The sequence below is a fragment of the Brassica rapa genome, chromosome A05 (assembly GCF_000309985.2).
Source record: "Brassica rapa cultivar Chiifu-401-42 chromosome A05, CAAS_Brap_v3.01, whole genome shotgun sequence".
Classification (NCBI taxonomy): Eukaryota; Viridiplantae; Streptophyta; class Magnoliopsida; order Brassicales; family Brassicaceae; genus Brassica; species Brassica rapa.
In genome coordinates this window covers 13,709,440-13,831,335 of record NC_024799.2, presented here as the reverse complement: position 1 = coordinate 13,831,335, position 121,896 = coordinate 13,709,440, and the positions used below count along the sequence as shown (strand labels likewise).

At 37.9% G+C, this 121,896-nt stretch overlaps 5 protein-coding genes and 2 pseudogenes across 6 annotated transcripts; 2 read left to right on the top strand and 5 right to left on the bottom strand.

The window, feature by feature from the left end:
• Positions 1-615: 615 nt before the first annotated feature.
• Positions 616-1,023, bottom strand: LOC103868779 (pre-mRNA polyadenylation factor FIP1). The gene has a single exon (XM_009146847.1). The coding sequence runs from the start codon at positions 1,021-1,023 to the stop codon at positions 616-618; it is 408 nt and encodes a 135-aa protein (XP_009145095.1).
• Positions 1,024-10,037: 9,014 nt separating this feature from the next.
• On the bottom strand, positions 10,038-13,547 carry LOC103868725 (annotated as a pseudogene).
• LOC103868723 (ubiquitin-conjugating enzyme 15) lies at positions 13,384-15,272 on the top strand. Its single transcript, XM_009146798.3, has 6 exons — positions 13,384-13,575; positions 13,682-13,785; positions 13,867-13,969; positions 14,211-14,274; positions 14,816-14,904; positions 14,985-15,272. Exons 1-6 carry the CDS (start codon positions 13,546-13,548, stop codon positions 15,078-15,080), a joined length of 486 nt encoding a protein of 161 aa, XP_009145046.1. The 5' UTR covers positions 13,384-13,545; the 3' UTR covers positions 15,081-15,272.
• Positions 15,273-35,656: 20,384 nt separating this feature from the next.
• On the bottom strand, positions 35,657-40,205 carry LOC103868722 (WUSCHEL-related homeobox 4). Its single transcript, XM_009146797.3, has 3 exons — positions 36,717-40,205; positions 36,171-36,485; positions 35,657-36,083 (listed from the first exon to the last, which is right to left on the bottom strand). Exons 1-3 carry the CDS (start codon positions 36,960-36,962, stop codon positions 35,889-35,891), a joined length of 756 nt encoding a protein of 251 aa, XP_009145045.1. The 5' UTR covers positions 36,963-40,205; the 3' UTR covers positions 35,657-35,888.
• A 23,768-nt stretch (positions 40,206-63,973) lies between these two features.
• Positions 63,974-71,958, bottom strand: LOC103868721 (F-box protein At1g47056). Of its 2 annotated transcripts, XM_033292066.1 has the most exons (2): positions 64,821-71,958; positions 63,974-64,748 (listed from the first exon to the last, which is right to left on the bottom strand). In XM_033292066.1, the coding sequence occupies exons 1-2, from the start codon at positions 65,887-65,889 to the stop codon at positions 64,345-64,347; spliced, it is 1,473 nt and encodes a 490-aa protein (XP_033147957.1). In that variant the 5' UTR covers positions 65,890-71,958; the 3' UTR covers positions 63,974-64,344. The 2 variants fall into 2 exon arrangements, with proteins under 2 accessions (XP_033147957.1, XP_033147956.1); XM_033292065.1 differs by having other exon boundaries at positions 63,974-71,953.
• A 1,114-nt stretch (positions 71,959-73,072) lies between these two features.
• Positions 73,073-76,002, top strand: LOC103868720 (probable protein phosphatase 2C 12). Its single transcript, XM_009146794.3, has 10 exons — positions 73,073-73,321; positions 73,534-73,805; positions 73,878-74,049; positions 74,126-74,279; positions 74,366-74,429; positions 74,555-74,662; positions 74,771-74,896; positions 74,971-75,206; positions 75,307-75,500; positions 75,590-76,002. The coding sequence occupies exons 2-10, from the start codon at positions 73,608-73,610 to the stop codon at positions 75,613-75,615; spliced, it is 1,278 nt and encodes a 425-aa protein (XP_009145042.1). The 5' UTR covers positions 73,073-73,321; positions 73,534-73,607; the 3' UTR covers positions 75,616-76,002.
• Positions 76,003-93,146: 17,144 nt separating this feature from the next.
• LOC103849829 lies at positions 93,147-102,087 on the bottom strand (annotated as a pseudogene).
• Between the last annotated feature and the right edge of the window lie 19,809 nt (positions 102,088-121,896).

Here is a 121,896-nt window from a genome sequence, read left to right as displayed (position 1 = left end):
ATTAAGCTGAAATCAACTAGTGATGATGAGCTGATGAAAATCTTGTGTTAGACTTGGAGATTTTCGTAGGCATGGTGAACATTCAGATGTAAATATGGAAGATCTATGTTCTGAGCTTAAAATTCTAAGAATGGTACTACCAGCAGAAGTTAAAAGCGCTTATGAAGTATTGAAATCTTTGAAAACAATGTAGAATTTTTACCTGGATTCTTCATGGATTGCTTAACGAATATTGTTTACAAACCGGGGTTATGTTGCCACTGCGGAAATATTTTTTCCATATTGAAATTGAAAGAAAATTATCTACGATCTACCATGTCACAAGAGAGGTTTAATGGGTTATCAATGATATCTATTGAAAGTTTGGTAAACTTGGCTACGAAAAGATTATAAACATATTTTCTGGAAGAAAAGCTACAAGATCTGTTTTTCAGAAATAAAATTGTATTGATATATTATAGTTTTTTTCATTTCTAATTTTAAATAATATGTTAAATTTTATTTTATTATAAGAAGGCCACATTTTCTAATGCTTTAAGCCATTAAAATATCGGGGACGGCACAGCTTTGATCAACCACTACTCCATTTCGTCTGACATAACTACTGATTAGTGACTAGTATGGCGGTAGAGGAGGCAGTCCAGGTAGGCTAGGGAGGCCCGGGAGGGGAGGGAGGGGAGGGAGGTCTGGTAGGCGAGGGAGTCCCGGGAGGGGAGGGAGGCCTGGGATGTTAGGGAATTTTGGAATGTTAGGAAGTCCCGGAAGGTTTGGTAGTTTCGGGATGATGGGAAGCCATGGAAACAGTCCGGTGGGAGATGGAGATGAGTTAGGGGCCTGTGATAGAAGTGCAAGCCCAACCAACCTTGTAGTCTCCGATGAAGGGCCTTTGAGAAGGTGGCGGGCATCCGCTTGTTCTGATTGCTTATGCCACCATATCTTTGGTAATCCAACGGTTGAGATTGGAAGAGAGACAAGCAAAAGCAGGGATACAAGGAGTGTTGTGGTCAAAACGAAGCCCTTCATGACTACGGCAACAACGAAAGACTAGGGAGTGTAAATGAATTAACTTGTCCACGGATACAATTTTGTGAGACTGGACCAATTTATATAGGTGTTTTCACCTATTATATTTCTTCTGTTATTTTACACTAATCTTTTGATAATGTTAGGGATAAGGATTCTATAGATTTTTTTTCGAGCAACTGTTATATCTTTTGATAGTTATTTATTATTTTTTACCTCCTCACGTTGCTTACATTTTACTAAAAATCTGGTCACAGAAACAATGTGATATTTGAAAATACCAAGTTTCAAAAAATGACCTCGATATTGAGTTGTTCATGTAAGCTATTAGAATCTTCTAGATGTGCCTTTGTGTTTAGCTACAACGTACATATATGCGTTACTGCCTTTACAAGAACACACTACAAAGAGGGAAATTTGTGAAATATGACTCAAAACTTGATTTGAAATGCAAACTTATACCCAAACTTGAATCAAATGCAAAACTAACATAAAAAAACCTTGTGAAAGTACATCCATTCCCTTGTGATCAAACAAAAAAAAACAGAACTCATTTTTACGAATATAGCTCCGATAAAGCGTTTGAGTCTTCTGAGATACTGGAAATTGTCTGGTGTATCTAAAAAATAATTTATAAATTGTTTAAAAAATATTTTGACAAGTGAAAAATTAAAATCATGTAATTATAAACAGTTTTAAGTGATGTAAATTAAGATATAATAAAATTGAATAGTTTTTAACATAGATGAGTGAAAGTAGTTAATCATGATATTCTTTGGTTTAGGGTTTGGCAACATATATTGTAGTATTGTATGTATTCTTAGGGTTAGATTTTAGAAAGCTTAAATGTTTTTTTGAAAAATTAATTTTTGTACCTATATGTGTTTATTTATGTGTATAGTAAACACTTTTTAAGTTTAATTTATTTTATGAAGTATTTAGTTAGTTAATTTATTTTTGAGGTTATGTTTAGGGTTTAAACGACTAATATGTAAGTCGTCTAGGAATTCTTCTATTTTAGTTTCCCGCTAAAAATATTTCAGGTCTACTGCAGTTGATTCAAGGGTTTTTTTTTATTCTAAGATAAGCGCACATCAAAAAAAATCAAAGGGTAACAAAGGGAATCAAAATGCAGAGGGCTAGGAATTCATTCACATATTTTTGGCAGTATCTGAAGTCATGAAAAGGCTGAGTGATTGGTTACTCTAAGTGAAATCAGTGTCTACAGGATTGAGAAGTTACCTTTTAGGCATCCGGAGCCAAGGTTAGGTGAACTTGATTCCAGGTGGAGTATCTGATGAAAAGATTCAAGTGAAGCAGGTTAATACTTAAAAATGTTATTAAATCCAAAGGAACGAGTTAAGAGTATTCGTTTCAGATTCTGTAAGGTTACATAACGACACGAGAAGACTGAGAGAAGATCGATTTTTTTTTCAAAAGAATTTGACATCAGAGGAAATCAAAAATTAAAGTGTTTTGGTTTTGGGAAAGTTTGACGTCTAATGGGAAGCTAAGATTGGCCTGGGAAAATTCTTGGATTTCATGCCCGGCCTAAAAATATGAATATCAAAAACTATGATTTCATGTGTTTTATTTTCAATATTTTAGTTTATGTTTAGTTGAAATATCTTTTTATTATCAAAATTTATTATTATGTTTATGACATTTTCAAGTACTATGAAATTTTAAATGTCAAATATAGAGTTTAAAATATTTATTTAATTTATTAATTGTTGTTTTTGGTTATTTTGTAAAACTTTAGATGAATATTAGTCATTTTGGCTAAATTTTGATAGAATTTAGGTATTTCGGATCTTTTGTTTTGTACCGTAAATACCTGAAATTAACTCGGATTCACTTTGGATTAAAAATTCACTTATTATTATTTTAGGAGCATTATTATAAACTAACCTTCCCTTCATGTGTTATTAACAAATTGCTTTTTTTTTCGTAGCAACACCATATTTATTCTCACACCCTATAATTAAAAGCCCTCTTCGTACTAGAATAATTACATATACTACCATTGTTCATTAAATTGTAGCTTAACATAATATACTATATGCTTTTTAATTAGATAACGAAACCAGTTTGATTATTAGAGAATGAAACATGTTATCTAATATTAAAAGTTTATATACCAACCTTTCTATTTCAATATTGCCATACTAATATGCGCCATAACTTTGTATATCAACCTCACATATATAAACTATTCCCTATCAACATCAAAAGTCTAATTATTAGAGAACGAAACCGGCTATCTAAGTATATAATTGTGTTGAAAAATCTCGAATGAGTATGGCGATTTTCAAAACATTATCTTTTAATTATGTGATACTAATATTTAGAATACTCTTAATTGTATAGCTATGGTGTATATGAATTAGCGGTCAGCCATATTCCACCCACAATTTTCCTAGGCATGCTATCAAATTGTTTTGGAATAACCGTCTTAGTATGTTTTGTTATAATTTTGTTTAATTGTTTTTTAGTTATTTTTGGGTTCACCAACCCCTAGGGTGAACATGTAGGTTCACCAACAACCAATATTATTTTTATTTATTTCATATTCAGTATCTTTTAAAAAAAAGAACAAAATATTGCAATTTATATTATATTTTTAAAATAAAAAAATAAAAATAAATAAAAAATTGTACTAGTTGCAAAAACATAGAATTTGTTTAATATTTTTAACGTCGTCAGGAAAACACAAAATCCCAAATCTTAAACCCTAAACCCTTGGGTAAACCATAACCCCTTGGATAAATTCTATACCCTAAATCAAAAACACTAAACCCTTAATCCTAACCCTTAAACCCTTGGATAAATCCTAAACCCTAGGGTTTATGTTTTATCCAAGGATTTAGTGTTTAGTGTTTAGTATTCAGGGATTTTTAGTGTTTTGCCGATAACGTTAAAAAATATTTTAAAAAACTATCTTTTTATAGGAACTACGTATTTTTTATTTATTTTTATCAAAGGGTTTAGGGGTTAGGATTAAGGGTTTAGGGTTTTTAAGATTTAGAGTTTAGTATTTTTAATTTAGGGTTTAAGATTTATCCAAGGATTTAGGGTTTAAGATTTTGGGTTTATGATTTAGTGTTTTGCTGACGGTTTAAAACTTTGTTTTGTTATAATTACTATTTTTATTTATTTTAAAAATATAATATAACTATACAATATTTTATTTTATTTTTAAAAGATATTTAATAAGAATAACAAATTCCTATTTATTGGTGAACCAAAGTATAACTCTTGGTTTTTAGAGTCAATATTTTTACAATATGATTTCGTTATAATTTTTATTATTGAATTATTGGTTGATTGATTTTTGGAATCAATTCACAATCTTGGTTTCCTTATATTCCAGAACATGAATAGAACGTTTAACACAAGGCATATCTAAAATTTTGGAAAGAATTTTTGAATCAATTCATAATCTTTATTTATGGATTTTTTAAAACCATCAAGTTATTTTTGTCAATCAGGGTCGTATAAAAACAAATTTAGTTTATGTATCCGAATTTGATATGCGTTGATTTATTAGCATTTGAGTGTTAAGGAAAGTTTTAGCTATGCATTGGAGCGCAAGCTATGGAATATTAATTAGTGAATATCCTACTATATAAAAGGGACTAAATTCAAAGCTTTTAGGACTATCCACCTCAGCCAAAATATTCTCATCCAAAAAGAATTAAAAATAAATGTCATTTAGAAGATAATTAACTAACATACAACTTTTGATATTTCTAGAAATTTCAAATTTGTAACTACTAATTTATTAATAGAATCATATATCTATATTGAATTATGTTCTATTTTTAATCGTTAGACTTCAAGGGTAAATTAATAATCAAATTTGTAACTACTAATTTATTAATAGAATCATATATCTATATTGAATTATGTTCTATTTTTAATCGTTAGACTTCAAGGGTAAATAAATTATTAATTTATAATATATATAGTTTATAACTTTATATTGTAGTTATAAATAAAGAGAAAATAACCGGGGAAGGTGAAGAAGCTCATGTAAAATTATGTAATTAAAATGGTAAAATGGTGAGTATGATGACGTGAATCTAAGAAAATTTGTTATACAAATTAAGGTGATTTCTTCGTCCACTATAATGATTTAAAATAAAATATATATTCACATAAATAAGTCAATATTTGTTGTTTTTTTGTAAGATGTTAAGATTATCATTTTTTGAAAGGTTACACTGTTGTTTTTAAACAACTTATTACAGCAAGGAAACAAAAACAACCAACAACAACTCAAGGTAAAAAAAACCTTAAGGAAGTTTTATACAAGAAAGATAAAAAGAAGTAGAGAAGAGGAGAAAGAAGAACTTGCCGGGTAAGAGAGGAGACGGCCACGCATCATACGGTCGAGAGAGGCAAGGATGACTAATGAAGGTGAGGAGACAGCTGTGAACACACGAGCATTACGCTCTTTCCACAGTAGGTAGATGGCTGACCGAAAGTAGAGCTTGATGACTGGAGTAGCATGCGTATCTGCGTTGACGCGAGGTTGATTGATCCAGGCTATATAAAAGGGACTAAATTCAAGGCTTTTGGGACTATCCACCTCAGCCAAAATATTCTCATCCAAAAAGAATTAGAAATAAATGTCATTTAGAAGATAATTAACTAACATACAACTTTTGATATTTCTAAAAATTTCAAATTTGTAACTACTAATTTATTAATAGAATCATATATCTATATTGAATTATGTTCTATTTTTAATCGTTAGACTTCAAGGGTAAATAAATTATTAATTTATAATATATATAGTTTATAACTTTATACTGTAGTTATAATTAAAGAGAAAATAACCGGGGAGGGTGAAGAAGCTCATGTAAAATTATGTAATTAAAATGGTAAAATGGTGAGTATGATGACGTGAATCTAAGAAAATTTGTTATACAAATTAAGGTGATTTCTTCGTCCACTATAATGATTTAAAATAAAATATATATTCACATAAATAAGTCAATATTTGTTGTTTTTTTGTAAGATGTTAAGATTATCATTTTTTGAAAGGTTACACTGTTGTTTTTAAACAACTTATTACAGCAAAGAAACAAAAACAACCAACAACAACTCAAGGTAAAAAAAGTCTTAAGGAAGTTTTATACAAGAAAGATAAAAAGAAGTAGAGAAGAGGAGAAAGAAGAACTTGCCGGGTAAGAGAGGAGACGGTCACCCATCATACGGTCGAGAGAAGCAAGGATGACTGATGAAGGTGAGGAGACAGCTGTGAACACACGAACATTACGCTCTTTCCACAGCAGGTAGATGGCTGACTGAAAGTAGAGCTTGATGACTGGAGTAGCATGCGTATCTGCGTTGACGCGAGGTTGATTGATCCAGGCTGCAACAGAGTGTAGATCAGTCGGAGGAGAAATCCAAACTTCAGCAGCAAAAGGCTCCCATATCAAGCGAGTGAAAGAGCACTCAAAGAAGAGATGATGGTGAGTCTCTCTTTCCAGATTACAAAGGACGCATGTTCCTGAGACATTTAACCCCCAACGCCTCAAGCGATCCTTGGTTGGCAGTCTTCTCCGCAAAGCCAGCCATGATATAAACGTATTACGTAGAATATGTTCCTTGAACCAAATAGTCTTGTGCCAATATTTGTTGTTGATAGTGTTTATATTCTTTTCTGACATTAGTATCTATATTTTTTAGTAAACTGATCCAAAGAGATTAATTTGTGGAGCTAACCAAACAAGGATTATAGTGTTTACTTTGGAAAAAGTAATAGGTTGAATGATAGATGGCGTGCGTGTTTTTTCACATGGAAATCTGCACATATATTAAAATCGTAAGATTTGAATCATAGAGAAAATATAGTGTATATGACTGAAGTTGGTTCATTCTGAAACTAAAGATGGCTAAAATTCTTCTTTGTCAAAATGCATAGATGTGAATTTTATATGAATAGAGTTCTCCATTGCTTATAACAGTGTAATAAACTCCATGTGTAAAGGAGAAAAAATGTTATATAAGTGAAAACAAATTTTTTTTTTTCTTGTGCCTATAGGCTCTTCGCAATTTGAAGAAGAAAGAACATATTGTGTGAAAATCTTTGGCTCGGTCAAATTTTATCCAGTTGTTTATAAAACTGTTGTTATCTGATTCATGTAATTTTTCAGTGTTGATTTAAAAGCCCAAAAAACCCATATATACTGACTTTTTGATATATTTTTTTCAGTGATTTGAATTTAAAAAGAGATAAAACTTTCGATAAATTATGTAAACTCAGAACAAGTATTTAGCTTTAAAAAGTATTTACATGTTTCAAACTTAAAATATATACATATATAATGTTTAAAATTATGCATATAAAACCTGTGTAAAATGTGCCTGAATATGTTTCTCTTCTTTAATGTGTTAATCGTACTATATATAACATTATTTTAAAATTTCAAAAAATTTATGTCACATACAAAAAACCATCAATAAAAAATATAAATCTCCATCTACAACAAGAAAAATGAAAAATTATAAACATATAAATTTAAATTAAGAAAAACTAACATTGGAAAAACAAGAAGTTAATGTAAAAAAAAAACGACAAATAATATTATAAATAAAATAAATTTATAAGACACAATCCGCGCGAAGCGCGGAAAAAATCTCTAGTTGTATATAATTATGGCTATTTGCTTTCATCAAATTAATCCTAGACCCGTATTATTACGTATATGTTTTGTTTATCTTTACTTCTTAATTAATTTTATATAAGTTTTTGCTTACTCTTATTGATTCATTTCGACAAACTATACTTCAATTAAACAAAACAAATAGCACAAGTTTTTTATAAAAAAAAAAATTAAAGCTTACTTTATATAGACACACACAATTTCGTTGAATTCCTTATTATACAACATGTAAAATTTGTCTATGACTTTTACCTTTCTAATACCTATAGATAATGTTTTCTACAAATATTTGTAATATTTGTAGGAAAAAATATTTCCTATAATATTCAACACAATTTCGTTGAATACCAATAAATATTTGTAATATTTTTTCAAAGTTATAATCTTTTTAAGTCTCCTCACCCCGCGTAGACCGCAAATTATCACCTAGTTATAGATAATTTATATGTATTTTAATTATAGATCTGAACTGATCCGATCTGAGAGGAACCGACCCAAATTCGTATCAAAAACTTCCAAATACTTAACTGGATTCAAATGTCTAGATCCGAAGAATCCATATCCTAAAAAAACCGTATCGAACCCAGGCCTAAGATAATCTCTTAAGTTTTTTGAAAGTCTTTTGAAAAAGAATATATGCTTTTTTTTCTAGGGAAATACCTTAAGATAGCACTAAAAAGTTTATGTCACAAATATAGCCTCTAAGAATCAAAATGACCAAAATGTTTCATTAAAAAGGTAAATTTACACTTATACCCTAGGGTTAACTAATCTAAACCTTAAGGTTTAGAGTTAAGGGTTGGAGATTTGAGATTCAGATTTAAAATTTATAAAATAATAAATAAATATTAAAAATTTGAAAATAAAAATTTTAAAAATATTTTCAAAAAGTATTTTCTAATTACAAAAAGGAAATTTGAAAAAAAAAATAAAAAAAATCGGAAAAGATTTTTTAAAAATAATTTTTATAAAAAAGTTAGAATCTGAAAACATATAACCTAAAACTATTTTTTTTTAATTTTTTTATTTTTTAATATATCTAGGATATTAAGATCTTTTTACCTATTAAGTAAAATATTTTGATCATTTTACTTCTTGTGGTCAATTTTTGCGATCAAAATGTCTATGAGAATTGCCCTTTCTTCTGTCATCTCTTTCTTATTTTCTCTTTCTTTATTTTTACCAGAGATTCTCACAGCGCATAGCGCGGTTTATTTATTTTAAAATTTTATCATTTTATGTATATATGAGTTATTACATTTTATATTATATTATATTTTGTCGTACAAAAAAAAGAAATTATATTATATTTTAATTTTTTTTTATAATTAATTTGAAAATTTGGTGTTATTTTTGCCGGTAGTTTATATCATCTTAACTGAAAAGATCTAAACTATCTCATAGATAAATAAATTAGAAGAAAACAATTCTCAGACTCAAATGATGCACTTACACTTGTGTTATAGATTAAGGGTGTAACTGGATTACTATTTTTTGGAATAAAACTGTTTGGAATAGCTTATTCCAAGAGATTCCAAAAAAAATACACCATTTAAGTGGAATTAAAAACAGTTGTCATTCCATTAATTCCTGTGGAATAGGTGGAACAAAATGGAATCTAGTTATAATCCTTTCATGATAAAAAAAGAACGTGAATGACTGGAATGGAATCAAATTAAATCAAAAATAAAAGTTTAATTAAGTTTAAATATTTTTCTTGTTATTTATCATAGTCTATAGTAGATTTGTTAAGATTTTTAAGGTTTGTTACTAACTAAATAATAGCAACATCTTCTTCTTATTTAAACATTAATACGTAATTAAACCCACCGATCAAAATTTGCTTTCTCCTGATAAGTCTTATTTCCTTTCATAATTGCTATACTGTTTTTTTCTGAGAAAAAAGCTTAAATTTTACCGTTTGATCGTTACGTTGTATATAGTCTAGTACGTTTTGTTTGCTACATATCGAAGTTGTGTAGAATCTGTGCTTTAGTGATCAATATTCTTGTTAAGGTTTTATAAAAAAAGGATTACTATTGCTATTATGTTAGTTATTCAAAGCTTTAGTTATTGCAGATGACACTTCCTCCAAAGTTACTTTTCTATTATTTCTTCATGCGATCATGAATATTTGTTTTGGCAATAAAGATGTTTAGTTTTAGGCAAGGTTTAAATAAATATTTGTGTTTCTTTTTAACATTATTTAATTTAAATTAAAAGTTATTTTCATTTCATTCCATTCAATTCCTTTAAAAAGTTACCATTTGTGTTACAAAAATATTTCTCTGCAATTATCCATTCCATTTATTTCATTCCATAACTTCCATCATTCCATTAATTGACATTCTATTTTTTTTAATTCCTTGCATTCATAGCATTCCTCAGCTTGATTACCAGTTACACCCTAAGTTTTTAATGTGAAATCAATTTTTTGAATTCTATTTTTTTTATGTCGGTATAAATAGTTTAATTTGTTTGTTTTAAATTATCTAATTTCATTATGTTATATTTGTTTATCATCCGATTATTTTATATTATGTTTTTGTTAGACTATGCAGGTGTATATATTTTAAGTTTATCATTTTTTTATATTGAAATATTTGATTTTAGTTATTTTTTGTCAAATATTTTTTAATCGATAATCTATTTTAACTATTATATTTTTGGCTTTGTGTTTATGTGATTAATGAAAACATAACCGTATTAATTTTTATGCGGTCTGCCATTTTGTCGATCATTTTATAAATTAAAAAATAGAAGCGAAAGTAATATGTTTCATTAGTGTTTTATATTTGATTTATTTGGAAATCTCTGTATTTCCTCCTCATGTGGTTCTATATATATAAATTGTAAATGTTTTAACTATACTAATTTTTATAAATTTTATTTAATATGTTCTATATATGTTGACTTTATGATCGTGCAAGTCGGTTGGTTTAGATATTCGAATGAATACAATATTCTTAGATTTTACTTGATATCATGAATAAAAAAAATTTCTTTTATAGTGATGATATTAGATTTGTGTGATCGTGCAGATGAATCATTTTTTTTTTTTGCGGTAAGATCTTTCTTACATTTCTTTAAGTGTTCACCCTTTTTTTTTGGAGTTTTCATTTGTTGATGTTCTTTCGATAATCGTTGCACTATAACATTGGTCTTAGGTAACTGAAAATCAGATAGATTTATCAATATATAAGAGTCAGAAACTTATGGACATAGATGATATTATATAAGTGGTGTCCATTACGTACTTTATTATAATACCAAAATAGCAGTGTAACATAAGTTAAATGCTAAGCATTAGACATACTAATTTATTTTGCTATTACTTTGTTAGGACCCGTCCATTATCATTTAACATAATAATTCCCTATTATCATGAACATTAGTACATTACTTTGTTCATGTCCATATTTGGATTCATTCAACGTATTCCTCATTAATTAATTTGACAATGAATGTTTTTCCATTCAGAATATCCAACTCTCCGTCTCCTAGATTACCAAAAAAAAAGAACTCTCCGTCTCCCATATTAGACAATGAAAACCGTAAATTTACCTCAAATTCTATAAATTAGAGATGGTTGAGAGTAGGATTAATCTAAACAGATTCTCTCAGTTTATCTTCTATCTCAAACCAAACACCCGTCCATTATCATTTAACATAATAATTTTCCATTATTAACAAAAATCTGATAAATTTCAGGAAAATAAACTAACATATTTGTTTCTCTATTCTTTCAGCAATAAGTGGCTGCTAAGAGTGTGAAAAGAAAACATGAATTTCAGTCATATTTTTTTTACTGATTTGTGTTCAAAATTTTTTTCCAATGACTTTCATTATTACTTTTAGCGACAATGAGTAAATGAGAATTTAACCTCTTCTGCAAGTAACCTACCATACCAGAAAATAATTTTTATGCAATCAAGAAAATCTGCAGACTGATGTTCAAAAAAACAAAAACAAAATCTGCAGAAATATCTTATGTCTCAGTGGCACATTCTTTTCTATCATTTAAGTATGGAAAATTATCAATCAAAGTTGAGACTTCTCGGTTTTAAAAAAGTGGAGACTCTTCACAATGTGGTCAACCCAAGTTTTAAACAAAGAGCGTGTGGTTATTCTCTCTCTTTTGCCCACTGGATCACCTGCAAAACAAGGTAAATAGGCATGTTATAAAAATAGAATAGAACATTTTCTTAACAATCTCAAGCTTCATTTCGTTTGGCTCTAAATCTTCTCTTACAACTGTTGTTGTTTCTCTGTTGCTGGACATCTCCATAACCCATCTAAACAATGCTTTTCAAATCATTTACTAGGATCCGTGTGTTTAAAAATGAAAACAGAAAGCACAAAAAAGATTTGAGCACGTATGTATGATATTAACTACTAATTACCTTGGGTTAAAAAAATCCATCACTCTAGGGAAATTGTGTGTCTGAGACTCTAGGCTTGGCAAAAGAATATTATCATGACAGAAGTCTCTACTCTGAGCAAGCTATTGCGTAAAGAGACTGCATAACACGAATGAGAAGCTAAAGGGCTTGCCATTGATGTTTCTAACCCGAGAAACCAATGTTAAGTCGCCATCTATGGCAAGTGAAACCCTAAGATGGAACTTAAAACTGCATAGGGAAACACACACACACACATACATTAGTATCTGTAAAGAGAAAGAAGATAAAAGGCAAATGATGATGCTTTCTAACCTGTGAGGCCATTGCTTTAAGTCCTCTTCTGATGATTTGAGAAGAAGATCAACAAATGATTTTCCAAAGGACTCGTTTGAGGCAAGGGGAGGTGGGTTCTCATCGATGAGCCAGATTTTGTTCCTTGCAAACCCATGTTGATCCAGTGATCCACAATCTCCAAACTTCAAACACACACACACACACAAACAACTCAATTACAATGTTCAAATCAAACAATGAGAAATCTGAGGATAAAGTTACTTGAAGATAACAAATCTGTATCCCTCTACGCATTGATTTTGGGTTTTTGAAGATAACCTACACAATTTCACATTTTGTTAAAAATCAGATCTTTATTATTCTTCCTTCTTTGATGGGGTTATGGTCTATACAATTAACATACCTTGTTGCTAGTGAAAAGAAGCTCCTAGCCCTGGTAATTCCTCCACGAAATCACTTGTCCTCCATGTAAGCTAATCTGCAAAATAAAAACCCACAACACATTAACGAAAGGCTCTAATCTGAGAAAGAGAGGTAAGAAGAAGAAGAAAGTTGAAACCTTTGCAGAAGCGCTGTGAGGGTTTCAGAGAAGGACTTGGTCAATGCCATTCCAATCTTTGGTAATCTCACTAGTTGCTTTATCATCTCCACTTTGGTGAGAACATTGTTGCTACAGATGTTTGGTTTTGTTTTACCACTATAAAAGGATTGAAGAACAGAACTTAATGATCTAGACTGGTTGTGATAAATACAGAGAAGAAACGGAGATTGCAGGGAATGGAAACGCCAGACTCTACGTCGAAGAAGATTAGGTTTGGAGAGGTAGGCTTCACACGGGTCATGATTAACTACTTTTAAAATCAAACGAAAGCCCATTTTCTTTTCGGTCTACAAAAACGGTAGTGACAAGGCAGTCAAAAGCATTTTTATTGGTTGAATTTTTTAATCTGACGTGGATGTCTGTAGAGGGCTTGATATCTTACTTTTAGTATTGTAAGATATTTGTAATTTTTTCCTTATTTTTTTGTAGTTACTCTTGCATCCAAAATAATTAATTTAATGAAAAGGAAAGTGTCCCTCTGAAAAAGAAAACCGTGAAGAGTAAAGGAGGCGACGCATCGCACACCTTCATTCTCTCTTTCTCCGCCATGACCAGCTCTTCCGCTCCCTCACGCAAGGTCTCTATCTCGCATGTCTTCGATATCTTCACGGATTTGTTATTCTCTCTTGTATAGAACTTTTGATGACATCTGAAATCGGAGTGGTTGTTGCAATTATGCGTAGGCCTTAAGCAAGATCGCGTGCAATAGGTTGCAGAAAGAGCTTACCGAGTGGCAATTAAATCCTCCCACTGGATTTAGGCACAAAGTTACCGACAATCTTCAAAAGTAAGAATAAAATGAACCCTTGATCTCTCTCTCTGTTTGAACACTTGATCGATTTGTTTTCTGTTGGTGTGATCTTGAAAGATGGATAATCGATGTGACCGGAGCTCCGGGGACGCTCTACGCGAACGAGACTTACCAGCTTCAGGTTGAATTTCCCGTTAATTACCCTATGGAAGCGCCCCAGGCATGTCATCTCGATCCTCTAGGTTTTCTTGTTTTATTTCTGTTTGACATTTGTAATAGCGAATCTGATCGGAACTACTTCCTTTTCTTACATGTTTATGTGTCTTTCTCTTCGATTCTCTTTGGTTGGCTACACTTTGTTACTCAACCTAATTGAATTTATAGTATTTATTTTATTTTGGGTTTAGGTGTCTGTTTGATGGAGTTAGTGTGATTAATTTCATCTGCTGTTGGTTGAGCAGGTTATTTTTGTTCCTCCGGCACCGTCACACCCACATATTTACAGCAACGGACATATTTGTTTGGGTATTTGCTCCATCTCTTTAGCTTATTGTTTTATTTTGTTTTAATTCGCATCTCAAGGGTTAGTTTATCTTGCTTGTGTTACACCAACTTGCATACCTTCTTATTGCTGTTAATGTGCAGTGATGCTATGAATACCTTGTCGAGTTAGTTTTATGATGATATGTAATGAAGAGTTTACCAAGTTTGAAGATAGCTTTGGTGATCACTGATCACCCGAGGTTGGACCAATTGTATGGTTCTGTGATTTAGAAATGTTTCTATTGGATAACGACTCTGTCTGTTGCTCAAAGTTAGGGATATAATTCCTGTTTATGCTTTTGCAAAATCATAATCTTTTTCAAATATCATAGCTTATGCCTCTGAGCTGGTAACACGCAGAGCTCTTGTTAGACTCATGATTTTGTACTTGCTATGGAGTTTGAGTTCATGTATCTCTCCGCTTTGCATCTTAGTTCAGATTTGCTTATCCCTGAGCATGTAAACTGATGATAGTGATTCCTTTGGAGAATTAGTATAAATATCTGTGGGTTGTTTTTGGCAGATATTCTATATGACTCGTGGTCACCTGCAATGACTGTGAGTTCCGTCTGCATCAGCATTCTCTCCATGCTATCAAGTTCACCTGCAAAGGTTCCTGCTTCCTTTTTTATTTCCTAATGTACATAAACTGTGAAGTATGAGCTCAGTCGCAAACGTATATGTTATTGCAGGAACGCCCCGCAGATAATGATCGTTACGTGAAGAATTGTAAGAACGGGAGGTCTCCTAAGGAGACGAGGTGGTGGTTCCATGACGACAAGGCTTGATGCAACGACCAAGAGAAGCCCTTTATTGTAATATGAAGATGACAATGCTCACACATTTGAATGTTTTTTACTTATTGTCTCCATCTTTTTCACTTTTACCTATGGAATGTCATGCTCACACTTCCCAATAACTCAAAGAGGAGAAAAACATTGCCGGAATCTGAAATCCCATATACACTTTTTGATTTTATATTTGTTTGGTATGGAAAGACCTACATAATAGCTGACCTGATCCATAACCATTTAGAAAAGACTCAGCTCGTTAGCTTGTGGACTACCGATCGGCTCGACTCAAAACTGTTTTTAGTCGACGGAACGAGCGACTGCAAGCAGTCGACTTGACGGCTTGACACAATGGCCCGATAGCTCGGCCCAACGAGCAGAAAACCCATTGAGCGGAGGCAAATTAGATTATTGACTGGTCGTCTATATAAGGAGAGCAAGAGGCAGCGAAAAGGGGATCCACAAATCGACCACGCACACTTACTTTCGGCTACAACTAGGGTTTCATTTCTCTCTCTCGTCGACTTGTACTTCCTGGCGGACTACCTTTCGCCGGTTTGCTTTCTACCGCTTATTTTCTTATTTGTAAACAGACTGAACGTATTCTTATCTAATAAACATATTTGTGTCGACCCACCTACGAGTTCTCGTTTTCTTTTAAAAGTGGGTAAAATCCATGGTCTATCAATATTCCTATCGAATATTCGGTCGACGATTCAACAAGTGTATCGATCGATATTCTTATAGAAACATCGATCGACACTGGTCAATAGATAAACCTAGAAAGGAGAGTAATGGTTTGTTATGAAGTGTTGAGATTTACAATATCATGCATACAATTTATTAGGCATCTGTAGGATTATAATCCTTATTACCTGAATAAAAACCCTAAATCTAACTACTATCATCTAAGTACCAAAACTCCTAATCAATCAATTGAGCAACCACCTTGCTCACAAACCTATAATTTACATTTAATCATGATCAACCTAGCTTAATCAACTTAATTAGATTTATTAGGTTCTCTAGCTCTCTGAGAATTCGATCCCTAAGTACTACAATTGAACCTTTTATTTGAGAGAGTAATTCACTCTTTAGGTTAATATGAGTGAGATCATGAAGCTCCTTTCACTCGCTGTCTCAAATGTGGTTTGGTAATGTAGCCTAACACCTCCGTAAAAGGCGTTAATAAGTTGTGGTTCTGAATAACTATGGTGGGGGCATTCAAGTTGATAACTCTTGAATCTTCCCCAGGCATTTTTAAATGATTCCCGTGGATCTTGGTGAAATGTGGAGATCTTCTTCCTCACATCCCAATAACGTGTCTAATCGAAAAAGTGATTAATGAAAACACTCCTAATTTCCTTCCAGCAGGTTAAAGATCCTGCTGGTAATTGATCTAGCCATTTTCTGGCATCTCCTTCTAAGGAAAATGAGAAGAGTTTACAGCGGTTGTATTCGTCCATCATGATTTCTTCTAGATTTTTGATGTGATCGTGTGGATGTTCTGAGATGGTTCCACGGAAAGAGTTCTGACGTACCAAGATTAGGTATTTGAGGTTAAGCCCGGATTTCTTGGTATCGTCTTTTGGTAGCATAATGGCTGACCTATTAGAACAGGTCCTGCTAGGATTTAAGTAGTCTTGCAAAGGCAATTTTGTTTCTTCATCTTTATTTAAGATTAAATTAATTTTAACAGGGATTGCAGTTCTCTGTTCATTTATGATTTGGTTAATTGCGTTGCTTAGTTGACCTTTAGATTCTGCTAGGACTACTTCCTCATTAGTATGAATTGTAAGATCATTAGTATGAATTGTAAGAGAAAACTTACCTGCTTCTGGTGGGGTACCGTCGATTTGTAGTGAAGCATAGGTCAATTTTTCCGTCGACCCGTCGCTCAATGTTATTGTTAATTCGTCGATCGATGTTCATCCAAAATCCATGTCCTCCATCTTAAGTACCTGTGATGTGGTCATCAGATCAGCAACTGAACCAGAGGTCAACCCAAAGCCCTACTCAACCAGCCAAGGCGCAAACCAGGACATACGTGCACTAAAAATGCCATATCTTACAAACCAGGGGGGTTTAAATCACGAGGCTAATTTTTATGGCTTCTAAACTCAAGAAAGAGTCCAGGCCAATTAGAATTGGGTCAAAATATTCACGGAGCAAGAAGTTATGAATTTTACAACTCAGAGGTTTCTCAGCCCGTCCATCTGCGAATATCCGACTTTAGAAGGAGATTTAAGCTCAAGTAAGGAGAGGCCTGAAGCAAAGCCCATCATAGGAGTCAAGAGGAGTTTATCCGATTTCCAGAAAGCCCAAGATCAGGAGAAATGGCCACGGAATTATGAAGTTATGATCCAATCTCCAAAACCGGTTAAACCAGTTCTACACTTGCCTCAATTGGAAGCTAACCGGTTCAATCAGCTTCAAACCAGACATTGGCGACCAGGATATCATTTCAACCAATCAGGAGATATTCTAGGAGTCCAGGAGGAGTTCTGAAAGTTCATACCATGCACCAGCAACAATTGGATCAGGAGGATCCTCATTTACTTCAACTTGCCTTATTTGGAGTCTCAAGCATTAAAACTCCAACAGCTCTTTTTCCTTCAGATTAGGCACGACCTCAGCACATTCAAAACCATCAAGAAGGTTCCCAGGAAGCTTAGCTATCCCCTCAAACCGTCCAGATACAAGGAGAACACCATCTACATTCATTTGGCCAAGATTCTCACCATAAAGCCTCCAACGGCTAGTTTTCATGGAGCCATCAATTCCTTTGCTTCCAAGTTTATTATTTCGATTTTATTTCTTTCTTTATGTCATTTTATGACTGTTAGAGAGTCCCAGTAGTCGAGCCTATAAAGCTCAATTAGTTTGTCTTTGTAAATCACCCTTGAACTTTTATGAATGAAAATACAGTTTTTCTAGTTTTGTCAAAACTATTGTTCTAAGTCTTTTGAGTGTGTGAGAAACAGCTCCAGAGCAACCAGGCTTATCAAAGATCTCTTCCATAGATCTTTTTGGTGTCTATCAATCCATTTCGTCCATCCCAACCACTGGCCAAGCTTGAGAGAGTTACACAACCAGCAAGCAAAGCTCCATCTCATTCCACTTCAACCATCCTTTGATCAAGCTGAGAGTGTTACACAACCAGCAGCTTGATTCCATCCTATCCTTTGTTTATTTATCTTGTTTCATTACCATTATCATCATCATCTCATTTGTTTTCATATTTGTTTCTGTTTGCATCATAAAAACTCTAAACTCATAAAAATCGGTTCTCTTTATTTTCAGGTTTAAACCTTGGTTCCACCATTCAACCAATTCGTGGGTTACCCCCTCTGTGCCTACAACAACCTGGGTCAGTAGGGAAAGAGGGAAAACTTTAGCAAATACAGTAACAAAATCTAGACTATATTCTCAACTTAATCTAAAGGTAATAAGAAAGAGTCTCCGACAACGGCGCCAAATTTGATATCACTCAAATTACCCTAAGGAGTGAATTGCTTTCTCAAATAAGAGGTTCAGATGTAGTACTTAGGGATCGAATCCACAGAGACTCTAGGATTACACAAGAGATTTATGGTCTTCAAAATAAAGCTAGATTAATAGGTTTTAATCAGTAAATGAAGTGGCGAACAAGGTAGTTGTTCAATTGGTGTTATTTGAGGTTGTTAATAGTTGGAAAAATAGATAGATTCATGTATTATCTCTGGTATGATAAGTAATCAACTTAGTTGGGTTATTAGGAGTTTATAGATATTTATTGTTCTCGAACTCAAACTTAAGTAAAATCAATTGGATTATCTATATCTAGATCTCAGATTTCAACTTTCGTATATAAATCACGAGAAAATGTCGATCGATGATTGTCACCTCATCCATCTGCTCCTTCCCAAGGATGGCTGCAGATTTCCTTCTATATAAATCAGTGTTCTTGGTACAATTGTTGGATGCCAAGTTCTCAATAAGTCTCACAGCCTCTTATGGATTTGTAGGTTGAAATTCCCTTCGCGGGAAGCATCAACAGCCATCTGATACTGCACTGCGATGCCTCTGAAGAAAGTACTGAGCATATGTACTTCATTGACTAGGTAAGACTTGAATTTGATCTAAGAGCTTCTGAATGACTATGTAGGCTCTTGAGTGAATGTAGCAATCTTGCTCCTCAAGTCTTCAGCACGTGCCTCATCAAAGATGTCGCCCCATGATGTAAGAGATCCTGGTGGTAACTGCTTAAGCCAATACGAAGCCTCTCCAGTAAGTGAGTATTTGAAGAACTTGCAGAATAGGTATTCCTCAGGGACTCCATTGACTTTGATAGCAGATATAAGTTCCTAGAACCTCTCCAGATGGTCCACAGGATGCTCGTGAAATAACCCACAGTAGGGTGTCTGTCCCACGAGTGTGTAGTACTGCGGCTTCAACTCAAAATCGCCTATCTGGATAGCTGGAGGGCGAATAGCTGATCTGTTGGCATAGAACTGATCCAGACGGTTGTAATCAGCCAACCTTCTGGGTCGAGCAGCCTCATCTACAGGTTGATCAGTTCCTGTAGAATCAGTATCGGGCTCAAGGATTACAGTCCCCTAAGCATTTATCTTCTGACCTGCTGCATTATGCAGATGACCCTCTTGGTCATGCAGGTCTCCATTCTCATCTAGCACAAGAACCAAATAAGCAACCATGTATCGAAAATCAGTATCGATCGATGTTCGGGATGAAGTATCGATTGATGTCAAATGGAAGATATCAGTTGACGAAAGAGTAGTTTCGGTCGACGGTGGTGAGTGAGTGTCGGTCGGTAGAATCGGTGTCTGGATCAACGGTGGTTGGCGAGTGTTGATCGACGAACTAGCGTTTATTTTAATTGATGAGGAGCGTCTTTCTTTATGGATTGAACGTTCCAAGCTTGCAGGATCTGATGAGAATAGCAGTTGAGTTTCCGTATTTGCTTCTTGTACTGCTAGGCATGCACCTGAAAAGACAAGAAAAAAAATTATGGCAGAAAGTGGTGTAAAGAACTAATCAGACTAAATCTATAGGCGATCAAAGCTCCCCGGCAGCGGTGCCAAATTGGATCTCACTCAAATTACCCTAAGGAGTGAATTAATCTATCAAATAAGAGGTTTTATCGTAGTACTTAGAAATCAATCCACAAGGAGCTAGGGAATCTAATAAATCTAATCAGAGTGATTATGCTAGGTTGATTATATTTAAATGTAAATAAGCATGTTGTGAGCAAGGTAGTTGCTACGTTGATTTGATTGGGTTTTTTAGATGAAATAGCTAGACTCAGGGTTTATATTCAAGTAATCAGGATTATAATCCTATAGATACTTAATAGTTGTATGCATGATATTATAGAGTTCAAGCTCTTAATAACAAACTGATCGGCGTTCGCTTTCTAGGTTTGTCTATTGACCAGATGAAGTGTCGATCGATGATTTTAGAGGAATATCGATTGACACACCTTTCGCACCGTCGATCAATTATTCTATAGGAATATCGATCAACGAGCGTTAGTCAAGCTTTACGCACGGGTTGAATAATCCTCACTAGGCTTCCTAGATCAGCTTTCACCTTACTCTAGCAATGATAGCTCAATTAGGACGGATTCAGGGTGAGATGCAAGTGATAACTTGAGTCTACAACTCCTAGGTCAAGTTCTAGCAAGCTAAACTAGAAACAAGCATTAATGACAATCCTAATGATGAATATCACAACTAGCAATCTATAGTTCGGGCTAATCCATCATAACCTATTTATACCCTAAATCTAACAATAGAACTACTCAGACATAGCTAAGAAATTCATAACAAAAATGATAAGGTAAGAAAACTGCATAGATAAATAGATAGATAATAATTGAGTTTCAACCACAAATCTCTTTGGATCTTCTCTCCAACTCTACTAAAATCCTAGAAAACCTTTGCTGTGAAAAAAAGAAAACAAGAAAGCACCCTTTGCCTCTAACATGTTGGCAAGCTATAAATATTAGGTTAAAACACGTCAGGGGTAATCTTGTAAATTGGTGAAGTCTTAGGCTCTAAGTCGGTTTGGACAAAAACGGTTCTTTGCCTCTAACATGTTGGCAAGCTTCTGCGCACTTCGCTGTTGATCGATGTCACAGGGTGTGCGTCGATCGATTATTTCTTCTAAATGTCGACCGCAAGTCTTGCTCGACGGTCAGCTCGGATGCTTTCTACAATTATCTCCAAAATGCTCCAAAATGATCAATTTCTTCCAAAACACTCTTGGACCTATAAATAAACTAAATAGACTCTAGAATATATTAACTAGTTATTAAAACACTTATAAACCATGGCTAAAAGTGGGTAAAATCAATGGCCTATCGTTATCTAATGTCTAGATCTAAGATCTCAGCTGTCGCTTGTTGATCTCTAGAAAGTACCGATTGACGATTCTATATGAATGTCGATCGATACACCTTTTTGCCCGTCGATCTCTATATCTAAAATCAACCTTCTAGCACGCTTTGCAAACAGGTTAGATAAGTTCTCTAATCTCCTAGACCAACTTCAGTGTGTATCTAGCTAATTAGATCATACTAGCTTAGTTTCAGGCAATTAACCAACATTCCGCTTGCGCCAATTAAACCTCAGATCTAAGTTTAGGATTAATCCTAGACTTAGCATTAAGAGCAACTAGATGATGAACTATTTAAAACATCCTAACAACAGTTCATATTAACAATACATTGATCACCCTTTGAAGAATTATAATCTAACAATAAGACTACTCAGACATATTGATAAGAAACATGGTCATGATGGTCTGAATAATACTTAAATGAAATGAGTATGAAAAGTAAACAAGACAGAGTAAAGAAACAAGGGAGTTCAAGATCTTCTCTGTAATGAAGTTCAGATCTCTCTCTCCTATTCTAAGCTCTCTAAGCTATCAAGTGTGCCTCCTCTTCAAGTGTGTGACAATGGTGGAAGAATTTTCAAGAAGGTCTGTCTCTCAAATGATACAAAACCCTAATAAATAGTCTAAAATACGGCAAGAGACTTAGGATGTAATAACTTGGAGTTTTGGGTAAAACTTGTGATTTCCTTAAATGTTGATTCTCGCGGATGGTTCGCCTTCGATCGACATCGATAGTGATCCGTCGATGCTGGAAGCGATTTGTTGATCGATGTTTATCTTCAATAATTGATCCGCTTTAGTTATTTCAGCATAACTCTCAAAAAGGTTCCAAAATACCCCAGAATCATCATTTTTCTCAAATGAGTACCTAAACCTGTAAAAGCTCTGAAAAGACTCCAAATGCATATAAAAGACTCAAAAACACACACACACACACATATATATATATCATGTTCTAAAGTAGGTAAAATCTATGATATATCATATACTTCAAGTGACGTATACTAGCTCTATTTTTTAAGTTGACGTCATTTGAAGTCTATTCTATTAGATATTTTTTTAATCTCAAAATATATACATTAAAACATGAAAATAAACTTAAATATAAAAGCTTTAAAATATAATTTATGATACAAAATATTAATAAATTAAAAACATAGTGTTTGAATATGTAACTTTATTTAAATATTAATAAAACTAGATTCTTTAACCGCGCTACGCGCGGTTTATATTTTGTATTGTTTTTTGCATTTATTTTTAAAAATTCGTTTACTTTATGTAATTTTATTTATTGAACTCAATTATTTTGTCCTACAATTTTACGTGTTACTTGTAATTTTAAAATTTATAACTTTGCATATTTATCTATTCCTTTAAAATAGTGGTCTGTTATTTGGATCATTGTGATCTGAAAATTTTTCTATTATTTGAACATATTATTCTATATACTACGTGGGCATTTACACGCGAATGATATGGTATAATTTGGTAAAAATTGTCATTTTGTATGTATATTTTTGCATTCTAGATTGTATTTAGTGTAAATTTAGAATATATTCTTGTCTGACACATTTAAACCAAATGTTTTTTACTATGCTTTGCATATATTTTGTAGTACAGAGTTTTCTATTTTTATTTTTTATTTTTGAAAAAGGCTTAAGTTTTTATTTTTAGTTTCTCAAATGTATCATGGATTTATGTGTTGTAAAATAGGTTTCCATCATACGAGACCAAAAAAGAATAACATGATTAACACAATAAAGATGAGAATGTAGTGTATGGTTATTTTATTTCCTTTTGTAAACTAAATATTACATCTAAAATTTAGCAGGATTCCAAATTATAAGAAGTGATACCTTTGGCTAAGATTCAGCGAAAGAGTTATAAAGAGAGAAACAATGGAAGTTGAAACGTCATCGTCTCTCATCTTGCAAGGATCAACGAAGGGAACTAAGTTTTAAAAATGGAGTTTCTTAAATGTAGGATAAAGGCAATTTCAGAGACTTCAATAAGAACAATGAAGATGAAATGTTTTATTGGATTCAATAAATAGTGATATGGCGAAAAATCATATTTCATTGGCTAATTTAATTTGCTGAGGTGGATAGGTTCAATGAAGCTTATATTCCCCTTTTAATAGTGTAAATTTAGAATATATTCTTGTCTGATACATTTAAACCAAATGTTTTTACTATGTTCTGCATATATTTTGTAGTACAGAGTTTTCTATTTTTATTTTTTTATTTTGAAAAAAGCTTAAGCTTTTATTTTTAGTTTCTCAAATATATCATGGATTATGTGTTGTAAAATAGGTTTCCATCATATGAAACCGAAAAAGAATAACATGATTAACACAATAAAGATGAGAATGTAGTGTATGGTTATTTTATTTCGTTTTGTAAACTAAATATTACTTCTAAAATTTAGCAGGATTCCAAATTATAGTGATACCTTTGGCTAAAATTCGGCAAAATAGCTATAAAGAGAAAACAACGGAAGTTGAAACGTCATCGTCTCTCATCTTGCAAGGATCAACGAAGGGAATTAAGTTTAAAAAAAAAAAGGTTCTTAAATGCAGGATAACGGCAATTTCAGAGAGTTCAATAAGAACAATGAAAATGAAGTGTTTTATTGGATTCAATAAATAGTGACATGGCAAAAAATCATATTTCATTAGATGATTTAATTGGCTGAGGTGGATAGGCTCAGATATTTCCCTTTTAATAGAGTAAGATACACACATTTAATATATATAGATGTAAATATTATATTTTTGGGAGGAGCAGATAAAAATCATGGAATAAAATACATGAAAATTAAGATAAAATTATTTAAAAAAATATAGAACAAAAAGATTTAAAGTTATATTTTTGTAAACTTCCAATGAAGTCTGCTTAAAATTACATGTCTACTCTATCAGCTAATTATTAGATCTGAAAGATCTGTACATTTAGAAATGTGAAAATTATTTTTAAATCTGAAAAAATTCAAAAATAAAATTTATAAGATAAAATAGTACCAAAGTAAATACATAGAGTTTGAATGTATAACTTTATTTGAATATAAGCAAAAAAATACATATTTAAAATCTATAGATCTATAACTTACATTTTTAGAGGGGAAGATGAAAACCATGAATGATATTACCTACAAAAATAAGAAAATATTGTGAGAAAGACATGAGAAAATATTAACAATGAAAGACTTTTAGAGATAAGTGATAGAGTTTTAGAAACTTTTGCAACCATTTTAAAGAGAGATTGTGTAAATTTTATTTATCTAAGGAGAAAACAAATTGTAACTAGGTTAAAATTTACGACACTTTAAACTTCTTTTGAAACTCTGTATATACTTTTTTGGAAGTCTAGTATGATAAAGTAATTATTGTTGTGTATTCTTTATTATTTTAATAATTTAATATATTATCTTAAACTGTTGAATATTATAATTTAAATTTATTCATACAAAAAATAAATTAATCAAAATTATTTTGATTTTTTAACCTCAAATTGTTTCTGTTTTTGTTGAGTTACAAATTAGTCTACAATAAAATTGTTTTTGTTCTTTATTGTAATAGAAAAATTAATATATAAATTTATTTTTTTCATTTTTTACTCTTCTAACAGTTTTAATATATGATATCACATTAGGTTAAAGTTATTGAGTTTAAGTTGGTTTAGTTAAAATTAACTTAGTTAAATCCGGTTGGATTAAATTGCTACCGATGAGTATACTTCTTTATAAGTCTACAACGGTTTTTTCTATTTTATTTATTGTTTTAATTTTAATATATTATTTACAAAATTAATTTATTTTTAATAGTTATAATATATAATTTCATATTATTATTCATAAAGTAATAATTATTTCGGAAACACCATTAAAGTATATTAAAAAAAGTATACAATGAAGTACACTTTATTGTACGTCTACTATACCCTAAACCACAAATCTTAAATCCTAAATATTTGCTTGATGATAAAAAAAAGTCTCAATTATTTTATCAAATATCATAATATACAAAATATAAACTACTAAACATTAATATGTAAATTTAACTCAATAAAACAAAATCTCAATCTAAAATCTAAACCTAAGAAATCTAACCATAAAAGACTTAACATGTTATAACCTTTTTGCTAAACCATGAACATTGTCTAACACATGACTACCAAATTAATATATATATTTTTTAAAATTGTTCAATTGTATAATTTTTTAATTTATTTACTTCATATTAACCATTATATTGATTAATTAAAAATTTCACAACAATTATTTTTATACAATTTTAAATTTCATTTATTAGAAAAATTTACGATGTAGACTACACAATAAATCTACATATTAGATTTCTTAGGAGCTCTATATAGGTATAGGCTTTTTCTATTACGTGTAACCTTCCGAATGACAGAAGTGTAAAAGAAAATTATTGTCTGTATAAGTGGGAAATATATAATAGCTATATAAATATGTATATGTATACAGCTAGCTAGCATTGGCATTCAATCTAGCGAGAAAGCAAATGCATGGACTTCAGCGAGTGTGTCTCATATAATGCTATTTTAACTTTTAACCTAAAAAGCAAACTCTCTCTTTCTCACTCTTTTTGCTTCCACCAGATTACAAAATACCAATCGCGAGAGTCAATAAAGCACTAGACAAACAACTAATCAAATACGAACCACAGCATGTACGTTGATGCCTATTTAACACATTCAAAAATTAAGATCGGAAAATACAAACTTTGTAAACAAAATTACTGCTACATTATTATCATTTTATAAATGTACAAAATTATCAAAACAAAAAGTCTTACAACTTAACATATAAGTTTGCATATATCATATATGTTATATGGAACTGACGACCTGTTGTTGTTATAAGAATTTAATTTTTTATAATTAGAATATACTATTGTTCTTTAGTCGTCAGAACAGTGTTTTTAAAATATTTTAAAGGAAATTATATTGTATATTAATCACAAATGAACCTTTTTTTCGACAAAATGTAAATTTATTTCATAGAAATGGCATTGAGATACAAGAAAGACTTGAATCTAAATCTGCTAAGACTTAGCAATGAGCTATCTAAGAATCCTCCAAAGAAAATATAAAAAAATTCTTAAACACAAGGTTAGGCTTAAACTTATTCATGGTGAACAATTTAAGGCTAATAAAAGACACAGATATCAGCTATCGGCCACCCGGTTGGCAAAGTTTAGACGCTGTCGAAACCGCAAAAAGCCAAGATGCCATTTGAGAGGTCAGTATAGACACAATCCAGAAGGAGGCATCACAACACAGATAGGCGGAGGCGGTTAGGGCTCCCGGACCTGGCCATCGCAAGGTGAAGTTGACTCCAAAACTGACCAAACTCCAGAAGCTTAAGAAGGAGGTACATGTAGATCCAAAAGGACAAGAGCAAAAACATTCATTGAAACACAAATAGACTCTTGCAATGCAGGCGGAGGTTTACACTTTCTACTCCTGCTCCATCACGTAGAAGATATGTTAAAGCAAGATTCCAAGAGGCAGAGTACATCGACCCCAGCTTCTTTCCGGAGGCTTGAAGAACAGGAATCACGATACTCCACAGAACAAGGCAGCGACAAATTGGTGACTGAAGACATCGAAACATACACACCAGAACGGGCTAGTCCTCAAGACCCTAGGCGAATCAAATTACAAAATGAAGACACGAGACACACCTTGAAGCTCGCTGAGGTAAGCTGACAACTAGACCAGGAACAGAGGTCCTCGGCGACAACCTCCAAACACCTGTTTACTTCAGCTGAAGATGAGAAGCTCTGACAACAACTCAAAGGAGAGCAAACACAGGAAAGCGGGAGCAAGGCTCAAACTAGAGTGAGATAGGAGGCAGCGATGCTCCTCGTCACCGTAGTCAAAGCTCAGCAATCGTAGATCTGACCTAGATCTAGATCTGAATGATACAGAGAAAGCTTGTGACACGTATGAGAAGATGAGAGGAGGAAGAGTAGCCGTTGAGAGTTGTTACAACGGACTCGTGAGGGACACGTGGCGTCCTTGGAGTGGAGCAGCTATAATTCGGTTAGAAACAGAGTATAAATTGAGCTAGTGTAGCTTCTTTTGGATTCATTCAGAAATTGAGTTGTAAAACCTCTTATCCATTTGGAATTCTAATAAACAGTTCTTACTTGGTTCATAGAGGATTTAGATCTTTCTTCTTCACAGATCTATTACTCTTGAGCTGCGGTTTGGTGTTTATTGAACACTAGATCGATCATAGAGGAGCTTTATCCTCTATCTGTGGTATCATAGACTTCTTTCCTCGGAAACAGAAGCTGCGGTGATCGGAAACGATGGCGGAGACGAGATGTCAAGCTTTATTGAAAGGAGCGGGTTCGAAGGAGCTGGATGGGGTGATTGCGAACAGATTCGACGCGATCGAGAGAGAGATGAGAGATATGAACGAGAAAAGGAAAGAAGAATCGCGTCAGATCATGCTTACTCTTGAGAAGTTAATGAATCAGACGCAGCATCCATCAACGAGTCAGACGTTTGAGATGGGAGAAAATCATCGCCGATCGAAGAATCATACGGAACCAAATAGATCGAATCATCAATATCATCAGTCGAATCACTCTGGTATGACAAAGATGACGAAGATTGATTTTCCGAAATTTGATGGAAGTAAATTCAAAGAATGGTTGGAAAAAGCAGAACAATTCTTTGTGATTGATATGACACCGGAGGAGAAAAAAGTTGGGATTGCATCAATACATTTTGTCGATGAAGCGGCTACTTGGCATCTGGCGTTGGTACAAGAAGATATAGATGCAGTAGTGTTGAGTAGCTGGCGTGAGTATAAGATCAGACTCAAGAACGTTTTGAGGAGATTTTGGATGATCTGATGGCGGAATTAAAAGATCTGAAGGAAACAACGAGCATTATTGAGTACAATGCGAAGTTTGAGCTAATCAGAACACGTTTGAAGTTACCCGAAGAGTATTTGTTGAGTGCTTACCTTGCAGGCCTTCGTCTGGACACTCAGATGCATGTAAGGATGTTTACTCCACAATCAACATGTCAGTGTTTTGTGCTAGGAAGACTATACGAGAAAGCACACCCACTAAGCGAAGTGAGAAGCAATGGGGGATTTGTGAAGCAACATTCAAACTATAATCATCTGAAGAAGCCAATGCCGGAGAAAAAGGAAGAAGTGCAAAAGTTAAAGGAGAATAATGGAAGATTGGTGTTGTTTCTCTCACAGACAGAGATGAATGAGAGAAGGGCTAAAGGATTGTGCTATTATTGTGATGAGAAATATTCGTTTGCACATGCACAATAGCATAAGAAACCACAGTTCTACTCTTTGGATGGCACAAATTAAGAGTTGAATGAGGAGATGGTAGAAGTAATGGAAGAGGAGGAGAGTGAATTAGCTCAGATATCAGTCAATGCGATTGCAGGAATCACAGACTATACAACTATGAAGGTGAAGGGAACTCATGGGAAGAAGACCATATATGTACTGATTGATCCCGGATCTACACACAATTTCATTGATGTGAAGATTGCGAATTTGTTGGGATGCAAGTTGCAAGAAGCAGGAAGAGCTAGAGTATCAGTGGCAGATGGTACTAAGATCAACGTTTGCGGCAAAGTAGAGAAGTTTCAATGGAACTTCCAAGGTCATAACTTCACAACAGACTTTATGGTGATTCCTTTGGGAGGTCATGACATTGTCTTAGGAGTTCAATGGTTGGCAATGCTGGGGCCAATCACATGGGACTTTCAGAAGCTGACAATGCAGTTTAAGTGGGATCAAAAGAAGGTGATACTAAATGGTATAACTGCAGGGTCAGTAAGAGAGATTAAAGCGAGAAATATGGAGAGTTCAAGAGAATCTGATATGCAACTGCGTATGATCTACGCTTATGAAGAGAGCACTGTTGAACCATTCCAACTCAGACTGATGCATTCGGAGGGGAGTTCAGCTTTGGTATCAGACAAGATACAGCAACTGGTTCTCAAATATGGGGATATATTCGAGGAACCAAATACACTACCACCATTTAGAGACAATCATAATCACAAGATTGTCCTAAAGGATGGATCTGACCCGGTGAATCAACGGCCTTATAGGTATTCAGTTCATCAGAAGAATGAGATTGACAAGATGGTACGAAAGTTGTTGAAGGCGGGGACAATTCAACCTAGTGCTAGCCCGTATGCATCTCCTGTGGTTTTGGTGAAAAAGAAAGACAACACTTGGAGGTTATGTGTGGATTACAGAAAGTTGAATAACATGACTATCAAGGATCGGTTTCCGATTCCACTCATTGAAGACTTGATGGATGAATTGGGAGGATCAATGATATACTCAAATATTGACTTGAGGGCAGGCTATCATCAGGTGAGAATGGAGCCAGATGACATGCAGAAAACGGCTTTTAGAACTCACACAGGCCATTATGAGTATTTGGTAATGCCTTTTGGCTTAACCAATGCACCGGCTACATTCCAAGGGTTGATGAATCATGTTTTCAGAGAGTATCTCAGAAAGTTTGTTTTGATATTCTTTGATGACATACTGATATACAGTTCATCAGAAGAAGAGCATGTGAAGCATTTGGAAGAAGTATTTAAGACGATGAGATTGAATAAAATGTTTGCCAAGAGAAGCAAATGTGAGTTTGGCACAGACAGAGTGGAATATTTGGGACACTTCATCCAAGCTAGTGGGGTTTCAACAGATCCAAGGAAGGTCAAAGCTGTGAGTGAGTGGCCAGTACCAAAAAATCTAAAAATGTTGAGAGGGTTCCTGGGATTAGCTGGTTATTACCGACGTTATGTGGAGCGTTTTGGGATAAAAGCTCGACCCTTGACAGCTCTCACTAAGAAGGAGGGTTTTTGTTGGAATGAGGAAGTACAGTTGGATTTGGATGAATTGAAGACAAGTCTCTGCAACGCTCCTGTTCTAGCATTACCACAATTTGATAAACCATTCGTTGTGGAGACAGATGCTTGTGGTAATGGTATAGGCGCGGTACTGATGCAAGGAGGACACCCTTTAGCTTATATCAGTCGCCAATTGAAAGGGAAACAATTACATATGTCCATCTATGAAAAGGAGCTATTGGCAGTTGTATATGTAGTACATAAGTGGCGTCATTATCTTTTGACAAATCATTTTGTCATTAGAACTGATCAGCGGAGTCTTAAATAACTCTTGGAACAGAGGCTTAACACACCAATTCAGCAACAATGGTTACCTAAGTTGCTTGAATTTAACTATGAGATACAATACAAACAAGGAAAAGATAATGTAGCAGCAGATGCACTATCAAGGGTTGAAGGATCAGAGATACTACATATGGCAATGACAGTCTTGGAGTGTGATTTGATGAAGCAAATTAAAGACTGTTATGAAGAAGATGCAGCAGTTAAGCAGTTTATTGAGAACTTGAAACAAAATCCTCCGGTTAAGAAGCATTTTTCATTGTCTCAGGAAATTCTCAGAAGAAAGAATAAGATTGCGATTCCTCAAAGTGTGACATTACGAAACTCAATATTGGACTGGCTTCATTGCTCAGGACAAGGTGGTCACTCGGGAAGAGATGTCATAGTGCAACGAGTGCGAAGTTTATTCTACTGGAAAGGTTTAATAAAGGACATACAATCTTATTTGCGGAGTTGTTTGGTTTGTTAGCAATGCAAGTATGATAATGCTGCTTCACCAGGATTATTGCAACCTCTACCTATACCGGAGGCGGTTTGGATTGACATTTCAATGGATTTCATTGATGGGTTGCCTACATCATTTGGGAAAAGAGTCATCTTTGTTGTCGTAAACCGCCTACGTAAAGCAGCTCACTTTATGGCGTTGAAACATCCTTACACAGCTATGTCAGTAGCTCAGATGTTCTTGGATCACGTCTACAAACTGCATGGGTTTCCGAGATCGATTGTGAGTGACAGGGATGCAGTGTTTCTCAGTGATTTCTGGCAAGAATTATTTGCGTTACAGGGATGTTCTCTGAACATGTCAACGGCGTATCATCCTCAGAGTGATGGTCAAACCGAGGTTCAACAGATGTTTGGAAACATACTTGAGGTGTATGACAAGCGATAAGCCTCACATGTGGAGCAAGTGGCTACCGTTAGCAGAGTATTGGTATAATACCAATTTCCATTCAGCAACGCAGTCTACTCCGTATGAGACTGTGTATGGTCAGCCACCAGCGGTTCATTTACCTTACTTACCCGGAGAAACTAAAGTACAGGTTGTGGCTAAGTGCTTGGAGGATAGACAGAAGATGATTTTTACTTCTTAAGTTTCATCTGTTGCGAGCTTAACATCGAATGAAACAAGAAGTTGATAAGCATAGAAGTGAGCGAAGCTTTGAAGTGGGAGATTGGGTATTCGTGAAGTTGCAGCCTTATAGGCAACAGTCAGTGGTGATTAGAGGTTCGCAGAAAATTTCACCAAAGTTCTTTTGTAATAACCCTCACAAGGATATATAATTTTGGTCGAGAAAAATCCCTCTCGACCAGTTTGGAGTTGGTTCGATCAGAATTAAAAATAAAAATCGACCCGGTGAATTATTCTTGATGGGACTGTCTCGAGACCAAAGTACCTACTCTTAATAGTTCAGACCAAGTGTTAATTATTATGGTCGAGTTTTATCTAAGCTGGACGAGAACCGATGGACGGGAAACATTTTATCGAAAACTGGTCTTAAATACTTTCAGCTGCTTGCGAGTCATGTGCATGTCATGTGCTGCCTGGCTGCTTGCTTCCTTCCTGACCTGAACATGTGACTTGCACCTTCCAGCTTGCTTGCTACATTAAAGTCATGCGAGTTTCACACCTTCTTGAAGTTTCTTCATGGAAAGGAAATGACATTACTTCATGGGAAGGAAAGTGTGATTTAGCTCACCACATGTCTCATACTGATCTGAAACTTTTGTCCTTTCTTGCTGACTCTTCTCCTGCTGTTTCCCCTGTCATTTATTACCTTGTCCTCTTCCTGGTCGAGCTCATTCATCTCAGAAACAAGAAAGAAAAATTCAGAGAGAAAGAGAGAAAGAAAGAGAGAAAAATCTGTGAGGAAAATACATGAAAAATTCAGAAAACAATAAGAGAAGAGAAGTGAGCTTGGACGACCCTTTCTCACCCTCTTCTGACTTTAATCAGTGAGTATTGGTGTGGTTAAGAGCTGAATATTTGGTGTCCTGAAGTTCAGAATCACCCATGTTCTTCAGCCTTTGGTTTTGATCGGTAAGATGTATTTTGATCAGTTTTCAGTGAGAAGTTCTGTTGGTTTGGAAAAACGCTTGAGGCTTTGTCTGAATGAATCCGACCTTGGCATGATATGGCACTGATCAGGTTAGGAGTGGCTTCAACGATAACTTGTGTACCATCTGAATTCAGAAGATTGTTGATTTGAATCGGTAAGAGCTTATGGGTTTAATGAGATCAGTGTTTGTTTAAGCTTCAGTCTCCTGTTTCAGTTATGTTTGATGATAACCAAGTGCTGTGTCTTGATAAACCTATCAGGAACAGTTGTCTAAATTCATATATGGTTCACTCTTGGTTGGTGTATGATTGAAATTGTATCATAGAACCAGTAGCTGAACTTATGTGAATTGTCAGAATTAAACCGAACTGATTTGATCTTGTCCTCAACTGATCTGAGCGGAGCTGTCTATGGTCTGAACTTGTCATGTAGTGATATAGTCTGAGTTTAACTGAATTTTTAGGACCAGAGCTGAACTTGTCTTGTACCAAACTGATGTTAGCGGAACTAAACTGAAACGTTATGAGCTGAGATGAGTTTCTTCTTGAACCGGAATGATGAACCTTAAGTTCCAACAACTTTCTTTTGTTCAGTTACCCGAGGAGATTGGAATGGTCAGCCCGATCATGCCTTGTCTTTATTCTGAATCTGGAAGTGAAGAAGAAGTGGAGTGTGATTAGCTTGAGCTCGAGTCTAGTCTTCCTTAGCCAATCTCTTAGACTCAAAGGTGAGTCTAGATAGATGATTAAAGAGTTATAAATTAGTGTTTCATGATTAAAATTTTTGATGATTGATAGGCTTTGTCTCTTGATTAATATTAAACTGGCGAGGTGTTTACTTAGTGTAAACACTAATAAATATTTATGAATAATTATAGAGGTTTATTCTAAACCTTAGTACTTGTTCTCAAGTACTAATACATATGTATAGTATTAAATATATAAGTATAGATCATATGTATAGTATTAAATATTTACTCACTCTCCCAAAAGTTCCCGCATTACCGTGAATTGTTCCTGCGATACGGAACAAGGTTACGAAGACACGATGATGGGGTTGCACCCTGGAGGCCGTGTAACTGCATGCAGCGTTAGATGTTCAATCTTGGAATATCTAATGGATATGGTGCTTATATTTATTTCCCTGCTAGGCTCGGTTAGCCTTGGTAGTTTTCCGGGTTTAGTCTATATTATAAGTATGAGTGAATGGCGGGTGTCGTGGAGGTGATGTTTAAGATAAGATTCACATCGATGGAATGATAAGGCTTATATATGTATTTTTATTAGTTGTGGAATATATTTCCACTGCATACAAATGGAGTTGATTGCTTGAGATATTATTAATATTTGTTGGGGTGCGGGACTAGGCTCACTGAGTAAACTAGTTACTCATGACTCATTTGTGATGCATGTAACCAATAGGCGGGAGACCTTACTCTAGGACGGGAAGGAACATCATTAGCCAGCGGTAGTTTTATTATCCTTGCAAAGGCGTTTTGATATTTCTTATTTATAAGATTTATTGACCGAAAATCTCGAGGTTAATTTATAACAAATTTTGTAAGATGCTTTTGAATGATATATAAAGAATGCTTGTTTTAAAGTACGGGTTCCATATTATATTAGTCCTTGTCCAGATGAACTAACTATCGGGTATTGCTTTTTCGGGTTGAAAAGCCTAGACTGATATCTGATAGGAGCGTTGGTGTTCTTTGGTTGTTGGTCTAAGGCGATCAGAAGTATTCTGAGAACCTCGGATCGACCATCGAGGAGCATCAACCGTGTCATTTCCGGTCAACTACGATCGGGGGTGTCACATCTTTGGACCTTATAAAGTGCTAGACAAACATGGGAAAGTCGCTTATAAGCTAGCGTTACCGGAGTACTCAAGGATCCATCATGTATTCCATGTATCTCAACTCAAGAAGTTGGTAGGAGAAGCAACGACCTCTACTCAGCTCCCTACTATTCTTCAAGAGACAGAGGTAAAGGTTCCTGAAGCTTGCTTGGATCGTAAGATGGTGAAACGCCAAGGCAGAGCTGCGACTATGATTTTAGTGGAATGGGTTGATGACACTGCAGAAAATGCAACATGGGAGTTTCTTTATGATTTTCAGAAGCGTTTTCAACAGTTTCAACTTAACCTTGTGGACAAGGTTGTTTCGGAGGGAAGGATTTGATTACAGGGAAAGCTTGTGACACGTGTGAGAAGATGACAGGAGGAAGAGTAGCCGTTGAGAGATGTTACAAAAGACTCATGAGGGACACGTGTCGTCCTTGGAGTGGAGCAGTTATGATTCGGTTAGAAACAGAGTATAAATTGGGCTAGTGTAGCTTCTTTTGGATTCATTCAGAAATTGAGTTGTAAAACCTCTTATCCATTTGGAATTCTAATAAACAGTTCGTACTTGGTTCATAGAGGATTTAGATCTTACTTCTTCACAGATCTATTACTCTTGAGCTGAGATTTGGTGTTTCTTGAACACTAGATCGATCATAGAGGAGCTTTATCCTCTATCACTGAACCGCACCACTGTAGAAAGAAACCTTAGGGGACCCTTCAGCTAACAAACGAAACTAGCTCCTCATTGCTGCTCCAGAGGTGACGAAGACACCAACGTTACCTGTTTAGAACCGCCGGTGAACCCGAAGAGAGCCGGTGGAGATCAAGAGAAACAAGTATATCAGAGTGGGTAGGAGGGTTAGGTGAGGGGAGGAGGTGGTGAGCGAAATCGAAAGGGGGGGGGGGTGACCAGCGGCGGTAGAGAGCCCACCGGCCACCAAAACAAAGTAGATCTGAGTTTTGTTTTTTGTTTTGAGAGGATTTAGAGAGAGAGAAATTTAGAGAGAAATAAAATTCTTCGTAACTTACTGAGAACAAAAACGAAACTAAAGAGATGAGCTTAACTAAGAATTCATAACTAAGAATACATTGCAAAAGAAACTACACAGGATACATCAGGCTCGCAAATTATAAGGGAACTCTTAAGTAGATTCTATAATCTTAGAAACTTATTTATCATCCAGAATTATTTTTTGAATATCAAGATACCAACTACTTCGACTGAACCCAAACCAGATCTACATAAGAATTCCACATTTTCTGCCTCATCTTCTTCACCTTCCTTCAGGGTGCAAAGGAAAAAGCTCAAGAGTTACATTGTCAATATTAAAAGTAGTTGCTATTGTAGCATTTATACTACTATTTATGTTTCTTCTGCTCTCTATCTTCAAGTTCTCAAATCCCCAGCTCCTACATGTCCTCTTGTACTCATTCTCTTCAAGTAACTCCTTCATCACCATTGGTTCTCTCTACACAAACAATAAACAAAAACAATTACTTGTATTTAATTAAACTCCATTACAAAACTATATAAACTAGTCCTTGTTAAAACATACCTTGAAGTCAGGTGAAGACGATGTTCTTGTCTTCATTGTTACACTTGCATTAGAGACACTAGTAGTACTGAGGCTGCCTTGGCAACTTAAGCTGAGGTTGTTCCTCTTCTGCTTCTGTCTCTCCCGCGCTTTGTGGTTCTGAAACCAGTAGAACACATTCTTCCCTTCGATTTTTCCGTATTTACCGAGTTGAGAAGTTATGTGCTCGATCTGTTGCGCGTTAGGAGTCCGCATTCCACCTTTGTACAAGATCTCAAGTATTTTTATCTGTTCTTGAGTTGGGTTCCACCTTGTCCCTCCCGGGTGCATCTCCACCTAATATGCCATATTTGTTTGTTGAAGGAAAAAATAGGATATAGTAAAATATAATATAATATAATATAATATAAGACGGCATGATGCAGTTCAGTCATTACAGATTGTTAATGTTTTCGGTATATATGCCCCTTTTTGTGAAAAGGAAAATGTCTATTTTGCATAACTCATACTAAAACAAAATATTTCAAGTGAAAATATCAAATTTGAATGTAAAATAAGGGGACTGACTTGAGAAAAGTCTCGTTTGTGTTCAAGAGAGTAGTGAGATTTTGTTGGAGCGGCTTGATCGGGTTTAATGAAGCTCTTGAGATCGAAAGTAGCGGAAGTGACGCCCGAGGAAGAAGAAGGAGGGGAGGAAGGGCTGCCGGAGAGCTTAGGGGCCAGAGGACGGAAGCGTTTGCAGCTAAAGGATGATGGCGACTCTTGTTGCTGCTCCCAAGACGAAAACCCATTGGAAAACTCATGAACCTTCATTTCTTTATATTTATTTAACAAATGTGGTGTCGTCGCTCTCGTTGGATGACTTGACTGATGTATATATAGAAGGATTCTCGAAATGCTAATGTGTTATGAATGATGGTAATTGGTGATATCCAGTTGGGAAAAAGAATGAAAAATGAACAGATGATATTTTTTTAAAAAAAAGTTGGGCGTCGGGAAACAAAAGACCAAATGATGAGATATAGTTGACTTTTATCATCTCAAATATCTGTTCTTTATTCCAAATATAAATATTTCGAAGTAATAGCAATTAGGCGCATATAAAATTTTAAACTAATGAAAGATATTGAAATCTCTGTTTTTATTGGCTGAGAAAGCGAAATTTCATTATTGTAAATATTAATTTTTTATTATTTTGTGAATATGGAAATGCATACGTGTGATGTGTCTATATATACTCATAATACATGCGTACGTCTTATGTTTATGTCGGCATGAAGCATTACATTAAAAATACGCATTGTACTGTACAAACCATAATATGTAACTAACTGCATGTGTATTCATACGTGAATTGGGAAAGGATAAAGAGCTATACAATAAAACCAAATACCACATTTATATCATTTTTTAGAAATTCTACTAGCTTCATTATTTATATTAATATAATATAAGTTTGAACGGTAATAACACATTAGACAGTTGGAACAAACAGATTGAAAGTATTTACTAGGATAATAAAAAAAATTGACAATCACACGGTCATTTTATCATTCAAATTAAAGATGGTATGGCAACTACGCCAGAATAAAGCAACCAACAAAACAAAGTTTCCTATAAAAAGATTTTGCAGTTTTAGCTAGAAAACCCGAAATTGCATTTTGTTGTCGATAAATGTAAGATATCTTGAATACTTGGAATTTTCTTTGGTCTTGATCACTTCTATCTATAAGAAATTTTACCATGCATGAGGTTCTTTAATCATAAGTGATCAGGTCCATGTAGTTTGTTCCAAACTTCTGGCAAGTTGAATGTCTATCGCTCAGAACAGTGATTCTAATTCTGAATGCCAAGCTGATTCTGTCGTCTTCGTGTCCTCATTTAATGAAAATATTCAGATATGTCCTTCTAAACCCATCCGCATCAACTGAATTGAAAAGTGGAAGTCATCCACCAAATATATGTTTTCCAAGCATATGGCTAGTTAATCAGTGTTGCTTAATGGTTGTGATGTTGTAGGAACAACCACATTCGTTGAGAACCAACTTTGGCATTCGCAAATCAAAGGGGCCACTGTTTATGCTCATGAAAAGTTAATTGTTTCAAGATTTCCAAAGATACCAAATTATCCAATGTATATGAGTTCTTGTAACACCCCGATCCGGCCGCTTAGGCCGCGGTTGAAGCCTTACATCGCTTGGTCCACTTCCTGGCCGAACCTCTTAATTTTTGCCCTTTATTTATAATATCGCCCATAGGCGAGGGCGAACTTAAACCTTAGCTAAAGACTTCCCTAGTCATTAATAGCTTAGATCCTTTCAACAAATACGCAACATATTATTCTCTAGTTTTCTATTGGTCTTAAACCAATCTAACACTTGTCTGGTCGATTCACCTTAGCCTTGGTCAGTTTACTCAACTACCAATTAGCTTAAAGGTCAATCCTAAACCCAAACCAAGTCATAATTCTGAGGTTCCATTCTCCTAAACCATTCTATCTAGATCTACATAAGTAAATGCTAGATCATACCTACGCCACATCTATGGAGCTTATTAGCTCATCGGTCCTCCATTGACTCAAATTGCTCTTGCTTGACAGCTGGACCACGATGACTCAATGATCTTACTTAAGGTCCTTATCTTGACTCTTGCATCAAACAGCTCCCCTAGGTACTTAGTCATTCAACCAACCATCCCCACAGACATAAGTAAGCTTTGAGAAGTCTCTGAAAGAAAAAGGACATACATCTGACCTTTCTCGGCTCATGCACAATCCGAAATCCTTTTGCCTTATAGGCAATAGTACCAAGTCCATTTTCTGGACTGACAAAGCTCATTAGATCCTAAGTCAATCAACCAACCATCCTCATATGACTTGGAACTGATGAGTCATCATCTGGCCTGATCGGCCTTGAGACTTAACCCAGAAAACAGATATGACTTGTTCATACCAACCGATTCATTAATCAGGTTAGTAGTGACACCTTAGACCATCATCCAGAGGTCAGGTCGTCCATACTCAACCATGATCAGATCTTACACGGCTTTCCTTGGACAATCACACCTAAGCTCAATACTTAAGGTCTACGACACGTAGTACTAGCGATACACTTCGTCATGACTCTTAGCCAATCTCGAAGTTATCAACACCAAGATTGATATCTAGAAGCATCACATCAATACTCTTACTCCAGCAACGTGACTATCCATACTAGTTCTCAGCCATCGAAACATCGTCATGAAACATGATCCGACAACTAGACTTCATAAGCCATCGCCTACTTGGAAGGTATTGACATAACCGCCTTCCATTGCCATCATGTGGGTTTACTCCCTACATAAGGCATATGGCGCCTATCCTACTCACCAACCCAAAGTTGATTGTAAGATATCCTACTTAGCCTTTGTGACTAGAACCATCCATCCACTAACTATGGATTATGGTTCATACATCAATCATGTTGTACGGATTGCACTAGCTCTTAAGGCCTTCGCTATTTCCTTACACTCATGTATTGACCAAACTGACAACCCATTGCCATCATATGGGTCCACGCCCAACATAATGCATGTGGTGTCCTTTTAACCATCGAATCACTTGTACCCTTTCGGTCCCATTCCGTTTGTACCCTTTCAGTTCTGACCCGTTCGTACCCTTTCGGTCATGACCCGTTCACATCCCATGGATCATGATACGTTCGTACCTCTTGGATCACAACACGCTCGTACCTCTTCGATAACGACACATTCGTACCTCTTGGATCACGACATGATCACAGATCTTGGATCACGATACATTGCATCCTTGGGATCACGATGCACCCTTTGGTCATTGGTACCCTTTGGTCCTCGTACCCTTTGATACTTGCAACCCTTGGTATCTCATACCTTTTGGTTACTTGCATCATTTGGTATCTCACAACCTTTGGTACCTCATGACCCTTGGCAACACGCAACCTTTGGCGACTAGCACCCTTTTGATCCAAACTATCGGCTATGGTTAGCGATCAACGTAACCAACCATGACACCAGGGTCTATGACGTGGTAATATGGTTAACTAGCACGTTCTATATATATATATATATATATATATATATATATATATATATATATATATATATATTTCTATATATGTATATATATCATATAGACATAATAATATAAAGAGACAGAGATAGAACCACTCGCAGCCGCTATAGCCCTTACCGATCGGTCCGTCCGTCTTCCGGCTAACCACCCTTGGACCCTTGGTCCTTTGCGCCTACTTCCCTCCAGGAATAGGTCTTCCTCTTCGCCTCGGTGACTTCTGTAAGCCACGGCCTCATATGGCTTAATCCATACTCACCATGAACCGGATCGTGCCCTTATGGCTGTGATCCTTGATCCTGCCCTTCCGGCTTGGATCCTCGGTTCTCATTAGGGGATCCCTTTGTTTAGGACGTGTATCCTTTGTCTCAGACAGAATGAGACTGAATAAGACTGAATGAATAATTCCTGGACGTCCTCCCCTTTATATAGAGAACCAAAGGCCACGTCCAAAGGACACATCTCTTCCAAGCATCCTTTCGAAACAGATCTTGGCCATTGATTACAATCAACGGTTCAGATTGCACCTGTTGAATCTTGGAAGTTTCCAGACACATCTAGGCACGTCCAACAACATCTAGGCACGTCAAACCCAATCCCAAACTGATATCCCAAGCCCATGGCCCGACCACAAGAGCTCACCGGCCCGTAGCCACCTTGGGTCGACCATATGGCCCGGCCATAGTCCGGACCCGGCCCAACTGCCCGAGACCCAAACACTCAGTCCAGGTGAGTTGAGCTGACTCCCAGATGACCCAGCTGAGTGAGCTAGTAGTCCAGCTGGTTGAACTGACTTAACTTGGAACGAGCTAGGCTGAGCTTGACCGAGCTACATCTAGCTGATCGAGCTTCCCGTAATTATCGCCCAGCTTCTGTACAACTTATCCTAGCTGACTTCTTTCTGTTATAAGGTTAAGTCTCAGCATACTGACGTCCTTAACCTTCTATCTTGGCCATGGAATGCTTGCCTTAAGGTCCTAAGACCGGCTGGTTCGTTTCCTCGAACCATGGCTGTCCCGACGGTCCTTATCTAGGATCGCGGATGTTACAGTTCTTATCCAGCTTTAGATCCTCAACACTTCTCTTTCTCCAAAAAATAGTCCATATTGGCAAAAATACTGGATATCGGGAAGATATCAGGGCGCAAGGGTGTTGCTTATAAAAACCTTGCCTGCAAGGCCAGTGGACACTCAAAAATGGCATGAGTGATCGATTTGTCAAGATCCCAAAGTTTAGGAAAATAATTACAACATCACATATGGTGATGTGTCAGATTCCTAGTTACTGCTCCATGGCTGGTTATAAGCTGCCAAATAAGGCGGCACATTCTGGGAACTTTTATTCTCCAAGAAAAGAAAAGGCTTGAAGTTTGGTGATACTTGGCTCAGAGTATAAATTATGTTCTTCATTTTTAGGATATTTCATGATATCCAATATCGAGACTTAACAGTGTATGAACTCTTTGTGAAGCTCCAGCAAATTGTATCTTGATGGTGTTCGTCTTGTGGCCAAACTATAAATCAACGATATATCCTCTAGGACTACATGATTTTCAAGCATCTCCACATCTCATTCCTTTGAATCATCTTTGATAAAGTCATTGACAGTCATTCGCGGATGTATCATCGGGCATTAGGACGTGCTGTCCTAGCTGGTGTTGTAGGAATCCAAGGATCCTCCAATACTTTAACCTCATATCGCAATTGAATATGCTGTCTAATCCCCAGCATAGTAATGATCTTGCTGCAGAAATACTATTCCATCCGTCAAGTTTATTCACAACAGAGACTTAAATCTATAGTATCTTTCACGCAAAATTTGAAGTACTAGTGAATCTGGAAATTGAACCAATCCCCATAATTATTTTCCAAAGAGTACCAGATTAAGCTCATGTTTTATACGAAATCCAATTTCAACCTCCTTTCTTGGTAAACAAAGGTTCTTTCATTTTACCTTGTTAATTAATTTTTAAGATGGATTTGAATTCTATAAGAATGTGCAATGGCATTCAAAAGTCTCTCGCATATCTTCAAAAAAATGCAAAAAGCTAAACAAATAAAATTATTTATGTAGGTCAAGCGAGTCAAGCTAATTATTATGTGACAAGCATATAATAGAACTGAATGGCAATATAAAATGATGGTAATTGTAACAAGTACAATACTGATTATTATACCAAAGTCTAAAAATATATAAGAAAAAATATATTCGAAATTTATAAATTAACAAATAATCATACTGGCTAATCAATACTATTAAAATGGAAGGAGTCTAAAAAAATCTACCTATAAAAGTTGTTTGGACCCTTTCATTTAACTCATTATTTTTTGGTCTTACCTTAAATTTATACTAACAATATGTTACCATATATTTTTCTAACAATAATTTAGTCAATTCTTTTATTTATTTAAATTTCACTCCTAAATTCTAATCATTACTATTATTATATTTATCATTTTGATTTTTAATCGTAAAGGCATTGAAACTAATGTTTTATATTATCACTTTTATCATATAATATATGATTTAAAGCAAGATAAATTACAAGACATATATGTGTACATTCTAACTTCCTCTTTCGTTTATAATAAAGTAATCATATCATATATAAACTTTTCCACTAAAATCTCATATCATATACTTAACTTTCAACCGTCTATAATTTGATAATATTTTCATATTTAAAAATGATTTTTCTGAATATTCATGTTACCTTCACAAAAATGAAGAAATTCATTGGTTCTATTAAAGCTAACCCGACTTCAAGATATCAGTATTGATTATTCAAGATTTTGAAAATTATTTGTTTAGATATTATACTTTTATATACTTTTCACTTAAAACGAATCAATACTATTAAAAAGGAAAGTGTTTTAAAAAATCTAATATAAAAAAAGTTGTTGGAGTTATGTATAACTATTTATTATTTTTCTGATAATACATTAATCATTCTAAACATACAATATTTTAAATATTTTAACAGATCTTAATATTATTTCTTATGATACTTTTACTCAGAAAAATATTTCATCAACCATGTTTTTGTACAATAACGTTAAAAATCTATATCAAAGGGTTGTTGGACCTGATATGGACGTAATGGGTCCACATTTGTTCGGGTATTTAAGATCCTAAAAGAATTCAAAATATATAAAAAATCTGAAAAATATCTGTAACACGAAAAGTATTCGAAACTCCAAACAAATACAAAAAAATTTCAAATACCTAAAAATTTAAAATCTTATTCAAAATGTGACACGATGAACTAAAAAGTACCCAAAATTTTATCCAAATACCCAATTTTCTTTTTAATTTGAAAAATTTACCTGAAATCAAAACTCTAGTCGTAAACCAAAAACTTAAAAACAATATCCATAATACCGGATGTTGGGGTCAAAAACGGTTACGACAAATTTAAACATTCAAAACGTTCGAAGAAGAAAATAAGAGTTTCTCCGAAGAGTACTTTTCAAAATAGATTCTTCCTTACGAAAAAGCTTGGCGGAAGAAAGAATCGAGACGTCCGACGAAAGCTCGAAACAGGTCGTTACGCAGCGACTGAACGTCCGTCCCGCTCGGTCGCTACGTAGCGACCGAGCGCTCGTCCCGCTCGGTCGCTACGTAGCGACCGAGCTCGAGCCAAAGCTCGGTCGCTACGTAGCGACCGAGCGATCGTCCCGCTCGGTCGCTACGTAGCGACCGAGCTCGAGCCAAAGCTCGGTCGCTACGTAGCGACCGAGCGATCGTCCCGCTCGGTCGCTACGTAGCGACCGAGCTCAGCCAAGCTCGGTCGCTACATAGCGACCGAGCGATCGTCCCGCTCGGTCGCTACGTAGCGACCGAGCTCGAGCCAAAGCTCGGTCGCTACGTAGCGACCGAGCGATCGTCCCGCTCGGTCGCTACGTAGCGACCGAGCTCAGCCAAGCTCGGTCGCTACGTAGCGACCGAGCGATCGTCCCGCTCGGTCGCTACGTAGCGACCGAGCTCGAGCCAAAGCTCGGTCGCTACGTAGCGACCGAGCTCAGCCAAGCTCGGTCGCTACGTAGCGACCGAGCGATCGTCCCGCTCGGTCGCTACGTAGCGACCGAGCTTGAGCCAAAGCTCGGTCGCTACGTAGCGACCGAGCGATCGTCCCGCTCGGTCGCTACGTAGCGACCGAGCTCAGCCAAGCTCGGTCGCTACGTAGCGACCGAGCGATCGTCCCGCTCGGTCGCTACGTAGCGACCGAGCTCAGCCAAGCTCGGTCGCTACGTAGCGACCGAGCGATCGTCCCGCTCGGTCGCTACGTAGCGACCGAGCTCGAGCCAAAGCTCGGTCGCTACGTAGCGACCGAGCGATCGTCCCGCTCGGTCGCTACGTAGCGACCGAGCTCAGCCAAGCTCGGTCGCTACGTAGCGACCGAGCGATCGTCCCGCTCGGTCGCTACGTAGCGACCGAGCTCGAGCCAAAGCTCGGTCGCTACGTAGCGACCGAGCGATCGTCCCGCTCGGTCGCTACGTAGCGACCGGGCTCAAGCCGAAGCTCGGTCGCTACGTAGCGACCGAGCACTCGTTTCGCTCGGTCGCTACATAGCGACCGGGCTCGAGCCAAAGATCGGTCGCTGTATAGCGATTGAACCTTTCCGAACATCGATACGACACCAGTCCTTGCATTCTCGTCAAACCTTCGAATGCTATCTCCCGAAGACCGTAGCAAGCTCAGTCTATGTTTCCCGCTATTCTAATTCATCGATCAAACTTCGCGGATTAGAAACCGCGGAAAACTCGTAGTAAACGTGTCGAGTCGGAAGACGGCCCAAAGGGACCTAAAACACGACTCGAGGCCCATCCTACGATTTTTCCTAACCAAAAGCCCGTGAACCACAGCATGGTTCGCGCTTGGCCCGCGAGGAAGGATAAATGTCAAGTTTCCGCGGATAAATACGGAAGTTTTGAAGATAATTGTGAAGATCGGGAAAAATGGAATATCTCCATTTTTATGCTATGACGGCTTAAGGGCAGAAGAGTAAAAGCGTAAACCGACCTTGGAGCTAGTATATAAGGAGTCCTAGGCGAGGAGCAGATGGGGGAACTTTTTCGGAGCAAACTTAGCACTTAGAGCGATTTAGGCATCTTTCCGTTTTTGTTATTTCGAGCTGCGACTCAATTAGGTTTAGCCGTCTTAGGGTTGCTAGAACTAGGAATCTCGCCGACAGCTCTCGAGCCCAGGCTTATACCTTGTTGTAACGCTTATACGCAGATTCGGAATAAGATCTACTTTGCTCTCTTTTCGATTTCTTATTTTTATCGTTGTTATTCTCGTGTTCTAATTGCTTGACGTGTGGTAATTAACAGATATTCGGGTCCTCTGGGAAACTAGGGTTTTCTTAGTTTCCTTATTTAAACGGAAATCGACAGTGCGAATTTCGGTTCCCACACCGGACACATATTCGAAATATCCAAATATACCTAATAAACACATATTTATGATCGGGTCTAGGGTAGGACCCGGACTCAAACAAAGACCTGCGGGTCAAAAAAAAACTCAATAGATTATCTTCTCTGGACCTGAACTAAACCTATAATTTTGGGTCGGTTCGGTTTGTTTTGTTTGATCCGGATATTATTCTCATGTCGAAAAAAAACTTACGTAAAAGTATACACATAAAATATCAAATAAACTAATTTGTTGATTATATAGTTGTTAAAAATTATGTTTTTCAATATAATAAAACTTTGTATTATAATATAATCTAACAACCCGCGCTTGGAATCTAGTAAACTAATTTATAATATACATTCTATGAAGATATAGAAATAACATAATCACTGTACATATCCATAAAAGGACACACACAACACTCATACTTTGTTTTCTTCTCTTACTTTTTCTAGTTATTGACCGCACAACATGTTATCTTGTAGCTAAAAAATCTGAAGTCTGATTGCGCGCCCGTGGAACATAAATGATGTTGAAGTCCGGGAAACAAATCTGAAGCATCTCAATGCTCTCCAACTCCATCGCAAAGCTTGGCCAAGCATGAGGATCCTTTATCATTGCAATCAGTTCTTTGCAATCTGTTATAAAGCTCTGGCATGTTCTCCATTGCCCACCGGAGTGCTTCTACTTCTGAATGCAAAGCTGATTCCCGTCGAATGAAGTTCCTTGTCCCCATAAGTTGAATGGTCCCACCACTATCCATCCAAACCCATCCACATCCACTAAAATTAGCAGAAGCTGTCCAAGATCCATCTAACAAACAAATATTACCCAAGCTTATGGCTTGGGTTTCCTCAGCATTAATGTCTTGTACCACTGGTTGTACCACCTTGTTTGCCTCAAACCATGCTTGACATTCGCTTTCTGTATATCGGACTAGCTCCAAAGGATCTCTGTCTATCCTCCTAATTAGTTTATCATTCCTGGCCTTCCAAATGTACCAGATTAGCCACAGATAAGGATCCCTGTCTTGTTCTGGCTCAATGATAGCGTTTTTCCTCCAGAATAGATAGTCCATATTTGTGTAGACGCTCGGAACTGGGAATATCCCTGGGCTCGTTGGAGTTGATGATAAAGACCAAACTTGTAGAGCTGGCGGACACTCGAAAATCGCGTGTGTCACAGACTCCTCTAGTTCTCCACATCTTGGACAGTAGTTATCACACCTCATATTTCGTCTTGCTAAGTTTCTTGTAACTGCCACATGACCAGTTAACAATTGCCATATAAGATGGTATATCTTCTTAGGCGCCTTTAACTTCCAAGCAAAGGCTTGGAGGTCGGTAATACTTGGCTCCATAACCTCCTTTTCCACCTCTGGTTTTAATAGATTCCTAGCTACCCAGTATCCCGATTTGACCGTGTATTGTCTATTCCTTGCGTAGTTCCAACTAAAGGTGTCTCGGCGGTGAGCTGAGCTTATAGCCAAACTCCTTATAAGTGGGATGTCATCCATATTGACATAACTCTCCAACAAGCTCATATCCCAATCCTTCGACTCCTGATTAATGAGATCGCTCACTCTCATATTGGGATTCATAACTGGCGCCACTGGGACAGCTGGTCTCGCGGGGGTCGTTGGATCCATGGATCTTCCCAAACCTTGACCTCATAACCCGAATGAACCTTCTGTCTAATTCCCAGCATCAACAACTCCCTTGCAGCCGAAATACTAGTCCACACATACGATGGGCTACTAGCTGAGGTCACTCTTAGTGGCAAGCTTAATCTATAGTACCTTTTGTATTGTATTGTTGTTATCCTTTTGTACATCTGGAACTGCAAATTTTCTTTTTCCATTAAACCTTAAACATAACCCTAATAGAATATAAACTTTTTCTTAAAATTATTGAAACATCTAGAAAAAATATTGCATAAGATGGTGGTTAGTGTGTCCCTTTTAAGAGTAACAAGACACAGGTTCGAGTTTCATAGTGAGCATATTGTTTATGTCTAGAAGTTTGTGGTCAAATGATAAGAGGAAACAATTTCGGATGTCAATACATTTCACGTTCGATCCACATATCATGGAAAACTAATCACATGTTATCTACATATCCTATATGGATATAAACCTTTGTTTTCGACTCATTTAGAGAAGATCTATCCATAGGGTGCACATTCTATTAAAAATTATTCCGGGTCCTTCCATAGGTCTGGACTATCCCCAGCTTAATCCATAAATAATAATAATAATAATAATAAGTTGATGTTACTTAATCCTATAGAGTGTACTGGTTACTACAATACCCGATTGGAATGTAAAATACTTTAAGATTATGGTAAAAATAAACTGATAGTTTGTTACATCCCACAATGTTAACAACATATTTTACTAATATGTTATTTTATGTTTATTACTGGTTATAATATGTTTTGATGTACACCAATTATATACACACACATATATATATTTATAACTTTAATTTTTATGCTAGTTTAAGATACTTATTTTTGGATAATAAGACTATTCTATTTCAATTTACAAAAAGTGCTATATGAATATATTATATTTTTATACACTCATAATATATCTATACTTTAAAATTGAGAATATTACTGATGTGTATTTTTTTTTCTTTTTCTTTTTTGCAATGAATAACTATTATGTTACTCAAACTTAAGATACTTTTGATAACCAAACCGAGATATTTTTAGAAGAGAGAAAACTCTTTTATTATATATCTTTCTCATATCAATGATTATCACTCTTTAGACAAGCATTGGATAGTAAATTATTTCGTGTTTTGTGTATATTTTAATTTCGACTTTTCTTAATAAAATAAAAAAGATTTCTCTTTTGGGGCTTTTGTCATTTTTATTAGACTTTTGTTTTCTTATGCATTTTTTCCAACAAATATTTATATAAAAGTTGAAAATATTAGTTGTATAGTTAACCAAACGGTAGACAAAAACTAACATAGAATAAATATACAAAAAATTAGAGCAAAACAAGAATACTTTTTTATAATTTTTGTAATTATAATGAATTTTCATATAATTATAAATTTCACTATATTTATTTAAATGAGGATATTTATTATTATTTTTGTCAACATGATTTTTATTACTTATTTATAATAAGTTATGTTTAGTTTAAATATATAATTTTCATTAAAAGTGTTAACATTTATTTAAATATAATAGTTTATTAAATTAGTTTTATTTGCTTTGTTTTACTTGACATGTATTTGTTACCTTTGATCTGCATTATTCCAAACCTATGTTAAAAGGTGAACGAGCGAAATTCAGCGTCTTATTTGATTAAATGCAGCTTTTATACTTATTTGGAATTCTTGTAAATGGATGTTTGTACCGTCGGAAATGCACTCTCGGAATGTGGAGTTTTTGTCGGGAATAACAATGTCTTACAGTATTCAGCTTTTGGAAAATAAATTTCGATATTGGTTATAAACAAAAGCTAGTAAAATGACAAAAGACAATCATGTTAATTGGAAAAAGTGACAGGACAAGTGTCATTCCATCTAGAAATAGTGCGTGGGGGTAATCATATCACGTTTGACAAATATGCTTTCTCTTTATATTCATATCACTTGTAATTAAGAAAGCGTAAATTAGCTAAATAACTCAAATTGAAACGAAAGTTTCTTAAAATGGTTTCTCAGTTCAACTTCGCCAAGTTTCTTTAAGTGGTGTGTTAGTTCCACTTAGCCACACATCATTAGTGGCTAAACGAATCATCTTTATGCCGAGTTAGCCACAAATTTTTGTTGCAGGAAAGGAAAGTTTGCGAGATAAGAAGTGGTAGTGATTATGTTTATCTACCACTATCGTTCACGTCAGATAGTGTAAAGGCAGATGTGCATGCATAATTCTATTGTATGTATTAATTTGATTGTGAAATTGGGATGGTCAAAGGGACGAAGGAGAATGATTGATTAAAAAAGAAGTGATGAAGTCGAGAGTAACATCTAAGTGGAGCAATCGGTGCTTTGATAACATTTCATCATCATTACCAATTCGTATATGTAATCCAACTAACTAAATTGGTAATCATATTCACGTGTATGTGGCCCAGGCAATCCCTTTACAGTTTAGCATTGTTGTACAACTTTCCCTCTTTTTAATGTCTAATTGAATAAAGCACTCTTTTCTTGTTTGGTCAACTGATATCTTATATCCAACATAAGACGGATACATTTTTGCTATATATTTAAGTGAATAGGTGTAAGGTTCCATGTGAACCATTGCAATTGTTTGTATGAACAGTTGTAACTGTAGAAATAAAACATTGCAACTATTGATCATTGCAACCTTTAGAAATAACTATATTAATTAATGGATAATTAATTACAACTTTTGGTGATTAAGCATTGTAACTCTTTACTAACCATTGCAACTCCTTATTAACTTTTGTATCTTTTGGTTTAACCATTGCAATTATTGGTTGCAACTCTTCATTCTCTATATAAAGAATAATAGACATTTGCAAATGGATATAAAAAAAATCAGAAACTAATAAAAGGAGAAAAAAATTTATTGTGTAAAGATTATCAAAGACTTTGAAGAAACACATATAAACTTTAAAGTTCTATTTGTTTCTCTTGTATCTTAGCCTAGAACAAGAGTCAGACTTTAATTGCCTTATCTTACAAAAGGATTTCATGTAATCTAAAATTTGGAATATGATCGAAATACTATTTAAGAAAAGTAGGCGATTCAATCATTATCCAAGTATATAATTCGCAATTTTACGGGTTACAACCCCAAATAACAACAATTTTGGATAACCAACCGAAAAGAAAAAAATTCCTTGGAGTCAATGCTAACAGAAACACATTTCACCGGAGTTAGAACCAAAGCCTTATGTAAAGAAAGTAAGCATGTACAAAATAATTGATAATGATAATACTATTAAAGTTTAAAAACCAAATCATAAAAGGATTTAGAAAAAGTTTAGTCTGAGACATAGTATACACAAACACGAACACAATAAACTTTGAGGTCCAAAAATCACTGCATCCTGATCTCGAAAGAAAAACGAGAACCAAGGCTTTGCAATAAACTGCACTGTTGAACACTAAAGATTCGACACCTCAGTTTTGTTTCCATCAATACACAACTAGATCTGAAAAAATTTAATATCTTTATGAAGAAGAAAAAAATACACAAAAATAAAGAACAAATACGACTCCGGTGTTGTGTAAGCCACCAGAGTCGGAGTCGAAAAAGTCTTGACGGCTGGTTTTTGACTTAGAGAGAAGGTGGAGGATTAGGTTAAGAGAAATGTTTTTAATAGATGCGAGATGAAAACACTGTTATATTCTTCAAATTTGAATCTTAAGACTTTAAAATGTTTATGGTTTATTTTGGATGCATATTTGTTTAAAGTAAAATCTTATCTAGATGAAGACACCGTTTGATTTTCAATATTTACCTAGTAAAATATGCATGTAATCAGATATGAAAAAGCAAAGCTATATACGGATTTGCGACAACATGGACTGCCAATGTACTGTATAGTTTGCGTTACAAATCTTAAGTTTATATTGTCGAAAATAAATAATTTAAGAAAACTCTAATAATCAAACTGGTAATTTCGTATTAATATGAATGGTATATAATTGTGGACAAGCATTTTATGTTACTACTATATAATCCTCTTGATATTTGCGTGTGTGTAAATATCATCATAACCATTCTGTTCTAAGGAGAATATGTTTCAACATTCAACATGTCAAAACTTTATGACAGACTATAAGAAGGCGATTGCAATGATAAAGAAACTTCATGCATAGCCAAGCTTTGCGACAGAATTGGAGAGGAGAGAGACACTACAAATATTCTTGCCGGAGTTCAACATCATTCATGTTCCACTAGCGCACAATCAGATTTCAGATTTTTTAGCTAAGACTACTAGATCCTTCCATAGGAAGTTACATTTTATCGGTTGTTCTATTCCGGTCTGGTTATCCAGACCACCTCAAGTTTGAATAATATGATGGCCTTTTGACGTCAGAAAAAAAAACCATTATGCTCTACTACCATTATTCTAAATTAATTATATAAATAGTGCGAAGAGACCTATCACCTAAACACAATGCTCCAACATTCGACTTGCCAACATTTTGGGATGGATTGCAAGAACCCGATTGCAATGACCTGAATGCAATGATAAAGAAACCACAAGCTTGGTCAAACTTCGCAACGGAATCAGAGGTGATTCAGACTCTTCAGATCCGGACTTGAAGATATCCTATACTCCAAGGGTGCAAAGCGGAATCGCTGATTCTTTAGATAGGACTGCTCGTTCTTTTTATAAAGATCTTTCTTTTATTGGTTGTTTTATTCCGATCTGATTACCCAGAAAATTTCAAGTTTGAGTAACAGAATAACCATTTGTTGCAAAAAAAAAAACTAAACACGATCACAAGGACGATAAATGAACAGTTGACAGCTCCGTTTACTGAGTGGATATGAATCTGGCACTATTTTCTATGCACCCGAAAAAAGATCCATAAGAAGATGGGATGACGGTTCTTAGCTACCAGAAATTTTAGGAAATTTTTAAGGATGATGTAACCAGTATGGTAAATCAATTCTTTTTTTATGGTAAAATGGCATAGGGTCTAAATGATACCAATATTTGTCTAATCCCCAAGACAATTAAGCCAACAAAAATGTATCAATTTAGACCGATAACTTGTGCAATGGCAGCTCTAAAATAATCTCTAAGGTCTTATGCCAGAGATAAAAGAATGTCTACCGAATCATATATCAGAACTCTAGTCATCCTTTGTTGGTGGAAGACAAATTACAGACAACATTATGATTGCGGAAGAGATGATTCATGCGTTACGAACAAAAATGAGTGGATGAGCTAAAAGAATTGCCATAAAACAGATATAAAGCGTACGACTTCATTGAAGCCGTTATGCGAAAATGGGATTCTCGAATATGTGGATTGATTGGTTTATGCGCTGTGTCTCGTCAGTTAAGTACAATGTACTAATGAATGATCAACCATGGGGAAATATTGTCCCAAAAAGAGGTCTATGCCAAGGAGATCTTTTGTCTCCTTTCATATTGATTATTTACGGAAGCGCTCGTTAGCCTTTTTAATCATGCAGAGAGCCAAGAAAAAATAACGGGATGTGTGTTACACGCGCTAGCCCTGCGATAGCTCACGTTTTTAAAGTGCAGATGATAGTGTTTGTTCTGTAAGGCGGAGCTCCATTAACGTGAAGAAGTCATGAAAGTAGTCAGAAAATATGGAAAGACATTAGGTCAATACATGAACTTTGATAAATCTTCCTTACTCTTTAGTAAGAGGATAACCGGTAATGAAGGATAACATATCAAAGACACGCTTGGTATCCAAAATGAAGGGGGAATGGGTTCCTACATAGAAATTCTAGAAGATATTAACGGCTCAAAATGCAAATTCTTTTCTTTCCTCAAGGAGAAACTTCAGCACAACGTGCATGGATGGACAAGTAGATGGCTATCAAAAGGAGGAAATGAAGTCATAATTAAACCTATCCTGCTAGCTCCTCCGATATATGTTATGTCTACCTTTTTTCCTCCCTTTGGAGATATGTGAAAATCTCGCAAGTGCCATCGCACAATTCTGGTGGAGCCAAAACCCGCCAAAGAGACGAATTGACTGGGAAAAATGGGGTAGCTATGTCTACCGAGAGAGGAAAGCGAAATTGGATTTCATATGGTCCATGAGTTTAAGTTGTCATTACTGGAGAAACAACAATGGAGACTGTTCCAATATGCAGATTCATTAGTGGCTCGAGTCTTGCGGGGGAAATATTATCTTATGGGCTCGCCATTGCAAATTTTCTCGGTGAACAACCCATCATATTTTTGGACTGCCATCACAGCCGCAAGGAAGATATTGATCTTGAGAAGCTATTGATCTTGAGAATTAGACACAACCCATCAATTTGTGGTAAGACCCTTGGATCCCGACGACACCTACTAGGCCGGCTCAGCCAATTGCCTCAGTTTTACATCCAAAAAATGACAGTTAGTGATCTTATTGATGGACAATCAAAGGAGTGGAATGTTAGATTACTGTAAATTTATGTTGCTTACGATGATATATCTTTAATCATGAGTTTGGCCATAAGTTCAACTTATCGATGTAAGTCATTTGTCTGGAATTAATCAAATAATGGGTAATACACGGTTAAATCTGGATGGGTAGCACACAATATATTGGAAGAGGATGAAGAAAAGGAGGTTCTTAAGCCTATTATAACTAAACTCCAAGGCTTTGCTTAGAAAATAAAAGCACCGCAGAAGATATGTAATCTTATTTGGCAATTGATATAAAGCCATATGGCGGTCTTGAGGAATCTGGTCTTGAGGAATCTTGCTCAAGGACCTTTTCATTACAACTACGTCATATTTTTTCTTGTGATGAGGGAACCAATTGTCGACAAATACTATCCTTGGATAGGTCCATTCTGGATTGAACTTATTGGAATCCTACCGAACTGATGAACGTAACACAATCTTAACAGCATTAGACATAAGCTCGGTAAGTTTCAAAAAAAAATCCACGTGTCTAAAGGACGAATGCTTGTGGATATCAACAGCCGTAAGCCTCTAAAGTTTGAAAAGAAAAATCCAAGTTAAGGCTAGAGATTCTATTAGCATAAATTTAAAGTATGAAAAGCTCTTTAAGCAATGCTCTTACTGCAGGATAATCACACGTGAAGCAGCTTATTGTGATAAGAAAAGAGCTGTATTCGAAGCAAAGAAGTGTTGGAACTATTTTTTGAACATTATGAATAGTGTATTCATATGTCAAAAATGAAATTTTATTTGAACGAGAAATGGAGGTTTAATGTGTGTGATTTGAGAAACTTATATAAAGTAGCAAATACACACATTGGATATTTGAACTTGGATTTGAGTTTTTTTGATTTGTTAGTTGGACTCATGTTCATTGACTTAATCTTATAAACCAAATATATGTTGATCTTTTATATTGATAAAATATAAAAAAGAAATCCATTTTAAAGTATATTATTTAGTTTGAATGGGTCAAACAAAAAATAATTTTACTCTTAATTTCTTGGTTAAAATGTAGAATAAATTCACATACTAATTGACAAGAATTAAAGACTCCATTAGTGCACCATGGAAGTTTTATTTTTGTGTTGAAAAATGAAACTTATGCTTCTCATTATTTTTCTATAAAAAGGCTTGGTAGCATTATAGAAAATACACACATTCATACAATCAAGAAACATTTCTCCCACTTAGAATAGTTATGCTAGTATTTTTTTATTTTGAGTCTGAGAGTACATCACAGAAATAGGTTCGATAGATTCTGTTTTTCGGTGATGGTAAACAGAAACAATGCTGCAGTTGTATCCTGGGAATCTGAGCGCCATAAAACCGTCACACTACGGAGCGTTTAAAGATTTAAGGAAAGAGATTAACTATTTCGACTCTGCAATTCTTCTTTATTTTTATATTTCGGTATTGAAATTTTAGTTTATGTTCTTATTATTTTTTACAAATATCAGTTGTCCTATGGTAGTAAAATAAGGTTCCTACAAGAAGCAGCAACAAAGTGTGTTCTCCAAAGTCTAAGAGAAATTAAATTTAGGAAAAAAACCTGAGCCTTTTCTAAAGAAGAGTGATTCATCACACCCTGGTTATGCTGATGATCAAAGGACTCTCTTTACGGAGGGCTCTAACTCTCGGCAACTAGAACAAATGAATGGTAAGGAGAAGTTTATACAAAATCAGTGTTACCATGATCAATCTCGGGTTCAGCGAAGCACTCATTCATCCAAAGTGAACCGTTTCTCAAATTAAACATCAGGCGAGACAATAAGAAATATGATATAGTTAGAAAAACTGCAGTCAATAAGCCAAACGCGGTTTGGAAGGAGAAGAATAAGTTGGTTGCAAACGTAGACTAAATCGAATATAATCCAATTAGTGCAGTCAATAAGCCAAACGCTGCTGATCCTACATAGTCCTCCTCCACGTCAAATGAAGTTGTGCTATTGATAGGTCATAGATTTGATCCACTTTTACCCATAGTTTATAAGTGTTTTAACTACTATTTATTATATTCTAGAATCTATTTAGTATATTTACAGGTTCAGGAGTGATTTTGAGTAAATTGATGATTTTGGAATATTTTAGAGATAAAAAGAGAAGACATCCGAGCTAACCATCGAGCACGGCCATCGGTCGACATTGAAGAGATATAATTGATTTATATTCACATCATGACATCGATCGACAGCGAGTACGCAGATGCCCATTTGGTCAAGCCAACTTAAAGTCCAAAACTTCACTAAATTACAAGATTACCCCTGATGAGTTTTAACATAATACTTATAGTTTGCCAACATGTTAGAGGCAAAGAGTGCTTTTCTTGTTCCCTTGTTTTTCACAGCAAAAGGTTTTAAGGTTTTTCTAGGATTTTAGGAGAGTTGGAGAGAAGATCCATAGAGATTTGTGATTGGAACTACATTGATTCTTACTTTAATCTCATGCAGTTTTATTATCTATTTCTTGTTGTTATGAATTGCTTAGCCATGTCTGAGTAGTTCTATTGTTAGGTTTAGGGTTTAAATAGGTTATGAGAGATTAGCCCCAACTAAAGATTGCTAAGTTGTAATATTCATCATTAGAATTGTCATTAATAAATGTTTCTAGATTAGCTACCTAGAACTTGCCCTAGGAGTTTTAGACACAAGTGATAACTTGCATCTCACCCTGAATCCGTCCTAACTGAGCTAGAATTGTTAGAGTAAGGCGAAAGCTGATCTAGGAATCTTAGAGAGCATACTTTAACCCGTGCGTAAAGCTTGACTTAACGCTCGTCGATAGATATTCTTATAAAATAATCGATCGACAGCGAGACACTTGTATCGATCGATATTCCTCTAGAATCATAGATCGACACTAAAGTCGTGTCAATAGACAAACCTAGAAAGCGAACGACGACCGATTTGTTGTTTAAGAGCTTGAGCTCTATAATATGATGCATACAACTAATAAGCACCTATAAGATTATAATTCTGATTACCTGAGTAGAAACCCTAAATCTAGCTACTTTAATTAATTGTCTTAAACCCAATCAATCAACCGAGCAACTACCTTGCTCACAACCTGCTTATTTACATTTTAATCATAATCAACCTAACTTAATCACCATGATTAGATCTATTAGGTTCCCTAGCTCTTTGTGGATTCGATCCCTAAGTACTACAGCTGAACCTCTTATTTGAGAGAGTAATTCACTCTTTAGGGTAATTTGAGGGAGATCCAATTTAGCGCCGTTGCCGGGGAGCTTTGATCGCTTGATAGATTTAATTCGATTTAGTCTAGGTTAATTTTTAAATGTATGCTGTGACACAAAAAAAAATTTCTTTTTTTTTTAGGTGCATGCCCAACAGTACCAGAAGCGACAAGGAAACACAACTGCTTTTCTCATAAGATCCTGCAAATTTGGAACGTTCAATCCACAAAGGAAGACGCTCCTCATCGATCGACATCAACGTTATTTCGTCGATCGATATTCACCAACCACCATCGACCCAGATACTTATTTCGTCGACCAACACTTGCTCACCACCATCGACCGAAGCTACTCTTTCGTCGACCGATACCTTCCATCCGAAATCGATCGATAATTCATCCCAAACATCGATCAATACTAAGCCGCGAGACATGGTTACTACTCTGATACTTGTGCGAGATGATAATTGAGACCTGCATAACCAGGACGGTCATCAGCGTAATGCAACATGTCAGAGGATAGAGGCTCAGGGGGCTGCAATTCCTGAGCCCGATACTGATGCTACAGGAACTGCTCAACCTGTAGATGAAGCTGCTCGACCCAGAACGTTGGCTGATTACAACCGTCCGGATCAGTTCTATGCCAACAGATCAGCCATTTGCCCTCCAGCTATCTAGAGAGGCAATTTTGAGTTGAACTTGCAGTACTACACACTCGTGGGACAAACACTCTACTGTGGGTTACCTCACGAGCATCCTGTGGACCATTTGGAGAGGTTCGATGATCTGATATCTGCTATTAAAGGCGAGGGAGTCTCTGAAAACTACCTTTTATGCAAGCTCTTCAAGTATTCATTTGCTGGAGAGGCTTCACATTGGCTTAAGCAGTTACCACCAGGATCTCTTATATCCTGGGCCGACATTAAGAAAAAGTTTATGTGTAACTTCTTTGATGAGGCATGTGCTGAAGACTTGAGGAGTAAGATTACCACATACATTCAGGAGCCTACAGACTCATTCAGAAGCTCCTGGATCAGATTCAAATCTTATCAGAGAGATTGTCCACACCATGGACTCAATGAGGTGCAGTTGCTCAGCACTTTCTCCAAAGGTATCGCGGTGCAATATCAGATGGCTCTTGACGCATCTAGCGAAGGGAACTTCAACACTAGGAATCTAGAAGAGGCTGTGAGACTTATTGAGTACTTGGCATCCAACAACAACATCAAGAACACGGACTATGAGAGGAAGCAATCTGCAACTACCCTTGAGAAGGAGCAGATGGATGAGGTGAAAGCAAAGCTGGACAGTGTTCAGAAGCTTCTCAGGAAGCAAGCTTTCTTGGTTGAGGATGCAGATGCTGTAAACACAGAGGACATAGCAAAAGTAGAGGAGGAAGTGAACTTCATTGGAGGAACTAGATTTCAGAGGTCTGGATTTCAGAGGTGCGGAAACAAAGGAGAAAACTTCTATGGTAATGGGCAGAGAAGTAACTTCAACCAGAGTTCACAGTACCAGAAATCCTACAACAACAACTAACAGCAACAACATGAGTTATGTAAACTCATCTTACCAGAAACCACCACCACAGACTCAGGAGAGCAAGATCGAAGCAATGCTTGATCGGGTGCTAGAAGGACAGCAGAACCAGATGGTGGATTTCAATGGGAAGATTGATTCTGTCTACAACAACCTGAACACAAAGTTTGAGACTTTGAGCACTCATCTGAAGAAGTTAGAGATACATGTAGTTCAGACATGAAAAGCTTCTAAGAAGCAAGAGGCTTTAGCATGGGGGATATGAGATGATGCAATGAGACACCACGTGAATGCCATCATAGATGATGATTTCTTGCAAGTGGTGAAGCATGAGAAGCTGCAGGAAGGAAGTTTCCAAGTGGAAAGCTCGATGAACTTCGGCGGATCACACTGGTGTCGACCGACGTTAGACCACAGACATTGATCGACAGACCTTAAACAAAGCCGATCGACGAGCCTTCCAGAACCTCGATCGACGACACTTATGGAGTCGGTTGCATCGTGCAATGCCGTGAGGATTATGTCTCACGAGGAGCTCGTAGCAAGACACCCACATCCGCCCAGCCCTTTACGCCTAAACATTGATCGACGCCATGAGCCAAATGTCGACCGAAAACGAGAGAAAATCGCCAATCGACAAACTCCAGTCATCATCGATCAACGAACACCTATCACATACCAAGTGCAGATGCCAAAGATTGAAACCACAAGAATCGACGCACTCAGACCACGACCTAAACCTTCAGCTAACCTACCAGAGGCCACCGGTACACATTCAGAAGATGCAACAAATGCTCTATGGAAGTTGATAAGGTTCCTATGGGGAGGACCTTAAAGAAGAGAAATGAGAAGGTTACTAAGTATTTGAAGAGGGGAGCTAATAAGAAGGAGATGGACAACTTTCTTAAGAGAGTCCTTAGGATTCCACTGGAAAAGCCATTCGAAGAAGCCTACTTTACCCACAGATTGTGGATGTTCTTCAGAGAGACCAAAGAAACTGAAAAAGACATTAGGAGAATGTTCTTTGAAGTCAGAGAAATGATGAAGAATATAATTACACTGAAGAAGAAGAGTGATCGTGGAAAATTTGCAATACCATGTCTAGTTAAAGTATTGAGTTCCCACATGCTTTGTGTGACACAAAAGCATCATTCAGTATCCTACGAAGGGTTATGGCAGACCATCTAGATCTGAAAGTGAAGCCTTCCCAAGAATCATTCACTTTTGTGGATTGTTCTCAGAGGAACTCAAGAGGAATTGTGAGAGACCTTGAGGTGCATATTGGTAATGCCCTCGTTCCAGTTGATTTTGATGTCTTAGATATCACGCTGAACTGGAACTCTTCTCTATTGCTTGGGAGATCATTCTTGTCAACAGTAGGAGCAGTGTGCAAGATGCAGACCAACCAGTTGTTTCTAACACTAATAGATCTACACGCCTACTATTACCCAATTCCAGTCATGAAACCGCATACGTCCTCCAAAATAATTGATAATCCATGACTCATATCAACATGCCACTGTGGAGCTGAGTACGAGACAAAGTATTCTGCGTCGATCGAAACTCTCACTGCCACATCGATCGACAGTGCCAATCAGAAATCGATTACCAATCACCTCGAAGAATCGATCGGTAGTAGTCCATACAATTGGGAGAACGACTACTACAACCCTACATTTGCAGTAGCCACTACAGAGGCATATGATGAGGATCCCATGGAGGAACGAGCCATAGAGTATTATGCTCTTTGCTCATAAGAAGATAGAATTCTCCACCATTCTTATAGAAATGCGCCATCGATCGACAGAGGATACAAACCATCGATCGACACTCATCATCATCAAACCAACCGCGGATGAGCATCGACCGACGCTGCCTACCACACATCGATCGAGAATGGAATCGACCTTGCACGAGAAGGAAACTATTCAATAGGCAGTTGGTCAGATGATCACTATCACGAGAGCTTTACAGTTAAGACAGCAATATCTCGACCACGGGCCGACGAGCTCCATGAAGGTTTCACTACTTAGGAACTTCTCAACATGCAAGAACGTTGATATACCTTGGATTTGACCCGTTTTCATCCATGGTATATAAGTGTTTTACTATATATATATATATATATATATATATATCCATGTTTTCTACTCTTCTAGGTATGTTTTCAGGTTCAGGTGCATTTCGGAGTAAAGCTATGACTTTGGAGCATTTTGGAGCTTAAAGGACATTTCACCCGAGCTGACCATGTAGAGGTCGACGAGAGGAAGGACAATCGATCGATGCGCATCCAGTGCTGTCGATCGACACCAAGAGATGCCTTGACATATGAAGATTAATATCGATCGATGTACACAAGTACCATCGATCGATGTCGAGACATTGGACACGCGACATTTTGGATCCAGCGGACTTAAAACCCAAGGCCAAGCCAAATTACGAAAATGCCCTGACGAGTTTTTAACCTAGTAGATTATATACTGCCTAAGTGTTTTGACGGCAGGGAGAGCTTTTTGTTACAATTTTACTTTGAGAGAGAAGAGAGAGTTTTGGAGAGAAGATCACTTGTGCTTGGAACTCCTAGTTTTCATTTCTTTTCATCTATTCTATGAATTTACATTTCTTCATTGTTATGAATTGCTTTGCTATGTCTGAGTAGTTCATTTATTAGATCCAGGATTCAGATAGGTTTGTGGGATTAGCCCCAAACTATAGATCTGCCTTGTTGTGATATTCATGATAGATTTGTATTCATTGCTTGTTTTAGCCTTGCTAACTAGAACTTGATCATAGGATTGCATACTCAAGCACCCTTGTTATCCCATCCTGACATCTATCTACCATATTAGGACTTTTAGAGAGGGCTAACCGCCAATTTAGTATCTTAATAGGCAATATCATACTCGCGCATAGGCCTGGTTAGAACCCGTCGATCGATGTCCTCAACTGACTATCGGTCGACGTAGGCAAAGGTGTATCGGTCGACGTCCCAATAGGACCATCGATCGACACTCTTTCGTTGTCAACATACTAACCGTTGAGACACGAGATCTAGCTTGTTAACCAGTGAAACATGCGATAGCTGATCACTGCGTTAAGCGGTTGAGTCCTAACATATCATGCATGCAACAATTAGGCATCTATAGATATTATAATCTCCAACACCTGAATAGTGGCACAAATACAAACCATTATAAATAATCTTTTATTTATTATAAATAATTTACAAACATTTATATTAGAATTATAGACACTTATAATAGCTTTATGAATATTTTACTTCTAAATGTTTGTAAAGATTTATAAACTCTTGAAAAATATTTATTAACTCTTATAAATTGTGCTATGAAGATTATTAAACTCTTATAATATTTTTATAAACCCTTATATACAGATTCATAAACTTTTATAAATATATTTTTAAAACCTTAAAAATGATTTATAAGTTCTTATAAATAGTTTTATAAACCCTTATAAGAGGTTTCTAACATGCAAGATAATATAGATTAGCTAGAGCCCAAGCTGCAGCAAGACTACCTTCCTTTTCCTTGTATCAGAACTTTGCAATTGATCAACCTTCTCGGTGGGAAGATAAGGGACAGTTTCATCCATCCTAGGACCAACAGAGCCTCTCCCACGTTTTTTCCTGTCATTTACAAAGAGACTCAGAAGATGAAGGAAGCTAAAGGTAAAAGAAGCTATAGCAAATAGACATATATACCGTGATTGGAGAAAAGACTCAATTCTCATCATCTCCTAAACCTTCATCATCATCATCCAAGTACAATATTTTGTCCAATAATGATTGATGAGTGATCTTTCTCTCCTCATTAATGGAGCTACATTTCTTATCCAAACTCCTTTTCGAAAAACTACTACTCCGCTTCATTTGGCTACTGCTGCTGCTGCTTTCATCTCTTGATTTTCTTTTGAGCCTTTCGTTTTCTTGCTCCTGAGCCTTCCACATCTCATTGGTTTCTACCGCTCTGTTTGTTGTATTATGGTCAAGAAACATGCAAGAGATTAGAGTAAATAATTAACATATTGAGCTACATTGAGTACTAGACAGACACATAAGTCACAACATTGAACTGTTAAGAAACGCAGAACCCAAAACAAAACTTTCAGATTCTGCCAACTTTCTTATTGTGAATCGACCATTCACCAACAATTAAAATAATCCTCTTCCAAAAACATACAGCTATTGCTTCAACGAACAAAAGAATATCACACACTATAGCAATGCAAAGGCTTATCCTTTTCAATCTTAACTTTTGTAAAACGAAAATAAGTAAAGGGTGGAAAGAAAAGCATTACATTGTTGAAATTCAAGGACAGTTGCTGTGAGAAACCTCGAGTTAGGTCGATGTCTTACATTAGGCTTCTCAATATAAGCTCGGACACCATCTTTTTCAGCTTGTCTCCTCAACTCTGCTGCTTCTCTCAATAGAACCGAAGCTATTCGATTTTCAGTTTCCAGATCCATCAGCAGAAGCAGACTGTTAAAGTAACCAAACACTCAAAATCTGATATAGAAAGCGTGAAAATTTTCTGCCACGAAACTTGTGGAAAAGCTATGGTCTTTGTATGTGAGAGAGAGCAAGTAAAAAAGTAAATGGAACAAAATCAACAACTGAGAAACAGAGGTTTCGCAATCAAGGAATCAGAGGAGATTAGTTCGCTAAAGGAAACAGATTCTGCAATTTAAGACACAAGAAGAAACAAAAAAAAATCTCAATGATTGTTCAATAAGATTTAAGAGAAAAACAAGAGTCAATGATGAAAATGGTGATTACCATTGTACATCGAAGCAAATGTGTGTTGGCAGGGTTGTGGATGTCATATAAGCTTAAACACAACTTCTGGGAACTGAACATATCAATTACATTACAAAATAACTTAGAGTTACAAAGGGTTATAAAGGATCTTAAGTTGTCAAAAACTCAATGTTTTCACAATCAAAACTGTTTATCTTAGATCGACCTGTACATATTAGAAGTCTAAAGCAACCTCGTTTGATTTTTTGACTAGAGTAACCACAAAATCGAAATTTCGCAAAATTAATCGACACAAACAAAAGAAAGAGAAATTAGATGCATACCAGTTGGGAATCTTGTACAGAAGTAGGAGTCGACAGTGTGAATCGCAGAGAACCGGTGGAATGAGAGAGATGGTGGATCTCCGGTGAATCGGAGGCAGAGAGGAAGAAAAAATATCGCGAGAGAGAGATGGTGGATCTCCGGTGAATCAGAGGCAGAGAGGAAGAAAAAAGATCGCCAGAGAGAGAGAGGAAGAAAAGAGGAACGCGAGAGAGAGATAAAGATAGGACTAGTATGGTCTTTTGATTATTAATGAAAAGTGTATTTATGAAAATGTCTTTCTACTAGTGGTATATTTGAAATGTGGTACCAAAGAAAGTGTAGAAGTAAAATTCTCCCTTTTTTTTTTGCTAATTTTGATAAGAATTATAAAATGTACAAAGAAAACAATACTTCTATTACTTTTTTTTTTCTCTTAAATAAATCAAACGAAAAACAATCAAACTTACATAATGATTAATCGTAATATATATATATATTATAGACGCTTCTACGACGTTTCTATTCCTAACTTTTTAGAAATCATGTTTCCACGTATCATGTTTCCCGTACTAGAAATCATGTTTCCAACGTTTCTATGCTACTGTTTTTAATGTACGTATGAGTCGCATAATTTTTTTTTGAGCCCATTTGTCTGACCCTTTCTTTGTTTTCTTCCACAACCAGAAGAATAACCCTGGGGCTGGGATCAAAGGAGTTGCATGGGACGGAGTCTTGATTTATCTTTATTTTCTTGCACAGCCAATCAACTGCTTTCACGTTGTCTCAAAGTGCAAGCTACTAAACTTATTCCACTGAATAATCCAACTCGTGATTTGAAATACCCTGACCGGCTTCTACTGCTTGACGCAAGGCTTGGTGCTACAATCTGGCTGTTCAAACTAGGGAACTCGATTCTGTTCTCTTGCAAACCTCCTTCAACAGCATCATTGCTTCCTTCTTCATGACCTTCTGGTTCTACGGTGTCTGCGTTCACCGAAAGCATAGGCCTGACCGTTCTTAACCAGTCTGCGCAACCGCCCATCACTCCTCTACACTTCTTGATTTTCACTTTAATTAAACCAGGGCAACCGTTTGCAAGATTCTCGATCCCCAAATCTGAAATCGGACAGTTCTTGATACATAATTTCCTTAAACTCGGACACTTCGCTGCAATACAAGAAAGCTCAGGATCACCAAACGTATCACAACCACAAAGTGCTAATCTTTCAAGATTCTGACATTTTACAGCCAACATTGCTAAACTTAGCGTTGTCGGATTCACACCAATGAGAACCAGCTCCTGTAACTTAGAACAAAACTTAGCCACAGCAACAAGCCCTTCGTCTCCAATCAAATTCGCTTTCCATCCATCTATATGAAGCTTCCTTAAACACTTACACTTCTCAGCAATTCCAGCTAATCCACCATTAGTACATTCAGGCGTCTTCACAAGATGCAAAATCTCGAGGCTCGAGCAATTAGAGATGGCAGCTAAAGCTACATCAGTGACTTGCATCCTCTCTAGATGAATCTCCACTATACCATGCTCCTTAACCGCCATCTCTTCAAGAACCATGTCCCAGTCACCAGAGCACCTGAAAAGCTTCAAAGATCTGAGATTCTTTGCCCCGGCGATCACAGGACCAAAGCATTCGCCAATGTAAAGCTCCTTCAAGCAAATCGACTTGAGAGAAGAAGCAGCAAGACCTGGACCGATCGGCTCATGACTTGAGTCGGTGAAGTTACGGAGACGCTTGATGGATAACTCCTCGAGGGAGGAGCAGTGATCGAGCACGGCCTTCACGCCTTCAGCTCCGAAATCGCAAGATCCACAAGAGAGTATGTTCAAACCTTTGCAGTTCTCAGCGAACGTAGCCATACCTTTGTAAGTGAGCTCACGGCAAGCTCTAAGCTTAAGCCTCTTCAGATTACGACACCGGAGAGATATCATGGCTAAAGCCTCGTCGTTGATACTCACGGATCTACGGTCGCATTTTAGAGAAAGCTTCACGACGGAATCGAATCGAGAGAAGAGGGAAGGGATCCAAGTAATCAGAGCTGAGCGAGCGTGGAGAGAGAGACGGTGACGATTACGTCCTTCAACGATCATCCACCGTCGGCAAACGAGAGCACATCTTTTCCGATTACCGGAGTTGAGAAACTGAAACACTAAGGCTAAGCACTCGTCGGGTATATAAGACGTGTAGTCCGGTGAGACCTCGGTTTCAATCGAAGAGTTGGAAGATAACAATTTGGTTCTCCGTCCATTAAGGATGATCTTTCCGGCGGCGGATGTTGATTGGCCCATCAACGAAAGGTAAAGTCTCCGGTAGATTACGGCTACGGCGGAGAGGAGAACTTGTTGCGATTTGGGATTTTTCGGTTTGTATTCCTGAGATGGAGCGTCGGTTAAAAGGTAAAGTTGTGAATTAATTCGGACGAAGTTGTTGCTTATTATTAGTGGAATTGATTTTTCTCGTTCGGTTAATTCTCGGTTCTAAACTTTTTCGAAAACTTGTCGAAATGGGACAAAAATTTAGGATGTTTTTTTTTTTTTGGTATAAAACCAATTTTGTTTATTTTGTTTCTTTTTTAACCTTTTTATTTCTGAAACTTAATGAAATAAATAGTTTTATGAGTCAAAAAAATTATTAAAAATATAAACAATTAATAAAACACTCATATACCCAAACACATATTTTTCTTTTGTTGAAAAAATTGATAAATAAAATTTTAAAATTATGTTCTACTAAAAATAGAATTCGTAAAAATGAGTTAGTAGAAAACGAATTCCAAAATAAATAAGTCTATCTATTTTTTTTAGAACGAACAATCTACTTTTAATTAAAATTCTAAATATGAGAAATGTGAATTCTACTAATTGTCAAGATATTTAATTTTCTCTCGAGTGCAGTTTCTACTTTTATGAAGTATTTTAAAATTTCGGAAATGTGAAATCTAAATATAATACATACGTCTACATGAAGTAGAAATTGCATTCACGATTTTTTCGTGGTTGTACTCATTGTAGAAGGTGATTTCTACGGATAAGAAACCCTGTTTTTTGAAAATTAGGGAAGTTTTTGTTAAAAAAATATTCTAAAAATATTCTTACTTCTTAAAACATGTTTTGATCGATTTGCTTTGCCAAAATATATTTAAAAAAAAACAATTTTACCTTTTTTTCTTCATCAATCTATGATTTCTCCATAGTTTATCTTATGATTTTCACAAACTTTTGTTTTATATGCATATCTATACAACATATGGTGTTTGGAAATTTGGTGCAACAACTGGATGAGTTTTTTTCGGCTGATAACAAAGGAGATATGCTATTGTATTGGAATCAAGTTCTACCTTAGAGGATTTTAAATGAATGGTTGTGGAGGATTTTGATATGGAAGAACATTAGGGTTACGGGATATTTGGTTCCTTGTCTTTTGTTCTCTTTTTTTAATTGTTTCACATTTCTTTTGCCTTTCTACAACATTTTATTTTTATCCTTTTTCATTAAAATTTTTAAAAATGGTTTTAATTTGTTTAATGAAAGGTTAGTTTTAAGCATCGAAAAGCTATTACGTTGTTCTCAGAATCAACAGCGAAGCTAAAAACAATAACAGTTAATATCTTAAACATCGAAAAGCTATTAATTGAATATTTTTAGATTTATTTTATTTTGTAGAAAATTATCGACTGGCTAAGGGAGAGGTAGAATAATTCGGATAGCATCAAAAGTGGTGTGGGTAAAACTACATGCAGATGAATTGTTTTTATACAAAAAAAAAAGTTAATATTTGTGAAGTCTTTCTCCTTGTCAGTTTTGGAACTTCAAAAAACGTAAATAGTTTTAAAGTACACAAAATCAATTATGTAGAGAACACCTGCTATTGCACCATTCAAACACTATGATGTATAATGTCAAAATGAATAAATTTCTCGCGGTTGATACTCAACATGTTTTCGCTCTCGCGGCTTCTCTATTTTATCTACAAATATGTCTAAAAAGGAAAATTATAAAATAATCAGAGATCATTAGGTTAACTGAAAAAAACTCTAGTAATTGTATGAGAAATTCCTAATTTGGCTGACTACTAGAAAAACTTAATATTAAAGGTTGTTTTGAACCTAAAAATTTACAATCTTAAATCCTAAAACCTCTTGGTATAAAAAAAAAGAAACATAAAATATTAATAGAGTATATGTGAAGATCTAGATGTGAGAGAGAAGATTATCTCTTCCTTTCCTTCTTCACACTTACAGATCTTTCAGAAGGAGGAAATGAAATTTGTTTTGTTTTTTTGATCTGTAAAATAGTTTCTTCGCAAGGCGACTTTAGTTTTTCCGATTTAGTGGATTAAACTTTCGCGATGGCGACTTTTGGAGTGCTTCTTCAATCAATCTTCGAGTAGAGTTTCATTCTAATCTTCTTTGGATTGATGATAGAAGACAATAAACTCCTATCAGTTTTGATCGGTAGTAGGGAATCATGTTGCTTTCCTACAGCTTTGTATTATATCCCGGAGACAATTGAAAGGACATCGTTTGGTTCTCCGTTCACCTAACCAATTCATAGGAGAATCAGTCTTTCTTCGTTGGTGTAGCCAGATTGGCTTTGAAGAAAGCATCTCTGATCGGGAGTTGAACGGGTTTGAAGGATCTCTGTTGTCATTTATGGAGTGGATCAAGAAGAATCGGCGTCTATGGCGGACCGATAAATGGTCTTTTTCCAATGTGAAAAAGTTTCCTCCGCTTAAATTCCGGTGAATCAAATCGTTTCCAGTCAAGTAGTCTCAATGAAGATGGAAGGCAATCTCAAGTGAAGATCAACAAGCCCAAATGATGCAGATCGTATTAAGCCAAATTCATTGGTGAAGCAGGTCCCCTTTTCGCTCGGCGGCGCGTTTCAGGCCCGTGAATTGTGTTCAACTGCATACAGAAGCTTTGACACGTGTATTGCTTCCTTCTTTTGTCTGACGCATGGGCTGCAGAGTCACCCGTAAGATGAAAGCAAATTATATATATATTATTTTTTTTTGCAGCAAACAGTTATTCTATTACTCAAACTTGAGGTAGTATGGGTAGCCAGACCGGAGTGGAAGAACCAATAAAACATAAAGATCTTTGAAAAGAACGTGCATTCCTAGCTAACGAATCTGCAATCTCATTTTGCGTCCTTGGAAAGTAGCTGATCTTGAAGTCCGAAAAACACAACCGAAGAGTTTGAATGATTTTCGGCTCAGTTGAGAAGTTGGGCCAAGCTTGTGGATGTTCTATCATCGCACCTTGCAATCTGTCCCAAACCTCTGACAGGTCGAGTGTTGTATTATACTCTCTATTGCCCATTGTAGCGCTTCCAGTTTCGAGTGTAACGCTGTCTCTCGCCTCCTTAAATTCCTTGACCCCATGAGTTGAATCTTCCCCATGCTATCCTTCCAAACCCATCCAATTTCACTAAACTGAGCTGTGGAAGTCCATGAACCATCCACCATACAAATATTACCCAAGCTTAAGGCCTGTGTTTCTTCAGCAATTTGTACCTGCGTAGGAACCATTACAGTGTCTCTTGCATTGTACCAAGCTTGGCACTCACTATCTGCATACCTGACTAGTTCCAATGGGTCTCTGTCTATGCCTCTAAACAACTTATCGTTCCTACCTTTTCAGATGAACCAAATTATCCAAGGATAGGGACCCTATCATATGCTGGCTCCATGATACTACTCTTTCCCCCAAAAAGGTAGTCCAAATTAGCATAAATACTTGATACATGGAAGATTTGAGAGCTCACGGTGTTGATGATAATTCCCATGCTTGTAAGGCCGGTGGACACTCAAAGATCGCATGAGTAACAGTCTCTTCTGGCTCTCCACATCTTGGGCAATAATTATCACAACACATATTACGGCGTAACATATTCCTTGTTACTGTTACCTGTCATGAGATTGGTTACCATATAAGATGACAAATCTTTTGTGACACATTCACCTTCCAAGCGAAGGCTTGAATTTTGGTTATGATGGGTTGTAGAACTTCTATATCCTCCTCAGCTCTCATTAAATTTAAAGCAACCCAGTATCCTGACTTAACAGTATATTGACCATTTTTGGTGTAACCCCAGCAAAATGTATCATGTCGGTGAGTTGGGCTTATGGTCAAACTCGGAATAATCAAAATATCCTCTTAAGCTACATATTGTTCCAGTAGTCGAGTATTCCACTCCTTTGATTTAGAATTGATAAGACTACTAACGGTCATCTTTGGGTTTACTGTTGTGGCCCGGGCGCGAGCCAGCCTTGCAGGCGTCGAAGGGATCCAAAGATCCTCCCACACATTAATTGCATATCCTGAATGCACTTTGCTTATGAAGTCCAGAAGTAATAGCTTCCTCGCGGCTATAATACTCGTCCATACATACGATGGGGTATCTACTGTACCAATTCGGAACGGCAAACTCAGACGGTAATATTTTCCCTGAAGAACTCTCGCCACTAATGAATCTAGAAATTGAAAAAGACGCCAAAGTTGTTTAGCTAAAAGAGCTAGATTAAATTCATGAATCATGCGGAAGCCAATTCCTCTCTCCTCCCGAGGTGCAGACATTTTTTCTCATTTTTCCCAGTGGATTCCTCTTTTTGGTGGATTCGAGCTCCACCAGAATTGTACAATGGCACTTGCTAGGTTCTCACGTATTTCCAATGGGAGCAGGAAGCTGGACATGACATAGGTCGGAAGAGCTAACAAGATATATTTAACTAAAACTTCCTTTCCTCCCTTAGACAGCTATCTACCAGTCCAACCATTCACTCTGTGTAGTAACTTCTCTTTTAAGAAAGCGGAAATTTTACACTTTGATCCACTGATATCCTCTGGGATTTCTAAATAGGAGCTCATTCCGCCTTGTTTTGGATACCAAGTGTATTTTTGATCTGCTGTCTTTCATTCACTGAAATTCTTTTACCAAAGAGTAAAGAGGATTTATCAAAATTATGTTATATTTGGGATTTCTTGGGCTTAATTGTGTATTCGGGTTTGTAGTGGGGATGGCTGTTTGATTGTAAGCTTGTAATTGCCTAGTTGGCTTTTTTTTCCCATCTATTAATATTATATAAAAGGGCAAAAGACCAAACAAAAACAACATAAAACCCAAAAATGGCATACAAAGGGACAATCAAACACATGGGCCTTCAGCCCAACCGTCCACCCAACGTGGACCATACACTCCGGTCCAACCGTTCACTCAACATGGGCCATACTTACTACCCAGTCCAGAGACTAAAGCCCAAACACACTGGGGCTAACCACACCGTAACCTATTGGGCCCTAAGCCCATCACACTAATCCAGAAGGCGCCTCTTCATTCCCGCTTGTTGCATGAAACGGGACACGTGTTGAAATCCTCGCTGCAAGGGACACGCGTTACCAGGCCGCCATGTTTTGACCGAATCACCATCAGAAGGGCAAGTGTCCTACGATCGAAGCCCCACCCCTTCACCGGCATGCAACCTCCGTCGCCGCAATAGTCGGACATCCACCAGAAGACTACAACAGCTTCCGCCGGATTCAGATCAAAGCGCGATCCAACTCCACCTTGGAGCCCAAAACCGATGAAAACTATAGATCTCAAAAAACCTCGATCTACGCTTAGAAATTGGACAGAGGAAGACCAAAAGCGTAGATCGAGAACTTGATTCCGGATCAAACCGGAGAAGAAGCCAGCGAAACCGGTGCTGTCAGAGCCACCGTTTCCCGAAAAACAAAAGCTGGCGATAGCAGTGTAAGAAGGATCACCGCTTTCCAGAATCAAACTTACTGATCGGAGATGAGATTGTTAGAAGCTCCGGCAGAGGTTTTCTCTCAATCTTTCTTCTGTGTCGGATTTAGAGAGAAGACATAGCAAAAGGAGAAAGACTTACATTAATTGCCTAGTTGGCTTCTAAATGAAATGCAAAGTTGACAAAAAAAAACAAAAGACGTGATAGATGTTTTTGTAAGTATTATGGTTCTGTTCGTTTGCTCACCCAGGTGATCCATCTGGGTGAAGATTCAAATTGATGTTCGTTTTGTGCATTATTATGCTACATCCAGATGGATCACCTAGCTGAATTTTTAAAAATTCATCCCAAATTCTCACCCAAATGAAAATAAGTCTTGATGGTGCATCTAGATGCAAATGCATCTAGATGCAAATGCATCTAGTTCAGTCCAAAATGATAAATGACAAAAATGACTTTTTAAAATCAAAAGATTATTTTCAAACCGTAAATTCTATTTTTTTGCATATACATTTTTCCGCTATAACCAAAAAATGCATTTTCTCGCAAAAAGCTGAAAAACACACTTTCCCGCCAAAACCGCAAGATGCGTTTTTCCGCAAAAAAAAACATAAAACACACATTTTCATAAAAACACATTTTTCGGCTAAACCAATAAAACCGTACTTTTCGACCAAAACCGAAAAATGCATTTTCCCGCCAAAACCCAAAAATGCATATTCCCGCCAAAACTCCAAAAAGCATTTTCCGTCCAAAACCGCAAAAAGCATTTTCCCGCCAAAACCGGAAGAACGCATTTTCTCGCCAAAACCAAAAAAGGCATTTTCTCGCCAAAACCGAAAAACTAAATTTTCCCGCCAAAACCAAAAAATGGAATTTTCCCGCCAAAATCGGAAAACGGAATTCTCCCGCTAAAACCAAAAAATACATTTTCCCGCCAAAACTGAAAACACACAATTTTACCGCCAAAACCGGAAATGAAATTTTCCCGCCAAAACCGGAAAAACGTATTTTCCCGCTAAAATCGGAAAACGTATTTTCCCGCTAAAACAGAAAAACAAATTTTCCCGCCAAAACCGGAAAAATGTATTTTCCCGCCAAAACTGGAAAAAACGTATTTTCCCGCCAAATATGGAAAAACACATTTTCTCGCCAAAACCGAAAAAGCGCATTTTCTGCCAAAACCGGAAAAGCGCATTTTCCGCCAAAACCGAAAAAATGTATTTTTCCGCCAAAAACAGAAAATTGTATTTTTCTGCCAAAACTGCAAAAATGCTTTTTCCGCCAAAATCGCGAAAAAAAAACTCTTCTCGTCAAAAACACGTTTCCAGCCAAAATCGCGAAAAAAAAACTTTTTCCGCCAAAATCGTGAGAAAAAACTTTTCTCGTCAAAAACATTTTTCCCGCCAAAACTTTAAAACATATTTTTTCCGTCCAAACCGCAAAAAACGTATTATTCCGCCAAATCCATAAAACGTATTTTTCTGCCAAAACCATAAAATTGCACTTTTTCGCGAAAAACACATATTTACTTAAAAACCGCAAAAATATTTTTTGTCAAAACCGTAAAAATGCTATTTTTCCGTCGAGATGGACCATCTAAATGCATCTTTCAGATGTACAAACGAACAGGGCCTATATGTGGAAAATGTCTACCTAGTATGCGTTGAATTTTAGCGTTCCAAATCCGAGACTTATGGGTTAAGCCAGGTCGACCACGTGGGAACCAAAACGACAGCTCGAGGGAGTTTTAATTAATTTTTTAAACAGATTAAATAAAGAGAGGGAAGGAAACAGACAGAGAAGAAGGAGAGACCTTCGTTTGCGCGTTTTCTGTAGTCTCTCTCTCTCTCTCTTACGGCTGTGCCAATGGCGAGCGCCGTGATCCGTCATTTACGATTAGAGGTAGAAGAAGCCGCTTCATCCCCGTCTCTCTCCGCCTGATCTTAAGAAAAGAAAATCCAAATCGTAATGCTTCCTCTATTTCTCTCCCCACCCATTTGCGTAATTTCTTTGCGCGATGTGATTCGTAATATGCCTCACATCATTTGTTTTGAGGACATTATGATTCTGTGTGTGTTTTGAATTCATTTGAAGATCTCATTTGATGCTCTCATCGGTCAATCGTCTTGTTTCTCCTTCTGACAGTTGAATTGTATTTGTATTTTTATTTGTATCAGGTTTTGTTTGTATATGATTGAGAGATTTGGTAGAGGAAGTTTTTGAGTATTGTTCTCAAGCTAAGGGAAACAAAATGTCAACAAAAGGAGACCATCATACAGTTCCACTTTCAGTTTTGCTCAAGCGTGAATCAGCAAATGAAAAGATAGACAGCCCTGAACTTGTGCACGGCCAGTTTAATCAGAGCAAGAAAGGGGAGGACTTTACGTTTGTTAAAACAGACTGTCAAAGGGTCATGGGGGATGGCGTTTCTACCTTCTCAGTTTTTGGGGTTTGTCTTTGCTCTTCTCAGGAATGCAACACATTTGGATTGGTATTTGATACCTCTAATTGTACATTGCAGCTTTTTGATGGACACAATGGCCCTGCAGCAGCTATCTACACCAAGGAAAACCTTCTGAACAATGTATTAGCTGCAATACCCCCTGATCTCAACAGAGATGAGTGGGTTGCCGCACTTCCTAGGGCTATGGTAGCAGGATTTGTGAAAACTGATAAAGATTTCCAGGAAAGAGGTATAAGCTCTCTCTTATTCTGTAATCGAAATATTTGGGTTATTCTTTGATGCTGTTTTGTTCTCTGGCATCTCAGCAAGGAAGTCTGGAACGACTGTAACCTTTGTCATAGTAGAAGGATGGGTGGTGAGTGTTGCATCTGTAGGTGACTCTCGTTGCATACTTGAGCCTGCTGAGGGTGGTGTCTATTATTTATCTGCTGATCATCGGCTTGAAATAAACGAAGAAGAGTAAGTCCGCTAATTCCTTCTGTTGAACCATTGCTTTAATTGTCTGTAAATAGTGGCATCATCGATATCTTTTGCTTTTATGACAGGCGAGATCGTGTTACAGCAAGTGGTGGTGAAGTTGGTCGGCTAAATACTGGTGGTGGTACTGAGGTACTTCTTTAGCTAAAATCCACTTTAAAGTAATGCTAGCTTTGTAGAATGAAACTCATATGGAAACTTGTTTGTGCTAGCTTTCAAAATCAAAGATTCTAATAACTAAATCAAACTTGTTTTAGATTGGTCCTCTGAGATGTTGGCCTGGTGGTCTCTGTCTCTCGAGATCCATTGGAGATCTGGATGTTGGCGAATACATTGTTCCAGTTCCTTATGTGAAGCAAGTCAAGGTTCAAACACGCTTTAACTCTCGTATGTTGTGGTTACGGCGCTAGCTGAAATTCTACATGTATTTGAGTTTATTCTGAAAGATGTGTGTATTTGTTGTGGTCATGTAGTTATCTTCAGCTGGTGGTCGACTTATCATCTCAAGTGATGGTGTGTGGGATGCAATTAGTGCAGAAGAGGCTCTTGATTGTTGCCGGGGTTTGCCACCTGAACCTTCCGCCGAGCATATTGTTAAAGTATAGTATCAGAGTTGCTTATATTTTTCGATATACTTTTTTCTTGATGTTTTTTTTTTCATTGCTTCACACAGGAAGCTGTGGGGAAAAAAGGTATTCGCGATGATACAACATGTATAGTGGTTGATATATTGCCATCAGAAAAACTAGCTGCATCCGTGCCGCCGCCGAAAAAGCAAGGGAAAGGAATGTTAAAGTCAATGTTCAAAAGAAAAGGTTCGGACTCTTCTTCTAATATAGAGAAAGAGTATGCAGAACCTGATTTAGTTGAAGAACTGTTTGAAGAGGGATCAGCTATGCTTTCAGAGAGGTGCGATACTTGATATGCAATATATACTTTTTATTTTTATTTTTTTGATAAGCTTTTGTTTTGATTAAACTTGATCCTTCTTGCTATTTGTTTGTTACAGATTAGATACAAAGTACCCGCTTTGCAATATGTTCAAGTTGTTCATGTGTGCTGTGTGTCAAGTAGAAGTGAAACCAGGAGAAGGTGTCTCGATCCATGCTGGAACGGCTAATTGCAGAAAGCTTCGTCCATGGGATGGTCCATTCCTTTGTGCAAGTTGCCAAGAGAAGAAAGACGCAATGGAAGGGAAACGAGGTTACTTACTTACTCATACTTGAGAGTTTTGAGTGTGTTGATTTATTGCAGAAGCTAATATTAGTAACCATTCTGGGAATGCCTAGCAGATAGACATAGTAGTGAGAGCGACTAGCCAGCCAGCAATTTATTTGATCAAGCAACTAACAAAAACAGTGTTGTGAGTAATATGGAGCGGTTCAAGGATCTTCACCGGTCTCTGGCGAACTCCAAAGCATGTTTATTTATATATTTTTTTCTTTGATATGGCTCTCCCTTCACAGCATCCATAGCCGATATTACTAAGGTAACTCGGAAGTTCTTTCATTTTCTTTCTATTTTTTTCATTTGTGATGATCCTTTGGTGTTTCAAAATGAGTAGAACTAACTGCTGAGAGACGGTAGGTAAAGAAAATATGCGAGCCTGTGTGCATTATTTCATGTACAAAACCAATGAACAAACAATTTATGGGCAGAAGCATAATTTTTCATGTAACTTTAATTATTATTTTTTTCCTACGCTCATAAAATTGCTCATAACTTTTAACTAAATTTCAAAACTCTCAAGAGAGAAGGGAGCTAGTGTCAAGATAGTAAATCATTTTCTACTGTCTGTATGCTCCTAGAAATCGCAATACAATTGTGCTGCATATAATTCACATGTCTATGAGTCCGGCACCGCTTATATATGAATGAATGATGATAAAGCATTTGTTTGTACTTTAAAATCTTCAGAAAAAAATGTTGTTCTTAATCTTAATTTGAAAAATAAGGACATGTTAATTACAACTAATTTATTAACTTTTACTGAATGTACTACCACTTCTAACAGTATAAGAAAATTTGATAATGACACAATTTCCTCAAAGTTCATTTTTTTGTAAAACTTTGCAACAATTTTGCCACCATTTTGTCATAACAATGACTGTCAAATTTTTTTAACAAATTAATAGCAAATTCTACAGAAAATTTGTAAAACATTCAACAATAATTAGTTTCAGCTAAAAAATATGTGACATATATGGGTACCTTTAAAACATTTTAGTAACATTTTTTCGATACTTATTTCTATAACAACTGTAAATCATATTTACAATTTGGGAGTTTAATCTTCATAAAGAGTTCACATTAGCGAAACAAAAAAAACATTAAATTTAACATAGCATTTTAACAGTGATATTACTAACTCTTATTCCCTATGCAAAACACAAACAAATGTTGTTATCACCAACTTCGCATACCAAATAAATGACCATTGCCACACAAAATTGGCTATCTACCAAAAATTGGAAAAGCACGCATATTGAAAATCATATAATTGTTTTCTCACTTATCATCCACAAACCAACGGAGTATTTAAGGATAGTAGCGATTATTTGCGTTTAAAAAAAAAACAGTTTCCACTACTAAATTACACTTTAGATTTCTGAAAATTAAAAAAAAAGGCCTCTGGTATTTACAATTGTTGAAAGTTGCAGTGGATAATTTAAAAAGAAAAAAATTAAATCAATACTATTAAAACAGAAGCAGTCTTTAAAAATTTACTTATAAAATGTTGTTGGACCCTTTTTTTTTTATTTTTTTTTGGTCTTCCTTATATATTATATGTTATCCCTATTTAATCTCACTTTGTTATCAACAAAATAAATATTATTAATTGGACTTTAGGCGTTTAATTTAAAAAATATAATTTAACTGATACAACCCATTCAGAAAATAAAATTATAAATCCAATTAACTTTTGTTACAGAAAAAAAAATTAACCAAATTAACTTTAGACCCTTTTTTTACAAAATTCCAAATTATGAAAACCATTTTATACATAAATACATATAAATGTAACATTATTTAAATTGTATGGATTTCTAATAATAAAATAGAGCTTTTTGCAGAATTGACTTACAACTTAAAGTCAAACACAAAACTAACCTCCCTTCTTTTTTTGAAAATTGGTTTTGCCCTTTCACCCCACAAATTCATATAATTTACGAAAATGCCATCAATTTTTTTTCTTTTCGAAACTGACATTTTTACTCTCTCACCCTCATCATCTTCAAGTAATTACAAGATTGCCATTGTCATCAATACCACAACCACCATGAACAACCAACATGAACCTCTTAATGCTCCCAAAATCGATTTACCCTTCTTTTTTTTCCATTCTTGTGAACTAAACACAACATATCTCTCACTTTCTCTCCACAATGAGCTAAAAAAACCCAAGATTTTGATTCTAAAATTTTTATGGTTCATAGAGTCATAGAAGCTAATAATTCTGGGTGGGTCACTTTCGTTTGTGATTTTGTGTGCTTGGAGAAGCCTTATGTATGCTAAGAAACTTATCTCACCAATTTAAGGTATGACATCGAGTTTTTTCCCAGATCTGTTAGTCATATGACTTATTTGGGAAGTCGTCTGGCTGTAGACGAGTCGTCTGGTCAACGCAGAGGTTATTTTTGCAATTGATTTTGAAATCTGTAACCTGAGACGACTGAAAGTTAAGTCATCTGTTTTTGTTTGGTTTCAAAAAAATCTCCAAAGAACCTAGACTACTTACATTTCAATCGTCATATGTTAGTTTTGCATTTGACTGGATAATTTCAGAAGTTTGACTTCCCCAGACGACTTACATTTCAGTCGTCTGACGAAAATTAAAATAATAATATTTTTTTTTAAAAGTAAACGACTTATAATTAAGTAGTCATAGGTTAGTTTTCAATTGAAAAAAAACTTCAAGATTTAATTATACAGAGACGACTTACTTGTAAGTCGACTTACTTGTAAGTCGTCTGAGATTTTTTTCCGAGATTTTGGTCAAACCTCGTAAATCCTGGACGACTTACATGTAAGTCGTCTCGTGGACGACTGAATTATAAGTCGTCTGTATATAATTAAATCTTGAAGTTTTTTTTTCAATTGCAAAACTAACCTATGACGACTTAACTGTAAGTCGTCTACTTTAAAAAAAATATTATTATTTTAATTTTCACTAGACAGGTGAAATGTAAGTCGTCCAGGAAAGTCAAACTTCTGAAATAATCCAGTCAAATGCAAAACTAACCTATGACGACTGAAATGTAAGTCGTCTAGCTTTTTTGGAGTTTTTTTTAACCAAACAATAGTAGATGACTTATTTTTCAGTCGTCCGAAATAACAGATTTCAAAGTCAATTGCAAAAATAACTTCTGCGTTGACCAGACGACTTCTATTTTAGTCATCTGGAATACTTAGATTGAAGTCGTCCGCGTCGTCCTAAATGGACAACTTCTCTGAAAGTCTACTAGATGACCTCTGTGGGTGTTGTCTGCGTCAATGTTTAATAAACTTGCATTTTCTCTAAAACTATAAAGACTTTTTAATATTTTCTTGTTAATTCATGTTTATTAATGAATATTTGGGCTACTGAATGAAATTTATAACTTAATTGGTGATATTTATGAGGTTACCAACATTCACGTTAGTTAAAGTTTCTAACTGATCCGAGGTGGAAGTCTTCTCCGCTAGTTTTTAAGTCTTCTACGTTAGTTTTTGAATAACTTGTATTTTGAAGAGTGATAAGTAACTTCAAGATATGTAAAACTCATATTTACAAAATATGTTCTCTCCCTTAGTTTTACTAAATTTGACTAAGTTTTTCAACGCAAACTTATAAAAAATATGATATGTTTTGACTAGTTACTATTGTTTGTTTCCATCTCTTAAGTATTATTGTTATAGACAATAATGATGACTATTGTTATGAGTTGGAAGAAGGGTTAAAATGCTTCTTAAAATATTGTATCAATATGAAGCTACCAACATTCTTATTTATTAAGATGAAAAAAAGGCCATTGGAGTTTGTTATTGCATATGAGAGATCCAAAGATAAGAAAAAAGCTACTGAAGTCTATTATTTCATTGATTTGTAAATGTGTAAACATATTGTTAGCACATTTAATACATCTTGGAAAACATTATTACTGATTTTACAAAAAATTCACAACTAAAAGAGTAGATGTGGAACCGAAATTCACACTGTCGATTTCCGTTTAAATAAGGAAACTAGGAAAACCCTAATTTCCCAGAGGACCCGAATATCTGCTAATTACCACACGTCAAGCAATCAGAACACGAGAATAACAACGATAAAAATAAGAAATCGAAAAGAGAGCAAAGTAGATCTTATTCCGAATCTGCGTATGAGCGTTACAACAAGGTATAAGCCTGGGCTCGAGAGCTGTCGGCGAGATTCCTAGTTCTAGCAACCCTAAGACGGCTAAACCTAATTGAGTCGCAGCTCGAAATAACAAAAACGGAAAATTGCCTAAATTGCTCTAAGTGCTAAGTTTGCTCTGAAAAAGTTCTTCCCCTTGCTCCTCGCCTAGGAATCCTTATATACTAGCTCCAAGGTCGGTTTACGCTTTTACTCTTCTGCCCTTAAGCCGTCATAGCATAAAAATGGAGATATTCCATTTTCCCGATCTTAACAATTATCTTTAAAACTTCCGTATTTTTCCGTGGAAACTTGACATTTATCTTTCCTCGTGGGCCAAGCGTGAACCATGCTGTGGTTCACGGGCTTTTGGTTAGGAAAAATCATAGGATGGGCCTCGAGTCGTGTTTTAGGTCCCTTTGGGCCGTCTTCCGACTCGACACGTTTACTACTAGTTTTCCGCGGTTTCTAATCCGCGAAGTTTGATCGATGAATTAGAATAGCGGGAAACATGGACTGAGCTTGCTACGGTCTTCGGGAGATAGCATTCGAAGGTTTGACGAGAATGCAAGGACTGGTGTCGTATCGATGTTCGGAAAGGTTCAATCGCTACACAGCGACCGAACTTTGGCTCGAGCCCGGTCGCTACGTAGCGACCAAGCGAGACGAGTGCTCGGTCGCTACGTAGCGACCGAGCTAGCGACCGAGCTTTGGCTTGAGCTCGGTCGCTACGTAGCGACCGAGCGGGACGATCGCTCGGTCGCTACGTAGCGACCGAGCTTGGCCGAGCTCGGTCGCTACGTAGCGACCGAGTTTTGGATCGAGATCGGTCGCTACGTAGCGACCGAGCGGGACGATCGCTCGGTCGCTACGTAGCGACCGAGCTTGGCTCGGGTTTGGTTGCTACGTAGCGACCGGACGGCGCGTATACGTAGCGACCGAGCTTGGTTTGTTCGGTTTGAATCCCAAAGGATACTTCTTCGTAAAAACCTCGTATAGGTTATTTTTACGAAAATTACATCTCTTCTTTTACTATCTTTTTCGGAAATACGATCTCCGAGGATTTTCGGGTGATAATTCCGCCGTAACTGTTTTTGACCCCAACAGTTAGCCCCCCAGCCCGTTAGGATCATGCATCGTAGGATCCTAGCGTGCGGTTAGGCATGTTTGGCAAGTTAGGCGTGATGGATGAAATTAATTTCCGAAAGTCCGAGCTTGAATAGTAAATCCTTATGTCTTATAAGAAGAGAGGTAACTTGTTCCATAATTTTTTCACTTTCTTGTTTTTCTCTAAGATCTTTCAAAAAAAAACTTTCTATCTTTCTCTCCACCCTTTTTCTCTATTCTCTCAAGAGAAGTGTAAAGATGTCGAGCAAGAAAAAGATTGCGAAAAAAGGGTCTTCGTCCGCGAGTCCTTATGAAGAGCTCGTCGTTCCGAAGATGGAGTTCGTGCCTCACTCGGTGCATCATGCCGAGAACGAGGCATGGTGGGTTGCTCATTATGGCTCGTTGACCCCTCCCAAGGAGAAGCCGTTCCCGGTCCTGGTCCATCGTGGAGTCGAGGAAGAGGATGCAAGCAGGACTACTGACTAGTTTCTCGCGACGATGCGATCGTTTTACCACATCCCGGATGCTGTGGAATTCCGGGTTCCCTGCCGCGGGGAATGTGCTAACAACCCCCCGGAGGGTTACTTTACTTGTTATGAGGCGCCGTAGTGCGTTGTCGCCTCTGGTTCCCCATACCCGAAATTCTCGTCCGAGTGTTGGACCGTTTCGAAGTTGCGATAAGTCAATTGACACCCCTTGCCATTCAACACCTTATTGGGATCCTGATCCTAAGCTACGAGCACGGCCTTTCCCTTTCCGTCGATCATTATGAAGCGCTTTTGAGGCTTCAACTTGTCAGGGGTACGGATAAGCATAGGTTGGTCCCTCGGAAATTTATGTCAGTGGTTAAGAAGTTTATTTCGAACTTCAACTCGTGGAAGAAGTTCTTTTTCTTTGTCCGTATAGACGCTGCATCTGTCGAAGAGAGTTGCATTCCATTGTTCCGGAGGTTGCCGAATGATCGTCCCTTCATCAACCCTTTTGCTCCGTTCCCCGAGGACATCATTTCGGTGAGGGATCTTCTCAGGAATGGTCCCTTCTTCTGGACTTCTTTTACGCCGAAGAGGATTCAGAAGGCGCTGAGATTCGTGCAACCCGGTCCTGCTTTGGATGCAGACACGGGAAGCGACTCCGAACCGGACGACCAGAATCCCGTCGAAGCTCCGACAGCTGCGCCGGAGTCGAGCTCTTGGAAGGGAAAAGATGTCGATCTTGGCGACATAGAGTTTTCGATGGATGACTCTATGCTTCCAGGATGGGATCCGAACCTTGTTTACGGCGACGGGAGCAGTTCGAGCGAGGCCCCTATTCCGGATTTCGATGATTTCTTTGCTGGGCTTCCATCGGGTTTCAATGCTCCTCCTCCTACGAAAGAATCGGCGAGGCCGAGAGTCGTTGCGGAAGGATCTCGCATCATCAATGGGGTTAGATTTTTTTTTGAGAATTTTTTGGTGATCATCCTATGTATATATTTATATCATGCCAATCGATTTTGCAGGGCCTGAACTTGCTGGGCTCGGCCATTGAGGCGAGCCATAGAGAAGCCATGGTCTACCGCTTCAAGGCGGAGAAAGCGGAGCGGGATCTCGCTCGCGTGCAAGGCGAGATGCTGGAGCGAGAGGCGCAGCTTATTCGTGATCATGCGCGGGCTGTTCGTAAAGCGGAGAGGAAAGGCAAAAGAGAAATCGTCGAGGTGATGAAGACTCGTGCATCTCAGTTCCAGGTTGAGTATGGGAACCTCAAGAATGCCTTTACCTCGGTGGGTGATTTTCGCGAGTGTCGCGGTTCGGTCGGAAGTCTTTGGAGGATGCGAGCCGACGACTATGTGTTTGAAGAGCAAATGAGCTTGATGAAGAGTGGGATGAGTGACCGTGCCCATGCTGAGGCGCTTATCCCTCCGATTGACGAGAGGATTCAAGGGTTCTGGGATTCCATCCCGGTTTCCCCTGATACCGAGGAGGTTCCGACCGGTTTTCCCGATGGTGGCGAGGAAGTGGATCGTCCCGCGGATGCGTTTGGTGCTTCGTTGTCCGGGGACTTTGACTTTGGATTATGAGGGATGGATCAGTTATCCTTTTATCTGTTTTCGGCCGAGTGTGGCCCTTTGAATTTGGATTTCGTTTAGGCCTAGATGGCCGTATTTGTATTTACCGGGACTGGCCGTTGGTGGCTTTGAATCCCTTGCCGCTTTACGCGGTTTATTTATATGATAAATGTTTTTGTTTCGAGTTTTCCTGAGTAGGGTTGAAGTAAATACGAGTTGTCGTCTCGTATTTAGTTCTGATTAGACGTTCAATCTGTTGGTTCGTTCGTGATTTTCGTAAGAATTTACTTATCTTTACGATTTTCGAAAACCTTGAGATATGAACGGAGAGACATGGTTTAGGATCTCGTATCTTTTAGATATCATGCCTTAAGATGTTTGAGACCAGAGCGTTGGGTTTAGGGCAAGACCTAGGTTTACTTTCGGTTAAGGTTTGTGCGGTGACTAGCCGGCTATCGTTTTTCCTGTTGCGATTTCTTCCTGACTCGTACCGATTTAAAGTCCGCGATATGTTCTCGGCTTATATGACTTGTATGGTACGAATCGAGCATCTTCTCAGAATCAACTGGAAGTGCTAAACCAAAATTTCGGATTTTTGTTGTAGCGCGCTTTTGTCCTTGTGCTGGACGTTTTTAAAGATCAAAAGAGTGATCGAATTGCGTTTGTTTAAGACGGCTGGTGTGTTCGTCGGGGCCAATCGACGAACGGGGTGTAAGGTTTTTGGTGGTCGCGTTCGGACAATTTGTTAGCATTGTCCTCGAATTTTAACTTTTGCGACGTCTCGCAGCTATTTCGAGGATTATGCGTGTATTTTTGTGTGTTTGAAAGATGATAATCTTTACGATTTTTGGGCCGGAAGGGGCCGCAGATAAGAGTCTTAACGTTTTCAGGCGTGTCCTGAAAGTTTCTTTTGTGTTTTACTGAAGCGTAAACGTTTTCGATAAGAAAGGACAACGTATATTGTAATAAAAGTTTTTTGAAGTTTCTAAAAACTCGATTACAATAATGAAGATTTTTCTAAGTGGGAGTATACGAGTATACGCACCCACTCCCCCCCCCCTTTAGAGAGGGGGATAGCTGAACTCGTCTTTTGATGAGCTGCCTACGTACCCCTTTCGAGGATCAAGCCATCTCGTAGTTCTGTTTCATGCCGCGAGTGTTCTTACTCGGCGGTAGATGTCGCGATGTCTGCCTTGACCGTGTCGATCGTGGCTGGGTCGACGCTATTTTCCGGATGTTCCGGTTGAGTTGTTGCGTGGGCTTCGGATTTATGTCGAGCCTCGACGTCCGATGCGTTTGCGTTGATAGACGATTCTACTTTGTCTTCTCTCGGGGCGCTTTTGGCTGAAGATCGATCTATCTTCGCGCGTTTGCCGTTTGTAGAAGCCGTGATTTGCCTTAACTTATGCTCCGCGAGGAAGCATAGTCGCGACTGTTTTTGGCATCCCCAGATGGCCGCGACTCCGCTCGGCATTGGGAACTTGAGACCCAGGTGGTAGGTTGATGGAACTGCCTGCATGGCGTTGAGCCATGGGGTTCCCATTATTACGTTGTAGATAGCGGGATGATCGACTACCGCGAATTCGACGATTTTTGTGATCTCTTTGGCCATGACTGGCAATTGGATTGATCCGAGAGTCATCGACACTTCGCCTGAAAAAACCGTGAGCGGTTTTGGCGTCGGAATTACTTCTCCGAGTTCGATACTCATCCGCTTGAGAGTATCGCGGAAGATTACATTGACCGTGCTTCCCGTGTCGACGAGTACCCTTCCGACTTCTAAATCTCTTATGACGAGATCTATGACGAGCGGGTCGCAGTGAGGTTGGTCGATACCGTCGGCTTCTTCCTCCGTGAAGGTGATCGAGCAACTTTGGCCGTCTCGAGGAGGAGACCATGTAGGCCAATTTGCACTTGACTCTGCCTTCCGTTGGTAAGCCTTGATGGCCGACACAGTATCGCTGCAGTATTGTGATCCTCCGATGATCATATTGACTCTGCGACGATTGTTATCGTTCCCTTTGTCATCCGGCCTCCTACCGCGTTTATCCCCAGGATGGTTTCGTTGAGGGGATTTTTCAGCGGGCGGATTTCTATCCGTCTTTGGAGGCCGATCAGAATCGAGGATGAGATCCTTGACGCTAGTTACTTCCGAAAGCTCTCCAGCGAGTAGCTTCGCGGCCAGTCTTGCTCCCAAGACTTTGCAATTGGTCGTGGAGTGTCCTCGGGATTGGTGGAACTCGCAGAAGGTGTTTTCGTCATACCCTTGATTGCGAGTCCATGTGTTGCCCGTGGTCCGGCCTTGATCCGAACTGATCGCATAGTTATGCGCCCCTTGGAGATCTTACCCCTCTTGATGGACGTACTTGTCGTTACGAGAGTTCTTCTTTTTCCCCTTCGGATCTGCGTCTTTCGAGGATGGTCTTGCCGGATTATGTTTTTGCGATAAGACTTTAGTTTCTTCCTCGACTATGATGTAGTCCGTTGCTTTGTGGAGGGCATCCTGGATCGTTCGCGGTTTGTCGAGAGTTATCCATTTTCTGAATTTCGACTTGTACCAGAGCGTCTTTCTCAGCGCGTCGATGGCCACTTTGTCGCTTATCCCGCTGACCCTGGACATTATCAGCTTGAACCGACTGATAAATTCGCGGAGGGGTTCGTCTTCCCTCTGGGAGAGACTCCAGAGGTCAACATCGGAGGTTTCCCTGTCTATGAATATAGAGTACTGTTTGAAGAATTCCGATGCGAGCTGTCGAAAACTCCCGATGGTGTTGCGACGAAGGCGTGGGAACCATTCGAGCGCTGCTCCTTCGAGATTTTAGACGAACAGGCGGCAATAGCCGGCATCTTTTTCGCCGTCCTTCAGTCTTGCTCTTCCCATCGCGATGTGGAAAGCCTGAAGGTGCGCTTTTGGGTCGGCCGTACCATCGTACTTCGGTACTTTGATCTTTCCCGGATCGGACACCCTCATGTCCGAAATGCGACTGGTAAGGGGGGTCTTTCGAGCTCCTTCCAGCAGTCGATCGATCTCGGGGGCAGCACTAGTAGCATGATGGATTTGAGACTTTACGGCTCTCACTTCTGCCGCAGTCTTAGTGATGTAGTCGCGAAGATCGCGGATATCCGATGTCTCGTCAGTGGATTTCCGAACCTGTCGGAGTTTACTGCGAGTGAGCTCGGTTTGCCTTTCGGCCAGCTCCTCTTGTTCGTTCCAATAGGCGACTTCTTCTTCTTCCGTCATTGGTTTTTCGAACGGGGAGCCTTCCCGAGCGGATCGGTTCTGGTCCTTCTTGGATGTCTGTCGACATCCTCGTCGGTGTCGTTGGAGACATCGCTAGGATCCAGGTCAATGTGTTCGGCTTCGTTATCCTCTGAGTCCTTTGCAGGGGGCGGAAGATTTTCAGGGTTCCCCTTTTCGACGGGAGATTTCTCGCTAGGGTTTTGACCGGAAGGTCGTTCCCGCGCGAGTCCTGTTCTATCGAGTGGGGTGGCGAAGTCGAGCCTTTTCCCGCGAATTTTGGTGGTTCCGCGGGGACGGATAGCTTGGGTCCTTGCCGTTAAGGTTTCAACCTGTTTGGTCAAGGTATTCACGAGCTTATCCTGTTCTTCCGACCTTTTCTCATAGGTGGCGAACATCTTTTTGAACTCCTCGAGCGTCGCGGCGTTGGCTTGCGCGTTGGCCGCGGATACGTCCGCTACTGGAGTGTGGAGATCGGTGCCGCTGCCTCCATTAAGAAGAGTTTGCACGTTATCCGCGTCGTTGGTTGACATGTCAGATTGTGTGTGGCTTTTGCGGGTTAGATTGATCCGAAATTCACACTGTCGATTTCCGTTTAAATAAGGAAACTAGGAAAACCCTAATTTCCCAGAGAACCCGGATATCTGCTAATTACCACACGTCAAGCAATCAGAACACGAGAATAACAACGATAAAAATAAGAAATCGAAAAGAGAGCAAAGTAGATCTTATTCCGAATCTGCGTATGAGCGTTACAACAAGGTATAAGCCTGGGCTCGAGAGCTGTCGGCGAGATTCCTAGTTCTAGCAACCCTAAGACGGCTAAACCTAATTGAGTCGCAGCTCGAAATAACAAAAACGGAAAATTGCCTAAATTGCTCTAAGTGCTAAGTTTGCTCTGAAAAAGTTCTCCCATTTGCTCATCGCCTAGGACTCCTTATATACTAGCTCCAAGGTCGGTTTACGCTTTTACTCTTCTGCCCTTAAGCCGTCATAGCATAAAAATGGAGATATTCCATTTTTCCCGATCTTCACAATTATCTTCAAAACTTCCATATTTATCCGCGGAAACTTGACATTTATCCTTCCTCGTGGGCCAAGCGTGAACCATGCTGTGGTTCACGGGCTTTTGGTTAGGAAAAATCATAGGATGGGCCTCGAGTCGTGTTTTAGGTCCCTTTGGGCCGTCTTCCGACTCGACACGTTTACTACTAGTTTTCTGCGATTTCTAATCCGCGAAGTTTGATCGATGAATTAGAATAGCGGGAAACATGGACTGAGCTTGCTACGGTCTTCGGGAGATAGCATTCGAAGGTTTGACGAGAATGCAAGGACTGGTGTCGTATCGATGTTCGGAAAGGTTCAATCGCTACACAGCGACCGAACTTTGGCTCGAACCCGGTCGCTACGTAGCGACCGAGCGAGACGAGTGCTCGGTCGCTACGTAGCGACCGAGCGGGACGATCGCTTGGTCGCTACGTAGCGACCGAGCTTTGGCTCGAGCTCGGTCGCTACGTAGCGACCGAGCGGGACGATCGCTCGGTCGCTACGTAGCGACCGAGTTTTGGCTCGAGCTCGGTCGCTACGTAGCGACCGAGCGGGACGATCGCTCGGTCGCTACGTAGCGACCGAGCTTGGCTTGGGTTTGGTTGCTACGTAGCGACCAGACGGCGCGTATACGTAGCGACCGAGTTTGGTTTGTTCGGTTTGAATCCCAAAGGATACTTCTTCGTAAAAACCTTGTATAGGTTATTTTTACGAAAATTGCATCTCTTCTTTTACTATCTTTTTCGGAAATACGATCTCCGAGGATTTTCGGGTGATAATTCCGCCGTAACCGTTTTTGACCCCAACAGTAGACATGCAATTCACAAAACAGACCACAAACAAAACTATTATAGATCATTCCTCTACAAAGACAAGCTTGGACTCCACTTGATATGGAAGAAAACTTTGTCAGAAGACTTCCAGGAAGTCCAGACGACTTTTAGGAAGTCCAGACGACTTCCAGGAAGTTCAGACGACTTTGTCAGAAGACTTTTAGGAAGTCCAGACGACTTCCAGACGACTTTTAGGAAGTCCAGACGACTTCCAGGAAGTCCAGACGACTTTGTCAGAAGACTTCCAAGAAGTCCAGACGACTTCCAGACGACTAACAGGTAAGTCGTCCCAGAAGTCTTCCCGATCTGAAAAACCTGCATATCAAATCCAGATCTGAAAAACCTGCATATCCAAAAACGTTCAAATGGCTTTAAAACAGAAAAAATAAGTAAGATTAGATAAATCTACCTTTACAGAACACACAAAAATACATATCTAAAAATAATAGATCTACCTTTAAATTAGTGGAAGATGAGTACCATCTAATTAAAAACCTGCAAAAAAGATAGATTAGTAAGAAAGACATGAGATAAAACTGAAAAATTCATATAAAGTTTGGTGTTTTCAAGTCAAAGAGATTAGAGTGGGTTTGGAGAGTTTTAGTTTGGGAAAAAAGTAAGAACTTTATACAACAAAAAGTTACCAAATGAAGAAAAATCAGACATAAGAACTTACCAAAACGCTCAGATCTATTATGAAAGGGAAACTTCGTCAGAAGACTTCCATGAAGTCCAGACGACTTCCATGAAGTCCAGACGACTTCCTGGAAGTCCAGACGACTTCCTGGAAGTCCAGACGACTTCCTGGAAGTCCAGACGACTTCCTGGAAGTCCAGACGACTTCCTCGAAGTCGTCTGGACTTCATGGAAGTCATCTGGACTTCAAATCCAGATCTGAAAAACTTGCATATCCAAAAACGTTTAAATGACTTAAAAATAGAGAAAATGAGTGGAAGATTAGATAAATCTACATTTATAGAACACACAAAAATACATATCTAAAATTAATAGATCTACCTTTAAATTAGTGGAAGATGAGTACCATTTGATTAAAAACCTGCAAAATAGATAGATTAGTAAGAAATACATGAGACAAAACTGAAAAATTCATATAAAGTTTGGTGTTTTCAAGTCAAAGAGATTAGAGAGAGGTTGGAGAGTTTTAGAATGATGAACATTACATTTTTGTTGCAGCCATTTGAGAGGAGGAGAAAGAATGTGTAAACTTTTCTTTATATAGGGAGACCAAAAATCCAATTAGGTTAAATATTTTTGACTCAGACGACTTCCTGGACGACTTACATTTCAGTCGTCTGGTGAAGAAATTAAAACAGACGACTTACATGTAAGTCGTCCAAAAGAGTTTAATATTTTTAGCGGGAAATTAAATATTTTTAGCGGGAAACTAAAATAGAAGACTTTCCAGACGACTTACAAGTAAGCCGTCTGGTTTAAATTATTTAAGCGGGAAAATAATTTTTTTAAAAAAATTTAGGCGGGAATATTTGGACGACTTACATGTAAGTCGTCTGTTGTAATTTCACTAGGCTTTTAGGTTAGTTTTGCATTTGATTCAAGTTTGGGTATAGGTTTGGGGTTAAAATCAAGTTGTGGGTTAGTTTTGGCAAAAACCCTAATAAAATATCTGTCACAAACTGATTTTTTTTTTAAGAAAAAATTGATAATAGTTTGATAGAAAATTAAAAAAGGAAAAAAAAAATAATACTTGCTTCACTATTTTGGTATATTGATAATTAATATATTTATAAATAGACTTAACAATATTTGTTAGAAAAAATTTCTTATACAAGTCAAATGTATATTAATATATCAAAAATTTATAAAACAAAAAACAAATTATATTTTTCTCAGTGGGTTAATAACGGTCTTTTTGATTTTCAGATACTTTTACTATATTCATTTTAGTATATTCTATCCCACTATATATGAGTTACTAGATCTTACGATTCGACCACAAGTCTGATTCGGATGTGAAAACTCAATGAAAATATTGTACCGGACTGAAATAATAATAATAGAACAGCTTTTAAATATTTTAGATATCTAATAATAAATATAAATTTATTTAATATTTGAGTTTACAGTCACAAAAAAATATCCGCGCTTCTGAAGCGCAGATCAAAATCTAGTTAGTTTTCTTAAAAGTCAAACTTCTTTTAAAAATCAGGATACCCATAATCAGTTAGAAATTAAAATTTGAATATTATACTTATGGCATATATGAATACATTTGAATTTTAAAAATTAATATTCACTAAGCACTTATCATAAATTTATTTATTAAATCTGTAATTCAAAATTCTCTCAATAGATTCTTTTTTTTAATACTAACTATGGGTTTGTCCAAGTGCAAAAATTAATATTTGTTAACTTTAAAATTTGATATTTTGTAAATGTTTTTGTAAGTATTTTATGTCAAACATTTTTTTCTTCTAAAAAGTTTGATCTAAATTGTTTTAACGTGGTTGTCGAGCACGATATACATAACAATTACAATAGTTGCATTCATAGAATATTTATTTTAAAGCATAATTCAAATTTTCTTCTTTTTTTTTGTCTTATTATATATATTGCATTTGATACGTGCATATGTTTTTATTTATATGTTAGTACTAGGTGGACGGCACAATGATTCGTAATTTTGATAAATACAGTTTTATGATTCAACATTTGTGGCACTATACATTGATGTTTAAAGTTAAATCATATATATGTATGCAATAAATAATTCATGCATGTTGATATGCAGAATTCAGATGTTTGTATCAGATTCACTATTATCCACTTAGTTTGATGTTTACATTTCTATGATTCTTCATGAAGAGTTGTTTTTATTATTTGTATATTACGTGTTTTGTTATACATCTCATATGACACCTAGTATATAACGTAAAATATGATAATAAAATTCAAGAAAAATCATATTATGTTCATATCATGTATGTGTATATCATGTATGTTTAGTAGTATAAAGTTAATTAATCTGTTCTATCAAAGTTCGAGTGATTTAATTTGTTAATTAGTCTCACCAGTGATACCGGTATGGGCCATTTTTATCATGCAAATAACTATGGCATCATGATATTTATTATAAAGGTAGAAAATGATTAGATTTCAATTTACATATGTTAAATTGTAAAATCATATACTCAACAAAAATTTAGATATGTTATATTATAAGTTAGTTTATATAATAAGAGGTTTTAAAAAGGACAATCACTTCCAAAAACTTAAATACTTAACATATATACAAACGGTATTTAATCAATTATAACATAACTATTGAATCCATGTTGGAACGAATTCGAACTTAGCACATTGTCCTCCGTCTGCGAACATGACTTTTCCTGAACATTGACAACAATTTAAATCTTTTTTAAATTATGTTAAAGGGTTGACCAAAAAAAACTAGATTGTGTTCAAAAGATGTCAGTAATATTAAAATGCTTTTAATTTCACCTTCCTCAATGTAGCTTACTCGCCAAAAACGCTAACGTAAGATGGTTTTATGGTATTTATTCAACCACCAACTTCATATATCCAATTATCGGGCAAGCTGTCCTGAAGCTTCGCATTCCAACTCACACCCACTCTGTAGTATTGTTGGTGACATACATATAAGACGAATATTAATTTTAAATAGAAGTTTATTTGATGTTTATGAGTTACTTATACTAAGAATAGTAATTAACTTTCATCCTTAAAATTAGTTTTAGTTAGAGGTACATCAAAAATCTCCTCATAAGGATCATCCACATGCTGTGTTAAAGTTCCAAATGTAGTAAACCATCCAAACAGGTCTACAAAAGTTGATAATTACTAGGATATAAAATTAGGGTTTTTTGCAGATTTGACTCAAAACATAAAGTTAAACACAAAACTAACCTTTTTTTTTTTAGTTTTGTTTTGTTCTATTCACCCCCACATGTTTACATTATTTACGAAAATACCATTAAATTTTTTTTTTTCCGAAAATGGTTTTTTTACTCTCTCAACCTCATCATCTTCAAGTATTTACAAGACTGTCATTGCCATCAATACCCCAACCACCATGAACAACCAATTTGAAGCTCTTAATGCACGTAAAATCAATTTACACTCTATCTTTCTCACTTGTTATGAACTAAAAACAAGATCTATTTCACTTTGCCTCCATATTCATCCAAAAACTCAAGCTTTTGATTCAAAATTTTTTATGGTTGATAGAGCGATTCAAGCGTACTATTCTTGGTGGATTACTTTCGTTTGAAATTCTGGATGGTTGGAGAAGACTCTGTGTGCTAAGGAAGTCATCTCACTTGTTTAAGGTATGAATTTGAATTTTTTTCCCATATCTGTTTGCGTAGAAGACTTACCCGTAAGTAGTCTTGCTGTAGAAGACTTACGGGTAAGTCTTCTGCTCAAACGGACGACTTACTTATAAGTCGTCATCTTTGTTTGTTAAAAGAAAATCTAGAGAATACCCTAGACAACTTGAGGATAAACGGGTTAGTTTTGCATTTGACCGAATTGTGTCAGATATTTGACTTTTCCTGGACAACTTACCAGTAAGTTGTCTCTGGGTTCACAAAAAATTCAATATTTTATTAAAGCTAGACGACTTATCTGTAAGTTGTCTCAGGTTACTTTTGTAATTGGAAAATAAAACTTAAATATTTAACTTTTCCCAGACGACTTACGCGGAAGTCGTCAAGTCAGACGACTTACGCGGAAGTCGTCAAGTCAGACGACTTACCTGAATGTCATCTAGGATAAGCAAAGTCATCCAGATTTATTTCCTAGATTCTGGTCAAACCTTGCTTATCTCGGACGACTTTCTCGTACATCGTCTACCTGGACGACTTTCAAGTAAATCGTTTGGGTAAAGTTAAATATTTAAGTTTCTTTTTCGAATTGCAAACTAACCTGAGAAGACTTACAAATAAGTCGTCTAGCTTTAATAAAATATTAAAATTTTTGTTTACGCAGAGACGACTTACTGGTAAGTCATCCAGGAAAAGTCAAATATCTGACACAATTCGGTCAAATGCAAAACTAACCCATTTATCCTAGACGACTTACTGGTAAGTCGTCAAAAGTTTGTTTTTTAACAAACAAAGATGGACGACTTACTTGTTAAGTCTTCCAGACGACTTTCTGGTATGTCGTCTGCGTCCATGTTTAGTAAACTTTCATTTTCTCTATATTTACTAATGTGTTTTATTTTGAATTTTTGTAGATGATGCGGCAGTTACATGCAGTGTATGGAGAATGGTTGTTGAAAGATTGCCGTTGGGATTTTGTGGTTGATAATGTCAAAGGAGCGAGAATCATTTTTTTGAGGGAAGGTTCGGCACATGCTGAACTTCTTGCAATGGCTCAAGAAGATTTCAACCTGGACATGAGCACATAATAGGTGGAGATAACCTACTAATTACCAGCAGAAATGATGCTGGCTCCAGACACCCCTCCTATTCATGTTACAAGTGATAGACAAGTTCGAAACTTGCTCGAGATAACCAAAACGTATGACGTACGGATTTGTGTATCAAGCCGTAGCAAGGTGGAAACGGTTTCAGAGTTCAGGGAAGAAGATGATGAAGCTGGTGAATGTTTTGAAGATGATGATGATGATTTGGTTGAAGATGAAAATCATGATGGGGAGGAGGATGATGGGGAGGATGATGATGGGGAGGAGGACGATGGGGAGGAGGATGCTGGAATCTCTATTGTTGCTGAAGCGGACGAGAATGGTGAGGATTACAGTGTTTATGGAAAGGTTGAAGATGAGGATGAGGAAGATGATGATATGTGTTTTGAAGATATCAAAATGATTGAAGGAGGAAGATCGAATGGTAACAATATCTATGTCAACCAGAGTTTTGTTAGCAAGGATGCACTGCTTTCAGAGCTGCGGTTGACAGCAGTGAGGTTTAAGTTCTCCTTCAGAATATACAAGTCAACGAAAACTCTTTTTGTGACAACATGTCCGGTTTGTGGTTGTCAATGGAAGGTCAGAGCGAGTGTGAAACATGGGACAAACACGTTTTGAGTAACAAAGTATGTGGAAAAACATACATGCTCAGTGGGAGACCGACTCGCTCAGCGGAGACACTGTACTCCGAAGTATGTTGGTAGGCTTTTCATTGATCGTGTTGGAATCATTGATGGGTTGAATCCGCAGCATATCACTGATGCAATGAAGAACATGTTTGGCATGACGCTTGATTACACCACTTCATACATATCACTTTTATATGCACAAACATTGGTGAGAGGATTAAAATAAGATGGGTATTCGCGTTTGCCATCATATCTCGAGCAAATCTCCTTAGAAAATCCCGATTCTATCACGGCTATAGAACTCGATTCTATCAATAGATTTAAGTATATATTTCTCTCTTTTGGAGCTTCTATCAAAGGTTTTAAGGGTCATTGTGGTGGATGGGACTCACCTAAGTGGAAAGTATGGAGGTATTATGTTAGTTGCAGCCGCACAAGATGATAATTTTCAGATATTTCCATTGGCTTTTGGGATCGTAGATGCTGAAGATGAACCTTCTTGGGAATGGTTTTTCACAAAATTGGCTAGTTGTGTATCTGATGAGCAGCCTCTGGTGATAGTCTCCGACCGGCACACAGCCATTAAAAGTGCGTGTGATAAGGTATTTCCTTGGGCAACCCGAGGAATATGTTATTATCACCTTCAAGATAACATTGTCAAAAAGTATAAAGGGAAACATCTCTTGTACTTGGTGAAAGGTGCTGCTTATGCTCATACGGTTTCAGATATTGACCGGTACATGGCTGAGAAACGGAGTGCAAACCCGGACCTTGCAACGTATTTGGAGAATACCAACGTCAGCCTATGGTCTAGGGTTTATTTTCAGGGGGATAGGTACAACATAAAGACAAGCAACATCGCTGAATCTATTAATTCCGCTCTGAAGCGAGCTAGAGGATTTCCGGTTCAGTTCCTGTTGGAGTTCATAAGGGAGAAGCTAGGAAAGTGGTTTTGGAAAAGGAGATAAGATGCTTTGAGTCTCCCAACTCAACATTGTCGAGGTGTTGAATACTTGCTTGTTGTTCAATCGGAGATAGCGGATACGATGACGGTACAACCAATTGATGGATGACGATTCTTTGTGAAAGGTGGAAAAATGGACTGTGTGGTTTATTTGGAACATGGAAAGTGTGATTGTGGTGTCTATACAGTGGAGAAAATACCTTGCTCTCATGCTATAGGTGCTGCAACCTCTGTTGGTTTGCATATCTCCACACTTGCATGTCCAGTGTACTCAAAAGATTTTCTGTTTGCAGGATACTCAGAGAATATATATCCTTGTGCTGGACAACAAGTTGAGGAACGCACATGCTTTCCTCCGGAGATAAAGCGTGGTCCGGGAAGACAGAAGAAATCAAGATGGCAATCTTGGTTGGAGCTATCCAGGATGAGAGCACGCAAACCCCGAAAGCAACACAGGGTTTATAGATGCTCAAAATGCAAGGAAACTGGCCATACGAAACCACAATGTAAGGATTGACGTGGACGACCTTCAAGTAAGTCGTCCAGAAGGTTGTCCAGTTAGTCGTCCACGGTTCTTTCTTCCAAAAGACATTCAAGTTAGTCGTCCAGTGTCTAGTCTTCCAGAAGACCTTCACGTAAGTCATCCAGAAGGTCGTCCAGTTAGTCGTCCAGGGTGTTCCCTTCCAGAAGACCTTCAATTTAGTCGTCCAGTGTTTAGTCTTCCAGAATACCTTCACGCAAGTCGTCTAGAAGGTCGTCCAGTTAGTCGTCCAGGGTTTTTTCTTCCAGAAGACCTTCACGTAAGTCGTCCAGAAGGCCGTCGAGTTAGTCGTCCAGGGTTTTTTCTTCCAGAAGACCTTAAAGTTAGTTGTCCAGTGTTTAGTCTTCCAGAAGACCTTCAAGTAAGTCGTCCAGAAGACCTTCAGCTTCAAGTAAGTCGTCCAGGAGGTCGTCCAGTTAAGTTAGTCGTCCAGTGTTTAGTCTATGTATTAAAATTTTGTGTTATGAACTTATCTGTGTCAACTTCTTTGTCAAATTGCACTACCAAACAAATTTAAGAAGGTCTTGCCCTTTATATTATCCGAAAGGTTCTACAGGTCACTGCAAAATAGGTTACAAAATAAGTCGACAACTTATAGTTAAGTCGTCCAACATTCCAGACGACTTAAATAGGTTACAAAATAGGGATCAAGTTCAAATACACACGTCAGCCTAATCTATATCATACAAAATAATCTAGTATAGCCTGTTTATCACACCTCATACGCACCCAGGTTGGCATCATTGTCCTTGTTTAAGAACTCATGCGCGTCAGGAAGCTCTTGAAATATATCCACCGCCATCTTATCTCTAATAGTCTTCCCGTTAGCCTTAGCAAAGTCTTTTTTAGTAAACTCTATTCCAAGAGCATGACATTCAATGTACTTTATAGTGTACACACCACAATTACCAGCTAGGGCCGTCGGGCCGGAGGTATATTGTCCGGTCTCTCAAATGTGAATGGCTCCAGGCTGTATTGGGCACGCTGTTCGTCTGAGGAAGCGCACTCAACAAGCAGATAAGGGACCATGTAGAGAAAAGGCTCCATTACCACATCGAGTTCTTCTGGGGAGATACTGGAACAAATGCTGTCAAAGACGAATATATGCCTCTTAGGGATTGATATCCACATAGCAATCCAATGATTGTCGTTGTAGTTCACTGGCGCATAGATATCATCAATATCCGTCCCCCAAACCTTGTTCGATTGGCAAAATGATGGTATAGTGCCTGCATAATAGTTCCACGCCCCACCTGGGAGTCTTCTTCCTAAACCGTTCTGATCGGGCTCCGAGTCCTTAAAATCCTTGAAGTTGAAACTCCATTGCTGAGCAAAGAGATGATCAACAAAGCACATTTTCTTGCTCCTGAAATGTTGTGGTTTAGCGTGATACCTCTTCCTCAGCACATTAATCCAAGTATCAATATGCTGCATATAAAATAGGGTACAAGTAAGAAGATATCAGACGAATTAAGTCGTCTGGTTCGTCTTCTTTGTAGACGATTTACCAATAAGTCGGCTGGTAAGTCTTCTACGTAGACGACTTACCAGACGACTTATTGGTAAGTCGTTTACAAAGAAGACGAACCAGACGACTTATATGTAATTCGTAGACGAATTAAGTCGTCTGGTAAGTCTTCTACTTAGACGACTTACCAGACGATATATTGGTAAGTCGTCTACAAAGAAGACTAACCAGACGACTTACAAGTAATTCGTAGACGAATTAAGTCGTCTGGTAAGCCGTCTACGTAGACGATTTACCAGACGACTTATTGGTAGACGAATTAAGTCATCTGGTAAGCCGTCTACGTAGACGACTAACCAGACGACTTACCAATAAGTCGTCTGGTAAGTCTTCTACGTAGATGACTGACCAAACGACTTACAGTCTTCTACGTAGATGACTTACCAGACGACTTATTGGTAAGTCGTCTACAAAGAAGACTTGTCAAAAAGTCATCTAAGTCATAGCAGAAGACTTACACAGTTCTCCAGCCACTCTAAGGACGTCCGGAGGATGTGATACCACCAAGTTCTACTTGTACGTGGTTTTTTATCGAGAGCTGCTCTATAATGACTGCAAACACAAAAATGTTAAAAAGCAATCAGTTTTTGTAGACTAAAGCAAGCTATTATGGGAAAAGCAAACACTTACAGATAAGTTTTCAACCAATCAGCGAGCTCCATCAACTTCTTCTTGTCAATTGGTACAAAAGGATTATAGCCTGGAAAAAGCTTTTTGTTTGGAATGATCACTTTTGCCGTGCGGTTTGCCGTATAAGGAGATTGCTGTGAGGCAGCAAGTCTCCTTGTTCGATCACTCTTTTCACGGCAAAGTGCCAAAGCAGCATCCCTCTTATCCTTATATCTAGCATCATCCTTCTGTAAATCCGAAACAGTGGACTGATTTTTGTCCAATAGAACAAGGATCGGTTCTGGAGCTTTATCTTTCGAGGAACTATCATCTGCGGGCACATCTGGACCTTTATCCTCCGACAACCTCTTCCTTCCCGCGTTCGTTCAATTAACACTTTCACTCTGCAATATACAAGATGGGTTTATACAATAATAACCAAAGATCCATTTCAAACAATAATAACCAATGAGTGTCTTCAAACATGAAACAGAAGTCAAATACAAAATCCATACACTATAAACAAAGCACACATGTTATGACATACAAGAAACAAAGCAAATGCAAATTTTCAGTTCTTATTCTTAAGACTTTGTCTAGTCAATCTCTTGTTGGGAGAGGAGTCGTTACTAACCCCGGGTTCGAGCGTGTTTTTAGGTGGAGAGGTAGTGTTTTGAGATGATGTCCCTGTCCCTCTGTTTTGAGATGATGTCCCTGTCCCTTTCCGTTTTGTGGTGATACCAACCTTCTTCTCCACAGCTTCCACCCTTTCCGACAGATACTTGATCTCCTTAAGGCACGTCCCAAACCCTTCCCTCATGGCATCAACTACATCCTTGAACATGGTTTTAATATCCTCTTTGGTCAACCCACCAACAGTCGCAGTCACCTCTGAACGAGCCACTGTATGAACCTCTTCACTAGACTCTGCAGGTGCCTCTGCAGGTGCCTCTTTACGAGCTTTCTTCCGAGGTCTTGCACTGTCTTCCTTCACTACATTTTTTCTTTTTTGGAATCACAACCGCCGGCTTTGTATTGACCCTAGTACCGGTGACTTCCCAGTGTTCCAGGGTCCACTTCCACGATTTTTTCACAAACATGAGTTTAATTATGTTATCCGCGGGCGTGTCCTCAACATCAAACTCCAGTTTTGGAAACATTTCAGCAATGTCCTTCTCAACAAAGTTGATCACCCTAGTCTGCAGTAATAAGAAGATATGCACTTAGATATTTGACGGATTAAGAAAGATGGAAAGAAAGGACTTCGCAGACAACTTATAATAAAGTCGTCTGGAAAGTCTTGGAAGACTTTCCATACGACTTTATTATAAGTCTTCTACTAAGTCTTCCAGTTGGAAGACTTATCAGACGACTTTATTATAAGTTTTCTGCGAAGTCGTCCAGATTGAAGTAAATACCTGATCGAGGATAGCCTCTTTAAAGCGTCTGCGTCCTTTGCCACCTTTGTAAGCCAGTATCGGACAGAGCTGTGTACACCCAGACCTAGAGAGCTTGCGCAAACCCATTAACAGTGTAACAACCCGAAATATCTTTGCCCTTCGCAGAGTCCATCAGCACCTTAAACGCGACTCTCCCCCATGGATAATTCTCAAACCGTTCTAGCTCCATCACTAGCCTTGCCAGACTAACCCGTGTAGGGGTTGAATACTTTCTGCCTTCAATATATCCAGTGAAGATGGCAAGGTACGCGAACCGCTTGCAATCATCCCGAGACCACCCTTCGCATCTCCCTAATGCTGCTATTATCTCCTAAGTAGATGGCCCAGCTTCGACATGAACTCCCAACATCCCCCAGAAAGAAGTCAACTCCTTTGTAAAAATACATTGAGGTCTCTCAAGGTCCTCGATGTACTTGAAGTTTAGACCAGTGAGGTTTTCAAACTCTAACAGTGAAAACCTCACAGGTTCTGGACCAACGAGACTCCAGAGCTCATACTTCTCCTTTATGTCCAGCTGGAAACCGAGCATGTAGTGAACCAGCCTTGAAGTCCATTCAAATCCCAGCTCTTGGAACGTGATGAAAACTCCCAACTTCGACTCCTTCAGCTATTCATATTCGTCATCATGAAGAGTTTTCTTTAAAGAAGTATGCAACGCCCAACAAGTATGATACGAAATGCTATGCCCTGCGGGGGGCTCTTCCCTTATTGTATGTATCCTACGGGGGAGTTCTGGTATTTCCATTTTTTTTGCCTGCAAAACAATCAAAGACAACCATCTCAAAACAATCAAAGACTTATAATTAAGTCAACCATCTCAAAACAATCAAAGATTTATAATGAAGTCGTATGGCAAGTCTTCCAGCTGGAAGACTTAATAATTCTTCCAGCTGGAAGATTTTCCATACGACTTAATCATAAGTCTTCCAAGACAGAACATTTTAAAGCCGACCTGAAAATTCGGAGAAGATATAGTCGCGTTCGACGTAGCGGTTATATATCGGCAAAATTAGACGTGAAAAAAGAACGAGTGTATAAATTGATAGAGACAACGTTTTATGTTCATCTTTTCCTCAATCAATCACTCGATAGTAACATATATAACTTACCGGCGGTGGAGTTCAACGAGATGCCTCTGAGAGAATGTCCGCTAGGGTTTCTTCTCTGATCTTAAATAGAGGAAGCGGCTGTGAGAATGGCGGTGAGAACGGCGGTGAGAACGACGGTGATAACGGCGGAGAGATAACCGGCGGTGAGAACGATTGATTAGAGAGAATCGACGGAAATCGCCTTCGAATCGCCTTTCAGAGAAACGGGGTTAGGGTTTTTTGAATTTTGCGAAACATTGAATGAAAAAAAACCTTATATATGGCCGGTAAATAATCCGGTTAGGTTTAAAAGTACATTGTAAAATTAAAGGTTCGGTCCGGTTTGTACGACTTACTAGTAAGTCGTCTGTTGAATATTGTACATCAGACGACTTACAAGTAAGTCGTCTCAGACCCTAAATTTAACCCCTAAACTGAATTGACTAAATTAACTAACTAACCACGTTACAAAGCCGTAATTATACTTAAATAGTGTTTACTATACACAGAAATAAACACACATACGTAAATTTTAAAGTTTTCAAAAAACCATTTATGCATTCCAAAATTTAACTCTAAGAACACATACAATACTACAACATATGTTGGCAAAACCTAAACCAAAGAATATCATGAATCACTACTTTCACTCATCTATCTTGAAAACAATTAACTTTTGTTATATTTTAATTTATATCTCTTAAAACATATGTTAATTACATGATTTCAATATTTCACTTATCAAAATATTTGTTACAAAAATTTTAAATTATTTCTAAGTAGAACTAGTCCATACGACTTACGGGGGTTAGAAACGTAAAAAAAATTCGGTTTTTTTGTTTGTTCACAAGGGGCTGGTTGTAATTTCAATAGTCTTTTAGGTTACTTTTTGCATTATAAATCAAGTTGTGAGTCACATTTGGCAATTTTTCCTATAAAATTATGTTAATAATACATAACATATTAATTCATTATAAGAATCACCAGTATAACAAGCTGGGAATATATACCGATTGGATAAGTATTGTTGAAATTCATTTGGAGAACTTGTTGGAATGGAACACGTACAAACATTGGGTTTTCAGTAAGTTAGAAAACCCATAAAATACCTGAGTACCTGAGTATTCTTTATCAAACCAATGCATGGTGTCACTTCAAATCGTCTGAATACCTTCCATCGGTCCTCATCAAAATTGATACAAGCCTTAGCTAACAAGGCTATATGATTCCCAAGCAAGAGAGTAGGAGCCAATCTAGCAAAGGGGTGATCCAGTTTTGGAATGATCTAATCAACCAAAGGGATATGGTCAGGAACTTATGGATGGATCGAAGTGCATGATATACCTTGGATTTGACCTGTTTTCATCCATGGTATATAGGTGTTTTACTATATATATATCTATGTTTTCTACTCTTCTAGGTATGTTTTCAGGTTCAGGTGCATTTCGGAGTAAAGCTATGACTTTGGAGCATTTTGGAGCTTAAAGGACATTTCACCCGAGCTGACCACGTAGAGGTAGACGAGAGGAAGAACAATCGATCGATGCCCATCAGTGCTGACGATCGATACCAGGAGATGCCTCGACAAATGAAGATTAATATCGATCGATGTACCCAAGTACCATCGATCGATGTCGAGACATCAGGCACGCGACATTTTTGATTCAGCAGAATTAAAACCCAAGGCCAAGCTAAATTACGAAAATGCCCTGACGATTTTTTAACCTAGTAGATTATATACTGTCTAAGTGTTTTGACGGCAGGGAGACCTTTTTTGTTACAAGTTTTACTTTGAGAGAAAAGAGAGTTTTGGGAGAGAAGATCACTTGTGATTGGAACTCCTTGTTATCATTTCTTTTCATCTATACTATGAGTTTCTACTTCTTCATTTTTATGAATTGCTTTGCTATGTCTGAGTAGTTCAATTATTAGATCCAGGGTTCAGATAGGTTTGTGGGATTAGCCCCAAACTATAGATCTGCCTTGTTGTGATATTTATGATAGATTTGTATTCATTGCTTGTTTTAGCCTTGCTAACTAGAACTTGATCATAGGATTGCATATTCAAGCACCCTTGTTATCCCATCCTGACATCTATCTATCATATTTAGACTGCTAGAGAGGGCTAACTGCTAATTTAGTATCTTAGTAGGGCATATCATACTCGCGCATAGGCGTGGCTAGAACCCGTCGATCGACGTCCTCAACTGACTATCGATCGATGTTGGCAAAGGTGTATCGGTCGACGTCCTAATAGGACCATCGATCGACACTCTTTCGTTGTCGACATACTAACCGTTGAGACACGAGATCTTGCCTGTAAACCAGTGAAACATGCGACAGCTGATCACTGAGTTAAGCGATTGAGCTCTAACATATCATGCATACAACAAATAAGCATCTATAGGTATTGTAATCTCCAATACCTGAATAGTGGCCCTGCATCTAATATCATTTCCAACCAAGTTACAATTACTAGTTACTTCGCTTGTTACTATTGCTATTTCATTTAAACATCTACAACTCTTAGAATTAATAAACACTAGATTTAATTGTTCCCTAGCTCCTTGTGGATTCGATCCCTAAGTACTACATCTGAACCTCTTTTGATGAGAGTAACACTCCTTAGGGTAATTTGAGTGGTATCAGTGCACCATACGAGAGATGGAAAACTCGTGATACAACACAGGGTTCTCAAGGCCGTGGAGGTACTGGTCTCACAAGCCAATGAGAGAGGAGGTGAGGCTTTAGAAGAAAAGTTTATGTTTATTCAAAGTCTGCCCAAAATGAGGGTTTGCGAAACATATAAATAAGAACTATAGGAACAAGCTCCTTAGTTCACGAAATATAAATTTGAACTAAATATAAATGAGAAACTAAACTATAGTCTAAAATGAAAACATAAGGTAATGACATAAGTCTTTATAGCCTTGGACCGAGATAGCACTTAGGAAATGTGTAAAGCAGATTGTGGCCTCGTTAAAAACCTTCCTCCGGAAAACCCATTTGGGACAAAACCAAGAGCAAGGAAAAGAGCACACACAAAGGGCTTGGCCTAGTTGCTAGATCCGTCCAAGAGTCTTGCTAGGCGAATTGATCTTCTATGGTAATGATCATAAAGTTGTTGTGGCCTTCTTCCGGAATGAATGGTCATATATCTTCACTTGATGCTTGATACTTCTCAGCCGGTTCACTCTTTAGTTCATCTTTCTTCAAGCTTGAAACCAGTTTTTCCAAAAGTTGAAATGGTTCCTTATAAGATTGGGGCTACACCTTATGAAGGCTGCTGATGTACCCCATTTTGAAGGACTTAAACCTTTCGTAGTTCATTCTAGAGTTAAGATTCTTACGACTTGTTTTTCAGTGGGACCTTTACAACCTAGTTATGTATCGTGTAGAGATTTTCGAGCATGTTTCTGCCGATGGCATTTTTTATTAGATCTTTGTTGGACTTGAGATTAGCCTTATAGGCAGTTTGTTTTGGATTTTTAAAATCATATTTTTTCCCCTTTTAAAACCGCAAGAGCAGCTATACCTGGAGATGGAGAGAAAGAGTGTGAGTTGTCAACTACTTTTTCTGACGCTCAGCGGATCGTGATACTTGTCATTGTGTAAGATGAAAATATCTGAAGACTTCATTAACGACCCAATTATCGGCACAGTAACTTCGGCCCGTCAGAGCCCATTAGGGTTGCAGGAAGCCCTTGGTGAGTCCCCTATATAAACCATTATTTCCTAATATTTTATTCTCCAGAAACGCTAAGCGTTGTAACTCTGCAAAGATTGAGCCGTCACTCTTGTCTGAGACCGTAGAGCGGTGATCGACTAGTTAACCACCAATCCAAGCCGAAGATAACTCAGAACCACTGCGTTTCGTTTTGATTTTTTTTATTAACAGTTTCGTAAATCCTCGATAACTCTTTAACCGGGATGTTTTTCTTGAAACCGAAGTCTCCATTTAGTTCCTCTTGCCGAGACGAATCCAGAGCTCCAAGATTCCAGGCAGAACACCGCCGACACCCTCCACGCACCGTCACTCCGCCGCGCAAGCATCTCACCCGCCACCGCCTGCCTTCGCCGTTCGCTAGATTCTTCGTTGGCGGTGACTGTTCCGGTAAGCCGTCCTCCTGTCTTCGCTACAAGTCACGATCACCGGTGACTCGGCCAATTCGGTCGAGTTAACTTAGTTAGTCAACTTGATGACTCGGTAACCGGTTGGATTAATCAATTTTGCTTTGGTTAAGGATAAACCAGCTAGTTCAATTGATTGGCGTTTGGTTTGGGCTAACCGGGCCGGTTTCCTTAATGGGCTGGGTCAGCCAGTTGGGCCGGTTAAGTTAATGGGCTGGGTCAGCCAGCTGGGCCGGTTTGGTGAATGGGCTGGGTCAGCCAGCTGGGTCACATCAGGTTGGTGGGTGGGTCGGTGGGTCGGATCTGATTGACTGTGTTGACTGATCTGACTCGTTGACCGTTGACTTTAACTAACGGGATGACTTTTTGACAAGATCACCAGATATCCGTTTTTAACCGTTCAAAGGGCGTTCTGGCTCGATTTTTCGCACTGATTTCAGATTTGGAGTCTATTTGAGCATCTGGAGTATATAGCTACTACTTTTCCATTTTCCTAAGGTGAGGGTCTATTCTAGAACTTCTCGTATACGGCTTAGGACCTCAAATAAATAATTTATTTCTAATATGTTCCTTCTGTGTTAAATTGAGCTTGTCATTGCTTCTTTTGTTTTTAGGTTCTTTGCTTAAATCAGAACTATGATATTAGACGAATCAACAATGATTGTTTCATTTAAAATTTGTGTATATAAATAGTTGTTTTATTAAGAGTTATGAGATTGTTTGGAGACAGATACAGAGACGTAGAGAGATGCGCTGTTGTATGCCGGATTGTATGGAGGTTAGGCCAGCTAGAGTCAACCGGTTGAGCCTGTTGCCTGGAAGTGTCAATAAATCGTCTACGGGCGTGTGTGAACGAGCACATATTCGGTGGTGTTTTGGCATATTAGTGGGCACCGCGTGCGCACCTTGCTAGGACTCTTGTTTATATCTCTACGTTAGGTACCGCGTTTGAAACGTGTTAGGATTAAATTATATTTATTCGGCGTGCTCTGTCCGGGTCCATGAACTTCGGGTTTAGCATCCAATACCTCACTGAGTGACTCCCCTGTTACTCACCCCGCCTTCGTCCCCTTGCAAGTGAGACTGATGAGTAGGAGATTGATTGGACCGCTGGTTATGTTTACTATTTTCGACGATTATTTCAGTTATGGGATTTATTGATTTATTTTGTTATTTATATGAAAGTCGACTTTCAGAAATTTTTATGGATTTTGAGATATAAGTTGGTTATTGGTAGCACGCCTGTCTCAAGTGTTGATGAGCTGGGTGTTACATTTTGGTATCAGAGCTTTTTGAGGATGGTATTGGACAGTCAGTTCAGGAGCCGAATTCGGGGTCGAATTTCTTACTAGTGGGGGAAAATTGTTACGACCCAATTTTTCGCCCAGTCACTTCGGCTCGTTAGAGCCCATTAGGGTTGTAGGAAGCCCTTGGTGAGTCCCCTATATAAATCATTATTTCCTAATATTTTATTCTTCAGAAACCCTAAAGCGTTGTAACTCTGCACAAATTGATCTGTCACTCTCGTCTTAGACCGTACCGCCACCACCACCTCGTCCAGAGCCGAGATCGACTAGTTTACCACCGATCCTAGCCGAAGGTATCTCAGAACCACAGCGTATCATTTTGAGGTTTTTTTAACCGTTTCGTAAATCCTCGATAACTCCCTAATCGAGACGTTTTTTCGTGAAATCAAGGTCACCATCGAGTTCTTCTTGTCGAGACGAATCTGGAGCTCCAAGATAAGCTGCAGACCGCCGCTGACACACCCACCCGCGACGTCGCTCCACCGCGCACGCATCTCACGCGCCACCGCCTGCCATCCTCGTTTGTCGGAGTCTTCGTTGCCAGTGACTGTTCCGTAAGCCGCCGTGTTCTCCGCCGGTCACGATCGCAGGTGACCCGCTGGTGATTCGGCCAACTCGGCCGAGTCAACCCGGTGAGTCAATTTGATGACTCGCTAACTGGTTGGTTAATTTGATTTTTTCGGTTAAGGATAAACCGGCTAGTTCAATTGATTGACGTTTGGTTTGGGCTAACCGGGGCGGTTTGGTTAATGGGGTGGGTCAGCCAGCTGGGCCGGTTTGGTTAATGGGTTGTGCCAGCCAGCTGGGCCGGTTTGGTTAATGGGCTGGGTTAGCCAGATGGGCTGGGTCTGGTTGGCGGGTCGGGTCTGATTGACTGTGCTGACTGATCTGACTCGTTGACCGTTGACTTTGACCAGCGGGTTGACTTTTTGACCATATCACATGATATCCGTTTATAACCATTCGAAGAGCGTTTTGACTCGATTTTTACCCTAATTTCAGATTTCTAGTCTATTTGAGCATCTGGAGTTCATAGCTATTACTTTTCCATTTTACTAAGGTTAGGGTCTATTCCCGAACTTCTCGAATACGACTTAGGACCTTGAATAAGTATAATTTACTTATAATATGTTCTGTCTGGGTGAAATTGAGCATGTCATTGCTTGTTTAGTTTTTAGGTTCTTTGCTTAAACTGGAATATTAGAGGATTCAACAATAATTGTTTCTTTTAAAATTGGTGAATAAAAATAGTTGTTTTATTAAGAGTTATAAGATTGTTTGGAGACGGATACAAACACGTAGCGAGACGTGCTGCTGCATGCCGAATTGTATGGAGGTTACGGCCAGCTACAGTTAACCAATTGAGCTGTAACCTGGAGGTGTAGATAAATCGTCTATGCGCGTGTTTGACCGACCACATATTCGGTGGTGTTTTTGGCCTGTTAGTGGGCAACGAGTGCGCACCTCGCTAGGATTGTTGTTTGATCTTTGGGTACTTTAGGTACCGTGTTTGCAGTGTGTTAGGATTAAATTATATTTATTCAGAGTGCTATGCCCGGGTCTGTGGACTTCGGGTTTAGCATCCCATACCTCACTGAGTGATTCCCCTGTTACTCACCCCTCTTTTGTCCCCTTGCTGGTGAGACTGACGAGTAGGAATTTGATCAGACAACTGGTGCTTTTAGGCGTTTCCTTTGTTTTATTTCTCAGACTTATGTTTACTATTTTTGATGATTATTTCAGTTATTTTGGTTATGGGATTTATGGAGTTATTTCGTTATTTATATGAAAGTCTATTTTCATACCTTTTTTATCGATTTTGAGATATAAGTTGTTGATTGGTAACACGCCGGTCTCGAGTGTTGATGAGACGGGTGTTACAACTTTTGTTCGAAAAGTCTCATAAATGCGCAAATATCAAACAGAAAACACATGTTTCTGAATCTCGTATCGGGTTCTTTGATACTATGCCTATAGATGTTCGAGACCAGTGTTCTAGGTTTAAGGCAAGACCTAGGCTTACTATCGGTTTAGGGTTTGCGATGACTAATTTGGCTTAAATCATCAACTTCGGTTTCGACCTGATTCCGTTTCAATATTGAAGTTTGCGAAAAGTTCTCGGATTATGTGACTTGCATCGATCGGGAACCGAACATTTCTACAAATACAATTTTGAAGTCTTTAGAAGATACTGACCAAAATCTTGGATTTGTTTTATTTCTTGCTATTATCCATGTGTCGAATGTTGGAGAGCATATCCCTATGGAAGGGAATGGCTAAATCTGTTTCGGACGTTAGATTTTTTTTGTTGTGATCAGCAACAAAATGGATGGTAAGTGTTACTGTTTGAGTGGAGCCTTCGCGAATTGTATGCTTTTGAAAAGATGTTAGTGCGTGTGACTGTTCGAGTTTCGAAGATGGAACTTTAATCAGGGAAGAAATTTTATTTTGAAAGGCCAGTTCTTCAAGTGTTTGTGACGTCTCATGAAACTTAAGACTGGGTTTTTCTTTCAAGTAAAATTTTAGGTTATGAGAACGTGTTAGAGAAGATATTTCTCATTTGGCATGAAGATCTCGTTTGACCTTGTGGCCGAGAAATGCTTCGATTTTTTGCGGAGATTTTTCAGCCCAAGTTCGTTTGTAGGGTGAATTAATCAAAAGCGTTTTTTTTTCAAATAGAAGTTCTCTTTCATGTGCTGCATTTATGTTTGAAACGTTTGCGGGCTTAAAGATGTTTTACAGGCTCATAACCAAGCCATAATTACATGTAAAGTCAACAATAACTGTACAACGACTCATGGACTTCATCTTCTTTTTCCTATCTAAAACTTCCCTGCCATTTACACCTTCTCCAGTTCTCTTTGTAAAGTTGCTTCCCAATCCTCCTACTCATAAAGACCCCTCCATTATTACAACAATTCAACCAGTTGTTTCGGGTTCCTCCGCTCCAAAGTTATATATTACTATAACTAATATTATTTTCCCATTTGTTACCAGCAGTCATGGTGTCGAATCCAGACTGATCAATCAAAGCTTCGAACTCTCTTCTCTGAAATTGATAACACGATATGCGGGATTGGATGTCGTCAGTGAAGAAATCTACCGCAGATCTGTGCCGGAATGAGAATGGGCGTATGAGGGATCGAAAGATGAGACCTTCAGAGATTTGGAGCCGGGGCTCGATGGCGACGACGTAGATTACGCTGGAAATAACGGCAAAAACGGGATAGTGGTAACCAAGGCTGAAGAGACGGTAGATGATGGAGATTCTTCCTTTGTTTCTGTATCAGTCAAACATGAACAAGTCTCTTGAAACACTTTCGACGAAGAAGCCTACTCCTAGAGGTAACAGCTTCCATTGAATAGTTGTTCTGAAAATCCATAATTTTCTGTTATATACGAAAAAACTTATTGATGTCGTGTGAAAGAGACTCTGTTTATTCAGTTTGCTTAGTTTCTTCTCGAACAGGTTGATCAATTGAGATTCAGTGGGCAGGAATCTTCCTACTGTATTGTGGGTGCACCACTGCTTAGTTGTATTCAAAATAAAATTTGGTGCCTCAAACTTTTCGTGATCTTGCTAATTACTATTAAAATCTTTCAAGCTTCTTCCACATCCACAACAATTCATGTGATTGTTTGTTGCTTTTGTAAGTTATGGCTCTTTTAAGTGGTTTCTCCGGACAATACACAAAGGTGAGATGATTAGGAATTTTCACTTAAAACACTCAAATCCAGCCCTGATTCTCTTCCCTTTCGTGAAGCACTGATTTAATTTGTTGTTTGAAACAGTAGAATATGATCAGTCTATTAAAGAATTTGGACTCCTTGAGATTATAAGGGGGTTACTTTCCATATTGGATTCCTTACAAGTTTCATCTCAACTAGGCTACGACGTTGATACCGATAGGCGTACTAACATTTTTATTTGCTCAAGAAAATATTCAATCAGAAGCATAAGAAACCACCACTTTAATTATTAAAAAAAAATTCACCAGTTTGTACGACTCTTCACATGTTTGGCTGTATGCCTGTATCTCCTTATTAGTGTATAACATTCACTTGGGATTAAGAATAAAACAGAATAAGCAGAGAAATTCTGTTGAAGTTCGTTAACAATTACTTATGTTTTGTAATATTTTTTTATTGTTGCAAGTATAAACTACATCTGAAGATAATATCATTTTATTTGCCAATATATCACTTCTTTTGCCAAACTTATGGTTCGTTCCCTACCTACACAACCATTAAACTAATTACAAGATTAATTAGATGATAAAACTAAGGTACTTTGATATTAAACATTGAAATTTATGTGTAATATTAAGGTTTGGACAATGAACGCAGTGCAGCCTACAAGAGTAAACATTAGAACCAGATTTTTTTAGTAATGAGCATGTTTTGAGGCAATTCATGAATATTATCTAAAAACAAAAGTTCATCGTATACAATAACAAACACTTTAGTTATATTCAAAATGTCCAATTCTAATTGCCTCTAAATTGTGTGCAAATATTGAAGTTACATGAATGGTGTGTTTTAAATACCAACTTAAAGCCAAAAGTAATCATCAACAAAACATTATTAATGGACAACATTTCCAGCTACTTTTCAAGATCAAACTTTGCACTTTTAAGGATAGAACTATCAAACATGTCATATATGTATGCTGAATTTTAACAGAAAATTATATAACCACATAATCCGCGCAGAGCGCGGACACGAACCTAGTTCTCTATAAAAACAACTAATAAAAGCTCAAAATATCATGGTGGTCTTTGATGGTGTGTAAAGTGGTGGTGTTGCCTAAACAATGGCAAACTATAAATACTATGTATAAATTCGGTCAGGGGAAATCTTGTAATATGTAGATCTTCTGGGCTTGAGTCGGCTTGAATCAAGTTGGGCCCGTCTACTCGCGTCGGTGCGATCGACGCCAAGGGTGCAGTGTCGATCGACAATCCACCTAATTCTCGTCTCTAGCTTTTATTTCTTGAGAAGCTACGATTTTCCTCATCCAAAAGCTATAAAATGCTTAGTAATCTCTATATTGCTCCAAAACATACTTGAACCTGAAAAGACTCTAAAATAGACTCCATACATAATAAATACACTCTAAAAAGGGCTTATACCATGGTCTAAATGTGGTAAAATATATGGTCTATCAAAGACGAAGCATAAGAGGCTCGATACTGAATCCCTTGAATGTTGGTCACAAGATGATGGCCTGCTCGGATGTAACCGAGGGGAGTGAGAGGCAGAAGTCAGCGAGCAGTAAGGATAAAGGATGAGATATGTTAGATCGTAGTGCGAGGAGATAAAGTTTAGATTTGTCTTCGAGAGACGAATCATACGGCTTCGTTTTTAACTAAAAAATTGTCTAAATCACTTGTTCGTAAAATTGTTATGTTTATTTTCGAAAGTTGCTTTGTATAACTCGATCTGATTATCCTAAGGATGTTTCTTGTAAGTTTTTACAAGAACGGCTTCTCATAGAAGTAAATGGAGAGCGTTACTCGCAGATTACCTGTGATGTTTGCGAGCGAGGATTGGGTTCTTCTCATTCGGGTTTGTATTACAAAAGTCTTTCATGATACCGATCTTTTTTCCTGTAGGCTGTTCCATATAAAATGTTTCAGTTATACGAAAGTTGTGTGTGGCCGGTTTTATGAAGATTGGAAGCAGAGTTTTGTCTGGAGATGTTAAAGTATTGATGTCTCCGCATATTTTACGAGAAAAATTTTCGATTTGATTTCGATCTTTAGTGAAAGTTTCTTTGAGTCACTCATGGATTTTACCGAAGGTTATATTATTATGATCTTTGCGGAAACGTTTTTGTAGGTTTTTGAGAGGAATTCTCATGACATATTTGTTTCTTGAGTGGAACGAATAGGTCGACCAGCGGTAAATCTAGTCAACCAGCGGAAAAAAAGTGTTCCCTTTGTTGGGTTCGCTGCTATTTGTGTTCTCAATTTTTCTTTGTCGCAAATGTTTTTGATGCTTTTTCCGTGTCTTTTTTGGTCCAACAGAAATTGGGAGCAATGCTTTCGTGTTTGAGGATTCTTGTATAATTTTGAGTTTAATATGAAATTAGTTTTGTTAAGTCGAAAGGGTCCTCATGACAAGAAGAAAGTACATTATATATGTTCTACGAGTTGTATAAACAAAATGGGTAAGGTTGAGACTTACCTTGATGGAATCAACAAGTTTAAGAATGATCTCCTTGTTTGGGTAAGATTCTAGTAACTTTTGATTTTGGTTTTGTATCTCCTTATCTTTGTCTTATTCTTGGATCAGAACCTTTTGGTAAAGACAAATGCATGATGTATGTATAATCAAATGGTAATGACGTACTAAAAATAGAAAAACTTTCCTTACGTAGGCTGAATTTGAATGGCAATGGTTAAGCAACTCTTTGGCCTAGTTTCTGTATGATACCACTCAAATTACCCTAAGAGTGTTACTCTCATCAAAAGAGGTTCAGATGTAGTACTTAGGGATCGAATCCACAGAGACTCTAGGATTACTCAACAGACTTAAATGATTAGAAATGAATATAGACTAAAAGGTTTTAATAGTTTTAAAAGCAATAAATGATAAATCGAAAACAACAGTGATTCAATAGATTGAATTGAATTGGTTTCAAGATTGGAAAAGTAGCTAGATCGAGGTAATTCTCAGGTATAAAATGTATGCCCTTAGTTTAGACTAAAGGGTTCAATGGTTCTTGAACTAAATGTTGATTTAACCGGATAGGTTATCTTCACTAGATCTCGGATCTCAACTGTCGTATTTTGATCTCGAGAAAGTGTCGATCGATGGGACTTTATGTACATCGACCGATACACCTTTGTAACGATCGACCGACAGAACGATAGTTGCGTCGATCGACGGTTATTCTAGCGAGCTTTGCGAACGGGTTTAACTTGTTCTCTAACCTTCTCAGCCCAACTGTCGTTGCGCCTGAGTCAGTTAGATCACGCAAATGGGTTCAGGTATTGAGGGGAAACGGTTAGTCGGACTCAATTAATCCTAGGATCTAAAATGAAGGTGATCAATCTCAATTTTAGCATTAAGTTCATAAGCAATGAAAGAACAATCAAAACACCTTTTTAACAGTCATATTAGCAGTACATAATTTCAACCATGATGAGAAACCTAAATCTAACAATTGGTTTACTCAAACATATTCATGAGAGACAAAGTCATGATGGTGTGAAATAAACTCAAATGAAACATAGAACACAAATAGATAGAGTAAAGGATATAAAGGAGTTCAAGATCTTCTCTGTTTTGCAGTCTCAGATCTATCTCTCCAATCCTAAGCTCTCCTAATGGTAGCCAAAATGCTCCTTTTCCAAACTAGGTCTTTTGCAAGTGTCTGCCTAGAAATGATACAAAACCCTAGTACATATAGCCTAACAGGCGGCCAAGGACTTAAGTTGTAAATAATAGATCTTCTGGGAAATGAAATCTTTTAGTTTGCGATTTCATCTGTGTGACTGCGTATCGATCGATGCACAAGAATGTATGTCGATCGATAATAAGTGATTAAGATCGACCGATGTTGCTCTTCAAGCGTCGATCGATTTTCCTTGCGTAAAAGCATTCCAAAATGTCCCAAAAGTATCATTTCCTTCCATCAGGTGAATAAACATGTATTTGCTTTGAAAAGACTCTAAAACATGATTAATACATCTTAAAACCTTTATATACCATGTATAAAAGCGGGTGAAAATCATGGTATATCAACTCCTCCAGACTTATCTTTTGACTTGTCCTCAAGTTAAACCAATGGACAATCTCTCTGGAAGAGGGTTGAAAACATCGGAGACTCACAGATTTGAAATATTGAAGTCATCACCTCTATAATATTGCATTCCACATCCAAGGTTCCTTCTTACAGATATACATTATGCGATATCCTAGCTTAGCAACCAAAATCATCTAGCCAACAATCTTAACCAATCTTATTATCAATCTCCTCAACCAACCTCATTTCTTAATGTAAAAAGTGTAGGCTTTACCTTGGGAGTATCGATCACAGGATGCAAGGATTTCAGACAAGTATCTGGAGCTGCAGGTAAAAGTTAGTTCCTAGTTTCTCTCTCTCTAAATTTCTCTCTTGGGTCAGAGTCTGCTTCCATTGCAGGATCAGTGACCAAGATTGGATAGGCTTCCATGAATCAAAACTTAATGGTGGTTGCCACTAAGTTCCGTTCACTTCTTTTTGACCTATATCCGAGAGTTCTTTGCGAAAGCAAGCCTTGAAGATTGTCGCCTCCAAGTCCCGTTTCGAACTCTTTTATTTGAGTCTTTATGAATCAAGCCTTAATGGTTTTAGCCACCAAGTCCTGTTCATACTCATCCTAATTAAACAATAGATCCTCTTTTTTTTTTTTTACTAATCTAGGGTCGAAATCTAGAGAGAGAAAATGTGATAAATAATCTAAACCAGGCGTTACCTTCCAGACTTGTCTGAAAAATCCGATCCCATGTATACCAAGCCCCAAAACAAGCAGTGAAGTCAGGTTAGTGTTGGAGGTTAGCTTCGGTTCTTTCTAACAAGTTAGCAAGTGTGCATAGTTGACTGGTCGATCCACTTTAGCATCTATAGTATTATCTGCAGTCAGTAAATCTAGAATGGTGCTAGAAAGTGGTTAGACATTCAAGTAGAAATCATTAGTTCATAATCCCCTTCTTGACTCAATAAAATAATATATTTTATTTTTTTATCTTTTTAAAAGATTTTTTGACAAAAACTCGAGAAAATGGTGTTAGTAACTGCCTCCCCCAGACCTAAATTGCACCGACTCGGTGCAAAGTGTTCAAGGGTTGGTAAAATCAAGTCAGATGTTTTGAGAATGTTAGAGTAAAAATGAAGTACCTATCCGTACTACACATCGATCGATGTACTCCTCTCCATATCGATCGATGTTACTCGCTCAGAATCGATCGATGTAATCCTCTCCATATCGATCGATGGCGGAGCGCAGATATGTTCGCATGTGCTTGGAGTCAAACTCGATATTCCTTGCCTAATGTTAGCTCTGTTTAGACAATCAAGCATACGAAATAATAAGCATCCTCAAACATAAAATATAAGTTTAAAAACATAAATCCTACAAGTTCGGAAAATAAATAAACAAGTTCATAATAAGAGGAGGAAGGATATAAATGGGAGGACTAGTCGGTGTCCTCGTCAGTAGCCTCATCTTCCTCTGGGGATGGGTCCCTGCGAGCTGCTGGTGCTGGTGCCTGCGCTCCTGTGGCTCTCCTGCTGCGACAAGACACTCTAGCCCAGATGGCCTGAAGAGCGTCCACCACGAACCTCTGGAAGTCTCCCTGGTCGTGCATAGGGATGTCCGAAATGTTCGGGAAGTCAGGAAGAGGAGGTGCCTGTGCGTCGCGAGCTCTGGTGCGGCGAATGCTGGGAGGTCGGCGTGACATGTTCCGCGGGTTGCGGAGGAATGCCTCGTCTGGCATGCATCGAAGCTGCGCCACGTTGTTGCTGAAGTCAGTGATCCTCCTATCTGGTAGGGGTAGAAGGCGATGCTCGTCGCGGATTCTGAGGCGCCATAGCTTCCCTTCCTCGAGCCATAGCGAGTGCATCAAGTGCTGCTCGTCGAGGAAGGCGTGGTCGCGGTCGGAGGTGCGAGAGTCGAGGTGGATGCCGAGATACTGGAAGATCGGGGTTAGGAGGCTCCCAACTGTCTCCTTCTTATTCTTGCCCTTGCTGGTGAAGGGCTTCTTCTTCAGCTCCACCAAATGCGCAGCAAAGACAGCTCCGAGGTTCGGCGGGCTTACCTCGCCATCCTCGTCCAACTCAACCAAGTCCACCACGCCGTTCACTGCGCAGAAAAGTAGTGTGAGCTCTTTTATCCGGACCTTGTTGGGCTCCAGCTTGAAAACAAGTGTGTTTGCAAGGAGCCGTAGGAAGTAGCGAAGTGCAGGATGGCGGATGTCTGATAGCACGGCCCTGTTCGTGTCCCAAACTCCTGTGCCGACGATCTCCCAGAATCCCTCAATGTGTGAGAAGGGTGGGACCTCGTAAGAGGCGATGCTCTCATCGAAACCGTAGATGCGGCAGAGCTCGGAGATGCTGATCCTGTAGCGTGTCCCTCTGGCGAAGAAGGTCAAGGTGCCATCTCCTGCTACTCTCGCAGCTGAAGTCCTGTAGATGACCTCGACAGTGGCCATGAACTGGCGGACGAGATCTGGGTAGAGGTCGTAAGCGCGAGAGGGCATGGTACCGAGTCCAAGCTGCGTGATCATGTCCCTAACATCCCCCTCGATCCCGAGTTTCTTCAGGATGGGTCGGTTAAGGAACTTGGTGGGCTCGATTGAGATTCCTAGCCAGGCATTGTAGAAGAGGCTGTCGTAGTCGTCCCAATCATCGGACAGAGGACGCTGACGGCACTCTTTGCTGTTGATCGCTGCCTTAGGATCAGCATAGCCCGGAACATCGAATGGTGTGTTTTCGGGGCGAGGCCATGGATGACGCTGTGGGTTGGAGGAGCTGCTAGTCTCGTCGAACCTCCTTTTCGACCTGAGTTCTCTGTTTCTCGCGTTTGTCTCTGAGCTGCTCATCTGAAACCAAGAAGAAAAGAAGGTTAGCATTTTCGCATATAATGTAATATCGATCGATGGGTTCTATTGAACATTGATCGATATCGTCGTGTCGGAAATATCCGACAAGAGAGCATCGGTCGATGCGAACAAGTTCATATCGACCGATGTCGAATCGCGAAACCTGCAAAATCACTCAACTCAAAATCGCGTTTATACTAATCTAAATGCATAGAAATCACAAACCGAACTCTAGATAAGCAATATGAACTACAAAAACATCTCTCAATCGCCCTAAATCAAGCGTTCTAATCCAACTCAAAACGAAAACCCTAATTTTTCGAAAAATTGAAAATTTCGAGTGCATACCTTGAATGTTGATTTCGGGAGTGGATTTAACAGTTACAGAGTGAAAAATCGAGTGGATTTGGGCGAAGAACGGACGAAATCCGTCGAGAATCGAGAGAGAAAGTGGGTGTTTTCGTTTTCGGTTGTGTTTGTGATTTTGGAAGAGGAAGTGGGTTGATATTCGATTGAAGTTAATGTTAAAACCGTCGATATGCCCGCATCGATCGATGGCAGTAATGCCGCGTCGATCGATGTCCTTTTTATTTACAGATTCTAATTACTAAATTTTCTAAATAATGCTAATACTAAGAAATACGAAAATTACCATTAATTTCTAGTAAATATAATTTATTATTTTTAATTATTATTATTATTTTTTTATAAAAATAAATGGTTTGCCTCCCATTCAGCGCTTAATTTTTAAGTCTTTAGCTCGACTTCCTGATTAAACTAATTATCAGGTTCATACACCATGGGCACTTTCGCTGGTGGTTTTGCCCAATAATGCTTAAACTCGTTGGCCATTCACCGTAAATTCCTGGCCTTTCTCATTTTGTAAGGTGATAGCTCCGGAGGGTTGAACGTTTGTTACGGTGAAGGGTCCAGACCAACGGGATTTTAGCTTTCCAGGAAATAAAGTCAATAAGAGTTATCAATCGAGAGTTATAAAGGAGGACTTGATCATCTGGCTCGAAGTGCCGGGATATGATCTTTTTATCGTGATAGGTTTTAGTCCTTTCTTTATAGATTTTTGAATTTTTGAAAGCTAAATGTCTGATTTCATCAAGCTCGTTAAGCTGGATGAGTCTCCTTTCTGCAGCCGGTTTGATATCAAAGTTCAAAAGTTTGGTAGTCCAAGCTGCTTTATGTTCTAGTTCGACTGGTATATGACACGATTTGCCATAAAGGAGGTGGAATGGTGTTGTTCCTAATGGCGTTTTGTAGGCGGTCCTGTATGCCCAAAGTGCATTATCTAGTTTCCTAGACCAATTTTTTTCTGGAGATTCCTACGGTTTTCTCTAGGATTTTCTTAATTTGCCGGTTAGAGACTTCTACTTGTCCACTAGTTTGTGGATGGTAAGGTGTAGCTACTCTATGATGAACACCATTCTTTTTAAGTAATCTATCAAAGATTTTGTTAATGAAATGAGTTCCACCGTCACTAATGACTACTCTTGGAACTCCAAATCTTGGAAAGATTATACTCTTGAAGAGTTTAATAACCACAGATGCGTCATTGGTAGGGGAAGCTATTGCTTCGACCCATTTGGATACGTAGTCTACAGCGACTAGTATATATTTGTTTCTATATGAAGACGGGAAAGGTCCCATAAAATCGATACCCCAGCAATCAAAGACTTCAACTTCAAGAATGAACTTTTGTTTCATTTCGTGTCTTTTGCTGATTTTTCCCCGTCTTTGGCATCTGTCACATTGGGTTATAAATGCATGGACATCGCGAAAGATAGTTGGCCACCAAAATCCTGCTTGGAGAATTTTTGAAACCGTTTTAAAGGTAGCGAAATGTCCTGCATACTCAGCTCCGTTACATTGGTAAATAATGTCTGGAATTTCAGCTTCGGATACGCATCGTCTGTATATGCCATCAGAACAATGCTTATAGAGGTAAGGTTCATCCCAATGATAGCGTCTTACTTCTCTGAAAAATTTCTTCCTCATATATCCCTTGAGTTCGTCTGGTTCAACCTCAGCTGCCAAATAGTTAACTATGTCGGCGTACCAGGGTCGGTTATCCGAGTTTCTACCAATCGCATTTACCTCCCGTTGTGATAATTCCTTAGGTGTGAGATTAATCTCATCACCGGAAACATTTACTTGTAAACCGAAGTTGATCTTAATAAACGGGGGTTCGTGATTTTGGTTATCTGAGAGGTGAGAAATTACATCAGTCTCGTCATCGATCGATGTAGAACTACGTGAATCGACCGATATGACATCTCCCTCATCGATCGATTGATCTTCAGATGTGAGAGATACTTGACCGACGAAGGATGTATCTATGTGCGCAACATTCTCTGTGGGAAAGAAGTCGTCTATAGGGATATCATCCTCTATCCTTATCCGAGAAAGATGGTCAGCGACTCCATTATCTACTCCTCTCTTATCCTTAATCTCAATGTCAAACTCTTGGAGTAGTAGAATCCAGCGTATGAGTCGAGGTTTAGCATCTTTCTTTTGCATTAAATATTTGATGGCAGCGTGATCAGTGTGAACTATTACACGTGAGCCAATCAAGTATTGACGGAATTTTTCAAAAGCGTAAACTACAGCTAATAGTTCTTTCTCTGTTATTGCATAATTCCCTTGTGCTTCATCAAGCGTGCGGCTGGCGTAGTAAATAGCATGTAGCTTTTTATCTTTCCTTTGGCCTAGAACTGCTCCAATTGCGAAATCACTCGCATCGCACATGATTCGAAAGGAAGATTCCAATCGGGGGCTTGTACGACAGGGGCAGTGATAAGGGATTTCGTTAAATATTCAAAAGCTCTCATGCATTCGGGGGTAAAATCGAATTTAATATCCTTGCACAGTAAGTTATTTAGAGGTCTAGCAATTTTGCTGAAGTCCAGTATAAATCTTCTGTAAAATCCGGCGTGTCCGAGAAAACTTCGTACGTCCTTAACAGTTTTAGGTGGGGGTAAACTGGTCATTACTTCAATCTTAGCTCTATCAACCTCTATTCCAGCAGCGGAAACTCTATGTCCTAATACTATTCCATCGTTTACCATGAAATGGCATTTTTCCCAGTTTAGGACAACGTTCTTTTCTTCGCATCTTTCCAATACCTTGCATAAATTGTCGAGGCAACTCTTAAAATCTGATCCATAGACTGAAAAATCATCCATGAATACTTACATGAAGTCCTCGATCATATTTGTAAAGATTGACATCATACATCGTTGGAAAGTAGCGGGGGCATTACATAGACCAAATGGCATTCTGCGATATGCGAAAGTTCCATAGGGGCATGTAAACGTTGTATTTTCTTGATCATCCGGGTGTATAGGAATTTGGAAAAATCCGGAATATCCATCAAGAAAACAGTAATACTGGTGATTAGCTAATCTCTCCAGCATGTGATCAATAAAGGGAAGGGGAAAATGGTCTTTCCTAGTAGCGGCATTCAGTTTCCTATAATCAATGCACATCCGATGACCAGTAACGGTACGAGTCGGAATGAGTTCGTCTTTTTCATTCTTCACTACAGTGATACTCCCTTTTTGGGTACAACATGTACGGGGCTTACCCATTTGCTATCCAAAATGGGGTAAATAACTCCAGCATCAAGGAGTTTTATAATTTCCTTCTTAACTACTTCTTTCAGATTCGGATTCAATCTCCTTTGCTGTTCTATTGACGTTTTAGCGTCATCTTACAAGTTAATCCGATGCATGCAAAGATCAGAAGAAATTCCAGGAATGTCATCGAGAGAATACCCGATTGCTTTCCTGTACTTGCGTAATTTATTCAGCAATAAAGCAAGTTCTCCGCTAGTGAGATTGGCGTTGACGATAACAGGGTAGGATTGGTCATAAAGGTAAGCGTACTTAAGACCGCTGGGCAGAGGTTTTAATCCTACCTTTGGTGATTTATCTTTAGACCAATTTGATTGTGAAGGAGGTTGTCGATCGACGGTATCTTGAAGGTATTGATCGATGACAACTTTGGAATCGTCATTTTCTTCTACGTTTGCAACGTCGATGCTAGCGTCCATTAGTTGCATGTAATCGTCTGTCCTATCTGATATGCTGAACATTTCATTTTCCACGTGGTTAAGGGTATCTTCTAAGGGGTTGTCTGAACACATGTTTATGAAAGAGTCTCTTTCATCCTCAGAAACCTTTCCACGTAGAAGGTCTGGTCATCTATTAGAGGTCGCTTAATCAGTTTTTCCATATCAAAAGTCATCGAGATATTCCCTATGTTCAAATTAATTCATCCTTCCTTGACGTCAATGATAGCTCCAGCTGTAGCTAGGAAAGGCCGACCCAGAATGAGGGGGTCTTTGGGTTCTTGTCTGTATTTCAACACAACAAAATCCGTAGGCACGATGCAATCGTTAATCTTTATGGGAACATGTGGGAACCAAAATTCACACTGTCGATTTCCGTTTAAATAAGGAAACTAGGAAATCCCTAATTTCCCAGAGGACCCTGATATCTGTTAATTACCACACGTCAAGCAATCAGAACACGAGAATAACAACGATAAAAATAAGAAATCGAAAAGAGAGCAAAGTAGATCTTTATTCCGAATCTGCGTATGAGCGTTACAACAAGGTATAAGCCTGGGCTCGAGAGCTGTCGGCGAGATTCCTAGTTCTAGCAACCCTAAGACGGCTAAACCTAATTGAGTCGCAGCTCGAAATAACAAAAACGGAAAATTGCCTAAATTGCTCTAAGTGCTAAGTTTGCTCTGAAAAAAGTTCTTTTACTGCTCCTCGCCTAGGACTCCTTATATACTAGCTCCAAGGTCGGTTTACGCTTTTACTCTTCTGCCCTTAAGCCGTCATAGCATAAAAATGGAGATATTCCATTTTTCCCGATCTTCACAATTATCTTCAAAACTTCCCTATTTATCCGCGGAAACTTGACATTTATCCTTCCTTGTGGGCCAAGCGTAAACCATGCTGTGGTTTACGGGCTTTTGGTTAGGAAAATCGTAGGATGGGCCTCGAGTCGTGTTTTAGATCCCTTTGGGCCGTTTTCCGACTCGACATGTTTACTACGAGTTTTCCGCGGTTTCTAATCCGCGAAGTTTGATCGATGAATTAGAAAGGGAGGAAACATGGACTGAGCTTGCTACGGTCTTCGGGAGATAGCATTCGAAGTTTTGACGAGAATGCAAGGACTGGTGTCGTATCGATGTTCGGAAAAGTTCAATCGCTACACAGCGACCGAACTTTGGCTCGAGCCCGGTCGCTACGTAGCGACCGAGCGAGACGAGTGCTCGGTCGCTACGTAGCGACCGAGCTTTGGCTTGAGCTCGGTCGCTACGGAGCGATCGTGCGATCGCTCGGTCGCTACGTAGCGATCGAGCTTGGCTGAGCTCGGTCACTACGTAGCGACCGAGCGGGACGATCACTCGGTCGCTACGTAGCGACCGAGCTTTGGCTCGAGCTCGGTCGCTACGTAGCGACCTGTTTTGAGCCTTCGTCGGACATCTCGACTCTTTCTTCCGTAAAGCTTTTTCGTAAGAAAGAGTCTATTTCGAAAAGTACTCTTTCGGAGAAATTCTTATTTTCTTCCTCGGATGTTTTGGATGTTAAATTTGTCGTAACCGTTTTTGACCCCAACAGTTAGCCCCCCAGTCCATTAGAGTTGTGA

Bases quoted from the DNA above. Each gene is read 5' to 3' on its own strand.
- LOC103868779 (XM_009146847.1), bottom strand. From the start codon at position 1,023: ATGAAGGGCTTCGTTTTGACCACAACACTCCTTGTATCCCTGCTTTTG.
- LOC103868721 (XM_033292065.1), bottom strand. From the start codon at position 65,889: ATGGGCCAATCAACATCCGCCGCCGGAAAGATCATCCTTAATGGACGG.
- LOC103868723 (XM_009146798.3), top strand. From the start codon at position 13,546: ATGACCAGCTCTTCCGCTCCCTCACGCAAG. The intron at 13,786-13,866 runs GTAAGAATAAAA...TGATCTTGAAAG, and splicing joins GTTACCGACAATCTTCAAAA to ATGGATAATCGATGTGACCG. The intron at 14,275-14,815 runs GTATTTGCTCCA...TGTTTTTGGCAG, and splicing joins CAACGGACATATTTGTTTGG to ATATTCTATATGACTCGTGG.
- LOC103868722 (XM_009146797.3), bottom strand. From the start codon at position 36,962: ATGAAGGTTCATGAGTTTTCCAATGGGTTTTCGTCTTGGGAGCAGCAA. The intron at 36,486-36,716 runs GTCAGTCCCCTT...ATGGCATATTAG, and splicing joins ACAAACGAGACTTTTCTCAA to GTGGAGATGCACCCGGGAGG. The intron at 36,084-36,170 runs GTATGTTTTAAC...TTGTTTGTGTAG, and splicing joins CGTCTTCACCTGACTTCAAG to AGAGAACCAATGGTGATGAA.
- LOC103868720 (XM_009146794.3), top strand. From the start codon at position 73,608: ATGTCAACAAAAGGAGACCATCATACAGTTCCACTTTCAGTTTTGCTC. The intron at 74,050-74,125 runs GTATAAGCTCTC...CTGGCATCTCAG, and splicing joins TAAAGATTTCCAGGAAAGAG to CAAGGAAGTCTGGAACGACT. The intron at 74,897-74,970 runs GTATAGTATCAG...TGCTTCACACAG, and splicing joins CCGCCGAGCATATTGTTAAA to GAAGCTGTGGGGAAAAAAGG.